Source organism: Acanthaster planci, linkage group LG13 (assembly GCF_054643075.1).
Source record: "Acanthaster planci isolate LZ-2023a linkage group LG13, COTS_SCS, whole genome shotgun sequence".
Classification (NCBI taxonomy): Eukaryota; Metazoa; Echinodermata; class Asteroidea; order Valvatida; family Acanthasteridae; genus Acanthaster; species Acanthaster planci.
Window position 1 is genome coordinate 8,712,282 of NC_141789.1, and position 120,099 is coordinate 8,832,380.

General features: G+C 38.8%; 2 protein-coding genes and 1 long non-coding RNA gene across 8 annotated transcripts; 2 read left to right on the top strand and 1 right to left on the bottom strand.

Moving 5' to 3' along the window:
- Positions 1–12,234: 12,234 nt before the first annotated feature.
- Positions 12,235–43,876, bottom strand: LOC147796977 (uncharacterized). 3 transcript variants are annotated; one of them, XM_087144992.1, is made up of 3 exons: positions 43,637–43,876; positions 39,070–39,310; positions 12,235–14,575 (listed from the first exon to the last, which is right to left on the bottom strand). In XM_087144992.1, exons 2-3 carry the CDS (start codon positions 39,256–39,258, stop codon positions 14,462–14,464), a joined length of 303 nt encoding a protein of 100 aa, XP_087001118.1. In that variant the 5' UTR covers positions 39,259–39,310; positions 43,637–43,876; the 3' UTR covers positions 12,235–14,461. The 3 variants fall into 3 exon arrangements, with proteins under 3 accessions (XP_087001118.1, XP_087001119.1, XP_087001120.1); XM_087144993.1 differs by having other exon boundaries at positions 39,070–39,341; XM_087144994.1 differs by lacking the exon at positions 43,637–43,876 and adding an exon at positions 39,644–39,760.
- LOC147796978 (uncharacterized) lies at positions 37,369–54,505 on the top strand. 4 transcript variants are annotated; one of them, XR_015427503.1, is made up of 3 exons: positions 37,369–38,455; positions 47,041–47,186; positions 51,233–54,505. It is a non-coding gene; the product is annotated as an uncharacterized LOC147796978 (long non-coding RNA). The 4 variants fall into 4 exon arrangements; XR_015427504.1 differs by having other exon boundaries at positions 47,064–47,186; XR_015427502.1 differs by having other exon boundaries at positions 37,369–38,402.
- Positions 54,506–83,086: 28,581 nt separating this feature from the next.
- Positions 83,087–110,019, top strand: LOC147796979 (uncharacterized). Its single transcript, XM_087144995.1, has 4 exons — positions 83,087–83,414; positions 95,020–95,191; positions 104,426–104,521; positions 108,405–110,019. The coding sequence occupies exons 2-4, from the start codon at positions 95,033–95,035 to the stop codon at positions 108,516–108,518; spliced, it is 369 nt and encodes a 122-aa protein (XP_087001121.1). The 5' UTR covers positions 83,087–83,414; positions 95,020–95,032; the 3' UTR covers positions 108,519–110,019.
- Positions 110,020–120,099: the final 10,080 nt, after the last annotated feature.

Here is a 120,099-nt window from a genome sequence, read left to right on the forward strand (position 1 = left end):
GAAAGGAGCTCTGTCCTGCTCGATCGGTTTGGACCATGAAAACGGCACATAACACTCCCTCAAAGCTTACAACATCAGTCTTAAGAAAAGAAAGTGTCCAATAGAAACGATAATAAAGCTAATGTATTTGTTCACGTCTCTTTAATGATCTAAACACCCCCGACGGGAACAGACATTCTGTAATAGTCTTGATGATAATCCAACCATTTAACCTGGAGCGTGTTTTTGATCCTGCAACAGAAGTGGTTGATTGAAAAACCATGATGTGCTGTCTAAGGTAAAGGTGTACTAACATTCATTGCTGCGACTTCCCTTCTCTCATAGTGGAATTCTGTTGCCCTTTATTACTTTGCATGTGGGGTATGCCAAGTATTACCCGAACTTATCTAAGTTTTAAAAAATATTTCGATAAGTTCATGTTTTCCGCAGGTATAAATGTCAATTAAATGGATTTGTTGAAGTTTCAACAAGTTTACAGTGAAAATGGTTAGTTAACAGGAAATATTTATTCATAAATGGTATTTTCATACCTCTTTCTTGGATTTTGCCCGTTTATTGGCCCAGAATGATCACATGACAGGGCAATAAATCCGCATATGACACTCACTGTGAGATATCTCTTTTTGCCGATATTGCGTGTACGCGCATGCACACGCGCGCTTGACAAAAAGCTACGGTAAGTTCGAGAGCGAACATTTCCCGCACCTTTTTGTGAGTTTTTGCGTGGTACCCATGATACATTTTGTACGTAGGCTACCAGGGATTCGATCAACGATCGCGCTCGTATAACAGACTCGTTCCCGCAGGGTAGAAGGTAATGCAGGGCCCGCTAGCCAGACTCCATGTACTCACCAGTACCCGCACTAGTTTCACATTACACTTTACGCAATTAAAGGAAGTGAGGGAATGCAGACGGTATCGCTTACGTTTGTTTATAGGTTAATTGTACAGTTTGACTGTAGGCCTATCGTCTTTGCTTTGCGTAGCCCAGGGTGTTCAAAACGTCATATCCCACACCACAGCAGTCAATGTTAAATTATTATCGAGATTAATCACAACTTTTTTTCTTGTGGCACACACCTTTTGCAGTATTCTCCTTGATAATGTCAAAATGGCCTCTAGAACTGTTGCTTTGACTTCTTCAGTATTTTACTCTGCATCCAAATCTCTTGTCTAGAGCTAGGTCTAGGTCTTTGCTCCATTGGAAATGCGTGGAGACGCATAGACTTAGCTAGGGAGGTTATGGCATTGTAGTCTGAGGGTCATTATTTAGTCTAGTAGGACTTTCAACGATGAGTTTAATCCCCGATTTTTGAAGAAACAGAAATGGAGAGAAAGTCCTACAACGTGTTAATACTTTCCAAAATGTCATGACGTGTCATGTATCATGCAGAAGTGTTTTTTCACTGATTTTTGATAGAAGCAGTTCCATTCATTTATTAATTCTATTAATTAACAGAAAAATTATATTCATTGAAGTTTGGTAAAAACATATTTCTACCCATAAATTTTAGACAGAACGTCTCATGTTATGGATGATAAAGTCGTTGATAATAACATTTAGTTGTCCCTCAAAAGCTAGTATAGACTGTCTACCCCGCACTTTCGGCAAATTTGTCATCCATAATCTTCCCTCGCCCCTCCGCCATACTTGGCCGAACGTACACGTACTAATGCATGCATAACGTTATAGATAACCAGACTGATACCCTCGCTGCATGTTTCAGTAGTCTGAGTGTAAGCAAGCAAGCAAGGGAGTTGCTGGATATTGACTTAAAATTCCGCGAAACATGATAAACAAACTCCAACTCACCCAAATATAGAGCTCATAGTTAAAAATGCTAGATTGCCAAACACTGGATAACTTTTTGTGGGATTTTTCATAGACGCGAGAGAGGTGGAACATGGCGGCTGGTCACCTTTCTTCATTCAGTCAGTCACCAGAAGGTGTGCATGCTTAAAAAAAAATAAAAAGCCTCTCGTACCAGTTTTCTTTTGCCATGTCACCCCATTTACAGGATTCAGGAAGTAGGACCACCATTTTGTCGCGTAATGACAACTTTTCCTATTCCAAGGACAACATTAATTAGTCATACGTCAAAAAAAAAATAAATAAACGACGGACAAAAAACATTTGTTACCTGGAATAGATTCTGAGGTCCATTTCAAACCTTGTGCTTTTGCCGTGTCGAATATGATTCGACTTGATGATTTATATTAGGCACGGCATAAACACGACGTTTGAAACCAATTCGGCTCGGCATATTGATATTGGTATGGCAGAGGATTTCGGCTCGACAGGGTCTGCTGCGCTTATGTCATTAAGTATGGTAGAAGCACGGTGTGATTTCAAACGTTGTCCGACTGCCGTGTCAAATACAATTTCTACTCGAAAGTGGTCCTAAACTTCGTTAATAATTAGTTATGCGCATGTTCACAACGTGTAGTAGGGGTCTAGAGTTGAGAATCAATCATTGACAAACAAACGCAGAAATATGGCGACTAAAATGGAAATTTCTCAAAACGCTCTGGGCAGATTGCAAGACGGAGCTTGAGGTTTCAGTTACACAATTTCTTTGTCCACTTCCTGCTTGATGTGATACAAAATAAACTAAAAAGTAACCGTTGAAACTAAAAATCATGTCCGAATGTTGGAATAATAATAGGCAGAGAGATGACAAAATCACGTTTCGTGCTGTGCTAGTCCGCCATGTTGGATTCAGTATTTCAGTTCGACTGGGCTTTTGAATTAAGTTCAATGTTGGAAACTGCTGTGCTTGCGCCATGCTAACGTCGCTCTCAATTGAACTGTATTCGACGTAAGGACAACGTTTGAAATGGGCTTAACTTGTTTCCTGCAAAGTGACCAATTCCGCCCCGTTAATGGCAGGTAGGGAAAAATGGGGGTTAAATATTGTTTCTGAAACTTTCCAGGGCAAATTAGGCGAAATACGTATCAAGCAGTCGATAAATGTGCTTCATAAGTTTAGCATCTAAAATTTGTGTTGTAGTGGGTGAAAAATGCAATGAATTAATTGTCACGTGCGTATAAAGAGTAAAATGTGCAAATATTCCAAATTTATGGGGCAAGCGACCAACCGACCGATGGACCGAAAGACAGCAAGCCAACCAGCCCGCCCGACAGACAGACTGACAGACAGCCCAACAAACAACCATCAAATGCACCTGCCTCGTGATCCAGCATCCATCCCCTAAATGAGATGTTTGCCCCAATTAGCCACGATAAACAAGTTTCCGTCGGCTTCTTAACAAACCTCCTAGTTTCAACTCACAGGTTTATCTTAGGAAGGGATCTTTTGGCCTTTCCTTAATCTTCAACGCACTTTCATATTTATTACATGATGCAAAAGAGAGCAAAAGTATTGTGAAAGCGCCTGCATTGCGTTATATGACGTAAAATGAGTTTTAAGCGCGCCAAGCATTTTTCTTTTTTTTCCCGAAGACCCAACAAAAACTCGGGCACTGACTCACCACGGATAATGCAAACAAGCCGTGCTTGTTTGGTGTCCTTGATGGCATTCCTAGTTATCATTCATATCATGACAGTTGGTTCCACGACGTCTCTTGGTAATCTGCTAAAAATTAACATTTGAATCCTGCGAAACATGACCCGGTTCTCGAAGTAGGAAGTTAATTGTCAAACCTTTGTCTTAGCTGATTTCCAGACTTCCCAATATCACATCTCTTTCATTCATGGCATCTAACCAGGACCATTTAATACCTGCGTTACCTTGATCTGTATGTTTCCGTCGTGGTGTCATTGTAATGTTAAAGGCTGTGAATGCTCTCTTATGACGTAGCACGGCCCTTGCACTAAAGGGGATTGTGGTCTAGACAAGGGGAATCATTAATAAGGGCACATAAAACGTCCATTCTGACAATATAAATAAGACGGGCTTATCCGAAACTTGACACTTGCTGGGTCCCCCTGGGAAAAAAAAAACGAAACACGATTGGAAACAAACAAATGCGACTTAAATGGAAGAGAAAGAGAGAGAGAGAGAGAGAGATGTAGGGGATACAAATCACCAATTTGCTTGAAGAAACATAAAAATTGAGCCCCCTCTATTGTTGCTGGTTTATTAGTTCGTCACGGATAAGTACTTTACCTTGCCCCGTAAATTGTCCTCCCTGGACAAAATTCTGGTGATGCCCATTTTGTCATGTGTAAACATGGGGGCCTTTTTACTCCTTATGCTACCACGATAAAGTGCCTTGCGTGTAACGTATTTGTGGGAAACACTGTTCATTCACGGAGCAACCTATCTTTGAAGGGGGGGGGTTACATGGTGTACTTCTCTGATTTACGTTTTTATAGGTTTTCGCAGTTCTTGCATTGAGAAATTTGAAGCTGTGACAGCCTTATTGACACAATTCATTCGATTCAATTTGGAAATAAACTTCAAATTTGGGGTTATGAGATATTAATTTTCTCTTTTCAGTTCTGTGGAGCGTCTGTGCCGCCACGACCCTGAATTTTAGATTTTAATTTCCTTCTTCGAAGATTACCGGTATCAAGGCGTAATAAAAGGATCTGTGTACATGTGGATCTCAGTTTACAGTAAAGGGATTTGTTTTAAAAAATTCTTGGATGCAGGTAGATTTTTTGCTGATCTAGGACTTTCCAGCAAACGGTTGAGATATTACATTATTATTTGAGCATTATATTGAACACTTTTTCCCGTAATGTCAGTGTAGATTTAATTCCAGTCTTCACGGAATGGAAATGGTTGTCTCAGCATGTACACGTAATTCTCTTTGAATGTCCAAAAAATACACAATATATCAACCACTTTAAAGGTTTTTGCTATTACGTCTCTAATTTTCGAATGTCACGTCGTGCTGATGCGGTCATTTCCATTATGTAAAGACAAAAATTAAAGCCGCTTTCGGTCTCTAGGATAATAGAAGACGACCAAGTTCAGATACAAAAGATTTTTTTTGCATTAAATGATGAATAAATTTGTGTTAGATGGAAAAGTTTGCATTCAGGGATTTCGCTTCAATTCACATGTACAGATTTCAAAGGATTCATATATAATTGTAAGTGCCTTCTTGCCGTTGGGCATATCTAGTTACAATGCAGTTTACACTTTGATTATGATAATGCACAACGAAAGGACAGTCCACATGGACTAACAATGCTAACAACTGCTACAAATAATCAAAAAATTAATAATAAAATATGAAACAGTAATAACCATAAAGAGGATAATCAAAATTCCCACCATCGTTACTATTATTGCTTTTTACTACATGTATTAATTTTATTTTTCTGCGTGGCGTTGGATGGAAAAATATCTTTGTTGTGAATATACAAACATTACATCAGAAACTATTTCTACTTTGTGAATAGTGCATTTTATATTAAGTTTGTACAAGACTCCGTCTGAGACTGACAGTGGGTTTAGGAAAACCGCAATTGAAAAATAAATATGTGGGATCTGAGAGGACAAAAGTAAGGTCTGTATCCATTATCCCCGCCTCAGTCGCTCAGTAGCTTTAACCCTGCACCAACTACATTCCCCACGCTGCAATTGAGAAGTAGTTCCTTGAACAATTCTCAACGATATTTAGGTCCAGATCAACTCGAAATAAAATTTGTCAGTGAAATTCAGCAAAAATCCCCAAAGTTCAGCAAAATAACAGAATAGGAGTCATTGTCTTTCACCATCTATTGCTTCCTAACGCATACAATTTGCTCTTTGTTTTCGCGGGACTTTTAAAATAGCCAGTCAAACAGAGCACTACTGTTCAAGTAGGAGGTTCCAATTATCATGAAAACAGCAATGCAGCTTTGCATTACATGATTTGTTAAACCGGCAATCTTTTTTGATGGGCAGCTGTAATTCAACGCCCTTTTTCCCCACCCATACTTGCCGGTCTTGTGAATAAAACGCCGGAAAAAGTTGTCAGCGAAGCTTATGCTTGGTTGATATTCATTCATTTAGAAGGCATGTCGCCGCTGTTTATGACAGCTTTCTGATTCCTGTGAATTAGAAATTGTTTTCAGATGATTCCCCGCATAAAAAGCGTATTTCCTTGCACTCGGTGCTTTTTGTCGGATAAATATTTGTTTTCCTGATGCATCAAAGTATCCCACGGGATCTTTAGGTGTGTTCCCTCTCCTGTAACCGATATCTGGCTAAAAATGTCCACAAAGTGTTATAACTCTGCATGTTCCAGGGAGAATTCTAATAATAATTCCACAGGGGAAACGACTGTACATGACGTGAACAGTGACCCGCCTTATGGAAGGAATTTCTATAGTGTTTCATCTCACACACTATTCTGGACAGACTCACAATTGGTTGTGCAACCTCCGTATGTTGTCTTATCCCACCCCCTGTTGCCGGAACAAACTTGTCGCTTCTAAAAAGAGCCAAAATTATGATGGTTTTTGTGGTTCTACAGGGAAAACCGTCAGCTTAAAAACAGTTTGCAGTTTATAGTTGTACGAAGAAATCATTGTTATATTTGCGTGGCATTTTTGGATGTAAACTGAGCAAAATGTCTGTGTAACATAAAGCGTATTAATTGTTCGAGGAATCTCTGACTAGGATTCAAACTTTGACAACAAATCCGCGGAAATGGAAGTGAATGGAATACAAAGTAGACGGGCAGGCGACTGAGATCTGCGCTCGGAAAAACCAAAATCCTAGACATGCGATGTACATTGTTTGTAAAAAAGAATTCAAATTTTGAAAATGTGGTCGAATCAGGTGGGAAAAGGGCCAACTCACTCCACAAACCTTGATCTCGCGTGATTATTTTTATGTGTGGAGAAGAGTTGACCTAATCCAAAGTTGGTCAAACCGATAACGGAGGAATATGCTTATTTTTTGAAAAAAAGATAATGAAAAATGCAACTTTTGGATTTTCACTTTACAGTTTTGTGATTTCAGACGTGTGCTGGTCTGAAAATGTACGTGAAACCCAGCCTACGGGAGCGACCACACGATACTACGCCAGCGGATACTACGCCAGCAGCACAGCACGTGTACTACATAACGCTTGACATCGTGGCGCATTGTTCCCAACACGGTATTCAAATTTAGGCCTACTCAAGTAATTTTGTATTGGTACCGAGGATGCGCACGAATTCGTCATAGATTAGAAAAACTTTATTTATCAATGATGTGTTTAAACAAGGTTTTATATATTGAACCTTTTTGTTTTAAATTATGAAGCTTTTCAAAAATGCATATCAATATTCTAATGGGCACTTTCCAACACTGTAGTGCCGAGTGTAGAGTTTGACGATATTTCAGGATATCGATAGAATAATAATGGTGAGTAATAATTGGGAGGGGGCCTTAAACAATAGTGCTGTGAAAATGTTGACAACTTTGGATGACCCGTAAAGATATGCGATATCATTTTAAAGCTCGAAAAACGTTGATCATATAGATCCCAATATGTGAATCGATTGTTTTTTAAACATGCCGTGAGTTCTCATCTACAAGAAAACCCAAGTTCAGCCGCCTGAACTCGGGCTTTCAGCCAGGTGATACCAGGTTAACTGCGGGGGATTTTGTGACTGTTTAATTACTATCACTTGGCTGAACACTGCCGACGTGCACACTTTGACTTACATAAAGCATAATTATTAAGATACTTATCACTTCTGTTGTTTTAATACCAAATTGTCCAGTCTTCTTAGTCTCAAAAAATGTGTGCACTAACGCCCACATCTGTGCAAATCCTGATTCTGTAAGGTTGTCTGTATACTCTGGAACTAGAGCAAAGCACAGAGCAGAGTGAGTGACCAACACTGTTTACTTAAGTAGATCTGGCAGATAATATAAGAAAGTATGGACTGGCCACCTGCAGTGTTCTCAGAATGAGTTGATAATGTTACCTTGCCTGCCGCTAAGATAAACAATGAAATCCTGGTTTTGCGTCACTATTAAACTCTAAACACTCCAGGGTCAGATTGACCCAGAATTAGGTCCCATTCGGCGTGACCTTTTTCTGGGTAAAAAAACGACCCCTTTTCGGATCGTATCTGACCCTTTTGGGTCATATTTTGACCTGAAAAGGGTCACGCCGAATGGGACCCAATTAATTTGAAACAGAACTTTTTAGAGTGTACGTAAAGGCAATGAGGCAATTGCTTTAAATTCTTTTTTTCCGAATCCGGAAAATCAAACAGTCAACAGAACTACAATATCAGTGCCGCCGGAGATGAGGTTTATGGGGACCGTTTTAAAGGGCAAACGACGTATACCTTTCCCAATATCAGAGAACTGCGTCAAATAAGCAACATCTCATAGAAAACAACAACTGTCGCTTTAATCGTTTACCTTATCCGACTTGGCTTTGCAGGCGAACTACAATTTGAAATAATTTTACGACAGAGAAGGAAGGTGTCATGTCCACTGAAAGTGATGACAATTGATAACAAGAACAGCATTGGAAATTTCACTGGTTGTAGCGGTTTCTATTAAAAATGACGTTAAATATAAAACTGCTTTTGATGGTTACACCGGTATTTCAGCAACCTCTTTTCTCTCTTTTTTGGAGACAATTCGCAGTGTTTTTGCATCTTAACTCGTATTTTCTCATTTCAAATGCATCATGTGATGGACCCTTGGTGACATCTTGGGAATAGAATGGTGACATCCCTTGATAAAGTTATCACTGGATGACAACACGCTAATGAGAATAGGATTTCAACTGGCATGGTGAGATCATTCATTACGGGAAGATGGCATCCCATACAATGAATTTAGACATTCTGGGATATTTCCAACAGAACGAAATCTTGAAAGAGGGTAGTGGGATATCTACTTCATTATCTCAGGATATCGTCATGTTAGGATGACGTCATCCCGGACAAAATAATCTTAAGTTAGCATCTTAGCTGGAGATGATGATTTGTCTCAAGGTGTCGACATCTTTCCTGTAACATGTTGTTAATTTTGATGAAAAATCTGTATAGGGATCTTAAGAAAACGGAAGGTGCTGTGAGGGCCGTGTAGTCACTTTTGAAGCTGCTTCTCCAGAGTGATGTGTGGTACGCAATGTTCTTGCTGGTTGCGTGCTCTCGGTGGTGTCTGGTACATAGGATGCATTTGCATGCACATACTAGGGGAAATCGGGAAATGGTTATGGTTGTTGCTCGAACTTACCTATGGCTAGGCAGACTGCCTTCAGCCTCCATAATTATTCAGAGAAAGAAAAGCAATGGAGAGGGCGGGAACATACTAGTCTTCTTTCCTGTGTGTTAAATAAACGAGGAACGGCATGAGTCAGCCGGCAAATGCCAGAGATATGCTGGTTCCCTGACCTGACAATGCCCTGACAGCTATTAATAGATCGCAGGACTAGTTACCGCCTTTCTAAACAAGCATACCTGCCCTATCCACACTTAATTTCTGCATATCGCAACACTAGCTCCATGTATACTTTTATATACAACACTGTGCATTACCCCCCAACTTTATTTTGTCGGTTCAAACTGCAGTTATACCCTCCTTTGTTAGTATAAAAACAACTACAATGGCAATCAATATTTTCATAAAAATCATAAATTCTCCACCAAAAAAGGGGTGAACGTCGATGGACAACTTCCGAATGTTATCCCAACTGTTATCCTGCGGGTTTCCTTACAATTGGATCGCATGTTAGGACAAGCGAAAGGGATGGACTACATTTCAGGAAACAGGGCTTGGGGTGATGGGGTTGAGTGGAAGCCGTGCTGTAGCATGCCCTGCGGGGTATAGAGTGCGATGACATGCATGCCCAAGAAAATTTTGAAATCTCTGTGTAGTGTTTTTTCCTGCACAGGTATTTAGGCGCTCATTTTTTCCCTGCGCATGCGCACTGAATCCACTGAATGTTCTGCTTGAAAATAAAGTATCCTTAGTAAAATTAGTTCCCACAGGTTTAAAGCTGTTTGAAATACAGGATTGACACGATATTTGTGTTGATGTGTTCATATGTATAGTTGTGATATATAAGACCCTAACATAGCAGGTCCTTTTATGTGACACATTTTGGTTTTCTCACTTGTACTATCACTGTGCTATAATTTTAGACTAAATTGCATGGAAAGTGAAATTCGAGTGACATTTCAGTAACCCTATCTTTTTTTAGTATGAGTTAATTGACGATTGGGTTTCAGTAAAACACATTCACAGAAAGCACGTTTTCTGAATTTGTCTCAAAGACAAAGCACCATTCCAAATAAGCCAAAATGCTTTTGCTGCGAAGTTAAGTGTTTTGTTAGGAATGGTCTTAGTGCTAAATCACCTTTTCCGTTCAAAATGAAAATAAAATACCATCTTTAGGATTTATTGACGTTTGTTGAAAATGCACTGAGCCAGGTATGGGACGTCATTGCCCCATTTCATGTCTAATGTCTGGATATTGCTTTTCTGACCCTTAGACTTAATTTTGAAATGCGCAATTTTTGCTGCTATTGTTTTTAAAATAGTAGAATATATTTTTGGTGAGTTTGAAGCTAATTGAGGGGGACATTCAGCAATACTTCTCAGAGAAAGATGCTCAAAAACTAAAAGTGCAGGCCGTTAGTGACTCTATCATTATAAGGCTTGATGGTACACTATTCGTTACCGTTTGCTCTAAAATTGGCCCAGCATGAAAGAGGACCGCTTCAGTTTTCAAATTAATTAAATAATTTCCAGCCTTGAAGAAATTTACTCTTGCAAATGATATCCCAGATCAATCCACGGTCCATCTTTTGACGTAAACATCACCTTTGCCACTTAATAGCTTTTTCCTGTTGTCTTTGCAGCTATTACATATCATCAATTGAAAGATGTTCGCCAAATTATTTCACATTTAGTTTGCAGTGGAAACAGAATATTATGATAAAGCCGTTATGTGAACATCAATGTACTGTGTAGGGAGGCAGTATTATTCTGTGATGTCAATACCCAAGTAACTCGAGAATTACTTCCGAAGCTTTAGTATTCCATTTCATATTTGTCCCTATTTTTATAGGTATCAAAACGGGGGTCAGCCGCTAAACCAGGGGGAAGGGTTGTACAAACTACCTACCTCGACTCGAAACTGGGGAGCCAAACTAATGCGTCAATGGACACATTTTAGCGACGGCTATAGTAGTTAACTAAAGCTTGGCCAAAGCTGCCCGATCGGTGGATAATTGGTATCAATGGGAACCAGAGGCGTAAATTTGTTTCGGAAATGTGGGAGGGGGATGAATTGCCCGGCCATGAAAATTTGAAACGGGGGGGGGACACCATATGACTCTATAGAGATATTGATGTTCATGATATTGATGTACATCTGTAATATGTATTCAGAATGGCACATTTATGGCTTCTTAAAACTTGTTTTCCCTTTTTTGTGTGACACTGAATGCATTTAAGTTGTTGGAAGTCTGAACAATTCTTCAAAATCTGCTTTCATTTTTGCTCACCACAAACATGTGTGGATGTGTGTGTGGGGGGATATTTAATAGCCCATCCCCCACCTCAAGAGCCGGGAATGGGGGGGGGGTCGGGGTTGGGATGACCTGCCTGGAGATGGAAGTTGAGGGGGAGGGCACTGATACCATATGACATTATACAAGGGGCGATATTTACGATACAGATGTACATCTGTAATAAGTATTACATTCCTGCAGAATCTTTCAGCAGAACGGCGTATTTATGGCTTTTTACTGTTCTCCTATTTTACTGTTATTGAATACATTTTGGTTGTTAGGAAGTGTGACAAATTCTTCAAAATACGCCTTATTTTTTTCTCATCACGGAAAGGTGTTTGTGGGAATGACTCAAAGCCCATTCTCTGGTCGGAAAGTGGAGGAGATATACCCTCGTCCCCAGGATTTACTCCCATGGATCACTACACTGGTTATCAAAAACCGATTTCATTAATTCGTGTATTTTGCATACAAGGAGAAAACTATTCACATGAAAACAGGTATGAGATGTACAGAAAATTTCACACTTATAATTCGACCAGGCCCGTTCGAGTGTGACTAGGCCCTATACTTGCACAATTTTAAAACGCATTCGACCAACGGTCAAACTATAGTCTAGCCCGAACTTGCTCAGTAGTGTCAACGCAAACCTGGGAGTAAGATCCTTTCTTTTGTTAATTTTAGAAACTCAAAGGGAGCCGAAAGATAATTTAAGCTGAACCAATGAGTTTCTGAATCCACAACGCTCCAATACAGTGTTGTTGCACTTGGTCAAGAATATCCACTGTCTTCAATAATTCGTACATTGCTCATTTTATTTTCAAATCTCTTCACATAATTGACGCCATTCAAAAGATGAAACAAGTCAAAGCAATCCAATTTCTTTAAAATGAGAGTGTTTATGTACATTTTATACGCTACTCTTTTTGAAAGCAATTCAAAACCTGCGTACACATAGTATGAATAAGCCTAAATCCATGCACGTTTTTGTTTGTTGGAAACGCAAATATCCTTTGAATGGTATAAAGTGCCAATTCACTTGATGTCACAGCACATCATGCCCAGTCGTAGAACTGTACATTTTTTTAACAGCGCGAATAATATGACGAACATAAGTTTAAGAAGTCCTTCATCAAAACAACAATTACCAATTAAAATATATGATGATTTCTTCGTGTGATGGTTTCATCTTTTAAACGCAGGTCACAATCGCGTCGACGTCAAAGTTGGTAACAATGTTTTTCTAAACTGGCGGAATTAATGAGCTCTTTCTAGAAGGACAAAAAAATGTGGAAAGCGCGTTTTTGCTTTTGGCTTGCCAATTACGTTCAGTCAGTGTCCATTTGTTCGATTTAAAGTCGCGTAAGGAAGGCCAAATCCGCCCACAAATCTTAAGATGAGAGGGTTTATCGGACAAATTCTTCACTCTTCATGTAGCTTCAGGGTGCCATGTTTTTCTTAATGAAAAGTGCAATCTGATATTTCTGTCATGTAAGTATATATATATTTGTTTTAGAAATGAGTGCTCTCTAAACGGTGTATATATACTTTTATAACTTTAGCAATACTTCCGTTTTGGTTCTTCTATAGCAATCTCGTTTAAATGGCAGAAAACTCTAATTTAATGATGTCTCAATGTTTGCACGGCTCTTACGATCTTAATTCACTTAACGTACAAGAATACAGTAAACTACCAACTTTTAGGAAATGTTTTCCAATTAAGATGGGACTTTACCCGATCTTGAAAGATTGATTTTTTTCTAAACAAGTGGTTGCTAAATATACCATACTTCACTGATTGACCGTTTGTTGCTGAAAAACCTTATCCGTTGTCTCTGTCCCATTCTTGCAACGTCAGTATGTACAAATTTTCCACCTTCTAAACCAAAGATAAAAGCGTAAACATTATAGGCCTATGGTTTATATCCTTTTAAATGTCCTGAAATTTCGCCTGTTCCAACACAAAATAAATGTCTCTGTATTCCCACCTGTTTTTGAAAGAAATATTTTGACAAAGCTATGGAGAAAAAAAAACCAGAATGTGTATTAAATGAAGATCCAGCGCTTCCCCCACCCGTAACCCAAGAACATTGTTTGGTCGTCTGTCTGTATACCTTTATCATTGGTTTCCTATCTTGTACAACCAGCTCTAGTTCTAATGGTTTTTTTCCTCGAAGGACTCAGTTGGTGACAGTTGGTAGTTCGTCGGAACACAGAGAATCTTCGCAAAAGCACGCAGAACGTAAAAAATACTAAGCTTGATAAAAAGGAAGCATTCGTATTGTAAGTAATCAAAATCTGACAAATCTATCTGCCCTATGAATGGCCACTTTTGTGCAATATGCCGAAACGTGCAAAATATAGGCCTAAGCTGTGCGGGAATCTAATGAACTGTGTATTTATCGAAATATTTCGGGACATTAAGCATATTTGTTAAATATTTCTGTTGCAGTTGAGACATCATTGTCTATAATTCTGAATGGGCCCCCAAATTTTTACCGTTTTTTTTGTTTTGTAGTAGCGTGCCATGAGGTCAAATATGTCCTAAAAATTTAAATTTGCTCAGTTTATGGACGTCGAAAATGCCACCGAAAGACAGTCCAAACTCCTGGGTCAAAATTTGGTTCCTCTTGTCTTATGGTCACCAAACAGATGATGCAAAATAACACAAAAGTTTAAAATTGTTTCAGCTACCAGCTCAGAATAAAACACAAATGAATTGTAAGCCAGTGCACTATGCTGCAAAGTACATGTAACAAGGTGTGTCCATCGTATATGCCGAATTCCTGTCTTGTCTGTGAAGATACAGCAGCCCCCGAAGGATTTGCGCTTTTTCCAAGCCTGTGGTCATTCATGGTTTGTTTACCCTGCGCAGAGGATAATCTGTAGAAACCGGCTTGCCTAAACCGCATGCCGTCATATCCGTTAATGAATGCCCCCCTCCATTTCGCTGGACAGACAATCCATGACGCGTTAAGCCGTGGTGAAAAGTGACGTGGTGTGTCTTCTTCATTTTTTGAAGTGTCATTTTCTTTCCGTCTGAGCTAGGCGTGCGTTGTCGAGGAGTTTCAGGAGGAAGTTGCAGTAGTCACGCATATCGATCAGCATCTCCCTTAGTGTTATCGTATTCTCACCGGGCTGAAAAAGACGGACAGACAAAAAACATGTTAGGTTTAATGGTCTGAGGTGGGAAACTGTCAGATAAAATAACTGGTAATATGCTCTCAAGTAGTTTAACGTAAAGTGAGGCATTGTTTTGCTCAAGGGCTTGATCCCTCGTGGATATATTAGTGCACTCATCGTAGAAGCCAATTACGTCCTTTCTGATTCATTTCTCGGTGACTTCTGAACAATTATCTATTCGAAGGCGTCCTGACGCTTTGCATCAGTTGGCAACATATATTTTCAGTGCAATGTAAAAACAACACTGAAGGAAGTAATCTCAATCAGATCCTTTGAAAAAAAAAAGGCGAGTATTTTAAGAAAACTGCCTCACTTTGCAAGACTATTGAATGTATGTGTTTAATTCGTTGTAACTAATTAATGCATGTCGTGGAACATTTTATAACCAAAATTATAATTTCAGCAAATTGGCGATTCACAAAAGCGCGCCCCAAGAGTTTGCAACGCGTCCTCCAATCACAGCGTGCGAAATCTATCAAACCTCCCCAAACGCGCATTGGGTCTCCAGATTTCACGCATTGTGATTGGCCAACGCGTCGCAAACTCTTGGAGGCGCGTTATTATGAAACACCCGTAGTCAAGACAGGCAGTGGGCAAGGAACGTATGCACCTAATGTTTGCAATAGATAATCGATTTAATAATATAATTATTACAACATTTATAAAGCGCCATATATCCAAAATAATTTGTTCATAGGCGCAGTACAATCAATTAAAACTACCCAACAAAACCTTAAAAATACGTGTACATAGTAATTAACAAAAATAAACACAAAACAAAAGACCTACACAAAAGCAGACAAAAAGAGACGAACCAACCACCACAATGAAGGCAACATACCTACACACCACAACCAACCAAACAACCAACCAAAAAGTTTTTTTTAGATGTTTACCAAAAATAATTAGCTGGTTGAATCTGTCTCCTTGTTTTCATCGTAACGCACTTTTCTCACTTCAATTTCATATTTCCACGATGCCATACAGTTGTTTAACAATAAATTTTATGAAAATTGAATAAGCCGTTACCGCAGAATGTTGAATATTCGAAGGCACGTAGGCAACAGACGGTGGAATGAACACGGACCGACGTGAGCTATGTACAGTGTGATTTAAAAGAATTGCATCGACTAAGTCCTTTGTTTGACTGAATAGAAACTTTACAAGTCACACCTATAATCAATGTCCTTCGTGAATGTCACCTTATCAAACAGTTACATGACAGCCGAAAGCTGAAGAGGCGGAACTCTCCCAGGCTCGGAGGTTAAAACTGATCAGACTAGACCAAACCAAACTAAACCAAATCAAACCAATAAAATATAGAAATAACCCTCTTGGGCTATTTACGATTGTGTTTCCTGTTTCTAAAAATATCAACCCCATCATTTTTTTCCGTACTCTTTCTGATTCATAATCTTCGGTTCAGTACGTTAGTAATCTCAAATGACAAAAATGTATGCCTCATTTGTTTGGTGCTGCTCATTAAAGAAAATGAGAAATGTCAACGACTAATTGACTAAAGGGGGGGCACTGTCATCTTCTTTATTCATCGAGCAGTACACCTATCCCTCGTAATTAGGCCCCACCCACCCATTCTAATCCATCGATAATGTCACAGCGATGACTTTAATGATCCTGGGTCGGACCTCTGAACTGTTCTGAATTTATTTTACTTCGTCCTCGATCATTAACTTAGCTTCTAGTTATCCAATCAGGTGAAATCAATGTGGTTAGCATTAATCCTGTGAAAATTCACGTGCAGATGTACGGACAAAGGTGAAGTTTGAGTGAGCAAGCCTATTCAGTGTAAGCACGGGAATCTGTAAAATTATGGAATTCCATATCTGCTGTCGCCCGTTGTGCGTCGCCCGTCGTTTTTTTTTTTTTTTTTTTTTTTGTTATTTTTTGTCGCGCTTGCGGTATACAGTGGTATTTTTAACTTTGACCCTTGGTTGTTTCACATGTACATGTACTTGTTCGATCGATCGATCGATCCACCATGCCTGACTCTCATTTTAACGGTAGAACTAGAAGATGTATTCGTTTTTGCAGTTGCGCCGAACTCCACTTGAAACTGACATGTGTATGAAATGATACCATTTTTTGTTACATAAATAAATTAACGAAATAGACTTTGTTAGGGTATGCAAATTAGAATCAGACTGTGAATAAGTTGGCCTGAACATTTTTGCAGAAAATGTGTTTCCCCCAGAACACTTGGTTGAATTCTCAGAAAGGCAACATTTTCTTGTCAAGGAGCAGGGGTAGTCTAGCATTATTGACACTAATTATGGGACTAGTATATGCTTTGCAGGTGGGATTTGTATTTGCCTTTTGGGGAAAAAATGGAATCATCGCATTGTCATTTGTTAAACCCCGGCTTTTGCAGGTCCTATGCAACCCATTTGATGGGCGACGCACGGCGGGTGACGGAAAATGGCATGTTTGGAACTGATAAATGGCAGAATTGGGACACAACAAAAAGCAAAACGCGATGGACGACGGGAGACGGGAGATACGGAATTCCATAGTAGGTAGATGTCCCTGGGTGTCTTCCACAATTCTCGTCTTGTTTGACAGCACATCAAGTTTACCTCGTTATATTAGAATTTTCAGTTTTATTTACGAGTTAAGACGTTTCTTCATCAGTTAAACGAAGGACCGCTGCTTCCCGTTAATTTGTAAACCATTCGTGTGACAAGCTGCGTTTCGCAGTGCTTAACCAATAACTGTGCGTAGCGCCAGGGTACATTTTGGTTCAACCTGCACGGTTTTATTTGAAATGTTGGGGTGTGCTTGCGCAAAGAATAATTGGTGCGAGCATTTTGGGTTGCGTGAAAAGCAGCAATGCTCCAGTGACAGGAGAATGGATGTTGCAAAAACGTCCACTTTCAGACATACGAAGTGCAGACATATTCAGTTGTTACAATGGCTTTCCACTTAGCCTGTCTTGTCTCGCTATAACTGGTATATTTAAACACTCGTGGCAATGACACATCGTACTTCACTGCCCGAAACATTACTGGCTGCAGGATCTTGGGGGGAAATACCAAACTGGACAGGTTGGCAAGTAATTGAAATGGAAAATTCCCCCACTGGCAAACCTCAGCCCTGGAGTGCGTGTACAGAAAGGTGTGTAGCTCAGCGATCAGGCAACGCAATACTGAACAGCCTAAATGGCTGTTTAAATTAAAGACTCTCGAGAGATCAAATGGCAGGAACAACTAGCAAGGTGTGAATGAATACAAAACCTCAAGTGTCAATGCCTAGTCTAATTATAATGCGTTCAGATATGCATGAGGCAATAAAGTCAATGAATACTAAAGCAAACTCCCAACTTTTGATACGTGTCCAATTTCCGGAGAGATAAAAATCTATTATTTATTTAGAGCAGAGACCGTCTGAGCAAGATTTCTTCCGTTACCTATCTTAACCGAGACCTACGCATATATATATATAGCCTATTTTATGGTTAAAACTTAATGGGATTTCTAATTATATTGTTTTCATGGGCATCGGGGTATCTCCGAGGCTGTTGTAAATTAGGAAATCCAATATGCACTCGAGTTTCACGGCTGATAAAGTTCATCTTGCAGACTACCACAATCAGATTAAGATGTCACGGACAGCAGCTCCGATATATACGATACTCCCGTTTCGATAGCGAATAAAGGGATGAGATACAACAACATCGGAAGCAATTTTAAAGAAAACGAGAGACATGAAAAAATGTAACGCTGTTACAACTGCCAGCCACTTTCTTTTATTGAATACCATGCCAGATCTAAGTGTCTTTAAATTTGATTTCGCGTTACGGATGTGGGAATAATCTGTAGAAAAAGAGATAAATCTTTGGAAAAACACCGGTTTCTTAACTCAACTGCATCCTACGGCGGCCTTGCAAATAACGTAACAATGATTGTTCCTCACTACCTTGGAGCTGATGACGACAACATTACAGCAAGTTAAATGAGTCCCCGCCCCAACACACCGAGATCTCTTATCTGCCCTGCGTCAGTCACTCTCTCCGTTTGCTCTTCCTCATCTTTTTTGGTCTTTCCTTCATCTTGATGTTATCTTCCCGAGTCATCATGCCGGGCCAGCGCTAGAAATTCGAGCCTCGCTCTTAGGATGGCCAGGGAGAGGTTGCAGAGCGCGCCTGTGAGCAGCAATTTACCATTTGCAAAATCCGGCAGGCTCTTCTGAGTCCAAAGATGATGAGATCAGAAGGTCCTCTTCCCAGATACTCGCTCGAGCTACAACTTGTTAAACACGGGCCAGAGTTTATTTGAAGAGCCCCTCAAGTGCCTTGGCAAATTCCCTCCTTCATTTCTAAACAGATTTTAAATACTTGCATTAAATTCTAGCCTTGTACGTTTGCTCAACGGATTATGGCGCCGAGTGTAGTGTTTGATTAACGCCAACATATTTGGCCTAGATCAAATAAAAGAACTGGCTTTGTTTGTACTGCGGCTTAGAAAAGAAGGTACCGTAGTAAGTGTGCGCATCTTTAAAATATTAGTCGGAAACATTCAAAGAACAGTGGCCTTCACACACCTTCTCTGCACCTTTATGAAATGAAACTTTGTGATGCTAGTCTAACCAAAGACTGCTTCTATGTTGCACTTTTGCTCTAATAATGTAGAATTTATTTTTAAAGTATTGACACACATAGAAATTGACTCCGAAATCATTCGATAAGCAGCGAAACAGAGCTTAATTTTTATGGAGGATGTACACAATATTCAATGCAGTAAAACAAACTACAACACTCTAAAAGTTAAAATTCAGCATCAACGCACTTTTTACCCTTACTGAATTTTCCTTCATCAAAAATCCTTGCCTTTTGGCTGTACTTCATTTTTTTTCAGCATTTATATTAAATATCGCGAGGCATGTAGTAATATTCACCATCTCAATAACTTTCAATAACCGAAGTCAAACTAGCAAAATTTTGTTTTTCTCGATCCCTTCCCCCACCTTTCAAAAGCGTCAACTCTCGTGAAAAATGTCGGCAACAATATCTAATTTTACTCTTCCACTTGTCGTAAGGAAATAAATGCTCTACTGAATTTAATATAATTCAATGTAAACCCAGAATAAAAAGAGCACGTGATACTTTTGCTTCTAGCCGTGGGCACGTGGACAGGACACGGCCTCTCCATATCCCTCACTGTAATTATACCCATGATACTCAAATGAACCGGTAATAATTATCACAAAATATCAGGGCCATTAATTTCCTTGGTCTGCGGAATGAACAGTATCAAAAGACATGTTTCGCTTTTGAAAGTTCCCGGAATACAGGAAGGGGGCTCTCCTGGTGGTTTCGTGCAAGATATTGATAATGAAGATTCTCTTCCGCTCGCTAAATAATTGTGTAGGCCTATTTGAAGGAATATTGCAAATGATTGGCCAAGCACCAACACATTCCCTAATATCATGGTTTACCTCATTGATTGAACACAAAATTTATATGCATGATTCATTTTAAATCGCTAATAACGTAAACAACATAGGTCAAAATTAATGATGCATGAATGGTTCAACAGTAAAGGGCACACCAGGGCTGCAAAAGCAACTGGCTGATTTATGGAATAAGAATTCGTATAGCATCATTTAATGTCACGACCTGGATTTGTTTGTTTGCTTGTTTGTTTTCGTTCTTACTACGTTTGTCGTGGCCACCGAAACCTCTACGGGAATTTAAGCAGATTCCACTGAAACTCACACTTTTTACTTGACATATAAGTAGGTAATTTTGGGTTTTGATGTAGGGTACGCTAAATGATAAAGAGCCTAGGAAATCCATTTATGCGTGCTTCGATATGTACGATAGATTCCTGCTTTTTCAGGCTGGAATTTATTCATCGTTAGGGACATGTCCATGTACCGCCTACAGCGGATACAATCTGTTATACTGTATCGTATTTTCTTTACCTCAACACACCCTGAGTCGTGTAGAGGTGGTAATTAATAATGCTTGCAAAGTCTTCTCATAATAGCCGATTTTCCCGACAGTGCCTTTGACAGGTATACTTTGCTATCTTACGGGGGCTAAGCCCCCTTAAGCCTCTGTATGACAACAGAGAAGTCCTTGATGTCATGAAAATAAGTATCCTTAACGTCTCGGGTTTGCGAAGCTCCCTTCCCCTGCGATTCTGATATCTATAGGGACAGGACCCGTGGACTGGCAACTACTCCGGTAAGGTGAACAATTAATTCTCTATTCTCTAGGCTCAGAATGCGTACTGCGGCCACATCCTCATCAGAGGACTGGAGTTTTGACCACGTGTAGACGAGCTCAATCGACAAAACACCTGTTTTGGCCAGATAAAAGTGCAATTTTCCGTGAAGCAGGTTATTCGTTCTTAATTACCTGTACATTGAAAAAAAGTTGTGCTTTTAGAGTGTGACAATTTCCCGTTAACCCTAAAGAGCCGCTATGTTTTTCTGATATCGCCGTAGTGTATATTTTTTTTATGAGTTGAGCGTTTAGCAGCCTTCAGAGTCACTGGAGTTTGTGAGAAGCAAATAAACGTACGGTTCTTGTGCAGCGCCTATTTTTTTTGGAGAAAGCTCTACCAAAAACTATATATACCTTTTCGTCTGTATTGTTCAATGCGGGCTGACACGTGTGTAGCCTTGAACTTCAAATGGCCGTAAAAGAAAAACCATTATGTCTGATTGAGATCAATCTTCACCTTTGGAATGATATGGAGTGCAAATAAATGCGAGGTAAAAACAAAAATCGAGCGTGGCCACAGAGAGGGCGGAAACCACCCTTCCCCCGCTGTAAGAAGGGCCAAAATAACCTGGCTCTTTGAGGGTTAAAATATAAATTATTTGTGGACCATTCTCTTGAAGTGTTTACGCTGGGCGTATCGGTCGATCACGCTGCGTTATCGGTAGATCAGGTAGAAAATCTTCGGTTTCTACTTCTCCTTTTCAAAACAATCTTCCTCGATCGTCAAGTACAAAAGAGTGATCGGATGATGGTGGAGAGATAGACAGTTGCGCATATGGAAAATTACTGCCTTAATTTTTTCAGAGTATTGGACATAGAATTAACTGAAAAACACTGCGTAACTTGAGGACAACCACTGGTCAAGTCGAATTGTCTTCAGCTTACAACTCAATCACGTTTGTTTTACGCGAAAAATGTTGAGTCTGTGCTCGTCTGTGTTAACTCTGTTCTGATTGTTCTTTTACCTTGAAGCCCAGTTCACCTTTTATTTATTTTTAGTCCTGCTATTAGCTTTTGGCCTTCTCGATATTGCGTTACCTCGCCAAGACTTCTGCTAACAAGCCAGATCGAAGCTAATGTGTTATAAGTATTTTTTTAAATAAAAAGCCTATATAACGTGCATGCGTAATTTGTTTGAAAGAAATAGTCCTCATCTTAAATTCTGCTGAAACCCCCAAGGTCACGAATTTCAGAAAGGTGGTGGATATAGCTCATCGAGCAAGAGTTCATTAAACTTTGTAAAAGAAAGAAAATCGCCGTTCCTGGGAGAACAAGAAAACAACAAGTTACAGATAGATTCCAAACCACGGTATGGCATCCCCAAACACCCAAATTACTTACTAGATGTGAGAAGCCTTGTGGCTTCTTCTTGTTGTCGTAGGCGTTTCTTTTATTGCTTTAAAGTGTAACCCTTGAATTGGAGTTTGTTCTAACAGTAACACGTTAGCACTTTCGTACGCGCGCGTGACACCTAGGTATACGAAAACACTAAATGGACGTGATTAAGGTCAAAGGTTTGTCACAGTGATATGCGACGCCTACTTTTCTTTCACATAATTTTACGAAAGGAACCATCCCCTACACTTAAGTGACTTGAGGGTCCAGTCCACTAATTCAAGCCCCATTGAAAACAGTGTAAAATCAGCACCGTTCAGGGCCCAATAGCATGCACGCCGACATCCCTGAGATTTCTGAAACACAAATGAAATTCTTGTCTGGTCACTTATCTTTCAATTTCTTTTCAATTTTTTGTGGGTTAACCAATTACATTTTTAATTATTCCCACAAAACAAAATCACCCCCCAAAAAGTGATTTTTCCGAAGTCTGATTGCAGCCATTTTTCAAGTGGCAACCCTCAACTTTCTCGGGCACTTAGGACCATTTTTCAACCGTAGTTTTCAGCCCTTCTGCCCTCATATGAAAGCTCAAAGACCCAGGAAGTTGATCCTGGCAACGATTTACACAATCTCACCGTTTTGGGGGCCAAACAATCTGCTTTTTCAAAAGATACTGTGGGGGCACTTTTAATGCTAATGAGCTGGTCAGAAATTCTCACTTGAATTAGTGGTCTGCACCCTTTATATACACCCATTTTTCAGTTTTTCACACCAAACTACACTGAATGGTTGAGAATGCATCAAAAACCTCAATTCCAGAGAAAAAATGAAAAAAATTGTCTAATGGCTGCATATGGAGAGAAAATGCTCAAGGTCAGCCTATAGCAAATGTGCACAAACTACTGCAGACTGCCTATATACACTAACTAGTGCAAATACAATGAGCAGTAAGCAGCTGAAAATTACACTTTTCACATGAGCAGCTTCAACTACCTGTTGCTACAGATAATGGGGAGGGTTACCCAGGCTAGACACTGCCAACTGTAGCGGCCAAGTGCACGAAAGACGTAAAACTTTGGCCATGCTTTGACATGAAAGCTCACCGTCGGATATTACTCCAGTTGAGAGGCTCCAGCCAAAGAGTTGAAAACCTGAGCCCAAAATAGGGCACTTCCAACACAAGAGTGGAACAAATCACCAAGGAGAGTGTCTCGATAAATTTGAGTCACCTGTGCATATCCACGGCTTGGTCAGTCGGTGCCCAGGCTGTACTTGACCATCTAAAATTGAACCGGACCCCCCCCCCCACAGTTAGGGTTGGCCTCTGTTAGGGTTAGCCTTCATTAGGGTTGGCATCCGCTAGGGTTACGCTCTGTTAGGGTTGGAATCCGGCTTTTCTAGGTTTCATTCAGTCCATCCTAATCAAAGAATGTCTTGAATCCGACAAACAAACAATTACAAAGTGACATGTTCCACATGTTCATATATAATTCTCATGTGATTACCTGAATATTTATTGTGTCCGACAATCCAGTATTTCTGATGTCTCATAATCCATAAAACTGTTATTCATGGCTTGTTGTGGTCTCTCCACCACTGCCAGGACCAACGTAAACAAGAGGGATAAATTTTAAACCCAGCCGCCACTACTGCATGGACGCCGCCATTTTGAAATATAGGGTCCAGTCCACTAATTCAAGCCCCATTGAAAACAGTGTAAAATCAGCACCGTTCAGGGCCCAATAGCATGCACGCCGACATCCCTGAGATTTCTGAAACACAAATGAAATTCTTGTCTGGTCACTTATCTTTCAATTTCTTTTCAATTTTTTGTGGGTTAACCAATTACATTTTTAATTATTCCCACAAAACAAAATCACCCCCCAAAAAGTGATTTTTCCGAAGTCTGATTGCAGCCATTTTTCAAGTGGCAACCCTCAACTTTCTCGGGCACTTAGGACCATTTTTCAACCGTAGTTTTCAGCCCTTCTGCCCTCATATGAAAGCTCAAAGACCCAGGAAGTTGATCCTGGCAACGATTTACACAATCTCACCGTTTTGGGGGCCAAACAATCTGCTTTTTCAAAAGATACTGTGGGGGCACTTTTAATGCTAATGAGCTGGTCAGAAATTCTCACTTGAATTAGTGGTCTGCACCCTTGACTGATCAGTTGCATACCCAAGCGTGACGCCCCGCAAACATGCAGCAAGTCACATTTCATGTGCAAGCTTACGTGCAAGCTATGTGCAAGCCACATTTCATTATTTTGTTTCAGTGCCCTTTATACAGAAAAAAAGCAGTTTCCACATGACCTGCTGAACACTCATTGTTAATTTCTGTTGAAATGTAGTTTGAAATTTTCCAACCAAGCCTTCTAGTTAGGGGGCGGGGGCATAGATCAATGAGCACTGCAATAACTTTCAGTTTTGTATCGAATGAAACTATTCTTTCCATTGCATGCTCTACTGTTTCAGACAGGCAGACACACAGGTAATACATTTCACTGTCACTGATGCAAAAATAATACCCTTACAGGATTTCGTCTTTTCATTATAACCATAGATGTTATTTCATTTAATTTATTAATTTATTAAGTTGAAAGGGAGGGACCTGTCAACAGTCTGTGCAATAGTCATTTCCCCCAATTCCCTGTGTCTGTAGAGATCAAGTCCATACCTACAGAAAGTGGATAAAGCAGAGACAAAAAAGTGTGACTCGGCAAAAATGGTCTTTTATGTCAGCCAAGTACACGACATACAAAATAAAATAAATTGGATAAAATGTAAAGGCGTTCTTAAAGGCAGAATTGGACCAAGACCGGAATTAGATTGAGATCGTCAGTTATGAGAATCATACATTGAAACACACTTTGTGTGGGTATCCCTTCTTAAGATGCACGCAAATAAAAATGCCTTCAGTTTGAGTTTCTCATAGTATAGTTTCTTCAATATTCAAATCTCTCTTACTTTCCCTCGCTTCTGATATCGCTATTGCCATGATGGTACCCCATGCACCCGTTTAAGAGGTTGGCCTGTTATTTCTTTATAAATCAAAGCGTCATAAATGTGGCTCAATGGAGGCATTCGGGCAAAAGATTCGGCGTGTATTAAATCAGCAACGGAACACCAAAGATGGCACTGACAGGAGCAAGAACCGTAAGTGCTTTAACTTCTGGTACTGATGTAAATGTTACAACAGTAACAGTTGTTCATGAGTGCCAAGAATAAATTCAAAATGTGTCATATGCATTTCTCTAATCCTTTAAGTGAGGCCTAGTGGAAACCGTAGCTCATAAAACGAGTTTATTCTTTCCACTAAACTGAATATTTTTGTTGTTTTATACCACGTCAGAATAAACCGCAAATGAGCCCCTGGCCCCAGTTGAATAAATCTGTGCATCTCTGACAAGTTTAGACATTTTGTGACAGACCATTGCAACGTCCATGCGCCGGTGAAATGGAACTTTTATTTGGAGGTCGTGCCTTGCGTTGGGACGTATGATTCAATGGCGCTTAGTCAGTGATGTACAAATCACGTGACTAATATTTATCCAAGCATTCTGTATCGGGACCAATGATAAAACTACATGTACCATAAACTTCCTAGCTGTGGGTTTTCTTGAGGCAAATTTCTGCGTTACGCGTCCTGTAACGCTTGGTCACGAGAACGTCCTTGCACATAAAAGAGAATTCACCCTGTCATTGCATAAAATTCTTTCTGCTATCGCTCTTATAAACATTTATTAATTGTACACTTTTAATGATGAGGAAATATTCGTGAACGAAACTGTCCTCAAGAAGACTGTGTCAGTTGAAGCTTAACACATTGGACGGTACTTTTTTCTTGACAGTGTTCCATAATGTCTGCCATCACTTGAACAAATTCAAACCTCCTGTCTTCTTTTTTCTAATATCGCTGAACTTAATATCCGTAAAGTGGAAATCTCCATATGACTTCTCAAAGGCTTTGGTGAAAGCTGAGTAATTACACCGCCTGACACTCCGTAGGGATTTAACTTGCGCGTCAGTAGTAGTGATCTCAGTCCTTTAATACTTCTCCTTTTTCACGTGATTTCTCGCGGGAGGTTGTGCGCATATTGGCACATCAGCATTGTCAGAGCAGGCTGTACTGAGCCACTTAGGTCTGTTTGTCTGGGATTATCTTAGCGATTTAGGAAGGAGCTATTCTGATGGTCAGTGTATCAATCGGGTCAGTGTTCCATCTTGTAATCAACGTGCAATCAGGACACAGCACTCTCGCTATAGGATAGATCAGGAACCCCTGTAATAAAGGAAGTAGGTTGAGCGATAGATTGCTGAAATTACTTCTGACGTGGATGGAACCTGCAATGGAGGAATTCCTGAAATTCTGTTGTCCAAGACGGCGAACGACGAATGGTTGCAGTAAATAGGTCTCCCCTTCTGGTGAAGTATCATTATTTATTTAATTTTTTTTAGGAAACTCCTACAAATAAAAGTAAAACAGAATGTAACAAAGACACACTTTTACCAGCAAAGACCTAGAAAAGATCAGACATTTCTTTATTTGTTTATAAGTAGCCGAACCAATTTTAAAGCTCCTTAAATATTTAAACAGTATCCTTACAGAATCCGATTTCATTCGCAAAACTACTGAAATAGTCGCCCGAGTTTTAAGTTACAGGGGTATGAGATATATAGTTTCACACGCAGATGTTTTGAGTAGTTTCAGCAGTAATGTCACTATTGCACTGAACAACTTGTACAAACAATACGTTCTGACGATAACAGAGAGGAAGTGGAGAGGGCTTTTCACATTAAAACCGAAGTCACTACAGTTCTTCACGCATGTTTCCATACGCGGTGCTGGGTAGACACGTAAGAGCCTAATTATATTTAGGCCGTGTGAAAAATAATGAGGGGAACAGTCTTGCCGAGGCCTTCGAATGGTAATTGAGCACTGGACACGTTGCTAATTAATAAGGCCATGGCAGTGAAACTGTCAATTTCTTAAGTATCGATCTAATTAATAATTAATCATTCCACAATGACTTCTTCGATTAACGAACGTAGATCATATGTTGCTGGATAATATTACTACCCAGCTTGTTGACCAGTCCCTAACTGACGATATAGAACGAATAAAATTAACAGTGCAGAAAGCAGCCATATTTTTGCTACGACATCCTATGCTGCAATGGCCTCAGCAATACGTCGGTCTGCTCACGCACTGGTCGTCCACAGGGTGGAATGATGGCCAATAAAACGTGAATAATTATAATGTACAATATGTATACGCCTTTCACTGATGAAGAAATATTCGCATATTGTACACATATTTCAAAATTATAAGATATCCGTGCCCCACCCACTTAAGTATTTCTATTACCATTTGAACTTAGTTTTTGGTGCTTTTTATGTTTTCATACTTCATAAAACGGTGATTTATATTCATTTATATGAGATGTAATATATAATTAAATTTCCTAATTTTTGCACAAAAAATGGTTGCAATATAGAATGAAACCCAAACCTACAATCATGTACAAAATAGAAATCCATTGAGGAAGTTGTATGTATATATTGATTCGTGTCACATAATTATCCTTACCCTTTAATCCCACAGTGGAACACACGATTGACAACTGAATTTGAAATGTTGGTTTGAATCTTCCCTTGGCCAAAATGTGCACACCGTTGGATGCAAACGGCAACGTTTTAGTAGTTAAAGGAACCATATTTTTATGACTTGAACACATGAAGCACAGCTTCAGTTGTATGTTACAATGACCTTTTACCTCCTGTTTGCAGTAAAAGGGAGAAACACCATTTGGATTTTAGATATCTGTATCATGGGCCAAATCGTGATGCCGTTTAAAGCAGTGCAGGAGGTCTCCATAGCTTTGTATACAGTACAGGGTGTCCAAGAAAAAACAAAACCCTGAGGAAAAGGGTTAATATGCCCAAAACCATGAGATATTATTATAATGTATAAGGACCTCCGACCTAGCGATACCTTGATGGTATCCCTCCTATCCTATGCCTTTTGCCACTTTCAAGTTATGCAATAATCTGGTTTAAATGTGTTGACTTGCCCCGAGGTAGGCCAGTGCAGTGTTGAAAAGTGGTCGAAGCAGGACAGCAAGTCTGCAACATGGTGCAACTTACCAAAGATCAAAGAGTGTTTGTCGTGACGAAATTTCATGAAAACAAGAGCTTTCAACCCACCCAAGCTGCATTTAGGGAAGTTTTCCCTGATAGGGATCCACCGGCAAAGTCGACCATCTGGGAAAATGTGCGCAAATACCGAGAACATGGGACAAGCCTTAATTTGAACAAGGGTCATTCGGGAAGGAGGCGCACAGTGCGAACTCCTGAAAACGTTGCTGCAGTTCGACAGCAACCATTTGGCAGGAGGAATGGACTTGGACACGCGGAAGGTGTCGGTGCATAATTAACTGTGAATAACGTAATGTGTAAATAATCGTTGTGCCCCTGATGTCTTATCCAGGACAAGCATCATTATAAAAACTCGGGATTTAAAATCAACAGTTTTGGGTGTTATCAGATGACCACACCATAGGATGTTACTTTAACACTGATGATGTTACCTTGCACACCTATAAGAGTTACAGTGCACTAGAAGGTGTTACAAGTAACCCCAAATAACACCAAGATTTTAACAAAAGTGAAGAGTGTTGGTGTAGTATTGTGTTGGTGTTGTGTTGGTGTAGTGTTGTGTTGGTGTAGTGTAGTGATAACACCGCTGGTGTTACATTTAACACCCCAGTTTGTACAGTGTGACAGGGGACAACCTCATTCACTGGTTTATCTAAAGTGTTACCATTGAGTTGGGATGCCCTATTTTCAAGACATGCATGATAGGAGGGATACCATCGCGGTATCATTAGAGAGAATACTGCTTCTACTTTTCGGAAATCCTTATACATTATAATCATATTTCATGGTCTAGGCATATTAACCCCATTCCTCAGGGTTTGGTTTTTTCAGGGTTTCATGTTAAACAGCTCGTCTGGACAACAGCGGAGGCCAGTTTCTCCAAAACATTGTTGATGGCTGAGGATTTGATTTTTGTACTGTTTTGTTTTTCACTCCTTTGACAAGGAGTGCCTTGTATTACAACACCAAAGTAGAGGCCCTCTGCATACACTGAGGACAGTGTTTTCCAAGAATTGATAAACTACCACCGTCTCTTCACTTCAAACGAATATAAGTATTTAGATATGGTTTGTAACACATAGTAATATGCATGAAAACAAGTTTAACTGAATATCCACGGCGTGTTTCTAAAGTTTTTACAGCGCAGATCGAAGTACAAGAACAACACATTCATGTCCTACACGGAAACGAGAAATCCAAAAGAAGACATATTGATCTTAAGGGATCTATGATCTTGAGTATAACCAAAGGGCAGGTTTACACGAAGGATTAGCTAAAGTTTATGTTTATAGGACAGGGACTTTCTCAAATTTCTTTTAAAAACTTGTGACACATTTCGTTTTCATAGTTTGATAAAAGGCAGTAAAATGATTCATGTGGTTCGTGTAAAGGTTTATAAATACTTACGGAAATGAAAATACACACCATTGTTGGGTACAAGGGCGCAAGGGATACGCCACCAATAGTGGCCAATTTTCATCAATTGCCTCAGGATATCTTGAAACCTTAAAAAGGTCACCGCAATGGTACGTGATAACCCCCGGGTGTCCTCTGTTTTCTTAAACTCTATCTTCAGCAAAGGCTTCTAAGGTGTCAAATACTGCTATATATTTGCCGCGCAATATATCGGTGTATCCTCTATCTGGACCACGAGTAGGTCCACAAGGTCGACTTTATAATATCGAGCTGGGTCGTTCGTGAAGCTAAATTGATTTCTTGCCAGCAAACGGCCGACATGTTTCAAAGCGATTGCTTAATAGCTAAATCTTATTTTAACATGAACGAAGCTTCATGGATATTGTCAGTACTCATCCACATTCTGTCTCTTAAAGTTCAATGGGTAACTGAATTGCAAAGGTGGAACATACGTTTTGTCTCATATTTCAATGGAGCGTTGATGTCTTTAGTTTGTAATATTTTACGCATCAGCGACATAGGCCTAGGTAAAATTATGTAATTTAATTTTGTTTTGGGTTTTACTGGCTAGAATTATTTTGAGCTTTTTATTTCTTCCATTTCCGAAAAAAATAATTACTTCAGCAAGCTATGAATAATAAATTATAACTCGACGGCCGGTTACAGGTCTATCTCAAATTCGAAGCATTGCAAAACCTAACCTTCCAAACCAAAGTTTGATACAAATGACAAAAGAGGTTTTATTTGTAAAGTTGCTATCTCCAAATTTTGTCTTGTAATATATGTTCATACTCGATCACTGCGAACACTCACAAACCACATTTTTCCTGTCTAGTAAAAGTACAGGAATTAGCGTCCATTTAGTGACTGGGAATCATACCGGCACTTAATACCTGCGCTCCCCCTCTCCACCCACCCCATGGATGCATATAAAAAATGCTGGACTCGCAATGCCCTTAATCAGCTTATAGAGATCGTGGGATTCTCTAGCGGCCATTTTACCAAGATGAATACAAAGCTTGCCCAGCAATGCCCGCCTTTGTTCTCCCTGGCGTCAATAGAAGCCAGCTAACCCGCGCATTTGTATCGGCTCGGTAAAATGGCTGCTAGTTGGCTTCTTTTTCATAAACGCTTTGCAACTTGAGTCCAGGTTTTTTTTATACGTCCGTGCCCACACCCCCCCGGGTTGTCATATAGTTTTACTTTGTGAAGAACGAAGATAAACCTAGATCTTAAACTGCTAGCTTTGATATAGCCGTACATCCCACTTCTTAGAGGGACAACTGGTGGAGGAGTGAGCATCAAGAGCAATTTTATTTCAGGGCAGGGGTGGGTAAATTCTGGTCCTAGCCCTACCCAAGGTAACGGCATATCCTGCGTGCTCTCGTGGCACACATACGCTTTCTTGTATAAATTAGCAGCATAAGAGAATGAAACGGTCTCCTTCCTTTTGGACGCTGCCCTTGGTTTGCTGGAGAGCCTGACAGACTTTTTTTTTCAAATGAGGGACTATGTATATGAAATAAGAAAACAAACAGTTTAAGCAAAGATCATAAATAACAATAAATTTGATGAAACACTCTATGGTTTTGAGACAGACTGAAAAGAAAAGTTTAATTTTGCTTTTTACAATATTACATATACCCCAGTATTGTGACCGATGAATAATACAGATTCTGCTGTAGGCAGGAAAAATATTGTTGTGCCCGAATTAGTTGAAATCTGTCAGCAAATTTGTTGAAATCTACAATCACTTAAATCACGTCACAGTCGCACCACATAACTAGCAGTGCCCCTTCGAAGTTTCCTCGTGAAGTTTTACAGAGTACTAGAGGATTGGATTCTCACAGGATAAATGTTGACTCGGTATAGGCCTGCATAACGTTGAAGACTGAGAGCTAAATCAGCAACACTTGCATTTTCGACTGAACAGTGAAGAACTCATCAAATGTATTCTTTATACAATCCTTCCAACTGCACCTTTTTGTTCCATCTGACATAATTTTCAAATGGTGTTTTGTCATTTTTACAGGACTTAGTGGTGCTTGAATTTTTGTTGTTGATCCGATGTCGTTGCAGTACATGAAATTAAGGAAGTGAGCAAATGTATGTGTGGTATCAAATTGGTTTCCAGTGATTAAATTTTGGGTTTACAGTGAATAGCTTGTTCCTGCAGTGATATAACATCAAAGACGCCCATACTTGTTGGGAGAAGCAACTTAGTATTATATGTCAAAAAGCGCACCTTGCAAAAGGTTAGGCTAACAACAGACGGATGTTCAAACATGGATCAAGATGAGGTTATGGGCCATTCCACACGCTCTAGCACGTCAAAATAAGGTTATTATTTTGTATATCAGTAACAATGTAATTCGCGATCTATGGATTCGCTTGTCCGCAACAATCAGACCAAATTCCAAGTGTTCATGTATTGAAGAGTAGAAAGTTTCACCGAATACTTCCTCAGTAAATTCATTTCATGGGCGCTTTAAGATCAAGATGTAGACACAGGCAACAAGTTACGCACATCTCAAGTCATTTTGGATCACTATAAATTGTTACTCAGATAATTTTGACCTTGCGTCATCGCCTAGTCCATCTCAGTGAATGATCAAAGGACAAGATTCGTGCGCTCTTCTTTCCTAATTAACAGGTGAAGAACTGTCACAAAAGACACAAAATGGCAACATTTTATTTGTGCGCCGTTAAAATACTCTACTTCTTATCGAACGACATTTTGCATTGTTTCAATGACGAGTAGTCGATTGTAAATCACGACAGGTGTAGCAGGGATTGACATATTGAATGTTAACCTTGCATTCGTCGACTTCGTGCCTATGTGTGCATTTTTACATTTCGCTTCTGTCTGTGTTTGTTTGCAAAATAATCAAACCTGAAATCTAATAAAAGTAAAAACCTGCATGTCGCCTAGAAAATATACGGATAAATCACACACTACCTCTCGAAAGGTTGTTTCAGTGGACCTTCCCGCTCGCTGCTTTTGCACGCCAGACTGCTTGGTTAAAAACATATCCGGCACGTCCTTAAAATGAATAAATACTATTGATCTCGTGCATTACTGAGTCATGTCTTATTCAAAGAGAATTGTTGGCGACTGTAAAGCCATTCCATTTCAATACAAAATGTTTGTCGTACTACACAGTTTCTAAATTCAGATTTCCAATAGGGAAAATAACCTGTAATCAAATTTCTGATCTCTGTGACTGTATTTTACTCTTATAACATGGATGAATTGTCTTCAGATAGGCCTCTGGCTGTTATCTCTAAACATTTTTAAGATGCAGATTTCTTGAATGAACACGGTAAAAGTTCTCCATGAAAAATCCAGTCATTTTTGAGAAATTAACGATAGATTTGCTTACTCTTTTGTTTAAATACACAAACGGATGTAGCGCGACGTCGCTTGACGACAGACGAGAAATCTATCCGAGGTAGATAACGTGACAATATTTCACCAGTTCGTGGGTTTATGCATAACAATCACCTGAAACATGGCAGGCCACATGTCGAGGAGAGACGACGCACGTTGTCTTTTCATGTAAATCATGTCAAAAATGCAACAAGAGAATGGCTGGATTTGATGTTTTCGGTAAAGTTTAAATCATGAATTAGAAACGAAACTTTAAATATACACAAACGTGCCCTTGCGTCACCTAGCTCCAGATACGGAACTCCTGCTCTCTGGGAAACACTTGCCTAATAGGCCCGCGGGCGCAGGCGAGTTATGTGTTGACAAGTGTTACCACATCGTGGCCTTACGTATTGCGCTCTTGAAAAATTCACACATACTTTCTAGGACGCTCAACTATGCACAAACGCTGGTATTTTACCAGTGTATGAAAACCGACATTATTCTTTCCATGCTGATTGCGAAAAACCGACTTAAATTTATCAGCAAACAGACTGTTCGTCCGTGAAGCTGTATAAAAAAGTAAGAAAAGAGTAAGGAGTGACCCTGTTGATGTTGATAACAAATTGCATCCCCACCCTTCTATACAAATCTAATTGACGGCAGCAATCTTCTTTGAATATTTCTAATAAACCCTGTTTGCAAAAGGATAAAATCGACCGGTTATTCCTTGAAACTTGCTTCCAAAAACCGATTTCCCTTATTTTCCCAGCCATAGAAAGAGTTTTTATAACTCAATAAAACAGGCCGAATAAAAACCAAATTCATGGTGGGAACCGAACTCTACTCCACCAAGACGCAGAGGCGCCATATATATGTATGATTCGCCCCTTCCCCATACACGCTATGTTCAGACTTCAAAATGTTTCTGTTACTCCTGCTGCTGCTGTTAGTAATCTTGATGACATTCCAGATTATGACGACGATGACGATGACAATGGCGATGATCACATTGGAGACGCACTACATATTACGTATACAGTTCCACGATTGGACAGACTTTGTGCAGTCAATCCGGGGCTTTATCTTGTATATGAGAGAGGTTATCGCCTCTATGCTAATTAAGCTAACATTTCTGTGGTTGTGTATTTTTTCTTTTCCTCTTCATTGGTTTCCATGTGCAGTTTGACTGAGGAGCATGTGTCAAAGAGTCCCATATTCTCATTGAACAGGCGTGTCGCATCATGGTATCGTTCACATACATGCCCCTACGTACATACTTATGGCTAGCCTACTTGTAAAGGGGGCTCACTGTGGAATGCTTTTGGAGGCAATTCAGATTTTTTCCCCAGGGAATATTTGATGGAACATATATTGGAAATTTACGCTTTTGTTTTGGCTTTATATTGACCATGAATACATGTACAAGTGTGCTTAGCCAGTCGTAATTTTATGCACACACACGCATACAATTTTATAAAAAGGTTAATAAAAACGCAAAATCCAAGATTTAATAAATTCTACCAAACTTCCCAATATCCAAAGCTTTACTGATTGCCGACTGACCATTTGAATCCCGGATCAATTGTGAATGTGCGCTACTTTTTCTTACTACCTTTGAAAAGTATCCTGCTAAACATTTTATCCGTCTATCTCTACCCTGTTTGAAACTTCATTTATTTATTTATTTATTCATTTATTTATTTATTCATTTGTAGCATACAGGTACATAGTTTAGGTTTAACTCTTAAAATATTTTTTTTCTATCTGTATGTTTAATTCTGTGTTAATACTGTAATTCTTGTATTTTTAAAATCTCTATTTGTAAAAATCTCAGCATTTCAGCCTTTGGCTGCTATTGAGATATTTAATTTAAACCAGCAATGAACGGAAGCCAGCAATGAATGCTGGGACAGCTGAATTTCATCATTCTGGAGAATAACTGAAGTTCTTGTGGAGAAATTTTACTGTGAAGCGGGAAACACGTTGAATTCCCAAAATATCCTCAAAAAACTAGACCCGAAGGTGGGAGCAAAACTCATTTCCACATTTTTTTTCAGCTTCAGCCTGTGGTCTAAGATGAAAGTACATACAGACGTTTTACTTGCTCGCGTTTTATATTTTTCAGAGAACATCTCGAAATCAGATATTAGCTAGGCTATTATGAAAAAATAGGCGAAACACTTCCACTGTCACAATGGATAACAAATAACCAATTCTTTACACCAATAACTGGTCAGTCATGCACTGAAATCTTGCAGGGAAAAACGTCCAAGATGTGTCCATCAAAAGGTTTCATCTCACCTAATGCCATGAGCACTTTATAAAAAACGATGGAAAATATATGTAGACTATATAGGTGTATTTGCTACCCACCAGCACGTACGTATCAAGACGATCACCTGTTTAAAGCCAGGGTCTCGCTAATATGGGCATTTCATCGTGATCGCCTCTAGCAGAGTGTTTGACTATGATAGTCACTACTATGATAGTATAGCTTCTTACATGATTTCGTTTGCTTTGTAGTGCATGGTCTGCTGTGTATATCCGTATTGCACTTTCTTTTCTCTTTTTAAAAATGTATGCGACTATTTGTTTACCACTACACTAGGTTTTCTTAGCCTCACTCAGTAAACATAAATGTTATTCCATCTTCTTCAGAAGTTTTTACATTCTTGATGGGTGCTAGTATAATATAAGATGTACGTGTGCAGTACCCTAATTTACAGCATAACTACGCGTTATCATTTCTCATAGAAATCTTGTCTGTGTCATATGATTCGCTTGTTTCTCGAATCGACCCTAGGCAAATATTGATTGTAGATACGGAAGCTAATGACCTCTCTTCCATAGAATACAATTGCATGTGTTACAAATACCGAGCTCGGATGCCTTTATACGCTTCCTTAAGGATTAAAACGATCAGAGATAAGTTCCAGATAAAGAACAGATGCTTTTGACACTTTTGCATTCAGCTACTGACCCGCCGACCATTTGCCTCGAAGAATCAAATTATTACATTCCACAGTCGACAGAATGCACCGTACTCTAACGCGAAATAATTGACACTGTCGTGGGTGTGGATTGTAGCACAGTTAAACATTTCATGTTAACACATCCTTAAAATATTGTTGCCGTGCTTTTGTTTAAAAAATACAAAAATTTAACAACCAAACAAAAATTAAAAAGCGGCAAAAATCTAGAACGAATCTGCAAGAACACTATATTTAACCTACAACATAGTGTGCCCATGATATTTATTTTAAGCGAACTATTTTAAGTTATGTTTTGAAGATTGGGTTCTTTGAATTTAAGAAGGCGATGGTTTTGCTACTAAGAAATGAAATTTTGCATGTTGTTATTGGGTTCATATAGAGGAGCCAGCGGCAAAACACACTTGTGATTAGTCATGCCTTTGCCCTTTCCAATACCCTATAACGGCAACAGGGATGAGTGTGCAGTGTACCGGTCAAACGAGGCGTGACCGTGAGGGTCTTTTCCGTTTTGCGGTATAACGCATTCATTCCGCTGAGTATGACGTCACATTTATAGTGTTCAATATAAGCGACTACGTAAATTCGATGTTTTGGTTCATTCATTCATGATGAAAACTGATTTATACGAACATATCACTTCATTTGCGGACAATCTTTGAAAATGTTCGCCAATGTTAGATAGTATTGACGATTTTCTTCGTCAAAAAGTCTAAAACTCTTTCGTAAAAAAAAAACTCAGCCGTGACAAATGGAACGGTTTGTCATATTGGAATAAGTCCTCTTCCCCAAAGACAGGGCAAAGGGGAAACAGAAAAGCTGTTTTGTTGGTTGAACTCTGTATTCGTTATTGGTCTAAAAGTTTAATGTTTATTTTCCTTCCATCAAACTCTGTGACCTGGGTGGGAATCCCGCCCAGGCCGACACGTGCGATTGGTTTTTAGTCTTTGCCTCCTGATCTGATTCCATTGGTCTTCCCTGGAAGTTTTTTTGGATTTTCCTCCCAACCCTAAAATTGGACTTTTTCGTTGTCTTTCTCCCCAGTGCCCTCCAGAGATACTGAAACACGAGTCTTATGGCTGACGAAGGTAATAGTTCATCATTGTTTGTGCATGATGTTCCTTTGATTCGATAAATTACCGAAAACTTGACAACCAAACCTGATGAAGTTTCAGCTTAGTGAATGCTGTACATTCCCAGAAAATCTACATTCTACTAGATTTTGGTTTCATATCAAACATTACCGAGTCATGTTTTGAACTGTGCCTGAATCCAGTGTCTGGGACACGTTTTTAGTCAAAAAGCAGCACGCAATGTCACGCACTGAACCGACGAATTATAAACCGCGCGAACGTGTATGGCGCGTACTTTATAATGGCAATGGCTTTATTCGTTGTATTCTTCAAACGAACAGCTTTACAGAAATAATCCTGTCACAAGGAGTTTAATCTCATAATCATCTTTAAACCAAGTATGCTTTTCACAAATAATTTTTTCAGTTATCTTTTAGACTGCGAGCGCCAAATTATCGAGCGTGTAGGGTCGGTGCTATGGATACAATCCCTTGGTTACCGACATCCGGTATCTTGCGACGGAGCGCTGCGTCCATGGCAATAGTACAATCCGCTGGAATCATTTCAGTGAAAGATGTAGTTGATATTCGTTTATACTAAAAATGAACTCAGTTCATTTAATTACTCCGTGCATTAATTAAAATTGAAAGTTTTTAAGGTACAGTCCATCATTTGCAGTAATCGAAAAGTAAGTGACGAAATTATTTTCTAAAGATGGTTATTGGACTACATTCCGTGCCAATTAATCTATCTGGCAAGCTGTCATTTTGTAGAATACAATGAAAAACAAGCCATCTCCGACGATGCGTCTAAAGACATATAAAAATGCTATTAGAAAAGCGCCCAAGCCTTGACACAACACACTTGCTCGCGCACATATATTTCACCTGTTTTCAGGGGACCGAAAGCTTTATTGGAACAAAGAAAATATCCCCATAACTCGGTCCAAATTTACTTAACAAAAAAACTTGTCCCATTCACGCGGGGTACGCCTACCCCCACACACATGCATTGTGCGTTCAGTGCGTGGTATAGTGTAGCTGCATTCGACTGAACGTTAGAACGCGTCCCAGACGCTGACTTCAGGCGCAATTCAAAACACGACTCGGCAATTTTTGATATGAAATCGTAATCTTATGGTTTTTCCTCAGAATGTACAGTATTCACTGAGCAGACACTTCATCAGGTTTGTTAGGCACCCTTCTTTAAATTTTAAGTAATTCGACTGGACCTCTAAAGGTAGGTTTAGGGCCTCGTAAGAACTCACAGGACAAGTTATTTCAAAAGAGGAGGTTTGCATTGTTAGCATTCAGGCTTATCAAAAGAGGACAAATTACCAGCAAACTGTTTAATTTCAAAATAATGAGAATGAATTTTTAATATTATGCCAATCTTTTTTTGCAAAACTTTTCTTGAGGTCTAAAATTACCCCTTGACCACCTAAAAGCTTGGCACTTGACTTGTGGATATAAATCATCGATGAATCAGTTATTCATTCAATTCATCAACCCGCTTAATAGACCAATTTCGCCTGCTAAGTCCCGTGACTTATATTGGGTACTAAATATCAACAAACACGGCGTCCATCAAAAGCAAAGTGTTGCATAAGTGTCATTTACCAAAAATGAAGCCAACGGTAGGTACTTTACCCAGACTACTGACGTGCTGGGTACTATACCGTAACTTAGCTATATTGTTTGTAAACAACACCCAAAACACACGTTGCTTTGGGGTCACGTGATTTAGTGGGTGCAATCGGTCTATTCCGAAATGTGGCTTTGTGCCAAAGTCTGCAAAGTCAACAGTGATATTGTCTTGCTGGTTAGTATCTCTTTTAAAGCAAATTATCCTACCTGGTCGCTGCTGTAGCTAGATGGATCCAAGAAATTTTGTTGGGGACGACCCACCGTGGGGTCCGACCTCTTTCCCCCAGCTTTCCATCTATTTTGTCCACTCATGGAGAACGTGTTGTGCGCGCTACAAAGTATACTACCGAAGACTACAGCCAGAAACAAGGTGGCCGCTAACGAATTTCTTCCCATCGTCTTTCTCTCCCTTGTACCGTTCAGTCAACTACAGCAGATACGTTGAGGCCTGTGTGGTTGAAGGGTAGATCGAAAGAGACCTTCAAGAAAAAGAGACACTCAACAGCTTGTACATTAATGCATACACCTTGTTGCGGCAACGATCTGCAGAATGAGTACTTGTTACACGCAAAGCGACTGTTGGGCTGACATGTATTTCATACAACACGCTTTTGCTTAGTATACAGTTTATCTGATAACCATCATAGATTCAACGTATTCACAGATCCATCCACACCAGGTTTATAAGTGTATGAAGGCAGAAAAACAGAAACTAACAATGGGATTAGCTTTTACGTAATTCACCACGTGACCAGGCTACTATGCAACACCAAATTCTTACCAATCAATCAGCCGCTCTAAATTACAGGACCTATAGCAGTAACACAGTCAGTGGTATATTGCCAACTGGCAGACGATAACCAGAAGCTGGACGATATTCGTCGAGCACTATAACAAGGTTATACGATACATGTTTTTGCAGGCGGTTTGGCAAAAATGTCATGAGAAATACGACGGCAGAAAACCACAGGAATCGAATAAAAACCGGTTATTTTGTTCACACTTCGTGCGACAAGGCAACCGGATATGTCGCTTTTTCAAGCCATCCCTGGTGCTCTGTGTTTCCTTAGTAATGAATATTTTAGCAAGCCTTTGAGTGTTGTGTTTTGAGATGAATATGTCCTTACAAAAACTACAAGGCGGTGAACCTCAAGGGTTTGCTACAGTACAGCTACTGTCCATGCACAAAAACCTTTCTACAACAAGTCTATGTACATATGAAGAAGGCTGTTGGTTTTAACATTTGAAACTATTCAACTTAACAACGAAATGTTGGAAAGTGACACCGGCGCTTTGTAAAGGTAGAGAGCTTGCAAGAAATGCCTTTTTGTCAAAAGGAGCGGGTATGGGCCTAAAGGCTAGTTGAGTAAGTTTCTTTCTTTGAATGTTGTAGCTATTTTTCTTATGACTTAATACGCGAATAAACCTTCGTTGAGTGGAAGAAGTAGAAAATGTCAAGGCTTATCATTGTTTTTTTTCCTTTCAATTTGTATCGCTAAGTTAAGATCTACACCAGCTAAGTGGACTTGTCTCATTACAAACTATTTGTTTTAGTCTCCATCTTACCTCACTCGTTTTAGTTTACTCTCCAGTGATTTTGATTCATTAAAAAGATAAATGAAGGATCGAAGTTATAATTAAATTTAAAGCCAAATTTATCTGACAATCTAAGAAGTTATCCTGAAGTGTATGGCTGCAGACATTTGTTTTAAGTTTGTAGGCCTAACCCAATCAGCTATAAGTATTGTTAAAAGAACATATCATATGAATGAAATTTTATTTCTATTCAGCAGAGAACGATTTTACTTAAACAAATCGGTAAAATGAATGCATTGTTTCAAAAAATGTTATTGTTGGACGCCGCCTTTTACACAAGAACATTTTCGAGGAAAAAAAATCACTTTTAAGCTTTACCTTGTGGTATGGTTTTCTTCCATGCCTCAACCCGAAGAAAAATGATGGCACAGCGTTGAGAGCGATAACTGATCGATTTTTTCCGGGACGTTTTTAGGGGGGAGCTTTTACGTTTTGATTTCATGGCTGATCGGGCCTTTCTTCTCTTAATTGACAGTTTGGAGTTTTGCAGCCCTTACAGCGGTGCAATGAAACGCGAACAACGCCCCGAGCCTTTTTACGCGTGTAAATAAAGGATTGCACGCACATTTTCAGGTTTTCCATCTCCCTTCATCGTGTCTTTGTGTGTGATGATCGCGCTTCAGGAACGCTACGAGTGCATACCTCATTATCCGCTTCGTGCAGCGTTTGGTTGACCAGAAATATCTCCCAGTGCCTAATTGTCACGGGGCTTGGATAACATTGCATTAAATATCAAAGCCAAAACCAAGGGTATGCACCATTAATCTTGGTTTCTGCATGGTGCCGAATATCTTGAGTGTGTTGTGATGTTAATTAGCAACGATTGCCAGCATATACCGGTACCGTTCACTGTAGCAATGGCTAACCGTCATTTTACTTTTTAAATACACCAAATTTCACAGGCATCTAATCGTTATTAATAATCTGCTTATTGATTAACAGTTTAACTCATTTTCTTCTTAAATCATGAAACTCGTGAATCGAAATATTTTGTTTTCTTGGACCTTTTGATGATTAAGATTGTTACAAATTTTACCTTAAATGACTCGCTTAGATTTACAATTTAGTTTCAATCGGCATTCATTACTATCCAAGTTATAGTTATTGACCCGTTTCACGAGATACATACTTTTTGAAGTGCTTCTCATGTATCTTCTGTTCAACGGAAAAATCTCCAAAACGGCAGCTTCGTTTACTTTTGGCGCGAATCGTCGTCTTGATTTAAATGTGATAAGACTTTCCATAGTTTAGCCACCATTAATATTCAATTTCTGTAATCAACATTCAGCTTTAATCCCTTAATAACTAACCAAAAGAGTCCAGAGAGACACATTTCATTCTTGATATTATCGATTATTTTTAATGTAAATATTTACTTTGTCTTACTCCAATTCTTGAGCCCGAAGAGACAACATGTACATTTTCTTCTTCTGTTCAGTTTCAGGAATGAAATAACCAAATTAGTGACTGACTCGTGAGGGCTGTTGCCTGAGCCGTTTCCTCATTTTCGTATTTTTGATCTTAATCCTCGATTTTGTCGCATCCACTCTCTGCCTTGTGTAATTCTGCATTCTTAAGTTGTTTGAAAACCTGTGCAAAACCTCTCCAAATCTGAATTCACTTGGTATAAGGTTGTCAGTCCAATAAGTATTCAAGATTGAATGTATCCGATCTTAATTATGAATCAAGGTGCGGTAAATGAACTTTCACTCAGGCTCCAATAATGCTACTCTGGGGAAGCTATCAAATTGACTTAAATTCCATTTTAAATTGAAAGAAATTCAGGGATTCTATTGTTATCACACCAAAGGCTGTCGAATTACAAACCTCAAATCCAGGCCAGCTGGATAATGATACTTTTCAATAACAGTGCAAATCCCGTAGGTTTCCCTCCAAACAGCCATTTCTTTTGGGAATGGGAAAAGGTTCCACTTTCGTCATAGAAAGTGGTGTAAAAAAGAGACTCATCCTCCAACTGAGTTCTCAAGACTAGAATGTTGCACGCGATTGAATATTGCTTTGATTGTAAGTGGACCCTGTACGAGGGGGCCATCTGATACTTTTATTGCGTGCGGATTCCTGATGTGCGCACGTGGACCCAAATGATACAATACTCCCTCTTGAAACCGTTGTGTTTGCATTTGGATTAAGGAGGATCTGCTCATGCTGTAGTGCAGACAATGGACCACGAGGGTTCCCAGTTTAGTTCACGAGAGTAGCGCTGAAGCCCTGAGGCTGATGGTATTGCAGATTTTTATGCGATATTCAAAATGTAAGATGTGTCAATACCGAAGGAACGATGGCAAAAACCTACAAGAAAGAGAACGTATGCCAGGACCGTATTTATGAGGTTTGTTCAGCATTCTCATGTGGAAACTAACTTCCACCATCTACAGGATCGGGCAAGGACGTTAGGGAAGGTGTGTGGCGTAGGGTTTGTGTACTCCACGACTCTAGAAATTGCCCCTAGTAGCAGCCCCTGCATGGAACATAATGATTATTTTGCGACTATACATTTTGAATTACACAGAAAATAATATGTAAAAATTCAATCAGCAGAACGAGCCATCCTTTAGAATTCAGATACCGGTAGTCTGGTTTATTTACAAGACGCATTTTCACACAAACGCTGGCACGCATTATTAAGTGCATTAAAATTTTATAAGATGGAAAGGGCTAAAATGGGGCGGATGCAGATACATTTCTGATATTATTCTGCTTCGCAACAAATGAATTAAGACAAACGTGAAGAAACCTTTAAAATGGGGAAAAGTAAGAAGTAGCTAACTACGAAGTATTGACAAAAATAGATTTTGGGGGCAATGTGGTTGTGTACCATGTAAGATATGCACATTCTATCTTCTCGTCCTCCCATACATTATCCTTGTGTGAAATGTAGGTTCAGGTTTCCTTGTACTGTTCCCTCTTTGCTAATTTTTTTGGCAAAGGTTCAAGCTGACTCTGAACATCGCTTTAATAGGATTTACAGTAGAGAATATGCTCTTAGATTTTCATAGTTATACCTGACAAGGTCATCTGATAAAGTTCTTAAAAACCAAAAATGAAATCCAAACTTCCAAAAACCTTTTCAGATTAAACGTAAGACCAAAGTTTTATTCTTTGCCAGAAAAAGAAATCACTGCGTGAAGGAACAACAAGCCAACAGGTCGGCACTTACCAGATGTGTAAAGATGGAGCAGATGCCAAGCTTGCAGATTTCTTCTCTAAGAGAAACGTCACAGGGCATTTATACTTGGGTAGAAAGAGAAATGCATGAAACTTGACACGATTACAGGGGACTATTTCAGAAACTGCACACCAAGTTTATTGCCGTTAACAGAGCCGGAGTCTGATGTCTGCAAGTGCTCACACGGCAAATCAAAGTGCGTTGTAAAGCGACAGCTAGACTGCCTAACATCCAGGTATATAGTAGACACAGAAAGGCAGGGGCGTGCGACTGCCAGGCTGTTCAACCAATGAAAATCGCGGACTGTCTTCAATGACTGTGACTTGAGATATCATAAATTCCAAATGGCTGTCAGGATAAATTCAGAAATACGGCTTGGGAATATACTGACGCAGCAAAGATTTGACTTATTGAAGTAGTACGCTTTTCCTTCGTCATATTCGCTTCAATGAATATATAATAGCTTTTAAAACAACAACGCTCAAAGAATTTGGTGTTCCCTTACAACGATATTATAAAGCGACTTGAACCAAGGAATTATGTTTCACTACCTAAATTATGATACTGTCCCTGCGGTTAAAACGATTATCGCTTACTCAATAATTAATTTCATGTGTCTTACAAAATGAGATGTCGCACATATCATTAGCAATTATTTCGTTATTTAGTGCAATCTGTGAAGCGCATCACATAATTTTATATGCAATAGAGAGTAATATATAATTGACTATTATTAGTTTGAACCAGCAGAGGGGGATACATTGCTCACCACCTTTTTGGATATACTCTCAGTATTTCCAGTAATAATACTTATGAATTGGATAATGAGATCAAACGATTATCATATCTAAAAAAATCAGATTGAATTTATGCTAAAACGAATCATTTAATAATTAGCAAATTTGATTCAACCTTGCATTTTATTTACTATATTTATTATTCTTTTCTTGTGGTTTTCAAAACTGTTTAATTTTGTATCCTGTAATAAAACTAATTAGTTACATTTTAAAGAACATCTGGTAATTAAATAAAAATTACTGTCGAGTATCGTACTTGGGGCAAATTGTTGTCTTTTTTAATCTACTGATAAATTTTTCGCATAATATACTATAATTTGTTTCTCATGGACAAGTTAATTTATAAGTATTGCCTATTTTTCTGGTAGCCTTCCTTACCGGTCTTCCTTTGGACTTTTTACATTCTTTGTATGCAGTTACTTGAAGTCACTTTTAGAAAAATAGATGTAAATATTCACTAAGTCTTACAGTCGGATGAAGGCTACGCGGTAATGACGAAATTATGACATTCATTATTCTCACACGACACACAAAACACTATTTGAAAGAAGAGATTGACTTTCGGGCATCGCTCTTCGTGCCGCTAATCTTTTTCTTTATTCTAGTTCTTAATCATAAATTTCGCTTAGCCTAAATTGGCCATAAAAAACGGGGCACGCTTGTTCAAATCCTTGCCACGCTTGGCATCCTGTGGGCCTAAAAAATATGGCACACTTGCCAACCAGAAAACTAGCCCCATCGGAACAAATGGGCGGTAGTGACAGTGTTTTCCATTTGGTTCCTTGACTAGAAGTTCTCATTACGTGGCCAAATTACTTATCATAATGAATTTCAGAAAGCACGCCAATCGTTTCCACCGTTGGCAAATACGGTTGGAATTGGAAGCCCCCCCCCCGAACTATCGGGTGCTTGGCGTAGTTTGTCACCGTAACATTTTAAGGGCAAATTCAAAATCTTCATATGAACTATTTGTTTATTTATTTTAAATTGAGGCACTGTTGCCCGTCGCTCCAAGACAATTCCTGCTAAATATCTAGCCTACTTCATTCAATGGTGGTGAAGGGGAGGCGGCAGGTTTGTTTTCATGTAGCGGCAGGAAGAGCTATATCGAAGTGATTTTTGACGGCAGTAGCAGAGCGCGACTTTGAGTTTCATGTAACAATTTCAGGGTTGACTCACATATTCGTCTTGACTTCCTGCCAAAGGGGGTGACCAGGTGTCCTTGCCTCTATATTGACAACTGGCTGCCCGCGGCCGCAACCTGGAACCCGGCATGCATAACGTGTGCCTGCTGATGGGAATAATGAATTTTATCTTGAAGTGATAAAAAGAAATATAGTAGCAGAACGTATTTCGAACGCCTAGATAATGCCCATCTTTCAACGAACTGCGTGATGTGAAAATAAGTAAAATACTACCACTTTCAAGAGTTAGCAGAATGGTACCAAGATTCTTGTAAAAGAAAGTGGCAGTGTCCAATGGGAGATGCAGAGCCTAAGAACACAATTTGTCATTTAAAAATCATATGTTTCTAAGTAGTAAGAGATAGAATGACCACGCATATACGTAGGCTGGTGATTCAGCTGACCTCAATCTTCACTCCGTCCTTGTTACACCTCCCTACAACAGATTGAGTATTTTGAAAGCGCCCCTGGATAGTGACATTTCAACCAAACCAAACCAAACCAACAACAAAAGCAATGCGTACCGTAAATCATAACTTTTCCAGCTGTGCTGGGTTAATAAAACTAAGTTCAAAATGAAACCACTGATTTTTACTTCCATTTGTTCCTGTTGAATTAAACTGCCCAAATCCATAGCAATACATAAAGGTCCGTAGATGAGATTCAAGCTCGTTGAAAAGTGAAGTGTTTGCCGCGGGAAACATTTTTTCCAGAAAAGAAGCTGCATACCTAGATAAATTCCAGCCAAAGAGTGTCTAAAAGTCGGGACAGATATTACTTTCAAGCACAGAAAAAACGTCCAAATGCATTTAATATGCTTTCATTGTTTCTTGTTTATTTGATCAATCTTCCCCATTCCCTTCATATCTTTTGTACATTTCCTAGACTGCGGTTTTCCAGCTGCCCCCGTTTTAGAAGGCTTCAGTAGTCGCCTTGCTTGGGTTTCGAACAGAGTTCGTCTGAATTGAAATATATACAATATTTTTCCTGACCATCAGATTCTATGACAGTTTTTCAGTGGACTGGAAGTGGGTGGTACTCATTGTTAACCCTTTGCGGTTCGCTCGACCTATATTCACCGGTTCATTTGATTGGAGATTTTTGCCAGTGATTTCGTGTGTTTTCCCGAATAACTTTCAGTGGAAATTTTAAGGGGGATGAATGTGTAAACAACCTCGTGCTGATGAAATGCCTTCGGGCCACTATTGGCAAATTTCAGCGAAAGAAATAAACTTTAAGGACAAAAAAATAAACTTTTCTTGGTTTTTACCACAATTTCATTATTTAAAAATGTCACCAGATGACGCCAAATGCCAGTCTCGTTTGGGGGCATCGTAACACATGGTATACACAACTTGAAAAATAATTTTTATGATCTTAACTCAAACTGATATTCTTGATAATTTTTCAAAAGTCGGAAAATGTATGTTAATCAAGCTCCATGCAGTGGTACCTCAGCGGGGAAAGGACAACTTGCCTTCCAAGCCAAGAGCACAAGTACAACCAAAAAGGATCACCAGACAAAACAGTTTTACTGCCACCTCTTGGAATCAATAGCTGGTAGGTCCTTGCATTTTGTAGGCCACATCACTAGAAAAAAGGTGTATAACCAATCATGCCATGCGCAAGTATTATTTCAAATGCAATCTCGGTCAGAACCTCAATACTACAAGAGAATCGGTAACGTGGAACCCCGAAATACCTTTTTTAGACTTAATACACTTTTGTTGGTTTATCCGTATCATTCAGACAGTTGGAATGTTAACTTTCATGTAAAGTTACTTATTTTGGAGTGTTGGTGAGGTAACGATTTCCATGAACTGGCAGTAACTTTCTCCAAATGCTCTTACCTTTTGCGATCGCAATATCAAGCATGGAAACTGGGCCTTGGAAACTTTCACTTACTACCAGTTGTTTGTATTTAGTTGGAAGTCATGACAAAACTAAAGTTTTGTTAAAGTTAAAAACCCTTAGTCTAAGATTAACGGGACCTGTAACAGAGCACAGGAGGATTATTCCAACTTCAGTTCACCTATAGCGACGTTAGTTGATGATTCCGTCTATCACGAAGGAAAGGATTTTATCAACATGACCAGATGAATGATAACTTTATAAGTGACTCCAGTCGTGGAATGCATTTCAAGGAGCACACCAGAGATATTTTCTTGAGATACATTTAACAAGTTATATCACTTTTTCAAGTAACACACAGCCCGATTGTCTTCCCCAAATTCCGCTCAGGGATAAAGATTAAGAGGGTGTACCGCAGCCTCAAGCTGCCAGCCGTAGCAACCTGTAGCTCGTTTCGTACTATACCCTCTGTCTCAAAAATTATAGTTACTGCCTAATGATTTCGCTGAAAATGAAGGGGGTCAAAACTTGCACAAAATAAAATGACATGGATTTAGAAAGCTCTAACCTTTAACTGGTCAAAAAAAAAAAACACCTCACCCCCAGCAAAATACGGGGCTGGAAAGGGCCAATCTGCAAACGATTTGTTTATTTTCAAACGATTTGTTTATTTATGACTTACAATTGATTTCTGGCCGTGATGCCTAAAATGGCTCAATTAAAACGCCAATGCTGTCATACGGTACTGTACTTGGCGGTTGCACATTTTGTTCAAAGAACAAATTGGTGGTGACCGCTGCAAGTTATGGGAAATATTTTCTTTCAGGAGGCACTTTGGTCAGATGTTAATCCAGCAATAATCGCCTTAGAGGACAATAATCGGAAACCCTATGTACTTGCCTAGGGACATCCTGCAAGTCAAGGGGAGACCGTCGTAACGCCAGTGTCCGCACTCGAAGGACAAGGCTCATTTCTTTTCCTCGGTCATGCTGTACAGGATCAAAATTGAATCTACATCTGTAATAGCCAGAAGGGTGTGAAATCAGCCAGTGCAATAATGCAGTACGCGACACGCCTGGATGTCACGGAGGTGCGAGGGTACTCAGGCATTGTGGGGATACCACTTTTGCCTGTTATATACTGGTCATCAGCTTTCTCTTCGGAACATTAGCGCGTCATCTGAGGATCATAGGTTCATCAGAGAGGATGACGATATCATAAATCAGGCAAAATTTCCCACTCATATTCTGACATTAATTTTATTGAACTGTACCGGACAAATACAAAATTTAACATGATATATTTTATAATTTTATAATGAGGACAATTTAAGAATAAACGGCCGTAACAAATTTAGAGTGGAGGTAGAGCTGTTACCGATTCGGACACATCTTGTTCTTGAGTCTCAGGTGATAAGTAGTGGACTACCTATTATGTGAGATTTATTTCCGGACTCATGGAACTGCTTAGTACATAGCTGAAAATAGGAACAGCGATAAAACAAAATATTTACCCGTTTGTCCAAATAAAATTGGAATTGTGATGTCGACTATCTCCGGAAAACTAGTCACCTCTAGCACTTTGTTTAAAGAGCTGAACAAGAAGTACGCTGTGTTTCTTTAGAGTAAACTGCCTTACGGTGGAACGTCTATATTGCTAGAAGAGCAGGTATTGAAGGGTATTTTCCACACATTTTACTAGAGTTAGTATGGTGGAAGACCTTATTAACATGATTGGAGCGAAGCGTTGTTCACGTTCACGTGGTTTCTGAGAAGTCCATGGAATGTGTGACACTTGGTACATTGGTGTGTCCCTTTTATATTTGGCATGTGTGACGCTTTTTTTTTAAATCAAGCACTTGATTCTTCTTACACAGCAATGGCTTTTTCAAGCAAAATGAACGGGTATTCGGTAAAACTGGATGCATTTCTTTATATTTGTAAATACCTTTTGACGATGACAATGGATAAAAAGAATATAAAATGGTAGACGTCGACAACTTGTAATCTAACACAAATAGACAGCGCTGCCAAATAATTTTTCAATTTCAAGAGGTTTTTCGCAGCAAATTAATATTTCGATTACGGTAACGTGATGCGGCAAAATTTTGAATTATTGCAGAAACCATTTAAACAAACGGCTGTTTTTCAATAAAAATGATAAATATTTGTCAATATGAGTCCCTGTTTTTGATAAGGAAGCCATCTCCTATCATACGATAGCACTTAGTTGTTCAAATTGATATTATTTGGGGGGAAAGAACAAAACTTTATATTTTAAAGTGTAATAAAACAACATGGACAGATCTGACTTTTGCAAGAACTAAACCTAAACTCTAAGCAGCGATGACTATCATCCAGGCTTTATGAAGCATTGTGAGCCATGCGAGGATGTTATGATTGGCTTGGGGCAATATATACAAATGTTTCAGTCGATTCTAAGTTCAACTCGAAGATCAAATTTGCCTGAAGAAAAGAAAAAGAGTTATTTTTATATCTTGACGAGCTTTCCCGATATAATCCTGCAGGTGAGGTCCTTCCGTTATTTTCAGTGATGTTTATTTAACAGAAAAAAACTATGATTTTTCTCCTGCAAAGTCGTGTTGTACATATGTATCACGTGTATCCGTCAAAACAACTTTAGAGTCGTAAAATAGTTACCGATGCACGTCAGATTTATTCCGTTTTCTACATGCAAGTATACTTTCTTATTCCATGTCATATTCATCTATCATTTTTATCTTGCTTGGGGGAAAGGGCGTATTTTGAGAGTGTTGTTACAGTGTACAGCACGTAACTTTATTATATTATTTGGAGCTGCCGTTGTAAATGTGAAATTATTTCAATGATAAAGTTTATGGCAAAGGTGTGAAAAATTATATTCATTGAAACAGCAACATATCGAATTCAGTGTGCCCGCATTTATCTTCAATTTGAATGAAAAGATTCGAGCATATCAGGCTTTGTTTTCAGCGTCATTGCAAACTTGAAAAGAGAGTTTCTAATCCTCCGAAAGAGAAACTAATTATGCAAACAAGCTAAGGATGACTTTCCTGGTCTGATTTTATTGTGTATTTTATCCATTTTAAAATGGAAAATAACGTGAATTGTGCAATTTTTAAGTAGTTTTAATGCTTTTCAGTGAAAGTCATTTATCAAAGATGCAGCTCACCTTCATAATAAAGACTAGGCATATGATGAGACTTCCAATGCTGAATAGTGTTTGTCTATCTGGTATTTCCTGATGAAGAATATCTCCGACGTATAACCTCAGAACCAAACAAAGTCAGAAAGTGTTATATTTGGAAGAATACAGTTTCTTCCTATACATTCAGAAGTTATCACACAATTGGAAAATTTCCTTATAACCAGAAATTTTCAGAACCCTTCCCACCTTCTGCTCAACCTCCCCCAAAATGAGCATCAATCAATCGCAGTGAATTGAAATTTATCGTCTTGCTTTCATGTTTAAAACGGTGTTGCTATTCCATTCACTAAAGTGGTTCGTATGTATGCATTTCATACATCCAATTCTGCTCTCCGCTACTGGATGTCAAACTGATAAAAAATTTTACTTGTTGTGATCGATTGTCATGTTGATTACTTATGTTCACAAGATATCCATTTAAAAATGAGAACTGAACAATGGAAACGAAATAGCTGTTACGCAAAGCTGTCTGAAGTTTTCGTTAGGTCTGTGCATGTAGTTCTGGGTGGAGTTTCTAACAATCAGCTTTCTATTGTTTTCCTTGTTAGGTCTCTTTGTGGTGTTCAAATTCTCTGTAAACTGCGAGGAATGCTGTATATCACCAATTTAATGTTGCACTAAACGTGCACAAAAAGGAGTGATACTACTAGTTCAATTGAAAGAGATTCCAAATTACTCAACCATCACTCTGCTGTCGAACCAGGGACGATGTAGCAGCAAATTAGCGACGAGGATGGACTTTTTCAAGAACACTGTAAAATACAGCGCTGTTAAATGTGCAGTATTGTATTGTATTATTCTGGAGTAAACGAAGTCCACAGTAAACTAACCTGTCTGTTACACGTATTTCCTTGTGCTACTGTGAAATGCAGTACAATTCTGCGTATTATTTTAAAAGTAATGTTTTACAGTGTGAGTTTTGACCTCATGTGTTCACGTTGACACGAGTGGGGCGTTGTTACTTTCGTCAAGTATTACACAAGCATTTTGGCAAATGGTTGTGCATTTTGGACGCAGTGCCATTAATTGCCTAAACAGATAACATTTTGTGGAAAATGAAGAGTCCTATATTTTCACGTACCAACCATGATTATATCAGAGGAGCCAACCAATGCGCGTACATACCATATAAGTGCATTTCAAGAACGGAGATAAAGTACGGCTGCGTTCAAGGCTGTTATCTAAGAGGTACGTGTATCTTATAGGTAATTATATTTGAACTACACAAGTTAAATTTGATTAATCCACACTCAATTATACTAATATCTGAATAATTTCTACACATGTAGAATGAACTCGTAATCAACGAAAACAGTACCTTATTGTGGCTGTCTACATTAAATCAGTTTAAATTAACCAAGCTTAATTAGTGTTGCTTTTACTGTAAAAAATTACTATAACTAATTAACAGTATTTTACTGGCGTCCGTGCTGCCAAGAAAATACTGTGAAATTTTACAGGCAAAAATAATAACTACAGTGAATTACTCTGGATGAAACCCACATTAAAATTGTCAGTATGCCCACCCAAATCGTTTACCTGGCCTTTGGACCTTAATCTTCAATACTGTGAATTATTTCCTGTAATTTTTGAGTACTTCATCATTAAAGTCAAGCTAAATAGAACCATTTTGTAGAAAATTCCATTACCGTATTGTTTATAACCTAGTTAAAGTGCACACTCACGCCACACTATTCTCAAATAAATCTAAGCGTGTTTTATCTCATAATTTCGATGCAAATGTCTGCAATTTTCAATAAATTCCGATTGCACACTCCAATTATTGCTTGGTTGAGATGCATTGACACGACAACCATTTCAACGAATTAAGAAAGCAAAACTATCTTATTGCTTTCTGCTAATTTTTTGGTGACAAATATTATTTCATCATATGGCATATTTACCTTTTCCTAGTTCATCCACACGGTACTGATGATATATTTGCCTGCACAGTGTTTCCATTGTGGGAAAACAGCATGCATAATTGTAATGTTAACCAAATAATTTGAGACGGATTTCAGAGATTTAACCGGTTTAACCAGTGCCTATTCCTTGTAATACTTTTCAATTAATTCTAGCTAGAATCCCAAGTTTAAAGGGATAATTTCAAACACTACTAAGCTCACCCTTTAAAGAAATTTGACGTATTCCAGTATTTTCTTTCAAGCGAAAAGCCAAATGAAAATTTTCCTTTCTTTTCTATTTATTGAATTCCAATCCAATGCCAATTCCAAAGAAAACAAAAATACTGCACTACATGCAAATAAGTCTTCTCCATCCTACAGCTAAATTGATATGACTCTCACCAGAGAGCAAACTTTCTTCAGTTTAGTCACGTGAACATGAATTTGATTTTTTTTCTTTCACAAGATAGTAGAGGAAAACCCACAGTAAACCATAACACAAAAAGGGAATGTACAAAAACGTCAGCGATTATGACATCAACGTTATAAATGGCTTGTATTTTTAGTCATTTAAAATAGACCGATCCATTAAGCCCTCCCCACTGCGCACAAGCTCTTTTCTCATCCCACGCTTCGTGTCATGTGCGCGTGCACGCATGTCGGACTTCCATGCAGGCTAGTCAGACATAAATCGCGGCTGTGCATGGTCAGAAAAAAACAATGGGCTGGGGCTCCATGGAATGGTCTACTGCAAATAAAACATGGTTAGAGGTGGGTGGTGTATACAGTTCCCGAGGCACTAAACTTAGTTCACGAGAAGATGCATAATTTCTGTATAGATTCACTGTTACAAGTTACTGGGAATGATTTCCATATCAAAATACAAGAAATTGAGATAACATTGAAGGTTGTACGTTGGGCACGGCAATAAGACAACGGTTTACAATCAGCAGTCCCTGATGATGGACAGAGTACTGTCACAAAATGGTGCTACCACATATCTTTGCCTCACAAAAAAATTCGATCTGTCCGTCCTGTAAATTTGTATGTGTAATTATTGCCCATACAATCACTTTAAAAAAACTTATTTTTTACAAAGAAAACCACGAGAGTGTGGTCGACTATCTTTAACCCGTGTGACCATGCAAACCTACAATCTTCTCTTATTCAGACATTTGGCAAAGTTTAGGAACACCATACAAAACTGCATTAACCTGCAGAGAAAGCGAAAGTCAGCCAATTGATTATAGCAACTTATGGTTACTGTTAGCGGGGAATAATAGTATCTTGTTTGAACAGCCACATGTATTTTACTACATTTACATGATTTGAAATGCTAACAGTTTAGTATGCCCTTTTCCATTTCAGATGGCTTAAATTGTCCTCTTAATGTCCTACAAGTCCTGCCTTTTTTCAAAATATTTCATTCAAATTTCATAGACCGATATAAAAACAATGTTATGTAATCATTCAGTGAGACAGTGAAATGCAGGCCCAGTGACAGAAATACTAACAAACTTCTCGGTGGTCAATTTGCAAAAGACTGTAATAAGCATATCACTCATTATACGAAATGACCGCCATCGGCGAAAGGAAGCTCGTGTATGAAGGTCAACATCTTAGTCAGTATTAGTGCTATTGAATGCTCATTTCGTAGACATATATTTACCCAAGTTTTTATACTTCCACGGTTTACTAAATGAAGTCAACACTCTTACTCTTTACATTTCAATGTGTACAGGACCCACCGCTCGTGAACTGCTTGTTTGTTAAAACTAACAAGAAGGGCAAAGGAAATTATGGAACGTTTCATTCATCACTATGGATTTTCCTAATATTGAGAATCACACAGTCAGCTAACACCTGTGTTTATGATTTGCTAATAAACAATGTGATATAGCTCCTTAGCTTGTCAAAGCCCACGGTTCCTGATCTTCGTCTAGAAATTTAAACTGCAGAGTTCTGAGTTCCAAGTAGAGTACAAAAAAGCAATACAAGTAAAGATTCTCACTAACCTAAGCCTGACCTTAAGTAAATTATCATGCACTTTGCAGCAGCATGAAATAAGCCTCTTTTTCAGTTAGAATTTTATATAATCTGGCACACTGAATTTTTTAAATTCACGCCAACATAACCATTTGAATTCTCCATACCAAAGACACTGCTGCTATACCTGGTGATTAAAGGCAAACTTTGCTTAGTAAGACGCCTTGTACCAATACACTGTTTCCAGTGGGTAAGAAAGGCACAAAGCAACCATTCCATTCCAGAGATGGTGGTTGCAATGCTAAAGCTTTCCCCAAATCACGAAGTATAGCAACAGTGTCTTTAGTCTGGGGGATTAAAATTATGTGCAATCAGATAACTCTGTGTACCAGATTATCTCGAAAACGAGTAATTAGAACCGAAGAATGACAGAATGCCACAACCCATGGCAGACAAGGCGATAAGTTTATCTGGTTAGAATAATACAGAATCATCTGTTCATATTCTTAAACATCTAAGCCGACTTTAAGAAATTTTGCGGTTGAAACGTTCTACTAATGAGCTTTTTGTACCTGCAAAATACAGGGTGAGAACAACATCTCTTTTTGCATTTTTGATAATATGTCTGCTGTTCCTAGTCCTTAAAAAATAATAAGTACGTCGAAGTACACGTTTTATGTAATTAATTGGAAGTTATAACCAAGGGAAATCATTTATAAATGCGTATATCATCTTCCCTTCGCTTAAAAAGTAAAGAAGCTTCTATACAGAGATAAACTGAGATAAATTACCTATGAAAAGAATGTCGATTTCAAAACACACCAGATATTTTGTGTTTACAGTTTTAGCAAAGTTTTGCGTTGCAATGTAATACCATGCTATGTTTACCATGTTCTCTGTTCAGTTGTTGACAGTATGAACGATCTACACCAGTAATGCATTTAAACGACTTTTTTTTTCATTCTTTGAAAACAGCCAAACGTGGAGGCCTCTACTTTTTTCCAATAAACGGCACAGAGCTTTGATTATTCGTGAAAACATAAAACACTGTTAATTAGACTATTCGTTCAGGCAAGAATGAATATACCAGTGACCTTCAAATTTCATTTACTACTGCCTGAATGTGTTCATTCTCATAAAAAATAACTTCAAATGTTCAAATTAATCAACAGTTGTTTCTGTTTGCTCCACCATCAACATAAGCAGACCGCCTAACACCAATGTTCCATTGCTTAAATCTCTCAGGTTGATGTGAGCACATTCTAGTGCTGCAACGAAGTGGGCTCACAGTAGGCCAACAGCGAGGGCGATACCTTTGTCCAACCTAAATCATACATATTCACAAGGACCTATCGCCAGCAGGACAAATGTTCGTGCCGCATGCACATCACTGTATAATTCCCATAGATAAAAATACTTATTATAGGACCTATTTTTTTCTAACGCCCGTGATCTAAAACTCAGTTGCGGGCAAATACACGCGCACGTACTGACTCTTCCTTCCGAAGTGATTTTTGTCACCTCGTGAGGGCAAAGAAACCGAAACAAGAGTTTTTTGGTCATTTTTAATTAAAAATGCAATGCAATTTTCCAATGCAATGGTATGGTCATAGAAAACTCAAAACAAAGCAATGTCAATTTTCCATAGGTTTGTTGTCACTTAGTCAGCAAAGGGATGAAGTATGCTTCAGCAGTAAAAGGTGGTGGTATTTGTTCTCTTCAAGCATATATGCTGCAGAAATGCCACGGGGTGGACTCTCATTTCCCACTCTTTTTAGCACACCCGTTATTCATTGATGCCCCCGTCCTGTGAAAAAAAATCTTTATTCATGAAATCCTAGTATTTTGTGTGTCATATTGGGAGGCGCGTTATCATTCTCGGTCACTCATTGACGGTCTGACGTCATGAGAAGAGGCATGCCGGAGGGCCCGGATGTTGCAGATGGGGCTGGAGGTAGAGATAGTTTGCTTCTTTCGGGGATTTGATACGAATTCCCATCTGGCTTCGAATAACGTTAAAGACAAAACAGATGACACGATCTTTCTGCAGCACAAGACGCCTGACAGCCTTTCAGTTCTTCTGATATTAAGTTGACAGACGATTATGTGATGATACCAGAGCGATTTTCAAGTCTTTGGGCTATTGCTAACCCATTTTAGTGATGGCTTCATTTTGAAGCGTGGAAATAAAAATAAGTCAAAAACAATTGAGCAAAACAAATTTCACAATCAATTTGATGATAACGAATTAAGGACCTTGCAGCGTACCGATCTAATGCAATTGAAGAAAATGACAATTTAGGCCAACTGCGACAAAATTTAAAATTTTGCTAGAATGATACTTGAAACACAACCTGAGATACAAGACACCACGTGATGCTTATTAACACCCAAAATCACACATTAGTAATTCAGCACCATATGGTCGTAATTCAATATTACATATTTGGCCATCACCTAATGGTGACAATCCAACATTACTGGGACTCTGCTCAATACCACAGAATGTAGATCCAGTTCCATAAGGTGTCTTTTCAACCTCACACCCGCGTTAATGCAACACTTCGCCGTATAAATAAATCGCGATTTGGGAGTGTCCGCGAAACATCCAATTGTTTAACTCTACAAAGTATATTAATGGAGTTTGTGTGTTTGTTTAGTGGAAGGAACATCATTGAGCAACATTTCTATGAAATGTGGCATACTGCACACCTGTGTTGGCTTGCACCACTGCATTGTGATAGCTTTGCTAGGCCGCCATTACTCCTGGCTAGCTGCGTCATCTGGTATATTTTCTTACCAATAAGTGCATGGAGCTCAAACCCAAGTGGATTGATCAACAGAACGAGAGGCACCAATAATGGGTGAAACCTGCTCAATAAAGGCATTGCTGCTCATGCCTTAGGGGACTTTAGACAACTTGCGTCAGGTCCAAGAAAAAGGGAAAGAGAAAATTCCTGCTTTTTTTTACACTTCTTAAATTATTTTGCAATAATTTCTTCGTCACAGCTAAAAAGGTTAAATGATCCACCAGATAAAACATCATATTTCTGGAGCTGCTTGTTGAAGCCATATCAATGATCAGTAAATGAGGGAGCTTTATATAAACGCGATCATCACAGATCCTTTCCCAGACGTTCGTGAAAATGTAAGTTATCAGACTGATATGTATCATGTATCATCACCAGTATCATGAGTGTCAACACACAGGCCACAGTTGAGGTCATCCACAAAAACTGTTCGCGTCCCAGAAAAACGGACGTGCCTTTGTACTTTTATTTAGTCTTCTCAGTAGTCTATTAATTCCATCTCAGTGAGAAGGCAGGTCAAGTACATTGAAAGTGCTTACAGTAAGAGGAAGATGCCCTGTCGAATTGCCGTATTGATCTATAAGGTTCGAGACTGCGAATTAAATTGAAGAAAAGCGTACACAGTGATAAAGACGTTCCTTTGTCTCGGTTTGGTTTGCCTTGTACGCGGAAAACCAATTTTGCAATACATTTTCATTAATCTCAATGGAAAAAACTAAAGCAATATATGTATACAAATCACGAAGATTAGGTCTAAACACCAGCTGATGGTCAGTAGGGTCACCAGACTAACCGACTGCAGCCCATATGATGAAGTATTACCTTTGTCTACAAGTTGTGGGATATCACTTCTGTTGACCACAGGCTGACCTCTGACTTTAATTCAAGAAGACACAACCACGTTCCCCGATGAGGGCTGTATAAACCGACCACATATGCCAAGTCGCTTTAATAAGCGTAGAGTGAGAAGCATTTACTTTGTTTTTTCATGGGAGTAACGATAGACTGACCACTATGCCCGAACTGCAAGCATTCCATTAATGAAGCATGCACGAGGCCAATAAAAGACGATAATTATTTGCCTGAAAACGTTAGAGGAAGGGAGAAAACGCAACCAATTAAGTCATTTTTTTACAAACTACCACATACCGACCACTAGGGACCTGAGCACCAGATCTGCTAAAAGTTCATATGCAAGAGTGCGAGAAAAATCATTGTAAAAAGTAATAAAAAATATTTTTGTCCATTTTCTAGAAATGACTATGTGCTGACCATAAGGTGACCTTTCCCCAACCTGCAAAGAGTGCGCACGAAGCATAGAAGGGGCCAATAACTGACAACTTTTGACTGAGCTCGTTAGAAAAAAGTGAGGAAAAAAAAGCCACATTGTTCATTTCTTAAAAAATTACCACATGCTGCCCACTACCGGTCACCCTTGTCCCTTAATCTGCATGTAGTATACAGGAAACGTGCAAGCGGAAGCCCCACTACTTTGGCTGTAGTCATTGGGAAAAGTCATGCAACAAAGCCATTTTATCCAATTTGCAGAAAAAGAACACTACTGACCACTACTGCAACCTTGTGTAGGGCTTCAGACAAGAAAGTATTTAACTAAATACGACTAAAATAGGAAGATAAAGAATGTCGCCGAAGAAGCTGCCTTATCGTCTCATTTTTGTTAAAACGACCAATACATGTCCTAATTGACTTAATAACATTTTCAATGCATGCCACGGAAATTGTTTCACTTATGTAGTCATTCAACTCTAAAAGGAAGGACATCAAACAGAACGTTTTGAATTATTTTTTAGGAAATGGTCCCTTCTAATATTGCATGAAGTTATAGAGTTCCTTAACATAATGCTTACATTAACAGTTTTCCAAAAAAAGAGTAAAAGAAACTAAGCATATTCAAAATTTTTCACAGTACCTTAGGTTGTGTCTTAAATGTTGTGAAGATAACTGTTGATTAAGTATATGATCATGCTTTTTGACGTTTTGGAAATAACCGTTTTGGATGTAAACTTTAAAAAGCTCTCAGTACATTATAACACTGGACGGCACACACGCAGTGTAGGCACGCACCTTTTACTTGAAGTACCTTGTTATAAAACAGTAAATAGGATTGTAAAATTATGGAAATATTCGCGGGCATATTTCCTATATAAGAAATAATCACCAGGCTAGAAGAATGAACTTGAAACTCATGTTTGATGATTGAGATTCGAATCCTGACCCTGGTCGGTAAATATTAGATTACTGGCATTTACGGTAATACCTGAAAAACACTGATTGGCTCTGATTCTCCTAAGCTTAAGGGAAAAGACCCCGATAGCTAATAGACCCTCATAGCTATTTTCTTTAAGCTCAACAATATGTTTTCTTTTGAATTACTGCAGTGTAGATCTCCAATGCATCTCTACGTTAAAAAATGTTGAAGTGATTTTGAAGAGTTAAATAAAGGTGGGAAATTATGACTGATTAACCAGTTCATCTCCCCAAAGGATGTCTCCATAACATGCATCGCTTGTTTGTCATCCCGTCCCATAGTGCAGCTATATATATTCATAGCTGATATTGGATGTCTTCTTACGGTAATGGAAGAAAAACATACGACGAGCAAACTGCATGTGCTTTCTTGATACAGGGTTGGGCTACCATCGTTTCAAAAATTACAAATATTTCGAAAAAGTGTCCCTTAATACTGAAATTACCAACGTTAGTGCTCTACTAATCAAAGCGATGAGTCTCTAATTAATAAGGCTAAAATTTACTTCTTCCAACTGTTGCAACATTACCTGACAAGAGTGGCTTTGACATAATAAAGTAAGACATGCTAGCATTATATTATCAGTACTCTATGTGTCTACTTCGTTATCACTTTAATATCCACCTACATCTCCGAAGTATTATAGTGTCGATAGCACGCATTTCATGGTCACGAATTACATTACAGATAGCGGTACACCGTGCACTATCCTTCATAAAAGTCACCTTGCAAGAAAAAAATATTCTGAAGCGGAACGTTGTTGGCCTTATAAAAAAAGTACTTGCGTACACGTAATAAACGTCAGCAGTACAGCTTAAGTCGTAGAAACTCGTCCTACGCAGTCTGTCATAAAAGACTCTCGCCCACACTCTTCCCACACTTTTTTTCATCTCACTCATAAAGAGGGTGGGTAGGTTGGGTTGGATTCATGGAAATTCCTTATTCACTCGCCAAAGCCCCATTACATTTTAGTACAAACAGAAGATTTCAAGGGAAAACCGTCCCCCAAAAAAGAGAAACAAAAACGTTTCAGTGAAGCTGTATGACATTGTCATATGTGAAGACATTGTCATGCATAGGAAAAGGCTGCCTTGATATTCTCTGGAAAGCACACGACCAAAGTAACAGTTACTCATTTGTTGTCGAGGTGTTTCCCGATGGAAATAAATACATTCACCCGAAAAGTGGAGCAAAGCCTTAACAACTTTAGACTCGAAGCACCTTTAAGCTTCTTTTTTTGCTGAGGTGTGGAAGGAAACTGAACATGCTGCTTTTGGGCAAACTGCATAGCACGAACTACAAAATGTTCCGTCTTCATGCGCTTTAGTGGCATCTTTTAAAAAACTAATAAAATTTGATGGACAAGTGCGTCTCCGCTGACACGTTTTTTCTGATTGTCATCAGGACGCCTGGCGCCTTTGGCCCTTGATAGCACCCCGACTGTTCGCCGGCTGTCTCAGCTTTCTTTGTTTTATTTACAGGAACTGCGAACAGGGGAGGGGCAATATTTCAATATGATTGCCGGTGAAGGGCGCCCGCCGAGCATGATCGAGGGTGGCTGATACATAGCACAGTATGTGTCTTCCCTATCGCCGACGGGGTCCATCCACGTGGCCTCTTTGTACTTGAGCTGAACTAAGTGAGCAGACCTTCCATTTCTTGGGGAAAATGTTTTTCATATGTTTAAATTGCGTCATCGTCTTTGAGATTTTAAGACTTCATTTGTGTTGCGACAAATAATTCTTAAGATTTGACGTCAGAATAGGTAAATTCAGTCTGGCAGTCCCACAGGTTCTTGTTCCGGTTTAAAATAACTTACAATGCACATTAGCATTTAACTTCCTCGTGGTTTCCTGTTGTATTAGAATCATACGTGAACAATTAATGCAATAAAAACAGTATTTATAGAATATGAGGGGAACATGAAAAGGAATGTCAACATGTCAGAGTGATAATGGGATCATCATGGCAATCTTTGCTGCTTTTCGTTTAAGATTATATCACACAGCGTAATCCCGAAATTAATATACTGCACTTACTGTAAACCTTGGTGACTCAGAATTTGTTTGATTCCAGGGGATGTAAAACGCGTACTCAATAATTGCGTGTATGAACACGTTGCACCTTTCAAATGGCTTTGAAATTCAAATGATATAGCAATACGCTTCAGTATCTGGTCACACAGCTTGAGATGTGGGCAAAGGGTTACTTTTCCTGAACAAATTCCTATCAAATAGCATTCAAATTCATGTTCTGGTGGCCAGATTCGGCACCTTTCTGTGCTTACCATGATTCATGATAGATGATTCACCTTCAAATTCGCTATCACGCGTGACAATTTCATTTTGAAGATATCCAAATTTGGAATTTCGCCATTCGCTTTAAGTGGTTGCTCAATTTTGAATGATAGTGTTTGTTAATTGGATAACTGAATTCAAATTTGTTGGCAAAATGTATTAAATTGTTGATTTAAGACATGTCAGATACCACAAATGTTAATGCCTGACAAAAGAGCACAAAACGTTCTTCTTAAGTCAGAAATGATTAAAGATAAGTTCCTCTTTCATTTTAAGCAATCATCAATATGAACCTTTTGATCATCTGTTTTTGGATGCAGATCATTGTTGAAGTTGCTAGTACTTCAGATTCACGTACAATACATAGTCAAGCAAACTGGTAAACCAACTCAAATAGCTGCTTAACATGGATGGCAAAATGAAAGCAATATAAAGAAATACTGCAAGACGAATACATGTATATATGTACACCATGGAACTGAGGATAAAAAAAACCCAATTTTTCGTCAACATAGGGACGTTGACATTCTGGTCAAAATTTATAATAACTCAATGATAGGATTCTGTCAAAGAAAATTAACTACATCTTAGGAAACGTGCGTCCAAAAACACGAATTTGAGTGCATTTCTGACTCATTGGAGCGAGAAATCTCATAGAACTGAAAAACAGACATTATAAAAACTTCAAATCACGTACTTTGAGAAGTAGAATGTCGTGTAGAATGCCTTATCAAACCTCTCTTGAAAAAAAAACTGTGGACGAAATTACCCTCAACAATTACAGGCCAGTCTTTAACATGTCAACTTGTGGACCTCCATTAATCAGCATACCAGGAACACCACAGTAGAGAAACTGCGTTCATCAAACAGATATACGGCATTATGACTGACCTCATACTTTCAGGTCTTTCATTGGCATTCGACACCATAGATGTCACTCTTCTAGAAGAGTTGTTCGGGAAGATGCTCAGAAGTGGTTTAAACAGTCATATCAGAAGAGGAAATTGAGGGTAAGGAGTCTCAACCTATCTAAGACAGTAACCTTTCTTTGGATTCTGAACTGAACTCACGCATTGACAATGGCTCCCCTAGCCAAGAGGGTGTCGGACAACTCTATGCTCACTACCAACACGAAGATGAAGGTGTACCGGGCCTTTCTTGTTTGCACCCTTCTTCACAGAAGTGGGGCGTGGTCTTAATCTTCCCGTTAAGAGCGCGGGCTCAACGATTTCCACCTTGATAGCATCAGGAAGATCCTTGGCATCACCTGGCAGGACCATGTGCTTAACAGTGAGATCCTGAAGGTCACAGGTATACCAAGTACGTTTGCGCTTCTGTCACAGCGTCGCCTTCATTGGCTTGGCCATGTCAGCCGCATGGTGGATGGCAAACTCCCAAAGGATGTACTTTATTGTACAGGCAACTCGCCTCCGGCTCTAGACCTGCTGGCAGACCAGTTCTCCGCTATAAAGACGTCTGCTAGCGAGACTTCCGGGCCAGCAACATCAAACCAAAAGACTGTGAAACTCTTGCCACCAATCGAGCCAGCTGGAGGCAGGCAGTCAGGGCAGGGCTGCCTGGCTGACAAGCAACAGAGAGAGGCCTGGTGGGGGGAGAAGAGGAGACGCAGACACCAGCGAGCTGGTTTAGCCCCCATGGACCCAGGCACAGGCTTCACCGACGGCACCTGCAACAGAGCCTGCCTCTCGAGGATTGGCATATTCAGCCACAGCAGGCACTGCAAGTCAACCACTGATTGACCAACTCAGGCGCAGCTCAATTATCTTCCTAGACCGACAATTACCAACTACTAAATGCTTAGTTCAAAAGCGAGCAGGTAGGCATAATACTGTAGCCTACAACTGTACCATGAACAGCCCCCTAGTATCATGTTGTGCCGTGCATCCCCAAATTCCACGGTCAACGTTTGTAGAGGGGGTTCAGTGGTCATTCCCCATACCCTCAACCTGTCAGCACGGAGATGTACACACTAGCTGTTCGTAAAATTTGTTATCAGTGTAATACGTTTTCTCGGGGCATTTGCATCCTTTAGTAGTGGCGAACCCAATCTTTGAAATCACGTTTTTAAACAAAAGTGGTCGTCGACAATCTGCTGTCAAGACTGATTATTTTAATTTTGAGATGTGACAAGTACTATACCGGAACGTTGTTTACAGTGAAACCATGTGATAAATCTCTTTCTGAAGACGAACAGGGCAAGCTTTTCGAAACGTCGAGCCCCCTCCCCGGTTCTTATCAGAACCACACGTGCTCACAAAAGAGATTTATCACATGCTTTCACTGCAAAAAAGTTGCTATATTGCTATCTCCGCCACGCAAACTGTAAAATCTGACCAAAGGACCATATCAGCGAAGTTACTGTCTTTAAAGATCCAGTGATTGTTCCCATTGCGCATGTAACGCCATCATTAGCTCTTTCCATTCCTTAAATCAAACTCGAGACTCAAGTGACGACATGGCATGCACGACCGCTTCCTGACAAATCATGATCAACCAAAAAGAACTAATTTGGCGTTTTACAGTTTCTACAGATTTACAAAACAGATTAAAGTGTCAATGTTATGTAAACTGTTAGACCATGGAGTTATAATAGCATGAGCATAAGTACCAATCTTGTATGAATTGTAATGGAAGCCCTCAGCGGCAAACGTACTCTTCACTCTAAATCATCGAATGAAAATCCTCCACCTCCCTTCCTTACTGGCTTAAATTATAGAGACAAGACGAATTCAAATGAAATTTATTCACTCGAATAGTACGAGATTTACCTGAGTTTTCACCGGAGGTGGCTCCTAATACTCTAACTATTACAATAATCTAAATGTATAGAGTTTTTTCACTCTAAATCCTCCCCGGATCTATATGGGTCATCACGATGAAAGCCTCGACGGGCAAAATGTGGGTACTTAGTCTTCACATCGGTCGCCTTCAAGTTGGTTAGACATAGTACTTTCAATTGGGTCACAATGGAAGCCTTCTCACCAGCAATTCAGCGAGTGCCCTTAGGCCACAATTGAATCCTTGCCACTGAGCAGTGATCTCCCGAGGTTATGATGGGAGTCTTCCCATTGGGTCGCGATGCAATTTGGTAGGCCACAGACAACAGCGTGTTCCTTAGGCCATGGTTTCCTCCTCATTGGAAAATCTGTGAGTATATCCTTGTCTTACAATGCAATGCTGTTGGCCTGGGACCATCCCCCACAGGTATAACACGTCACGATGGAGGTCTCCTCACCAGCAATCCTGCGGAGTGTCCTTGTGTCGCGGTAAAAGCTTTCTTACTTGCATGTCATTGAGGTCCTGCCACAGTTATATGGTATGCTGATGGGTGCCTCCTTCGCAACCACAATAATAAATCTCAATAATAAGATCATATACCAGATGAGCTTCACCAGTAAATCTATTGAACCAATCAAGAGTAAGCTTCGAAAGTCAACAACAACTTCTCCTAAAGTCACTGAATTTCTGTTGTCTGTCTTCCAGTCACTGGCGTCACGAGGCTGAAATTTCGTGTGGGGGGGTGCACCTGTTTCAGGGAGCAACCAAAGCCGAAGAAATGTAGCTTGTGCGAAGGTTGTGTACATTTCTAAATTTCAAGGGGGCACTGGCCTTCACTGCCAACACTTCTTCGAGTAATCAAGTGTGAAAGCAAAAAGCTAAAGACGTTCAACAGAACAGGCACTGGCACAGAAAAGTAACAGATTGAAACGGCCATTGGGACAAATGCCATTTTCCTAAAGACGCAGCCCAAGAACTTCATATTAATTCTACCTCAGGTTGATATTGTAGTTCTCAGTACTATGGGTTTCAATCCATTAAAACCGTTGGATGGCATCAGGGAGTACTCCAGTCCACTTTTTTCAGTTAATCAAAAAAAAAACAAAAAAAAAAAAAAAACGCTCGCACTTTCTACAGAATCTCTGACAACAAAATGAAAATATTATAGGACCAACCATGGCAAAAAATCCAGACCAAAAAGCAAATATTCAGAAACTGCAGGAAGTAGTATTATTTTTTTGATACGGGTACCATACTAAGAGGGAAGTGAGGTCAAAGTCAATGCGTTAAAGTGAGAGTTTTCTCCATTGAGGAAGCTTTTCGAAATTGATTGGCATTCGAACATAGGACATCCTCGATACTAATACTTTCCCTTACCCACTACATTACACAAGCCAGCTCGACTTCACTCCTTTCCTTTTTTTTACCCAGCATCTTGAAGCCGTTAATTTAGGTAGCTGTAGACCTTACTCATTGGGAAGCCATATTTTATCTTGTTCCCTTAATCTGTCATACTCAAGGCAATCTATTTATGGGATGGTGCCAGACTGTTTTAGGTTCCAAGCCCCACTTTCAGTTTTTTGTTTGTTTTTTTCCCGTTTTAATTTTTTTATTTTTATTTTTTTATTTGTGGCTTAAACAATAAGATGTAACCTGTCACAAAGTTTATATAATTCTAAACATAAACTAGAATGACTTTGTAAAGACGTTTTATTTCGTTACTGCTATATTACTCTAATGCTCCAAAAATAAAAAGTTAACCTCACTTTCAATTGACGGTGGCCAACACAGCTGTTATTGTGCATGACCCATGAACTTTGTACGGTGAGTGTGCTTTAAAAGCACCGTTTGTAACAACGGTGGGTAGTCAGACTGGGTGGTCACGAACACAGTGTCGAAAAGGGACCAGTTTCGGAAAGTTCCTTCTCATTGGCCTGGTTTTTAGAAGCAAAGAATACACTACGTACTTAAAACATGAGTAGGCCTGCTGAAGACATGGGTGTTATCTGCAACCATCAAGGCCAATGCTTGGCAGTGTTCCATCGACTTATAATCTTCACCTACACTTATCAGACTCATCTACAAATACTCCTTTGGGCTCTTTCGGCCCAAATGTAATGTAATAATTGTCTGATAATGTAACTGTAATAAAATTGGCTAAAAATGTAAAGACGTCAAGCTAAGGGCACAAATCCCGAAGGGATAGGGGTACATATCCTCCACTTTTTGTGGGGGATTGGCTATTGAATCGTCCCCCAACCAATTTTTCGTTGTGAACCAAATATTAAAGCGGTTTGTTAAGAATTTTTAGACTTCCAACCATTAAAATGCATACAATATCACTCTAAAAAGGAAAACAATATTTCATTTGAATACACATTACAGATGTACATCAATATCATGAACTCTGACCTCTGTATAGAGTCATATGGCGTCGTTCCCCCTCCCCGCTTTCATTTTTCCATGGTCGGGAAAGTCTCCCCCCCCCTTTCCCATCCCCCCAATTTTTGGCACAAATTCACGTCACTGCTCAAACCAACTAATAATGTAATAACCCTATGAGGCCGATAATGCAATAACCATAGTTTTGATAGTATTTTAGAACGTTTTGGTTCAAGTTTTCAGGGATGATGTCCACTGTGGAGTTTTTACTCCCTGCACAACTAAAGCCTTCAAGAGAAATCGCAAAACGACTTTCAAGCTTTGACGGAAAACCTTAAGCTTAGTTAAGATTACCAAACACTACTAGTTTGACGTCATTATGACTTTTGTCAAAGTTAAATTACCATGACGGCATTTCCATCATTTTTAATTCTCAAAACAAACTGTCTTCATGGGAACGTTGCGTAATTATAGTACATCTGCAGCCAACGCGCCACGGGTTCCGACTAGATAGAGAGAGGGATTGTGCGGGGGAGGGGTCTGGTTGCTAAGAAATAGGGATGGGTTGTATGAGAATGGGGCGCACGGCACATGCTAAGCAATATGACAAAGAAAACGGTTATACCGATGTAAATTTTGGTCTTACAATTAACTCAACAAATTCTACGGACTCACTGATCGCATCGAGCATGATTATCCGACGATACTTGGGTAAATAATCGCCATGTATGAAAGTTAGTGTCTATAAAATAGTAATCAAAGTAATCACGAATGAAACCGTAAGAGTTACATCTGCGTTACTCACTCCACATCAGGCTCTCGGCCAAAAGGAATCGATAAATAATAATAATATTTATGATTTGTGATAAAGAACAGCTTCATTTACAATCAAGAGATGTCGTCTTCGTAATTTGTAATGGCACAGAATGCTGATGTCTTCTAGTTGATAATCTCTGGTCTCCTTCCATGCAAGTATGACTAACCTATTTCAAAATACAAAGAATAAACTCTACTTGCTCCATTACTAGATCAAGATTGAGTCACATGAAACGAAACTTTATTCACAAATCGTTGGTACTATTTTACTTGCAATACAACTTTGTCTATAACACGCTTGCTGGTTGGATGTGTAGTTCTGTAGGTCATGTTATGTGAGAAATGAACACATAATTATAACGTCACTGCTGACGCATTCTTGCCTTAAAAATTTACTATCTCTTTGAAAAATAGGAAAAAAAATACTCACACACCCTCACACATAAAGAACTAAAAGAGACATCATCATGCCGTTGGGTGGAAACTTTGAAGTTGATACGTTTTACTGTCTTAAAGAATTGACGTAGAGGATTATTTTCAAAAATCTTTGAAATCTGGCAAAATAAAGAAGTGACGCATCTCTGAGCAAGAAATCCTAGACATTCGCGAGGTCAGGTTTAAATTAATCCAGTGAGTGATCGGTAAAATGATAAAGAAAGAATTGGGTTGACTATAATGTGTGTGTGTATTAAATTAAAGTGCACGATTTTAGTGCAGTAAGAAAGGTCAATAAAGATTGCAACATGGAAGGCGGGAAACCCGTGATCAATGTCATATTAATGCATTATTAACATTTCAATGCAGGAACTAATGTGACTAGTTTTTCGGTCTTTCAGATTGTTAATAAATAATCCTAAAAAATCTATACTCTTTAAAAGTAATTAATAATTCATCAGCCTCCTTGCCAGAATTGCTTGTGTAGGACTATCAAAAACATGTTTGTTTTCGGCAAGGTTATGTGAGACTAAGACTACACACAATAAGGAAATGGTCCACCCCATGTCAAATTTTTCCCATTGGCGCGCTCTGTGCATTGTTTGTTAAAAACTTCACACATAATTTATGTTGAGTGTTTCATTATGCAGCCCCATGGTCCAAAACAGCTCAGCTTGAATGAAGGTCTAAAAAGTGGTGGGTCCAACTATTAAATTAAAGTCCACTTTCAAACTCATGGTTCACCTCTTGAACCTCGTACTTCAAATTTCAATCATCATTGGTGTTGTTCTGTGCATGGTACACAAACTCTGAATCCCCTCCAGTCCCGGCATGCTGGTCAGTTGTTATGTGGGTAAAAAACAGGCCTTTGTATGTACCCACGTACGGACGCTTAATTGGCTTCTTGCTTTGACTGTAATTGATGGTGTAAGTTCAAGTATGTCATTTGAAAATGTTACGATGTTGAACCACAGCATTTGCCTGTCAGTTTTAGAAAACCATGTGGCTCCCAAATTAAGGGGTGAATCCAAAACACTTGAAGTAGACATGCTTCAGAAAATATGGAAGGGCTGCGTAGCACCGTGATCGGAATAACGACAAGAATATAATATCAAATCAGTGCTCTGAAATATGTGATTGCCGAGCTTTCGGTATCTGAGTACCTTCTTCAGGTCAGGCAGATTCAGTTCTTAATCTGAATCTGCTCAGAATAAGTTCTCAACTGAATCTGCTTGCCCTGAAGAAGATAATCGGTTACTGAAAGCTTGGCAATCATATATTTCAGAGCACTGATTTGATATATCAAATTCCTGTCGATATGCTTCAGAAAATGTTTTCTTTCCTCTATTTTTCCCAGGTGATCAATTAATTTTAACAGTGTGGTGTTGCGAATCCCCATGTGTTCAATTATAATTGTCGTTGACGCATATATTTTTATGCTGACGACACTGGATAATATGGATTTGAAATGACAATATTCACTAGTTCTGTTCATAACCATCCACATTCTGTCATAGTAAAGGACCAATGAATATTACAGTGTATTTTTAGCGCTTTCCAGCAGTTACACCTTACCCTTGAGATTCGTGATAATTTTTTTTTATTTGAAAACTTTAGAATTCAGGACTGAGAGCGTCGAGGGGAGTTTATTTCTCAGGGTTGGTATAAATCCAAGATTCAGCGAAATCCACATTCCAAATTTAGCAATCAGTCTTTTTCTAACAGTTGTTCATGGCGACATTTGAAGCTTTGTTTTTACTCTTTATGAATCTGCTTCTAATATCATGAACTGCGATATTTCGTTCGACTCTAATTGACTGATTAGAAAAAAATTCTATTACTTTTATACATTTCAAGTGTCATCCAGGCTTTAGCTAATGCGACGGCAGTGTCAGCCAGTATAGAATTTAACTCTCAAAATATCACCACACACCCAGTGAAGTATCTTCTATACTGAAGTCGTAAGGGCAACTTCCGAGCTAAGACTGTGGTACAAAACCCTCATATATTTGGAACCACTTGAACGCTTACAGGATTCATATCTGCCGCCATAAATGTTGACTCTCTCTCATTGGTGTCATTGTTTTCATCCGGCACACAATAAGCAAATCGCATATCACTTCAAAATCGTGTACACTGAACAGTGTAGCGCCAGCATGCGTTTTTCCCCTGTTTTCTGGACATTGCGCGGGGAGCCCTCTTCCAACAATATTCACTATGGGACGACTTTTACCAGATTTTTTTCTTTAGTTCTTCTATTCTTAAACTCAGATAGGTAAATTCCGGAAGAATTAGAGCCCATTGAACTGTGTGTATTTCATGCGCGCTCGATATTTCAGTTTGCGCGAGTGTATAGGCCTACCTATAGAACGTACTAAATACAATCAAGCAGGAGAATTATTGTCAGCGTATTGTTTACATTGTACGCTGTAACCAAACATGTCTTTGGTGTAGTTTCATTTCTCCTCAACCCCGTAAATGTATTTTTTAAAAGTAAGAAAAAGTTTAGTATTCCCTTCAGCGACACTGCTCTCATAAAAATTTGAAGGTTTTTTACAGCCCTACAAATAAAACTGTAATCTAATAAGCTGTCAATTTTGACGAGTTTAGTAACATAACCTAATGTTTTACTTGATCGTTTTATTTTTAGCTGTCGTTGGTGGGGCTATTTCCCTTTTAACAGTCGACGTGGATGTCACGCTTATGCTGTTTTTAACCTCAATGCGGAGGCGTAGTACACTGTAAACACGGTGGTGTTTAATCAGTATTATACAATACGGTACATATATTTTCCAGTGTATTCACTCTTAGTCACAATCAGTTATTTCCAACTGGCAATGGGACCAACAAGATTTGGTCACACACCAGCAAAGGGAAAACTTCTGAAGTGTACTGTATCAGACAATGAAATTACAGATTTTACATCGACAAGATAGTTGGTTATGAAAAATGACGGACACACCGCCTAACTGATCAACTGTCAGAGGGACAGAGTGGTGCACATTTCAGGATTTCAACTTTTAAATCGTCCTCTTTCCCTTTATTTTCAAATGTAGTGACTCAACAATTGCGCCCTCTTGCGACATGTACGCTATTTCGCATTATTGTAACGATGATACTTTAAAAAAAGAAAAACAGACAAGTTTTAAAGAAAAATAAGAAATATTTATACCTTATTAAATTGGTAATGTTGAGAGTTTTGAACAGTTTTCATGGTCTGTTGCCCAGTTTGCTAATTCTAATTTTAAATTTTATGATAGTAATTTGTTTTGGTACACTGCTGGAATTAACATAAAACAGCTTATGTTGAGCTGATTTACCCTGTACAATCTAAAATGAATAATTATTTTTTACGAATAGGAACGTTGAGGGCAAGTACGTCAGAAACTTAGATTTCAGTAATAAATATCCTGATACTTGTAAAAGTAGCGCTCTTCATTGTCTCTTGAAATAACTTTTAAAATGTAAAGGCAAAATTTTCATATTTGATGCCTTAATGGCATTGTTTAGGGTAGGAAATAGACTTACCCCCTCCCCCCAATATTTTGCAACAAGTGCATTTTTTGTCGGTACCTTGACGGGCGCCACCATCGTCCATGCCGTCCGATAGGAACAGCATCGGCAAACAAAGATGGTGTTGAGCCCGCCCCCTCGGTTTCAATATAAACGATGTTGGGCGACCGGTGATAAATCATATTGCATCCATCAGCGCCGAATGCTCTTCTTGAGGGCTCCCCTCCCCCTTTGACCTGGTTACACCACCATAGAAAACATCGTTACAAAATAATATTGTGATATGTTTCGAAATATTATGTTTCACTTTGAATCTAAAAAGGAGGGAAATAGATCAGTTCCAAATGCAACATAGCCGTGTTTTGGAGGAAAAAGAAGATTCATTTCATGCAAACTTTATAAATCCCATTGAACCATCATAAATCGATGCTTTAATCTAGCAAAGGGCTGGTAGTATTCGTGGAGTTAAACCTTTCGCATCGCTAAAATGGATTCAATGAGAACAGATTCTGCACGAAGATGCATTTTTCATTGTTCTCTAGGGAAATGCATTAACCGATCACCCTTTCTGTTCAACTTGTACGACCTGCTAAAAAATAGTATTAGTTACACTTATGAGATCCAAATGATATTATTTGATGTATTGTTCTGGAAGTAAAATCCAAACGTGAAATCAAGTAGACTGTATGCAGTGAAATTAAATCTGCCACAAAACTTCATCCTTGAACTCTTAATTTTTGTAATAACTAGCACGTGAAGATTAAATAAGCGTCCGTAATTTGTATGGTCTTTATTTGTTTTGTGCTTGATATTGTTCTTGGTTGTAGTTGTGCTTGTATTACTACAGATACGATTCTAATTATTTTACTGTTAATGTTAGTTATGGTTACAGTTAAAATTACAGTTATCATAGTTCAAATGAAGTTGAGTTGCAACTGTAGTTTTAGATGTACTTGTTATGTTGTCGTTGTGCCCATCATTGTCGTCGTCAAATCAAGCTTGGCAATTGCTGTAAACCACAGTATCCTGACCTTTTAGTTTTGCGTCATGAATTAACATGATGAACCAGCAAAAGATCACTGTTTTCTCTCTTGAATAGAAACAGAGTATAATCATGCACACTTTTCACCTTAATACTTACAATAAGAATGTCAACCAAATTATTTCTCGAGTGGAACTAAATCAAATTGCATTAGCCCTGCGGAATTTGAACAAAGGTCAATACTGGAGAATATTAAGAACTACATGTATAAGTCGTCGAGTTGACGTCATGGAGCTGTTTGACGACTTTTGTAAGGAAGCCTGAGCATGTTCCACGCGGGCTCAAATTGTCGAAATTAATCTCGGGTTGTCGAATGTTGGTACAAAGAACTTTCCACAAAGGAGCGCGTGTATTATGATCCTCTTCCTTGGTGCCCTGGGCCCCTTGATCACTTCAATCTGTCGAGAGAAGGCAGTTTCACGGTAGAGTGTAGAGGTTTACGGCAGTCGTTACATCAAGTTCTTTGGTCATTGAGGGTACTCTTGGCATTTACATTTTATGTCACATACTGCCGCCCTCAATCAATAAGATTATATACAAAAATCACAAAATTAGCAAAACGTAACATTTTCTTTTTTATGGTTGCTTGTCCATCTGTTGGACGGGTTGTCTGTCTATCTTTCTTGGGGTGGTCAGGCAGTCTGGCTGTTTTAATTCAATAACATACGGTGCTGTTGTGCACATTTGAACTTTCATGGCATCGCACGTTGGCCCGTTGCATTTAGTTCGTCATTAAACAAAATTGTGAACTGTTTGCTGTTTTGTCTTTGAGCAGTGCGTGTTGAGTGAACACAGCATGCCTGATGATTTTCAGGAAATTTGTGTCAAAATGACTGATGGATGTTACCAAAATTCCCTGAGGCATGTCGTGTGAAAAACAATGCACTGCCAAGATATTTGAGAAAATGTTGAGGGGGCGAATTTCGCCCCAGGCTCTTTTGGGGTTAAATATCACACAAAATGGGGATGAAATCTCTGTCAAAATAGACATAGCCTCTCGTTTGAGGTATTGTTTTCTGTTATTTGGATAACTTGTCTGAAAAAGGTGATTGAGTAATGAATGTCAGGACATAATAGCACCGTTAAAGCACCTAAATGTTGCCAGGTTTTCTGGATGTTCGATTAGTTTTTGATTTTATCAGTTAGAAAGTAGAGAATAATCGATTCCACTGTAAAAAAGGGTTTATGTTTTAACGTCTTCTTAGTGCCTTCCCGGTAACACTTTATGAACGTTTGCAGTGTTAATAATCACTTAAGCTAAACACGTTGTGTTGTTTATATTTTGAACACCTTCCCGTGCGTGTTGATAAATTTAGACACAATGACACGTTTGGGTGTTCATAACAAGACACTAAAACACGTTTATCGGGTGGTGACACTTTCTGAACACTGAAACACGTTTGTTTCATGATTACAATTAACGAAAAGACGCGTTTATTATGGGCGTTGGTTTTTGCAGTGTTAGGACAGATGAATGGCCCCCTGACACACAAGCATCGGCGAGCCTTTAAAGAGAGGTCGAGTATTGTCGTCTGATGTCAATTCAGTATAGAGCCGATGCGGATCCGGAAATTGGCCCTTACTATTGAGTTTCGAGCGGCACCTGTATGTAGGTTGCCGCATGACCTTGGTGATGACCTGTTACTGACCATTTTTCAGGTCAGCCGTACTTTCCATAATTAAAGGGTGTCATGATTAAAGGAGGCTAGACGCCGCCTCTCTCTAGTCTGTTGTGTTGCGCTGTTGTTGACCGTGCTCTCTGCTATGTTTTTTCGATGTCAAATTAGTTTGCCTATAAAACTGGACGGTCTGTGCCCGGAATTCTAACGTTTCGCCCTACCTTGTGTTCCCAAGAGGCATTTTTGGACAGATAGGCTGCGAGCGAGAGATGACCTACTGGTAAATAGGATTGTAGAACTCTGACACTTTGTTGTCTGTTTTAATACATACCTTATCATATGTCTGAAATGCAAAGGATTAGAAACTTAGTTCTAAACATGTTCATATATTTAAGCCGTTATCTTCCAAGTATTTTTCTTATTTCATCATACAGGTGCCAATTGGATATGAGGTTTCATTTGTTTGTCAGGTAACTTTCATGGACACAACTTGTAATTAAAGTAAGACCACTTCGGTATAACAGTATATAACCATGCAGTTTATAGATTTTGAGGGGTAGTGACGTCTTCACTAAGGGCCTTATTGTTTCCATTGCTTCCCATACAGACCGTCCCATAGCCAAAGTTGCTGAAATTGTACCCAATTAAATCAACAATTCAGGACAGGTCATTCCAACTGCCCGTTCAAAAACTTCCGTCAAAGTAACGTCTTTGAAATAGTGCTGCATCTAATTATAGAATTTTGTTTCTAGTTTGCTTTTTCCTTTTGCTTTGTGAGTGTTTTTTTTTTCATAAAACGTGCCACCAGCTGATTTTCGCACCGCTACAGTATTTACATAGGCTGGTGTTCCAAGTCACTTAGTATCTTTTCGGTAACGTAATGAAACGTAACCATTTGATTCAATTTCTACAGGGTATTCTATTTTAAGGCAACATCAAAAACAATGTTCCCGTTGAGTCCTATCAATTAATACTTTGCTACAAGGCCAATAACTCAGATTATTTCTACCCTCTTACATAAAAAAAATTCAAGACTCAAACTGCTGGGTTGTGAAGCCATGATAAATACGTTTGTAATGCTTCACAATTGTACGTGATAGTGGTTTGACTGGTAACTTCGAACAACTCTATTATTGTCACAGTTGAATGAACCAATTGAATGATATTACCTCGTAAATTGTGTTGTAGAACATGAATCTCCAACTTTGTTGGTTGAATTTCTATCAAACTCCTCTGGGAAGGTCACTTTAAGCTTTCTAATGGCGTGCCACTTGGCTCTATATTCCCCGTTTCAGTCGCCCTGGAGTTTCCGTGCGTTTTTTTCGTAACTGTCGTCAATCTTAATAATAATATGCCCGTGTTTGCCTATTCTCTCAGGTCTACGAACCCATGATAACCCGCTTATTCGGAGAACTTTCCCCGGATCTTGTCAATTAAGCAGGTATGAAATAAGGGACTTAATGTCTCCGATAATAAGCGATGTTCACAAGGATGAAATTGGTTGGACGGCAGGGAAATATGTACACACGCCAAACTTATTAGCTCGTTTCCTGCGTCCGTCAGATGCTGTTTGTTTGTCTCGTGAGGAGACCTTATCATTGGGACCTTTATTTCATCGCGATTGGAGCAGGAAGCATACAAAATACAATGGAATAAATATGGTCTTCTTTAGCTTTGGCTTTGGTTGTATTTTTAGTATCAAACCTCTTAGCCCCCGATCCAGGTAGGTTCCCAATTTTTTCCAAGTGGCAATAAAGAAGGAGTTCAATTTATTATTTCTGGGTGTTGCCTGCTCTTTGAATATACCTCTCTTCCATATTATTGGCGACTTCTTCAGCTGCCCTGTGCAATAACGTATTTTCTTCGCAATTACAGTTCCAAGGCTAAAAATGAAAAGAACGATTCAAGTACTCGTAATAATGTAATGCAATGTCATCATCAAAACTGCAACTTAAAAGAAAATGACATTATTTTGAACCGGGAAAGTAAAATGAGAAGCAAAAAGGGTGCCACTTTTTTGTGTACATGAAAACTAATCAACACCATATAACCTAACTCGGTGGGGAACGATTTCTTTTTTCACTTAAAACAAGTCTAACTTTTACATTTTCGAAAATTGTTTTCGCAATATAATTCTTACTTTAACCTTCTATCCGATTAACTCATTCTTTGCAATGCTTGTAACTTTGGAAATATGATCTTTCTTGTCTTGTGACAGGAAGGTCTGCGTCTCCTTGGATTTTGTCAGTCAATAATACCTCTCCAAGGCCATTTAGTACCAAGCCAGGATCGTCGATCATCCATAAACTGGCGATTTCACGGAAGAATCATCCATGGATTCCTGTTAATTTACCATCGAGCCATGGAGGAGTCCATATTGATCTCGAGAGACCTGATCAAAATTCGCGCTAATGATCTTCATGCGCTGTGTCTCCTTTGGCTTCAGGAGGTGGCTGCTAGAGGAGTTTTCCAACGTAGAGACGACAGAACAAAGAATAGAAATAATATGCGGGCCATAAACTTATTAACTTCTGTCAGTGTCCATATCTTAATGTCATTTGTTGGGAGGTTATTAACTGGACGCGCCCACGTACGAGGCACAATGACTGGCTGGGGAGCTCGAAAGCAAAAAATTAACGGCACTAGCAGCGGCCTGTCCTTGTCATCAGTTGGGTACTCATGCACATTAGAAATGACAAGCAAAAAAGAACAAGACAAGAAAGATCAATTCTACAGGTAATTTCACGCTGCAGGTAAATTGACAAGGATAAATGGGACGTGTTCATTTTAGCTCTCCAGGGTTGTTTTATAAGTCAGTTTTATTTGGTAAAACTCAAGATTATTAAAAATTTGAAAATTCTCATTCAATTGATCTTTGAAGATCAATGATAAATTGTAAAGGGAATTAATTTTTAAAATTGACTTTAGGACTTAAGCAGTCTCTAGTTCAATCTCCACGTTAAAATCGGTCTTCAACGGTGAGATACCCAGTCAGAATAAGTTTAAAGAGTACCAATCTCTAGCAATTTTATTCAACAATGTCATTTCCTTTTTTATACACCCTCTGATCATGTTATGATACGCTCCTCTCGCGAGTAGTCGTAAACAATTTCCGTAAATGGAGATCGGCGCACACGCGGCACATACTGCGTGAGGTGGCGCACAGCCAGCCAGTGCTTTGTCGACCTTTTAAAGGTACACTTCATCATTTGCCATTTATTCATTGCGTTCCTTTGAGGCAATTAAATAGCTTAAAATCTAAAGATGGGTGCCCAAGAATGAACCTGAAGAAGCTCAATGAATAATGTATATAAGAAAAACAATATCCCAGGATTTTCATTTCAGATCAAAAGCTGCTTGTAATATTTTGGATTGCGCCCTAATTCAGCGTCTGGGTCACGTTCCTATGTCTTTCGACGCATGGCTGGAAATGGCCTTTTCATTATTTTCTCAAAATGAAACCTTGCAAACAGTAATTTAGTTACTTTTTGGACAACTTCAAATGATTAACAATACATTTAAGACCACACAAACTGTCTTAGACATTTATGAATGCAAATTAAATGTACAATAGGCCCATATAGGTATTTGGCTGTATAATAATCTGCAGTGATTAGCTGCTTTAAGATGAGTGCTGATCTATGTAGTTTTTGTTTACATGCTCTGTTAAAACGCTCGTTATGTAACTTCCCCAAAATATATAAACAACAGTTTATTGTTTAAGTTGAAATATTTATTTAAAATTATGCTTTTTACTCAAATTTAAACAAATCCAACAGAAACGTAAGCTTAGCATCAGTAACAACCAATGTGAGGTAGATGTTTCTCCTGTTTGCGCCAACAATGCATGTTTATGTATATCGTTACGCTTAGGAACTTAAACATAACAATGAAGTGTTTACTTTTGAGTGTTGTCTGAAATGCCTTATGGCTTACATCTCTTACATAAACAAAACGACAAAACAAAGTTACTCGTACATATTAATTAGCATAAAATGTGTGTATAGTTGTCATAGCAGTCATCCGTTGCAGTGCATATTCACAGTGTTTTGCATGCAGGACAAAGCTTTAAGATTAATCGCCCTTTGGTAAAAAGAAAGGAAACTGATTTTAATCTTATCTCGACGTGTTCCTGCAAACTTATCAATTTGAGAGCACAAGACTGTGACAGGAATATTTATTAAAGAAATTATGAAAGGAACTTCAGCGGCGCAATATGTAATTCAAATATTATACTAGAATAATGCAATTTTAACAAGCCCTTTTTAAAAATTGCCCTTTAAATATCAAACGCGAGTAAATGTGAGCTGTCGTGAAGTCAGTCAAGTTTCGAGCCATATAGATCCTCAAAACCAGGAGAAACGTGTAGTAACAAGTTAGTGTTCATTATTAAAAACGGGTCACAATGGTTGCATTTTTATCGCACAATTGTTAGATTTGCGTAGGTGTGAGCTTCGACTCGTCATTAGTGCAGGATGTTTGTAATCTGTACTCTGTTCTTTTCAGAGGTTTTAAAAAGTAGTTTGTTTAAAGTTTCGAAGGGTTCAGAGTAGGTTTTAAACCGTATTGTTTTTGATATACAGAAACTCAAGATAAATTTTCCACCTTCTATAAGTAGGCAAAATGGGACATGGCTTATGGACTTATCATTGGTAAATTTAACAAATTTAACCAGTCTCCACAACATAGGTTAGTGGAAAAGGAAAAATGGTCAATTGAATTTTTGCTTTTGGCAAAACTGCTTTCCTCAGGTCAGTGCATAATTCATCAAACTTTGCTGTTCCAAAACAAGCATGCATTTGCGATGATGCCCCGTAGAAGCACTCAAATTGAATTAGCTGCTGCGAAAGGCTGGTCAAACCAGATTTCCTGGCCGACAATAGCTGAGTTTGTACTGTCATGGGGAAAACCCAACCGTAACATTGCAAAGCCTTGCTATCCTTATCAATCCAAGGGGACGGCTCTGCAGTTGTATATTTTCGAAAGGTAGCGTGTATACTTGCAAGATTACAATCTGGAGTTACCTTGGCGCATTATGTAAAGGCATCGAGGCAAGATTAAGTCAGTAACTTGACTTTTGGCGAAAACACATAGAAATATCTCACCCTTTTAGTTCTTAGTAGCACTGGTACGAAACAGTAATGAAGGGGATACTACTGAATATCAGACGGCGATCGGGGCATGCCCATCTTGTTTGTTATGCCTAAACCGTAGAAACTTTAAACTTACACCTAATTATTTTTCTTCCGTCTTTCCCCACGGCATTTGTTATACATTAGATATCTTCTGAAAAAAAGTAGAATTGAATTTTCATGAAGTACATTTGGAAAGTGCAATGAATGAACGGGGAGACAGCATATATTACGTCTGTATAATTCAGACTCCAGGTAATAGTTAGAACTCAAAATACCATCGAGTCATTTTGAAATTGCAGTCAAAAGTTGAACATGCTTCTGCCAATGGACTTATTCCATGTAAAAAAAATATTAAGCCAGTACGTTAAAAAAGAGTGTGCTTGAAAAAAAGGCAGAAGCCATGCACTAACAAAATGCTATTTATAAGGAAAGTCGTTACTGTATTACCCACCTTCAAATGTTTCTGAATTTCTCCACCTTTGGCTGGGGAGTTTGAGATGGGTATTTCTAATTTTACAACAATTATGTTTGATTAAAACCTGTAAGCAACCTATGTCTACAAAATATTGATCTGCTGTTTTGACGTAGCTGGATTCAAAAATTTTCTTTGGTCAAATGTATTTTGTATTTTGTGGGCATTCAAATGCTCTTAAAACTTGCAGCGTTTAAACGTAAAGAAATATTTTCTTAAAGTTGTCTTTAGTACGCTTTACATTCTTGTACATGCTTTATTGTACATAAATTGGTTGATAGTTATTCAAATAGTTTCCAATTTTGTTCAAGATACCAAGGAACCAACCCAGTGCAACTAGCTGACTCCAAAGCCTGATGAATATTTGATCCCTACATAAATTCTGCTCTTTGAAAGGCTCTCACCAAAAACACAGGAACTTTTGGCAGTTGATGAAGTGCTTAAGAGGTGAAAATACCATTAGACGAGAGCTTCCGTTGCACATTATCTACAAGAGTTGCATTTTGTTCGGCGGGTGTTCATGCAAAATTTTTTAACTTAATGTCAACATTGATTTTGCATTGACTTTTCCCTCGCTTCAGACGTGAATTGCCTTGCTATATTTTTTAATCATAACGAAAGGTTGTTCAGCTCAAACTGTGAAATTGTAGAATTTTCCGTAGAATAACTGACATTTTGGATGCTGTCAGCTATGTGATCGGAAAAGGATTGCGAAACGTGATTCATACAAGATTGCATGTAAAATGTGTGAACAAATTGAAGACGCAACTCAGAATAAAACTGATTTCGAGTTAGGCCCAACTTTCCACACCGTTTCAAAATGCCTCTCAACAAAGGACTACATTTTGCGTGTCGGAGCGTATCCCGTCCTTAATTGGGAAATATCTATTAAGTAAGTTGCAGTGGAGGCCTGTCCCAACCCCGTATACATTTGCGTATTTGAAGACGTGTTTTTTATGCTACAATTTGCTTCTTACTCCCTTTACAGCCGTTTTAATCTCACTGAATGTTTGTTATTGAACTATACGACAGTCATCCAAAAAGTTGACTTCGAATACGAAAGAGCAATACATCTTTGGCCCTTTTAAGGTTGACCACTTTTATGCAATGTCTGTACAGCTGGATTTCCTGTTACTTTTTTGATTCATGCACGGATATGCGTACTGGATGAATGTCTCTTTTCAAGTCCCCCACTTTCTAAATTATGAAGTTATTTACAACATGTCCTGTAAATTCAACCGAACGCTTTGCGGTAGCTTTATCACTTTATGAGCTTTACCCATACTCCTTTGCAAAGCACAAATGTTAACGAAATGTATTACATTTATTTATTGCATTACTATATAAAATTGCCTACCTCTTGCAAGCTCGGAAATTTCGATATAATCAGGCAAAGAGTTTGACTCTGTTTCATACAGATCTTTCATTGTCCTCAAAATTGGACAGCGACATGGTCCTCGTGCTTTCCTGAAGAATTGTTTATTGTGTGTTTGAATTTATATTATTTTTTTATTTAGCAACAGCACGTGATTTGTTCGTTGCAAGACACAGTGTATAGCGCATGATGTTTTTTATTGACAGTGGCAAAATTGCTCCGAGTGTCGTTTCTCTAGAGTGGATGATATTGACAATTTAAGGTGAACTTCCTTAGATTTGTTTGCCAATAACAAGTTTAGTCGGGGCTCATATTGTTTTGACTTAAGACGTTTGCACGAATAATCTGTGCAGTGATTGCTAAAGATAATGGTTTTTAATGGCTTTTCTTGGAGATACACTGTGGGTTTTCCTCTTCAGGATAAGACCTGTTAAGTAAACTTCGTAGTACATCATAGGCCATTGGTTATACACACACACTCTTACTTTTCTGTTGGTTCGGTCGTTCCACCATTTTCTATTTGATTTATATATGACATGGTGTCTTTCATTTTGATCATACTCTCCACTTGATAGCCAGAACTGTTTGAAGTAAAACCTCTCTCTGTGGTGCATTTCTGCTTTAATACAATTTCCAGCGTTAACGGAGATGCACCATGTGTGAAGCGGTGCATGTCTTATTTTCAGTCACCAAAACTTTACGGAGATTTTGACCCTGTGTTGTTTACTTTTTTCCTGTCCAAATAATGTTTATTATTATTTGGATGGTTGACTTTGCCTCAGTGAAATGTCGCAGCAGCAATGCTCTTAAATTGTAGAAGGTCGCCTTTTCCGTTGCTTTGTGCAGGTCTGTCACAACAAATCCGACTATAAAGCAACTACAAGTTCAAATAATGAGTGCTCATTTTGGCATTTAAACGTCAATATAGATCCATAAAAACAACTTTCCGACAACCTCTTAAAGTTGGCCACGCAGGGAGGAAATGTTGTGTCAGAGTATTTATGGCTAACCGGTTGTTTTTTATCGCCAACACAATCACTCCCTGCGCTCATGAAATTCAATAATGAGTTACGCTCTGCGCCGCATTTGGTTCTTTTATGTATGAAATATAACCCTCGCACTGCAGCGGGGCCTGACAATGTTTTTTGTGCCCTTCGCCCAGGTAGATATCGCTTACTACAAACCCAGGCCCACTTGTAAGCCTGCGAAGTTTATGTTTTATAGTGGGATGAAAAATGGTATCGTTTTTATGGCACTGTAACCAAATATTGATTCATTATCCAAGTGAACCTGCTTCAGTTGGCCATTTGGTGGTTAGGTGCGAGTATCTACGCCGAATTCACGGGTAATAAAAGGTGGGATACGTCTCTTCAACACGCCGACGTGTCTCATGATGTCATTACCAGTCCAACTGCGTCCCGTACATTCACTCTATAAACCAATGGATCAGTTCTCGCAAGATCCACGTGACATCTCCGTCACCTACTTTTTATTGCTCGTCTCTTGGGGCTTACAAGGTGGGCCCTGGTCGCTGTAGCTTTCGTTTAGTATCGCATCACAAACCAGCTCCCAGCTAGCCGATTACACCTGAATTTTGCATCTCTTGCGCATGCTCCACGTCGAATCTAGTTCACTGCTGCATGCAAGGCTTACGCACGCTCTTTTCCATTGTACTTTTCTTCGGTGACTCGTTCACAACAAAATAAAGGAGGTTCTCGCTTCCACGGTGTGTGACAGATACGAAGATTTTAACTCTACACTGTCAGTTGAATTAATGTGAAACATAGTTTTCAAGGCACTTCCCACCGACAAAGAAAGACTGCAGTTGAAAACGCCAGGAGAGTTCGAACGAACCGCTGGACGGTAACCGAGGAAGGTAAGTTATTTTCGTTTTTTCTCTAAATTTAATTAGGCTTGCATTCAAAGCAAACAAGATAACATAAGCATTTGAGCATCGTTGAAAAAAAAGATTAATTTTTGATACCATTTTCCAAATTTGAGTTGGAAAAGAAAAACGGAAGAGTTTATCAAACGGACAAAGGGATGGAAACCCTTTCTTACCATTGTTTAAAAGAGTACGTTTTTTCGTAGTTATATTGTCAGTGGTTTTTTTTTCATTGGGAGTTGCAGTCTTTGTATACGTTCACGTACAATCACAGGGCAGTAAGCGGTCCAGCAATATCACCCGGGCTAGAATAGCTTGGGACAAATAATATATATATATTTTTTTTCTTTTTTACTCAATATCTAAACTCCTAGGCTTGCGATTTCCCACGGACATAATGGGAAATGTATATAATTATAAATACATAATTCAAATTATGTTAAGAGTTTCCACCTGATTCTTTTCGGAGGAGGCGCTTTTAATCTGACAACAGCAAATTGGTGAAAAAAGGCAGCTACACAAATTTCAAGTGCCCATGGTGGGACTTTTTATGTGGAACCTTGCTTGCAAGACTTGCTAATCAGACGTAAAAAACCATAGCAAATGTCGCTTGCACTTTAGAGTCTTCGAAATGTGGAAACACAGCAAACGGCCTGTTGAAAATTAAAAAAACAAACCCAAAATTTAAAGAGAAAAGCCCACGTCCTCTTTTTTAAAAGACCTTGTCACTGACCAATCATATTGATGTGCTGGCCTTGGCCGAGGTCATTGAAAAATTCACATCAGGCTTACTTTTTGGGATAGAGCTGTTCAAGGGGAGTCTAAGCAGGTGAGTTTGCACACTCACAACGTCACTCCACTCAATCTGCTGTAACCACTTCTCTTACTATGAAGGAAGTGACAGAAACCAAACACGAGACAATTTTGTGCTTTCGAACGGAAATTTGTGCTCCGGGCCATACTATTGATACTAGCTTCAAGGCAAGCTGTTTTGAGATCTTGCAGACTCATGTGTCTGAAAACATCAGAGTGAAAAAAATGGAGAGACGAAGAGGAGGTCTAGGAGCAAGAAGACAACGACGTTCCCAGACAAGCTTTGATCATATAGACAAAGTGATCCATGTAAATCTATTCTCTCCCGCTTTTGTCGCGTTGTTTCCGATCGAGTACAACGTTCTCTGGATGCTAACAGGGCCCTGATTAATTTGACTCAATTTGATATTGAGCTACAGAAAGCTAGAGTAACCTTGGCATCAATCACATATGAAACCCACTGGGAAACTCTCCTTAAAAACCCTTCACCACCACTCACCAGTGAGCACAGACAACATGGTTTTAAGCTGTCTTTGGTAACAGATACATTTTTACCAATACATTAATCGGAACAACATTAACACGCTGTCATTAATTTTCGCTGAATGCTCTCGGCAGTCGTTCATTGTGACCTTTTCGTATTCAAAGGCTTAATGCACACGCCTAAGCGACTTATGCTCATTTGCAAAAGAGGTCATTCCTTTCTCACTCCCGCCTTATCGCCTCGCACAAAAGCGTTAAATGCTCTTTTCCAAAACAAGGCGTTACACTCCGATAACTGACAACAAGATGGATCTAACCGCTATCCGGGGTGTGACAATGGAGCACACAGACAGCATCGAGAAGTGAGAAGTGTGTGCAAGGTGCCATCTTAGCGACCCTTAATGGTTACTCTTAGTTTTATGTCGCACTCCATTATTCAAGCAGGCTTCGTTACCCGTCCAGTAGTAGTGAGCTTCAGAGTTTGACCTCGATTCTATACCACTTTGCATTCTCAGTAATCTAAAAAGGCAATCTTTCCCTTTGTCTTCGACTGCATGTCGAAAGCTGCAATCGGGAGATCAAATAGGTCAGTCGATATGGACTGATTAATAGCTGATAAGACCCCACATTTGCTTCAACGCCAGAAGTGACTCCTATTTAATTTCAAAAGGTTAAATTAACATTTTGCTCATAATGGCTGAGATCCGTACCTGGAATCTTCAAAGTGTGCTACACTTTTGTAACCTGTCTGGAAAGAAATTAGTGGTTACCCTGCTTTGCGATTAAATCCTACTTACAATGAAAAAATAAGCGATAACTCGAAGAGATGCCATAACTACGGGAACATCGCACGGTAGACGTCTTAACTTTAATCTAGACACATTTATCTACTTTTACATTGCGGGCATAGAAATTTATATAATTACCAGGACGTTCAATAATTCGCGGTTAATAGTGAGGAAGAGGCCTACTGGGTGTATCCATGCTTGTGTACAAACCTATTGTGACCTGGAAATATTTCACGGCTTTTCTACGGATTTTTGCATGTCAGTGTCTGTATTCTTAAAAGATGCGTGAAATAACTAATAAGCAAAGCATTCTGGTAAAAGTTTTTGAAGCAGAATGCCATCTATGAATACTGGTGTCCAATTATATACGTGGGAATTGATGTATATACCACCTATCCGCTAAATGCAAACGCACGCTTGAACTTGAGGCGCGCGTATTCAATCCACAGACATATAAAAGTATAGGCCTCCAGATCGCATTTAAAACTAAATAAGTATTCCTTGATCTGCCTAACGCATGACTAAAATCAAAACTATAGGCAAATTTATCCCTTAGTATAGGGAATTGCGCAGAGCTGAAGAATTCTAGCTATAAAATCGTATGCAGTAAGTTTTTGTTTAGAAAAAAATCCTCTTTTCACTTAATCTAGCCCATGTAGATTCAGAACGATGCAGTTGCAACATTTGAAGAGAAGAGATAGCAGTACCAAAGAGCAAAAAAGTGAAAGTGTTTAGAAGTACACGTATACAAATATCGGCAATGTTATGAGCAATGCGCACTGAACGCGCTGCCATCTATCATTTTGCCCATTGTTTGTCGATACATTCAAAAGCACAGTTATACGCGCGAGACTGGTAGTCTATGCGTTTGTGGCTGTCATCCAACCTGAGTTGAAATGGACCCCCACATGCAAAGAGTTGACACGCTGGTGGGATTTCTTTTTCAACTTGGCCTTCGCACACCTGAAGACAGTACATTCAAACAAAAATTGGTCGTGATTAGTGTGTCTCGCGCCAACCGCACGTGAACCTGTGCGCATACGCAGTGAGCTAACACCAAACGATTGTCGTTACTATGTAAAAATATGCCTTTGTTCCTGCTGGGGCTGGGTAATCCGAACACCTTAGGCCTACTGGTCAAATTATGAAGTGTGTATGACCTGCAAACTAATATCGAAACACCCCAGTAGTAGCTTCTATGACCACGTCTGCAGCTTGTGTCCAGAGCTTGGCCTGTTTCGTATGCAGCCTAATGCTGGTCGCAGGGTAGTAATTAATTAATCATCAATTTTCGAAATTTCTGATCACATAGTCGATTTTGCGGTTCTATAGGAACTATAGTGAGAAAGAAAATGAGATCTATGAAAGGAAAATGTTTAAAGGCCTAATGTATTTTCAGCAAAACCATATGCAGATAAATGGGACAGACTACATCAGTAATCCTAGTATCATATTCGACTGAAGCCTCAATGTAAGCCCGTAGTCCTGAAATGGTGTAATGCGTTTACCGGATTAGTTGAAATTAAATTAAACGGTGATGCAGGCCATTAAAATTAAGAATAAATTTAAAGATGTTTCCGAGTTCAACACAAACAAAAATAAATGTTGCAGTTCACTTTGTAAAACAATAACTCAAACATTTTGGTAGGCATTAAGTTCATAGAATTTTATATTTCACAGGCTACCAGAATAAATAGCATTGGGAGCTGGATATGTATCTTTCTGAAATATTGAAACGATTTGATTCGTTTTAAATCGATATGGAACCTGCTTTATTGCCTTATTTTATTGCAGACTGCCAGCATATATTGGTTATTAACGGTTACTGAAATCATTTTTTCCCGCCAACTTTTATAAGGTTACTCGGCCAAAACGATACGCTGTCACAGGTGCCCTTTGCACACTGGAAATTAATGTACACCCAAATAAACAAATTGTGACACTCCTTCAATGCGACTGACACCAAGATTTCTTTAGTCTAAGAACTCCCTGATATTTGATGCAGTAAACACCACGTTTTGAGAAAAATAAACTTAAACACATGATTATTTGTGAAAAGTGTAGCATCCTGAAGACGAAAGTGAAAAATCTTGTAATATCTCGAATATTAATCAATGTGTAGCCTATCTGACTAATGTGTTCCCCCCCCCAAAAAAAAAAACTCCTAGAAAAAATTACCTCCGAAAAACGTTTTCAATTATAGAATGATATATTTCGTTTCAATTTATGTCCGTACATTAACTTGTTTTTGACCATTTTTGAAAAATGTATGCAGGACATTTCTCCGTGCCACACTTCTTAAAGCTGAGACCACTAAAGAAACGTAACAATTTAACAATTTTTCAACCAAACTCCCAAAATTATGAGTTCCATTTCAGTGATCAACTGGAATCTATAAGGACAAGAAGGAGACAAAGAAAAAAGCTGAGAGTGTGAGAGCATATAATGCGCTAGCGCTCACACATGTGAACGGACTAATCGCACTCGGAGTGTTGGCCATACATCCTAGGGCGACGTTCGGACAGATGAGACTCGTTTCAACCTCTCGCACCTCCCATAAGAGCAACTTTCCTGTCAGAAATCACATCTCATATACTTTAATGTCCCCCAAGAGTTCGACTGCACCAGAATTGCCGTCCTTGCTCCGGAGATGAGCTGCATGATAACTTAATCATGTACCTTGCCAAGACAGGGAATTGGAATCTGCTTCAGGGATAAAAAAGTCAAAATGCATTTTTAATTCAGAACCTGTTCTCGTTTCTAATTTGCAGAACTATACAACCTTTTTTAGCGTGATAGTACTTATATCTCGATGACGACATATAACAAGATTTTCGCTTGATGCGCTTCATTTTGATAAGGTAGTTATAATGGTTGCTTGGGATTGTTACTGATTTGTTGGTTTGTTTACCTGTTTCTGTTTTGGGTGTGGGTGAATGTGTGTGTTTTGCGTTTGGTTTGAAGTTTTAGAGGAATCAAACAATAATCAATCAAAAGAGCTCTAAGCTACATACCCCATTATACATATGCATGTATACCGATCTGTATTGAGTTATGTGCATTATGCGTCGCTGCATACACTCACACTATACGTGTATACCTAGAAGTTAAGTAACGCACAAAGTCAGTGTTTTTCTGGTATAGTAACTTATCTACGTGGCGTACATCTCTTTATTTCATGTTAAGTTTTTAATAGGTTTTTGAGCGCTAATATTGGATTTCCATAAAGCCACTTTCAAGGACCTTACTCAAGTGTATGTGGGATTGTTTTGATGAACCGACATTTTAAACCTCAGCCGAAAGTAAGAAATGTCGAGTCCTTCCGGTCCGTGTTGTAGCAAGAGATATCCTACCTCTCGGTATTTCTCTCTCGAGGAACATAAGATCGTTAAAACACTGGAGCAATACTTCACACGTCCGAGATTTCTGAAGTGCCAATTCCATTCTCAACACTAATTCGAACAGACGCTAAGCGCCGAAGCCCCTCCGGGAGTTGTAACCATTATCGGGATATTCGGTTAACCTACCCTTTAAAGAAAGAGCCAATGTTGGATATAACTGATCGAGCCTTATTGGTCAAATTGTTTCTAGAATTTTGTGACGTGTTTAAGTCTCACTGTGGAACTTTGTGGCTCCGAATGTTGAGCTGTAGAGTGTCTTTTCCTTAATTTTACACCAAAACTTATGCTGATAGTCAAAAGTCCAGACACCAGCGATGTTTCAACTTTCCACTTGAAGTTTAAAATCAAAGCCATACAAAAAGAGTAACGCAGCAGACAACTTTTGTAACTACGGTTAAACAGTCGTTTCGATTTAATTCAAGCAATGCGTCAAAAGAATCAGAGCACCGTGAGCGCACACAGTATGGTGGTAATTGGAAATATGACAAACGTTTCATCAATTTGGTCTATAGGAGATTGGATTTTTTGGAAAAGCACTCCGTGGTACAAATTGAAAACCCAGTGTTAAATGAAGCAATTACTAGCAGAGGACTTACATATAAAGCTTAAAGCGTTCCACGAAGCAAAGGTTTCACTCCCTCATATAAGTCAAATTTTCAAAATATAAACTATAAACTAATCGAGTCAGCAAACAGACAGACCGTTATCCGTTGTTGTGCGTTCCTGAGTAATTTAATCTGCCAAGTAAGCGCACGCAGGTTCACAGCCTGCGGGTGGGTGGTCCAGAACGAATATCAAATGATCAAGATCCCTTATTGTCCTCTAATTCAGACAATGTTATTCATCATTTGACCTTATAATGTGTAGATCTATCAGGATCTTTTCTTCATCGACTCTGCAGCCGTCAGATTTGTTTGATGATGCGCAATTCAAGTGTATCGAGTTTCAAATGCCTAAGTTGGAGGGTGTAGAATAAGAGCTGTGTTGCTACATGTGATTCTCTGTATCCAGCTTTACAAAGAACAAAACGTTTCTTGTCAGGATAGTGGGAGTCAAGGAATACCCTGGACCCTATTGCTGAATACTAGCCTTTACAGAGAGGGAGGGATATCACAAAGAGGGATAGAGAACGAAGAATTCTAACAAGGACGACAACATGAGAGCAATGAAATAGGGTGTTGTCGCTTGATCCGAACCAAAATGTGCTAGCGGCAGTAATGTTGAAATAAAATTTTGAAAACCAACCCCACGCAAGTAACATCCCACAGCAAACCGCCCTCCTCCAAGGTCAGTTGTGATAACTAAAGCTCTGAATAAAGTGCAAGTAAGTTTAGTCGACCACATTGAAATGCTGTCGACACTGAGAAATTGGCGAAACCCATAAATATATTCACATCATTCATGCAACGCCTCAAAGTTTCGATTGTGCCCTTTTCTCAGTCTCTGTCTTCGTATACAGGCAAATCGTATCGGCCACAGTTAAATACCTAAGCGAACAGTCTCACATTGAATGATAGTGATACAAAATATCCAGGACCACCTTACTGCCAATCTTTTGTTACACTTTACTGGTGCTTGTCATTGGCGATTTAATTCTGACACAAGCGCACCCTGACTTGCAGCTTTCAGATATTTCCATTAAGGGCGGTCTCGACTGAAGAAAACAGAAAGTGCAAGAAGAGTAAACACGAAGTCTCTCATCCCGCTCCGGCTTGCCTCTTACATCATGGCAGTGTTATGGCGCTTTCTCACGACGGAGTGCTAGTTGGTGCTCCAGGGCTGCCTTAATGGAGCAACGAGGAGGTCTCATCTTAACTCATCAAAAAGGAGTCATGACATCCAGAAGGAAAGCCGGCTCCATTGTTAAATTAGCCATGACAGTTTTCACTCACTCATGAAGATTTGCAGATGACGAGAGGGTCTTTCGTTGACTGTAAAATTAGAGTCAGATTTAGACTTAGTGATTACCCGACCTAAAAATACTCTTTCAAAAAAAATCTTACTTTTCTCAAAGTTTTATATCATATATAGTGTTTTTCGAGCAAACAGTTTTCTATAGGTCGTACATGTTTTGTTTGTCATGAGGCTTCTGGTAACAGCGATGGATGTTATTCACATGGTTTGTTCCGCCGTCTCTCTATTTAATTTACGCCCTGTTTTCCGCATCGAAATCGATAAATGATTGCCCACAACGTGCACTGAGAACGATGCTTTGTGGATAAGGACATGCCATGCAATAGAAAAAAGAAAGGGTTAATTACAATTTCTACTTGAAATACACCTTTTGGATCTTCTTCCCCGATAAACAAACATTGGGAATATTTTAAGTTCCTGCGCGCAGCCGGCGAATAGAATTTGTCAACCATTTTCAACAGTGCCCTGGGCGTGTGTTGGTGACAACCAGAACCATGTTTGTGACGTCAGAGCAATAACCAGGAGCATAATGGGTGCGTTCGAAATAGCTAGTCGTGTTAACACGTGCATACTCCTAAGCGCGCAAACGGCTGGGGTACGACCTGTGGGTCAGCATGAATATACTCTCGCTAGAGGGGGAGAATACTTCCGCACCTGAGTCCTAGTCATGTTAACAGGACTAACAGTGAGAACGCACTCGTTAAGAATTGCCCACAAAAACAAATAACCAGAAACGGTTACGTCATCTGACAAAGTCATGTGCAAGGAAGCACACAACACCGTTGATGAACATCATTTGTTGTGTGCCAGGCTGCATATCTGCAGGTAACAGCAGTCACATGTTATGTCCTTTTCGGTGGTTGTTTGGTTGTTCGCCGTGTTCACCAGTCTACTTATTTTTTTCTTTAGTATTCTTTGTTCAACCTTGTTATTTTCTTTTCTTTGTTTTTCTGTTATGTACACTGTTGTACCCTGTTATTCTGTTTTGGTCAAATAAATAATAATAATAATCTTGATAATTTTCACTCAATCTTTCAACTCTTTGTAAAGAACTCTTTTCGCGTACGTTACAGACTGCACTGATAGGCCTAAGCTATTAAGCAGGCCTTACACTTGTTGATCAGTCAATCCATCGAACCTTAACCAAAAATATGGACAGAATATTAGATAACATTCAGAACTGGCTTTTTTAAAAGTGAACGTATAAAATAGAAAAAAACATACCACAAAACACGAATTGTCTTGAACCCATCCCTTCACCATAATTTACCTGTCTTGTAAGCTCGATCGACCTTTTCTCCCTTCTTTTGTCCCCACAGCACTATTTGATACTGCTCAAGCAGTTATGACACTGTACTTTTTACAATGTACTATTGGTAAGGTGGTAACCAATCATCTTGCCTGAAAGTATCGTTATTAATGGCAGTGGTTGGTCGGCATTCTCTTCCTTTATTTCAGAGATTTTTCTTTTGAAGTCGGTTGTTTCTGAGAGTGTCACATAAGATGTTATTACACGTTCATTATTTTCAGTAAGGTGTGCTAGTTTATAAGATTTTTGATTTCTGCTTCAGGTCGTAACTTTTTTATTGCAAATTTGGCGCTTCACCGAGACATAGTTACAACAACATTGTCTTTGCACTTGTACAGGCATTTACAAGCTTTCTCGAATGGGGCTGCAATGCACAAATTCATGCCACTTTTGTCTAATACTGTTTTGATTCATTTGCTTAACTTTCTCTTTACATCCATTATTCATGATATATTTTCTGAAGGCTGACGTGTTATTAGGCCTTGGTTTTAGATGTCTTCACATAATCCTGGATGGAATTTGACTTCAGAAAGCGATGTTTTATTCGTCTTTTTCGTAAGGGGTAATGGAATCACAGTTCTGTTCACTCTACATGACGTGGTAGAGGGTCTTAAATGCCACAAAGTGCCCCAGTGCAAAGGGTAGAGTAATTTTGTGTTCCTGTATGGCGGAATCCTTCTCAGCTCTTTGAAGATTGTTCGCGTAATATTTGCCAATAGTCATATTTGTAGTCCCTTCTGCAGCTCTACCAATTATGGTTTCAAATATAAGATGACGCCCCTGGCAGATACACATAATAAGTGGTCATGTCAAGATGTGAACGGGCCAATTTACACTCATTGTCAAGCTAAACACATATGTTATATATGGCAGCAATAATTTAATTAAGCAAAACCCTGGCTTTAACAAGACACTATGAAAAGCTCGCAACATCATTGACATTTATTTTCATAAAAACGGTAATGTGGCCTGTATTAAGTCTAACACAACATGTGTTTTAAAGCCAAGGCTTGAAAACTGTTTATAGAAATTGCTTATGCTTCCATCGAAAAGATGACAACTTCAAGGAAACATTTGCGGTATGATCAAGGTTTAGACATTAAAATGATATTCCGTTTCCAACTTGTATTGCATGCGTTATCAAAGGAGGGAACGAGCCTAATAGAAGGTCCGCGGAGGAAAAAAAGTTTTCTTATTAGATTCCAGTATCTGCTGGTAGGTTTTCATGGCCATGCTCAGAAGGGCTTTATTGAATGTAATACCATGCTTATTAGGTTGAGACATCGAGTGTGACGTAAATGCATTATTCGGGCAATCCATCACATTTATTAAGTTGTGTCTATTAATGGTTAATAAAGAGATCTGTTAGAAGATCAATTTCATTTACGAAGAAAAACATGCAATTTTCTTATTGCAATCCTCCTGAACATTCCCTTCTGTATAATATGACCTCTGTTAAATGCAAGAGAAAATGGCGTTTTTTCCAATACACGAAAAAGCTGGAAGTTAATGAACGCTTAGATTTTTTCCTTTGAATACTATAACTCATAGTACGTTTCCCTAAAAGTCATACCTTCTTTTAGACCAGATTTTGTAAGATTTATCCTTAACCTGCCCTGCTCCCATGATTACACTCAGTACCATGTTAGGGTTACCGTAAATCTACGCAAGAACCACAAGCTTATCTAAAGGAATTAGAAAAACAGAAGACTTTATTTTGTAAGCAGATCCTATGCAACGAGTTTTCGACGCATTTGGCAATGACTTTCTTATATGAGTAATGTATAAAAGAGCATTTTTGTATCTTTAATATGATTTAATTCATATTACAATCAACATATAATCATTAAACAATAGTACGTTTACTTGCTTCTGTTGTGAAATGCGTTTTGAAAGTCCTTTTTTTTTAGATAGCACTTGAAACTTGCGACTTCGACCGTTAAGTTTGGTCATAGTTTGCCTGCATTACTGGCAGTTTGAATCTGCACACAAAGGCGCGTGTTTTCTTGGGAGGATTAAACTCTTCACTTCTATTGTAGATAATACCGACCTGCAACTATTACGAAAGGAATGATAGGTACGGAGGAAGAAAAGTAAACAAACATTTCTCATTCATGCATAGTAGATTTTGGTGCGCCGACTCTTGCGGCACCTTAATTAAAAGTGGATAAAGTGGTAAAGTGAAGATTTCCAATTCCCACTAGTAAAAATTAATGTGATGCTTCATCAAAAGTGGACAACCCATTTTTTTTCATTTTCTACCAGGCGATTTTCTGGCTGGCAGAAAATTCGCTGTTTTTTAAAACAGATGTCCTTACGCACTTCTAAAACGTGTAAATCTACTAGCATGAAAAAAGTTAATTTGGTTATCAATTTTTGGAACATCACATTAATTTTCACTAGCGGGAATTTCAAATCCTCGTTAGTCCGCTTTTGGGGTGCTGCAAGAGTCGTCAAGGTAAAAAAAAAATATCTGCTAGATAAAATGTTTGACTCGACTTCTATAAACCTGTCAGTCTACTGGTCAAAAATTGAGAAATGTCTGTTTCCCACTTTAGTCCTCCATAGAAAAATTCAGTATTTACAAACACAATCTATAAACAAAAGTATTCTCCATCATTCTATCATTATAACTCCCATTGCACGTACTTATAGTCGTTTTAAAATGCTTGTATGGTACATGGTAGCGTCATTCGTGACTTTTAAAGCAGCACTGGATACTATTTTTGTCTTTAAAATTGTGGCCTTCTCTGTGCTTAAAGCGTTGGGACCCCTTTAGCGTTAGGAAAATTATTCATTGTTCTCTCTATAGTTCTCTGGCCATTTTATAACTTTAATATATGCCTAATACTGGGGACTAATTCTTGCCCTTTTTCCTTTCATCCCAGATTTCTTTTAGTGATGGCCGGTATGAGGCTTGTTGTGTTAGCCACCATCCTACTGACTCTAATCTTCATGGGAGAATTCTCGAGATGTTGCGGCCAGATACACTACAAGGTCCCTGGCTGGGGACCCGGCGGCAAAAGAAGTTCACAATTGGCGAGCAGTAATGTATTACGGGTAAGTTCCAATGCTGACATCATTCTTAGGTACTCTTTTATTGAATTGTTAGAGCTGACCCCCCCCTACACCACACCATTTAATGAATACCCAAAGCTTTTGTACCATGTTTCGAGCATACTGCTAAAATAAATGTGTGTTACCAGACCTCATAACCAAATTGGAGCACGTCATTGACCAATTCCGTCGCGCGTCCGGGTAGTAGACTGATACGCGCCCAGGTGACATCATTCCGCCGAGTATCACTTAATTCCCTCTGAGCCTTGCATCGTAGACTAGATTTGTGTGGCAGGCTATCGCCACGGAACAAGTCTAGCAGTCTTTGCAACTACTGCATTAAAGACACATTAATTAACAGATTTTGGCGCTAGACTATATCAACCACTTTAGCCACATGACGCCCAGAACTCTGCAGCTCATTAACAACAATAGAGTCTACGAGTAACGTTACTATATTTTCGTCATTTTATGGGGTATATATTATTTAGGTGTGGTTAATACGAATACGATATTGGTTATTTCGTTGGGAGGTAGACAAAAGCTGGCCTACATATCCCCCTCTTGACCGATGGCGTAAATCCTGGGTAAATGGAGATATGTATCCCCTCCACTTCATCATTTCCCTGTATCATTCTCCTTCACTTTTTCATGGTGAAACAAAGATAACAACTGTGAAGAATATTTCGGACTTCCCCAAAACAATAAACTGTAAATTCTTAAAATACTGATAGATCAAAATTGACTTGATAGACGCAGAAAGAGCATACTGTTAACTGAATTACGGTATTAAAATGTCACACACAATGAGAAACGCTCTTAACAATCACGTACACAGTTTTAGAAGTTCAATTAGGATTGATGTTCTCTCTGAATATTTGGATTTGACGCGTAAATATTTTGTTTTGTGATTACAGATTTTCATTCACGGCGAAAAACTCCTTTCATTTCATTAATTTTTTTATGTGTCTCGATCACTTCTAAACACACTCTTCTTTTGTATATTTATACCATCATTTTTCTTTATTTTACTAATTTAATTTTATACGTTAAATGTAACGTGGTATTTTAAAATTGTCTTTATGTGTTTTCGCCATGAACTTTCAGTTAAACAGTTTAAGCTCTTCCTCTAGCTAATCATTAAACTAATCGCTTGAACAATTTCATTTTATAAACGATTTTACAGAATAGATTAATAGTTTAGAAACTTACCTATGATACTTACCTGATTATTATTTAAATGCATGAAATAATTTCCTACAGCGACCGAAATATTTTGATAAGTGAACATTAAATTCCAATGTTATATACGTGGTACTCATTTGAAGAGACAGCGAGCTGTAGTTCCCAAACTAGCCGTTCGCCAGTCTTGCTTGTTGGTGGGGTCAGAAGTCCCGAACTCCGTACAGTCATATCAATAGCATTTGATAACGTGACTTCAGCACAATCAGCTGTTAAGAAAATCCATTTGGACTTGTGAGGTAATGAAGACAGCGTGTGCACCCTACGATCACCACTGGTGCCGCGTGCATGTCTCAGTGCCTTCACACGCATGTGAATAAAAACTAGCTACGCATGCAGCCGACGAGTTATTAACGGCTTGGGTCAGGAGTAAAGCTTTTATTTTCATGGAGATGTACATAGCTAACCTACGCTTGACAAATTAAATAATGGAATTCATCTCAAGGATTAAAGCATTAGTGAAAACTTTTTGTTCACTTGTATAAATACTGGCGATAATGGAGAAAGGGACGTGATTTAACGGAGAAATGACTCGAAAGGTGGCGATTATCAGACCCTGCAGGAATGTTACATATTGTATTGGATAAATTATTAAGTTCTTTGTAATAATAACTGTGATTATGATTTAACTCCAGTGTAAAAAAATGCGAATACGTTACAGAATGTAAATGTATCATGAACATCGCTCTGATATAGTGTCATATGGTGTCAGCACCCCCCCCGCTCTCCATGGCTGGGCAAGTCATCCCTTCGCAATTGCCCACCCCCCATTCCCCAGTTTCCAGCAGAAATTTATGGCACTGACTCCCACTTCGTTCCCGCAAACCACCCTGTACTTGTATAATATTCGCTAAAAAGCAAGTCTTGCCATAACATTTACGTGTTAAGACCAGTTTATATACTTCAGTGCCGTAGGGCAAACGCGAAAATAAAGCAAAATTGACGTCACAAACTTGATACGGCAAAATATTTTGTTGTGTAGAGAATTTCTCAACATTTGCCAATTCGTAGCACAAATATTTGATTTGACGACGCAATTTCGCATGAACCGACTTTTACAGGAAACATGTCTTCCCCAGAATAAATGAAAAGGAAATTTAACGTAGGGTACACCACTGGTTTTTTGCTGTAATTTTGCAAGATTGGCTGATTTCGTGTTAAATTTACTGCAGCTTTCATTCCACCAACTTGTTTTATGCTTTGAGGTTTTAACGGTCAAAACAAAGCTTTTGTAATTTGTATTACCTAAAACCTTACGATTACAGGGCGCTGTGAGTGAGCGAGGGACACAGACGCGGGGTCAATCTGCAGATAAGCAGGTGTTCTGTCCCCTTAAAAGAAGCAGTCACGAGTTCCATGGCCAAGAGTAATCGATTACTTTTCCTTGGGATAATATATCCCTTCGACAATGTAATACTGTGGATTCCTTGACAAAAAGTTCATAGAGCAGTGAAGTTATACTGCAGTCATCTTCACATACATATAAATAACATATATGTGCAGGATCATGCATCATGACCACATCTTCACGTCAGTTTACACGTCGTCAGTTCAAGCTTAAAATCTATTCTAGTTGACAAATAGCTATGGACATAAAGAAAATTACAACTGGAAACACAGACGGTTTAATGTCTTGAAATCGTAGTTGTTGTTACCGAAAGTAGGCTTCGCCGTGAAAGTCGAAAAAGACAGCCTTGTAGGTCAATATACGCTTTTGACAGTTTGACTATATGCATGATTATGCTTTTGGGGAGATGTGGCAACATATTCCGCATTGAAAAAATTCCTTTTTCATAAATAAAAACCTTTTTTACTTTATACCTAACATCTGTTATTCTTTTGTTTTAGTTTTGTAATATTTTGATGAATTTCGTCGGAGATGTTCTAGCTGCTTTCAGTATTAGCCAATTTTAAGACTCCTACAATAGCTGGACACACCACACACAAAACAACCATCTTTAGAGAAACAGAACAAAATTTCTGTTTTCTCAAAAACAGTAGCATTGGTAAAAACATTTTACCAATTGACCAAGACTGTTATTTACTTGCTTAAGATGTCCGATGGTTATTCGGCAGTCGCTTTTTGTGATTTTATCAACTTTGCAAGGTTTGAAGAAAACTATACGAACTTTACAACCTGACCCATCCCAGCAGGAAATTATTTTGATAAAAATATTGAATATTCCAACAATTGAGTAGCTAACATTCTTAGAAAAATCCTGTTATTTAACAAAAACCGACTCGACTGGTCTTTTTGTTAATTTTGTTTATTTATATTTGTTCTACTTTTGTTTCCTTGACTGTGGAAGCTTCGATTGTTACCGATAATGTGTAAAAAGATTGGATGCTTCATGATATGGGACTTCTAGCGTGACTTGCTGTCCTCTTTTTTTGTGTGTATTTTTTTTTTTTGTTTAACGGCCCCCTAAAAACAAGCATGTAACATAAATCGTGGCTCACATCGGCTTACAACTACCCGAGGTATACCTTGCACTTTGTGTCAGCCTGTGATGTGTGAACAGCTATTGAAGAGACTCTGTGTAGTCATATTGTTCCAATTTGTATAGCCCCGTGACGCCCAACAAGACGACATGGTTGTCGCTGTTGTAAGTCCATTTTTCTACGAAGGAACATAACTCAACATTTCTTGAAGGTAAACAAAACTCATTTTGTCTGAATTTTATTGGTAATAGTTACCCTCTGTAGGCTTCTGCTGTCTTAAAACACTTGTAGAACGATTCATTTCTCAACAAGTACCAAAACATTTACAGCATGCAGCGTTTTGATTTCGGAAAGAACTGATCCAAATCTCTGAAAAATCTGTGGCTAGGGTTCTCTTCAATAATGATGATTCTACAAGCATGAAATTTTAACCAGATTCACCTGCTTTCATTGGCTAAGAGCATTGATTGACATCCGACGTGAAATGAAAACAGCGAAGGTAATGTTGTGCAAGAAGTACCATCAAGTAGAGAAAAATAGTGAAAGAGTTTGAGATTGCAAAAATAACTCAAAATAATGTAGGAAACTTTTGTTTTGACGTTTTCCTCCGTCTGGAATATAAGTACGATTGGGGATTTGGGGAAAATTACCAGGGTTACCTCTAGATGTTTTCTAACTTTGAACAGAATAAAAAGATAGCTAAATGAAATTCCCTTTGGACGGACAGCTGGTCACCCACACAGAACCTGAAATTTACACGCCCACATATAGTTTGGATGTGTTGCGGCTGTGCATCTGTAGAGTTATTTGCCTTTTCATTATTAGGATGAGATGTTTCGGATCGCAAGCCCCTTGTGTCACTATTCAAAAATGCTACACTTAATGAAGTTTGCCTACGCGTTTGGTGGCCAAAAAGCAGAACAAACAATATTGTAGAAAGGATTTTGCTTCGAACCGTAAGGGCATACACTAGATTACGGAAAATACAATTAAAACCTATCAACAGTTACCACAGAAAAGTCGGAAAAGCGGGGGTACATGCGTGGATGTCTTTCAACACGGGATGTTGTTTATTGTACTTCGTTTATTAATGATCGATTATTTAAGCCATCTTTTTTGACACTTTTACTCGGATGTGAACGTTTATTTTAAAGTAAAAATCTTTCATTTCTGTCTTTTTTGAATCAGCAAAGTCGATTTTCAATAATTTAAGACGCACATTTTCCAAAGACAGTGACCAACGTCATAAGCACTTTATTAAGGTGTTTTCAATACAGTATGAATATCATAAATTAACTATCTGCGTGGCTATGTCAGCAGATGCATGATAGCGTTTAATGACGGAGGAATGAAGCGTAATTAGCATTTGTGTTTGGTGCAAAATTCCAGGGGTGTAGTAATCCTTGGGGCCATATTCCGGTCAGAAGTTGAGGCAGTGTTGATACACCATCCAATCCACCTGTGATCTACGGCCCGTCGAGAATGTGAGCACTTATTATCGATTACAATCAAAATGGCACATAATATGAACGTTTGTTTTCTTAACTTGTTGTCGTCCTGGCTTTCACAGTCGTCTTTCACATCACTATTCGTTGAAACAACAATGTAATAAAACATTTTTAACGGCTTTTCATTGGAAATGTTTTCTGAAATGCTGAAGTTTACTATCTTAATATCTTAATTCTAAGTGGAAAGACTCGTATACATGTATGATTTGGTCTCTTGCAAAAATTCCATTCCATCGTTTCTTTGCGTTGGCAGTTTAATCTTATGCGGTCCCGTTATTCTTGTAACCATTTTTGTTTTGTTTAAGAGTCACAATAACACACGCCTACGGATTTTTGTCCAATTTGCCTTCCGCGTATTCAATTAGATGATATGAAATCAATGCTTCGTAGTTGCAAGGATTTGAAACTGGATCGAGGGTTGTCACTAGAGAACACAATTGATGGGAGGCTTATAATGCGCCATTACAAAAGTCATCTCCTCCCGCATCCTTTGCCCTCTCGCTGTAAGAGGCGGTCACCGCTTACTGGCCTTGATCTATGTTTAAGTTTGAGCAGGTGTTTCTCCTGTGCTCCACGGAGGAATGACTTTTCTTCTAAAAAGGTTTTTCTCACCTGTCGCGAGTGGCGGAAAAGTGTCGACTTTCGGCCTGGCGCCAGCGTTCCGGAAAGGATCAAAGCCTCAAACGGCGGTCACTCGATACAACAGGGAAACTGATTTTCACCGCCTCAAAGATAAATTAATTCTGTGTCTTTTTTTTTTAAATAAAACAGTAACTATATTTCCTCTTGTTGATATCTGTGACTCTGTATTGAGACTGCTGTTGTTTACCCGATTTCCTTGAGAATAAAGAAAGGCGGGCTCATGTGCCAGAACAGACGCTTTAGACTTTTCATTTGGAGAGTTTAGTGAGAAAACCATTACATGTTTCAATAGATTCAGACTAGATGAATACAGTCTCGGTATTGGTAACTATTAATTCATTTTGTTGAGAGAGATAGAGAGAAACAGACTATTAGACTTAAAGCAACCAGATGTGCTGCCCTCACACTGCCGTACCAATAGTCTGAAAATCGCAGTCTGTGTTTTACAGTAATTAGTAATAAGATGATAAAAATCGGCATTTTTGTTTCAATGTCGTAAGTTTAAAAACAACAAATGTTCAAGTGTAAGGTCAAGGTCTTGTGTATGGTGTGGCATTGGGAACACATTGTTCACGCACATGGTATAGCCAGTTTAACTAATAACCGAGTATCTTCAAATCTTGCCAGCACAACGATAGCGAGGCATGTCGACTGGAAAGCATAGCACCTTTAAAATTTTAAACTAACAGCTCAGTTACATATAAAGTTTTTTGTTGTTTTCATTTTGGGAAACTTAGAGCGAAACAAATATTCAGTTCTCTAGCGAGTCTATCCCTACATGGTAATTTTGCCGATTTGCATGCGCATCAAAAACACTTTTAGATATTGCAACAAGGCCCTGACGAATGGTAAGGTCGACTGAACTTTTCACCATGATGTAAGACAGGTTTCTGCCACGAATGTTCAAATTTAAATAACTATGGGAAGTGAGAAAAATAGCCATTCACTTCATTTTTAGTGCTTTAATTTTTCAGTGATTCAGCTTATTAGTATTACCCCCCACCGAAAAATTCCTGATTGACCTACCCTTCAGATTTTTTCATGTGAGCTTGAGGGTAACTAAATATCTTTATGCTCTTCGGTTAATTAGGTACATTTTTACTTTTCTGGGAAAAGCCACCAACACAGGGCTGGGTAGCTCAGTTGGTGGAGCACTGGTACTGTATTCCAGAGGCCGCAAGTTCAAATCCTGCTCCAGTCAATTTCTTTGTTCATCTTTATAATCAGTTTTGATAAAGAATGTAATTTTGAAACTCTTATCTGCACTTTTCCTTTTTTTATTTCTATTTGCAGAATCTTCCAGAAACTGTGAAATTATGGTACTTTCAGTCTGTTTAAAAGTTTCTGTAAAATGGGATAACACGTAAGACTCAAAATTAGCACTAGTGGTGTTCTGTGTTTTACCCTTCAAATTTGAAAGTCCGTGTCTACAAATACTGAAGGAATCACCACAAACTAGGCCAGAGGTTTAGAAAACCCCACATTTCTTGTATGACATGCTATGAGACATTATTTTTGGTTAAACCAACTCTATATGATCTTCAATTGAACTTTCTAACCATAAACATGGGGCTTTACTTTTCAACAGCAAAAGATATAAAGCTCCCAATTCGATTGCTTTAAGAGTTCCTAACTCTATATATCCTGATTGCGACGACTTCGTACAACAGGAGTGGGAGAAGTCATGAAGTGATCACAAATGGATGTTGCATTAACTTCCTCGCCCGGAGTAGAAAGTTTTACTTTGAAGAGCTTTGAGGGATCTACCGACTGCTGTGTTTTTAGCTCAGAACTGATACTCCTGCAGTGACATATTTCTTTTAAGAACTGTTTTAATAAAAAAAGAAAAAAATACTCTCAAGTCGACTGAACACATTCGCATTAGACTTCAACCTGTGAAATGATGTATTATGTATTATTACAAGTTTACAATTTCTGGCAGTGAAGGCTTATCATCTACGACAAATTACCACGACAAGCGGCAGCTACACATCGAAGTAACTGTGCATGTAACAGGCCTTACACAGTGTCAACAGTGAGAATGTCACTTTAACAATTTTGAATGTATAAATTTCCCATCCTTAACTGAGGTCACGTATGCCAATAGTATTAATTGCCTTCCAATGTTCGTAGAAGGTGGTCAAAATTGCACTCCGACACAACTTTCTTCATATTTTCCGTCTTGAAGCCAATTGGTTGGCATACACATGTCCGCCACGAATCGAAAACGTGAGGATACGTGGATTGTGTCGGTAATATCAACATGTAGTATATTATCTTTACGTAATGTTTTGTAAATTTTACACATCAAGTGTCAAAGTTTGACCGTTATTACACAACTCGTGTACAATTAAAAAAATTACATTAAAAACATGTCAGTTTAACATTTTAGAACAATTATGCATTTCACTTTGGACTAATTTTACTTAGGTTTTGTAATACTTAACCAATTTCTTTTTACCAATAACCTTGTTCCCTTTCATTCTGTGAGTGTACAGACCTCGCTTCCTTTTATTGAGGTGTGCACTGTAAAACCTAACGCCCATTTTTAAACATGTATTCGTTTGAAATTAAGTACCTTTTCGGAAATAAACACATTTTGGTAATCAGAAAGTGTCCCCATTCGATAAATGTGTTTATGTCTTGTTATTAACATTCATTAATGCCATTGGGACCAAGTAATGTTTGCCCAAAAATATGAACAGCACAATATGTTTAGCTTTGGATTATTAACCCCACAACAAGGTAAGGCGTTTGAACATGAACACTCGTTTTTACAGCGTGGAGGCTAATTCCATTAGCTTATAACTAGGTAACCATAAAGCATTATATATGACATTTTAAATCTTCTCATTTCTTTCTTCCCAAGTTTTTAAATTGTACTTTCTCTTCAAACGAAATCAGTAAAATATGTTGTGTAACTATTTTACGTTTCCTTTTGCACTGCTCTCCAAGCAAGCATTAACTGTCTTATCACCGTTTTCACCCACATGCAAAATAACATATATATTTATATGCTTGTAATGGACGCCTGTCTTAGCCCTAAATAAATGAAAGATGTCAAATTTAAAAACACAGATTTTTCACTGTAAAAGGTGTGATGAATAATAGAAAATCGGTATGAAGATTTCTTAACCACCAAGGCTTGGGAAGAATTTACTGAGGAATGACAATGAGAAAATACCAACGCTGTTGAACAAGAAATGTCTATGTTGGGAGTGCATTGTTTCAGAGCAGTCCTTGGAATTAGAAGCATAGTATGGAGACCCCCTACTTACATACTAAGTTAATGACAACATACAGGTCAAGAAGAAATTAGTGTTGACTGCATGATTCTTGGCTCCCAACATTAATTAAAAAAAGGGATCGTTCAAAGTTGTAATACAATTATTTTTTTTCTAAGAAACGACATTGGCGTGGGGATTCACGACAACTGGAAGAGGTCAGTACCGATAAGAAACACCAACTTGCCCTGCTTCAACAAATTGCAAAATCATTGGTAAGTTGATTTGTTTTTGACACTGGTATATGCTCCTTTAAAATAACCTACTTCATATAGAACGTTTTCTCCAAAAAAATTTGATTCCTCAATTCACCATGGCAACAGATAGTGTGATATACTACATTGCAAAGTCCTTATATATTGCACCCCGTGCATACCATGGTTCTACCTCCTTGTATTGCGCTGCTTTACCCTTACGCAAACATACAGGTGCAGCATTCAAAGTTGACACTTTTCCGTGCCCATCGTCACATGCGTTTATCATAGAGCTTAATTTCCAGTGAAAGACGAGAGGTAAAACTTTTCCTGGCGGTCAATAGGCGGTACTCTTTCAATCGGGTTTTGCATTGCGTTGTAGGGGCGCATGTTTCAGTGCAGTGCAACCTAAACAGTATTGCGCGTGCTCACAACTATACATGCAGGCTCAGGAAAACGCGCACATGCTCAGAACTATCAAAAGGCTCTGTATATTTACTGTCACTAAGTGTCTCATATAGTCTCTTAATACTAGGACACTACCTCGTCGTTCCCCAAGCGTGGACTGGTCCCTGTCCGTACTAACATACAGCGGGCAGGCAAATAAAATCCAAGTACCCAATATATCCTTGCTAGGCATCTGTTGATTACAGTGTGGTAATAATTTTCAATGATTGTCACCGATAAATCATTTTACGGCAATTTATTTCAAATCAGTAGCTGTGTTTATCATAGATAAATGAAGCTATTTTCGGTTATGAAGAAGAAAAAGCAAAATATTCTATCAGTCCCTGCTTGATATATGCATCGATCGGGCATCGATTCCTCATTTACATAAAATCGGCAGGATTCTGCCGGTTTCATTACCCGCTACCAGTCCCTACGTTCGAAGACGTCTAGAGACTACGTAGGGGGCAGGTACCAGCCTATCCCAACGCGGAGAAGCTTTGACGCCTCCCAGTCCCAGGCAGACTGAATGGATGCACGTAGGTCTATTTTTAAAACATAATAAAATAACAAATGTCCGAATTGTAGTCTAAATGCAACGCACAAGTACACATTTGCCATTTTCCTGTCATTTAATTAAGTATCTGGGGGTTTTTTCTTTCTCTTTTTTGTTCGTTTGCTTGTTTGATTTGCATCGGGAAATACTAAACGTTCATTTACCGATAAGTGCATGCGCTTAGGTTTTTTCGTTGTAAAATATAGACCTTTTTCACTCACGTGACTGAATGTACACAATACCACCACGTGTGGACCGCCTTGGCCATGGTGATCGTATATATTCCTACGGGCAGCTCCAACCACGTGTAAGTAGATTAACATCACAACACTATGCACTCATTACCACCTCAGCACATCAGAGGTCCAGCACGATCGTGACATCACTGGAAAAAGGTCTATAGACTAAGATAATACATTATGCAAACAGCCCTACAAAAGCCGTCAAACTGCCTAGTGTTCCTTAAGTTTGTGCATAAACACTGATGCCCCAGCAGGCTTCCCTTTGCACAATTTAATGCTCTAGTCATTAATTCAATATTACGGCCACATGTTGATTTTTATCACAATTTCAAAAGGGTGAGCAATGTCAAGTTTTTTTATTCCCCGAAAATTCCATCCAAAAAGTAGTATCGAATTCGTGATTTATAGAAATAGGTGTATATCTTTGATCTGTTCGGATTATGGCACCTCTTATTGTAAATAACCAGCGGGATCTCAAAATATTAATGAGCTTGCGCATAGAAGTCTACCAATTTAGAATGAATCCTGAAAAAGGACCAGTATATTTGCTGCCACTGAAAGTCTCCTATTTAATTAGGGAATAAATATGTGCTCAACCGGCTAAGGAGAGTGGACGCGAGAAATGCAGGCGAGGGCATTATCAGCGTTCAGTCTCTTCCTCATAAATACTTTTTTTTAGTCCAAGATTCAAAGAAGTCAATAAATGACGGATTTCCGACGATTTCGTTTTATAATTTTACTTTCATTTTCCCAAACACCCCCGTCCAGTTAATCTCCTTATATGGACGTAGCGCACGCGTGCCAGGCCGCGTGCACACAGACTCTTAACCAATCAGAATCGATAAAACTGTCTCGTCCCCCAGCGCCAGTGCCTGATTTTCGCAGCGAGCATTATCACTTCTCAGAGGGCATAATCAAATAAAAATAATACACGGTCAGGTTACACGTTGTTGAATAGCGAGAATATATATCTCATACAAACGAACTTTAAAGAACATATCTTTACAATCTCGTACATGTTGAAATTAAATACAATACTTCAAAAAAGTGAATTGGAGATACATTGATTATGTATTTTTCATCTAGAACAATGACAGTGGCAGTCTAGACATCTTCATTAACCATATTCATTCCTTCCACAGGACAATTAATTATTCAATCTGTGAGATGAATTCGTCATCACTCTACCGCTCGTGGAACACACGATAATGCGTCTGTGTCCAACATACCACGAGGCAGAAATAATATTAAAACATGGACTTACAGACCTTGTCATACTTAAAGGATCCTGAAAATTATTTTTTCCTAGAGTCACTTTTTGTGTATTCCTGTACTCTTCTTCAATGCATGAAGACTGTTTGACATCTTTTTTTGAGTTACGTGAACTGAACGGTGCACGTTTTCAAACATTAAAAATAGACCAAGCATTTCTGGACAAGTAAAGGGCACATTTGCTTTGGTGTAAATCTAGGAAGACATGGTTAAGGTTGGATGTTTTCATGTTCAAATTGTGAACCCCAAATTTGCTACCTGAGAACACTTCTGTGAAAAGGATTTTTGCTGGATTATTGCCATATACTTACACAGTAGTAAATTGCCAAAGAAAATGAAATCTGCCATAGCAATGGTTAAAAAAATCTAGAAATTTTCTGTGCACAAATCAGTGCAACATTGAAATTCAGTGCCTTGGATGACATCATAGTTCTGCTCCTGAATATGCAAATAGCATTAGCATAAAAACAAAAAAAATCAAAAAACGGGTTAAAATTGAAAAACAAAGATTTAAAATAAGGTTAATTGAAACCCAAAGATACAATTTCAAGGGTTTTGGTAAAATTTATAGAAACATTTCTATTTTTCTGGTTCCTTTAAGCAAGGTAAGATACAAAAAAGTTTGGCATATTATTTTGTGTTTAACTCTCTGTGGTGTGTTGTTGCAACAAATGTCACATATGCAATGGCAAGGCCGCTTATGAAGTCATTTTTTAACATTCACTTGCATCGAGTGTACAAGTTCAATAGAACATGGAGCTATTGTGTACATCACCGATATCATCCGCACACATCATCATTCATAATCGACGACATCATCGTCACACACAGTTAACGATGATGCATGCATGTCCATCCAAGTACATTCAGTGCTGGTCTGTTCGCAAAACAATCCACTCCAACATAAAACGACTTCATGGGCTATTAGAATTTTAAGAGTTGCTCTGCAAGCTCCATATAAAGCTGCCTCCCTTTAAAGATACCAATCCTAAAGAGTGTCTCGGGGGTAGAATTTTGCTCTCTTCTTTACCCCTCAATTATTTCTGCTAAGCAAATGTTAAGACTAAAATGGCTTCATCAATCTATCACACTCAAATAAAAATAATCATTATTTGGTCAATGGATATTACTAATTTTGCCTGCCTTTTTATTTTTAGAGCTATCAACAAACGTCAATGTATTTTAATTATGGCGTCCGACCGACCCTTTTATGTTACCGAATCTGGAATTTCCTCCCGAAAATAACATCTTGAGACAATCAAAGAATTTTTACCCAGACCCCTTTTCCCGGACCGACCGTCATTCCCTCAAAATAAAACATTTTTGAGAATCGAGTTAACTGTGGGCTCCATTATATTCATCTTTTTTTGGTTCAACTCGTATTCAGGCAAAGAAATGGGTCATACCAACACTGAGCGACATGGACACAGCGATGAATCAATTTACGGCGAACCAATGGAGGGAGGAAGATGGCGACTCGCACCAGAACAACTGGGATTAGCCAACTAAACACGAACACAACAAACTGATATCAAATGACTCTGAAATCAGGGAAAATAGTGGAACTGATAATTGATTTTCATGTTCTAAAAGATAGAATTTTCCACTGTATCAGATTTTAGTTTTAACAGATGGGGTTTGTTTCGCAATCTGCATTTTGAAGCATTGAGACGAGACAGCTCTCTTTCCCGTGAAACATCACCTGGTCGTAATTTAATCATTCATTTGTTCGAAAGTGTTTCTCATATCTTTGAGTATCGTTGCTAATGTAGATGCCTAGCCTAACCTGTTATTCTTGCTTTTAGCTAACCAGCTGGCAGGTCACTTAATTATTTCATGTTATAAACTGTCGATAACGATGGAATTAAAGACGTTTCGTTGAGATGATGTTACCAAATGGTGCCTTGAGTTGGATTAAAACGGAAATAGAATAGTGTCACGGGCTAACATCGTTGAAAAGGACCACACATTAATTTTGTATAAGTAACCTGTCATATTCGCTGATGCAAGCATTGCTTTTCTTACAGCGCGGCAGGCAAATAAACATGCACCTTTGAATGCCTGCTTAGTATTGGCATGTATACTAAACCCAGTCCTTCGTATAGTCCTTGTCTTTTAAAATAATGTGTGAAGTACAGAACTGAAGACAGACAAAATGCCAGTTATTTGACGTTTGATTAAATGCTAATCACCATCCCGACGGTGCAAAAGTAGATAAATACAATTATTCTAGTATTGGCCTCATAGTAATCCAAATTTCGCGATTCATTATTCAAAATGAAAACAAAATTATATCTCCTCAAATACTACGCCTGCCTAAATTATTGCATAACGGCTGGTTTCAGTACATTTAATTGATCTTGCATAACTTCATCATTTCTTACAATGTCTGGTGTACAGTTTCACTTTGTTTCATAATTTGTTTCAACAGAACTCATTTAAATTTCGATCACTTATTTCAATATGATGATAGATATTGCCTGTCCGATAGCTTCTCATTTACAGCTTAACAAAACATGAAAGGAACTGGAGACATGGCAATCACCGATTAAGGGTTATTATATCCGATCTGTATTTTTTTTCACATCCTTAAACCTCTCTGCGTCCAGCAAATTGGAGACAGTGTTTGAGGAATCGATACCGTATACTGCCGGTTTTTTTAAAGAATCGGGTAACACAGCCGGGACCTGTAACTGTATCTAACCTTACTCCTTCTTAGAAATTTTATTTTAAACCAACTGTTTCAGAGTAGTCACCGCACATCAGGGTAATTGTCCTGGCCGAATTAATTCGTTCAGTGCGTTTCATCGCTTTTTCTGATGATGATGGGTATTGGAGAATATCAAAATATTGAAATATTTGTATGGTTTATTTAGAAAAATTAGTGTAAGTTACACACAAAGTGAAATTCATCGTTAATTGTCTCTGGTCTATTTTAGTTCACTCCTTGTGTATTGACTGTATGTTAAAATATGTTCTAATTAAATGAATGAATACCAGAAGCCCTAAATTGAGTTTTAATTTCTCCCAAAACAACTCACAGAAACTATTGTGTATGGTATCAATTTAAAACTCAAAATCATTATCATTCCAAAGTATTCATTCAAATCAAGCAAAACAACTGCTTTTTTGGTCTGTTTAATGGGATTTATCACAATTACGGAGGATTATTAACGTTTACTCTTGTTGTTTTGGTACATTAGACCATTGGACAGGTTCACAGGGTGAAGATATTGAACTAAACAGGCTTCTGTTGTGTTATATTCAGACCTCTTTTATTTTCCATCAACGAACAAACAGGATCTTGAAATGACTCAAAGTTAACGTTAAATAAGATCCTCACCTTGCTACAGATTGATTTGGCAACCTCCACAAGTTCTATGAAAAGAACTGCAAATCTGAGACTGAAGAATCTGAAACTGCACATTTAACTAACAATCAGTGCCTATATAAGAACTAGTTTATGACTAGAAAGAATTTCACAAGTGTACGGTGCTACTGCAGGTATGGCGTCAAATCAGATCAGTCCATATGTAGAAAATGGTGTAAGCTTCCATCTGATAACCAAAACAACCATTTCTGAAGATCAACTTGGGAAACAGTAATTTTGTTACTTTTGAGTTGCAGTTTTGGGGACACCCTGCGTACTTACAATTCACTCAACTTCCCATCAACGGTGCAGACGTTGTTAAATTTTCTGCCATATGTACTGTGCAGAAAGGTTTGCCAGTGTAAAAAAAGCAGGATATGATCAAAATGGTTTGTAACAATTAATCTGCCAGAAGACAGAAAATAGGTCCACCTTTTACAGGAGATAAGGATTCAATATTAAATTCCATGACGTATCCAACGGGGTCATGAATCGAAAAATACCAGCATTTTGGCAACGGTACTACTATCTTTCCTGGGGGAATTCTTTAACGAAAGAAATAATTTCGACAGCAATTTTTAGAAAACAATCCAAGACCTGGGCACGCCACTGATTAAAATGGGGGCCTGGGATAATTGAATCCAATATGATTTACAGCACGTTAGCCGTGCAGTCAAGTTAATTTGGTTTTAATGTTTTGATCACTGAAAAATATTGAGACTTTACCTAACTGTATAAAAGAATTCACATTCCACATTCATCCATGTAACTAAACACGTTTATGCAGAGGTGCCGATTGCACTTGCTATTGGCCTTCTGGTGGCCTTTAATGGTGAATTTTATGCATGTGTTGCCAGTCCACAGGTCACATTGAGTGCAACTTTCAACCCGTTGTATGTTTAATTGGATTCGATTCATTTTGAGTCAAAAGATTGGAGCTGAGTCGACTGGCGCAATAACAGGAGTTTCCATGCGACTGGTAGATGTGACTGATAGATATCCTTTTGACCGTGTGAATGACAAATTAAGTGACAATAATTCTTTCCCAAGAAAAATATGGCAAAACTGTGACAAAAGGTACTATTTTTTTCCGCCGCTCACTTAGTGCCATGCAAATACACCTAAAAACCCTTAAGAAAAGCAATGAATAGTTTGTGACAAAATAAGTTCAGCTTCAACAGACACAACAAACCCTTCAATATTTGGAAACTCTTTGCAACTTTTAAGTTCAATGTGAATACCAATTGGCAATATCTCCAAATATCGAGATTTTCTTATGATGTGTTGTGGGTGAGGCAGACTGTGTGGTTCCAATAAAATTTCTTTTCATTGGAGTCACTCAGTCCGCTCAAGACACCCTGTCCAAGCGTTTGATTTTGTGTTTAATAGTCCTTCTCAAAGATTTCCCAACAGACCTGCACGCACATGCACGTACATAGTACATTTATATTGGAAAAACGACACCGGGAATCGGACAACGGTATTTTCTGTTAAGTCCGCTGCTAAAATTTCGAAAATCACCCATTTCTAATCGGCTAACCCTTGACCACAATAAAAACTAATATCACCATGAACAAAATTTTGACCAGTAACCACTCCTGCAAACATTTCAAAAATTAACTTATCTTAATATTTGTTAGGTTATAATATTTTTACTTGTTGCTTCCTGTCTCTTTGTCCTTGCTGATGTACTCTTTTACGTCATACAGAGTTAAACGTTCACCGAAACTTCATATAATTTGATAAATAACCATTCCAAAACAAAAGAAAGAAAACAGATACACCTTAATCTCATATTTGCGCATAATAATCACGATATAGCCTAAAAAGGATGTCATGATTTTGAATCCCTAAAATTTACTTTATTTAAAAGATGATTCGTCGTACACTTGATATTCTTTTATTTGAAATTGTTATATTTCTGAGCCACATTTTACTCCTCTCGGTATTTCTTTGGGAATATCTTTCAATGATTTCAAAGAAAACCTCGATGAAACATACTTGCTACCTTCTGGCCTTGTGAATAACAGACAGACTGTACTTGCTGCTATATTAGCGAGACGAATAATTATTCCCAGGAATCGACGTATTAAACCAACGCTCAGTTTAGTCCTACTATCTCTATCTCACAGTGACTAACTCTTATTGTCTAACAGTGTTCGGTTCGTTCCCCCCCCCAGTCAAACACCTAGCGCTTGATTTTGATAGTGACCCCATTAATGAATACGTTTGTAACTTGGAAAGTAAGTTGCTTTTTCATCAAGGAACAGAATGTACTTACAATACCTGTATTAAATTGAGATAAGACTTGTTTGGAGCAGTGTTAGAAGCCGAAATTTGTAGCGGTTTCTTTTTACAGACGATGTATATGTAACTTCGACCTTTGGCCTCAGCATTTCTTCAAGAAGATGAATAATGATCCCATTTTATAATCGGAACTGGGACGTGAGTTTCATGCCTTTTCCTTCGGCATCATTTCGCCAATAGAGGCGAGAGCGTGTTCGGTACATATAAAAATATAATTACCTCTCCCACTGGTCTCAGGCTCACGCTTTCTCCTGGTTGCCAGCACCCCCTAATTTAACTAAAACGCGCCAAATTTCAACGTCAGATCTTTTGGTTTTTCAGAGGTCAGTTCGGCAAAGGTTAGCCCATGTGTCTGTAGTGAGCTTATACGTCAGTGACGTCGGAAAGTTACAGCTTACACGAATTGCAGTATGAAACAGCAGCCGATCCTCATTACGCAGAAGACGCGTTTTAACAAAAAGACATCTACCGTTAGAAGATATGAAAGTTGATAAAAAGACTTGCACAAAGAAGGAGACCGGAAATCCAAGTCTGATTTCAAATATTACGATTCTGTTAAGTCTGTTGTTCATTTTAGTTAGGGAGGAACTGTACAACACCGCTCGTATTATTAGTTAACAGTGGTGCAATTACGGCCGCTCCTTTGTCGTGTCTCCTGATGAACCTTTGAATGGAAAATAACGACAATGGCTTTTTCCTCCGTTCATCTGCAAATCTTAAATGATAAACATCCAGATTGAAACCATTGGACTTCTTAAGCTAGGAAGGCACGCTATCAAAGTCTCAGCCAGTAAGTCTTCCGAGCATCAGAGATAATGGGTACCCGTTCTACACTCTTGAGGGAAGGATCTCCGTGGATTATATGAATATTAAATTTAATACAACAATATTGGTTGAGAACGTGCAAAGGTATTTCCCCTCGTAGACAAAGGGAAAACACGAGGGAACAAGTAGTGGGGAACCTGATCCACTTTAGGGAATTAAAAGTCTACAGAAGAGCTCTGCAATCAGAGGGTCACTGACCACTCAATTAACAAACCCATCGACGTGTGCAGGTGGAATCGAGGCTACATTTCCATTTTCTTTTATCTTGGGAGTTTTGAAGTCAGTGGATAAATACGTTTCCATGACAGCGAACTCTCTTTAGACCTTTCCTGCTGTTGAGCCTCCGTAAACTTCAGATTCCTTGCCGGACCAATCGGGATTATCTAGTGTTATAGCTTTTGTCAGAGATGGAAATAACCATAAAGGTGAGAGCCAGACTTGAGACCCAACGCAAAACGTCTGCAATGGGAGTAATGTAAAACGCTGCTGTCTTAGTATTGCATTATGCCTTCTAACTTTCAATGTTTCGGCTTTTATTTGCATTTTTCATGAAGTCCTCTGTTGACCCCTCAAAAAGTCAAGTACACTTTTCCTTGAGGTCATTATAAATCCTTTTTAATGCCCCTGTCCTCTGGGTTTTTCCATAGATGTCTTGCAACTAGATATTTGATACCAGTAACATGGGCCGGAGGGTCGGCAAAATTTGTGTTTGTGGGGGGTCACTACCTGTAGTTGTCATTGTTGGTCGCTGTTTGTTTGACGCAAAATAAATCCCCTACATGGTTTATGTTTTATAGGATTTACCAACCTTTTGATGTGGATCAAAAAGGCAAGGAGGTGACCCCCACCCACCGCCACCACCCAACCCCAGCTCCATGAATCTGCTCCCGAGTAATAAGCGTGAGAGACACAAAGTTCTTGAGCAATGCTCAATATTTTCCAACACAGGTACAGGCAAAAGGTTTTCATTTTTGTCCCATTTCCTTGTACAGTGGCATGTGCTTTAACATTAATCTTCCAACTCCTCGTTTCATCACACACATGTAAGTGAGGACATTCCTTTGTTTTCGTGCAGTTAAAAAAAAAACCGGGGAAATTTTTCTTGAAATGGGATTTTCAGTTGGACTTTTGTAAACTGTTTCCTTGCCTGCTCCTCTTCTTTTAACAACAGATGACCCTGACCCAAAATGCCATTTTGTCCCTGGACCTTGTTTTGGAGGATTTTATATTTGGAGGGATTTCTATTTTGTAGACCAGAGACAACAAGAATCTGCATTAAAACCTTTGATGACGTTTTGGCGTTTTGAGATATGAGCGAAAATTTCCTTCAACGGTTGTTATCTACATGATGTGACACCTTTTTTCAACTATTGCTGGCGCTTTTTAAACTACCATTCAACAAATGAAGCAAAATTGTTTGTTTTAGCAGGGAAAACATTTTTAAAATTGGTCATTTCGAAAGAGTGACCAAATTGATCAGTCTGGTGCTGTTTGGAACAGTATTTGGTAATTCATTGGAGTCGGTTAGGATACACATAATAATGTAAAAATGTAACGTAATGTAACGTAAAAATTTAACAAGTACCGCATATCATTAGCAGGTTTGTGATTGTAAAGTTAGGTGGTTAGTTTGCACACAAATTTGACTTGATACAAGTTTTTCTTCTGGGCTTCTCTCAGCTGAGTAATCAGGTAATATGACTCTGGCATTACAGGCTTACACTTACACTTACTGACGTTAGTGCCGGTGTAGTGACACTTGTTTTCAAAGTTGTTTTATATTGAGCTTGTTCAGAACGGCATGCTAAATACGCTTGTATCCGTTATCGATTTTAATTAGTGTAGCTTAAAGTAAGTTTCAGCCTTCCTTTGTACGCTTTTTTGTCTCGTATGTCAGTTTCTCAGTGACAGTGGGTCTTTAAGTCTTATTGTTTGTGTGGACTAGTAAATGTGATACTGGTACCTTAGTTCATCATGCAGTCCAGAAAATAAGGCTTTATCCTGCCTCCAGTTTCTAATCATAAAGACAAAAGACATGAGTATAGGACTGAGAAAAAATGTTAATTAAGAAACACTATTTTCTTGTCTTTCCATATACGTAGCACTGCAACACTCTATCCTCGGTATCCTTGAATGTTTTTTCAATGACGTTAGTTTCTGCAACTCTCTTCAAAATTTCTTTCAAATTAGTCAGAACTCTACCATGTACTAGCATTACTCATTTTGAACGATCGACAACTTGGCAAGACTTCACCAGCAATTGTACAGTGTTTGTCAGAAAGTCACTGGTATATACTCCCCGGCACGACAAATGTCAGTCAAACTTTCTTGACTCTTGCTTTTGCAGGACAGGTCTGTGATATAGTAACCTTGTTGTAGTTGACTCTGAAATCGCAAAACTGATGATGACACAAGCTTCACTAAAATATCTAACTTCTCAAAGTCACGGAGCCATGTTTAATGAGTACTCTCTATGCGTCTGCATGTGGGCACCCCAATCCAATATGCTCCGTGTATAATTAGACACTCCGTGAAAACTATAAAAGCAAAGGAAAGAGGGGAAAAGGAACAACCTAACTAAGCAGACTCCACCTTGACACAGTTACATGTACATGGCAGACCTAAGCTTACAATTTAAATACACGCACAAGATTAAACTTGTTAAATGAAAAACATGTGGACAAGACTTCCATAAATAAGGAATTTTTCCTGTCTGCTCTCCTGAGAAAATCAGCCATTAGAGCCAAATTATTGATAAATCCTCGAATCAGCGTGTGAATTACTTAAGTGAACCAATGATGCACACTTCGTGATTACAAATGTACATGCGTACACTGCCACTATAAACGATACGTGCATACCCAAAATGTTCATGCACTGTACATCTTCAAAATGTTCAATTTAACCTCAAATCTATGAAACAACTTGGTATTTCTGCTAAACATAAACATAATCATCACAATTAATAATTATTCATACTTCAGTGCCTCAATTTGATTTGTTCGTCTGATATTTGATGGAATTCGGTGGACAAGTTTTGGAGTCAACTGATGTCATGCGCCAAGGCGGGCGAAAAAGCTAGTTTTGACCACTCGGGTACTACTTCTTAATTTTATTTTCACAAGACATGTTAGGAAAAGACCTAATATTACCATGAAAATATTTTGGGCGGGAATTTTTATTTCCAAAAATTGAAAACAAAGACACAAATTTCATTAAATGAAGCAGCTTGCAAGAATTTCCGTGGCCCTCATTACGCATGCAAATGAACTTAAAAACGGGACATGCGCAGTTAATAATATCCTTCTGAAACATACGTGCGGCGACAAGGTGTCATCATTCAAATTCCTCAAATTTAGGACCTCTTTGTTCAGAATGTGTAAAGAAATATTATAAATCCGACAAAACAAGGTAAACTCATCTGGCTACCAGTCTATAAACTTCTTTTTCAGAGAAGGGGAAGTATCCTGTGGAGATGGGTAAATCCACAGAACGTCTCCCCTTCTTCCATTGTGTGAGACTTGAAACAAGTTGGACTTACGTTGCTCTTCCCCAGTCAGCCATTCCTTCACTGTACACAGTAAACTGTCGTTGAGCTCATCCGCTCACGTAACTTCTTATTGCGCCCACATCTGATAGCCTTTCTGTGATATTGGGCGTTAACGTCAAAGATTGCACAACGTGTGTCACGAATAAGCCAATCACCTCACCCCTCGGTGATATGTAGTTATTCATATTTACACATGAACGACATGATCTTGCAGAATGCATACGGAATTTCCACCAATCAGCGTGTTCAGACTTGTAGATTCATTCATTATATTGGAGACATGAATGACGTAAAATAAGTCCAGCAATTTGATTGGCTGCTTTTTTTTTTCTTTTGGTAGATGATTTCTCAACTCAAAGTAATAAGTGGACACAAGAGGGCGCGAAGTAATGCAGCACCGCCTCCATATCCAATGCATAAACGCCGACGTCACGTAGGGTCATGACTTGAGTCGGGTATCGTGTAGACATCTTTTGTTCACTAGGCCACAGGTATAATTATGGAATTCCATATCTGCCGTCGCCCGTCGTCCGTCGTCGGTCGCTTTTTGCTTTTTGTTGTGTCCCAACTCTGCCATTTACCAGTTCCAAACATGCCATTTTCCGTCGCCCGTCGTGCGTCGTCTGTCGTGCGTTGTCCGTCATGCATCGTCCGTCGTGCGTCGCCCGTCGTGCGTCGTCTGTCGTCCATCAAATGGGTTGCATAGGGCCAGCAAAAGCCGGCGTTTAACATATGACAATTTGATGATTCCATTCACTTTTAAGGATCTTTTTCTAATAGGCAAGTACAAATTCCACCTGCAAAGCATATATTAGTCCCATAATTAATGCCAATAATGCTAGAATACCCCTGCCTCTTGTTAAGAAAATATTGCTTTTCTGAGAATTCAACTGAGTGTTTTTTGGGGGAAAATATTTTCAGCAAAATGTTCAGGCCAACTTATCCACAGTCTTATTCTAATTTGCATCCTGTAAAAATGTGCCGACTTGTTTTCATCAAATTCTAGAAAGACATCTGCCAACCGATACAGATATTCCCTTTTGTCCTCTCAACTTCACCTTGAACTCCAGAAATACTAGACAGTGCTGTGGATAACAAACTGTTTATTGAATGTATTGTTTGAAGGCAATTACCACTTGGTTTAAGTTTCACAAAAATTTGACGTTTTGGTTTTTGTGGGTGTGTATGCCATGGTGGATAGACCAATGAGAATAGCTTGTACAGCATATCAGCATTATTTATGGGGCTAACAAGTAACGTTACTGTTTAAAAGACTTCTGTGAGCCAACCTGCAACTCAAGTCATGTCTAATTTGGAGTATACAGCAGGTTTCATCATAGGTATACCCGCCCTTAAAATAATATTGAATCAGTTCGTCTATTATGAAAACTATTAAGGAATCAAACATTGTAAATAATCTATTATTTACATTCCGTTCTTTGGGATATCGTGCAGGGACAGAGAGAAATATTACATAGGCTATAGACCTAAAGTCAGGCTGTTAACGAGTAAAGTTACGTCTAGAGTAACTAAGTTATCGATGTAACAAAAATGGTATTATTTCATTTACACGTCAATATACCGATGTCAGTCTTTAAAAATGACAGGCTATTACTTTTATTTCAAGTGGGGTTCGGCGCAAATCTTCTAGTTCCACTGCTAAAATGAGAATCAGGCACGATGGATCTATCGATCAAGTAAATGGGCATGTGAAAAGATGAAAGGTCAAAGTTAAAAATACCAATGCGCAATCGAGACAAAAAAAACGGACGACAGGCGACACACGACGGCAGATATGGAATTCCATATAAAATAGTGCACCCAAACGTACACACACCCACCGACCTACCCACCCATACACAAAATAAAATAGAAAAAATTACTGAATAAAAAGTGGTTTCCTGACTTGAAATCTTTGAAATGTTAAATCTGCTTGCCTTTGAGTGGCGGTACAATTCTGTCTTGGTCAATGGTTAGAATTCACATTCATTTTTATGTTTTTGTAGGCTTTGGCAGAATCTTTGAAAAAATATAAAAGCACAGTTTGCAAAAAAAATGTCTTTGTGGTGAGTGATTCTGCCTAATAGCAATAGCAACAGGAAAATTATCTCAAAGTGACTCAGGGAAACTTCAAAGTGAACCCTGGTTGGAGGTTCTGCACCAGGTGACCCAAGTCGGTTGAGAACTACGGAAGCATTTTTAAATAATTTTATGCAGGGACCTAAAGTGACCCGTTTTACTTTTAGCCCCAGATCACATACACGCACAAGGCAGTTCAGGCAGGGGTTTGCAAGACCAGATATGCCCAGGATTTGTGCAAACGCCATTTAAAGCTCAGTTGAATTTCTTGAATCGCCCTGCTGTACAGTTGGCTAATTATAGTACACTGTACTTCAAAAAACGGGAATGAAAAACCAGCTTTAGAGGACCACCACCAGGTAACAGTGTTGGGATTGATCTTCTAAGAACATTGGCATCAAAAGAGGGCGTTATGCATGAGAGAGGGGTTCGCTAACCCCATTCTTTTATACTTCGTTCCAGGTCGTAAATGTCTGGGTTTTGTTTTTGATGTCCGCGGCCGCTACTTGCACTGCTCCTTATATGCAACGTTACCGTACCACATTACCGAAAAGTTCGTTTACCTTGTCCCTATTATTTAAATACCAGGATTCGTTCATATTCAAGGTGACATTAGGAGTGGAGTAAGATTTCCTGTCACTTGCCTGGCTAGACCTTCTTGAACTGAGGGACAACACGGATCATTTATGATGTCGCACACCTAGCCCTTTCCTGTAGCAATGCTTGAGCGTTATTGTTCCTTCCAACCCAGATAGAGGTTGACGCTTTCCAGCGCCCCATCGACGGGGTCATGCCTTTCACCAAATCTTATAAAGGCAAAACAACCCATCAGAGCTACTAACGTGCAGAGGACCGTTGGCTACTTGTTGCCTATGTCAAAGCTTGGTAAATTTATGATCTGTTTGTTTACACGGACTTTGATCACGATGATCTGCCGTTGGCTCGTTTACA

Coding starts and splice junctions, on each gene's coding strand:
- LOC147796977 (XM_087144992.1), bottom strand. CDS start 39,258: ATGGGAAGAAATTCGTTAGCGGCCACCTTGTTTCTGGCTGTAGTCTTC. Junction 14,576..39,069: donor CTAGCTACAGCAGCGACCAG/GTAGGATAATTT, acceptor CGTCTTTTTCAG/CCCGGTGAGAATACGATAAC.
- LOC147796979 (XM_087144995.1), top strand. CDS start 95,033: ATGGCCGGTATGAGGCTTGTTGTGTTAGCCACCATCCTACTGACTCTA. Junction 95,192..104,425: donor CGAGCAGTAATGTATTACGG/GTAAGTTCCAAT, acceptor TTTTTTTCTAAG/AAACGACATTGGCGTGGGGA. Junction 104,522..108,404: donor AACAAATTGCAAAATCATTG/GTAAGTTGATTT, acceptor ACTCGTATTCAG/GCAAAGAAATGGGTCATACC.